Source organism: Bactrocera tryoni, chromosome 3 (genome assembly GCF_016617805.1).
Source record: "Bactrocera tryoni isolate S06 chromosome 3, CSIRO_BtryS06_freeze2, whole genome shotgun sequence".
NCBI lineage: Eukaryota > Metazoa > Arthropoda > Insecta > Diptera > Tephritidae > Bactrocera > Bactrocera tryoni.
Window position 1 is genome coordinate 14,380,208 of NC_052501.1, and position 144,179 is coordinate 14,524,386.

The following is a 144,179-nucleotide window of genomic DNA, read 5'->3' on the forward strand; positions in this document are numbered from 1 at the left end:
AGAGCGCGTCAATTTAGTATTTTATGCGTATAGCGTTGACATATTTAAAATTTTTTAACTCTTGACGCAAGCGTTGAGAGTGAAGTGTATATTTGTGAATAATCAATAACTTTTTAAACAATAAAAGATATTAATAAGATCACACTATTACTTCGTAGTAGAAAACAGCCTTGAATCGTTTAAGGAGGTTTTTCTTTACATTTTATAAAAAAAAACCACAGTAATAAAGCATATTTTCTATAGCATAGAAAATAGAGATTTCAGTAAAGAAAAAAGACATAGGCTTTTTTGAAAATTCCAATTCTTTAAGGTGAACATTTTCAATAGAAAATTCTTCTGCTTTTCCGACATTAATTCAAAATGAGTGGATAAAGAGTATTTCAAATAAAAAGTTTTAGAATCAGCTTACCTCTAATTTCTTGAAAGGGAAATGTTATTAGCAAAAGATGAAAATAGGAAACTCAAAAATCATTCATTTGAAATGTGCATATACATTTTGATGGGATGTGAAAATGGTCTTATACAAAAGCTCTAAATCTGTTTATTACCTACATTTTTGCCTTGTACTTTTTTGACATAGGACTCGTAGTTTAGTCGGAAACCAAGATAAACCTTTTTAAAATATCAATAGCCCTTCCTCATCAATCGCTTGAAAACGGGTTTCACGGAGCGACAATTTCACTTTGGGGAACAAGAAAAAATCACACGGAGCGAAGTCTGGTGAATACGGTGGGTAATCGATGGTATTCATTGCGCTTTTGGATTTAATTTCGTTGACAATCGTGGCTCAATGGAATGATGCATTATCATCGTGTAAAATCCATGAATTCTTCTTCCAAAATTCAGGCCATTTTGGATATTGTCACGTAAACTCCTCAGTAATGCCGAATAAGCTCCTCATTGACCGTCCGTCCCTGCGAAAAAAATTTATGACGCTGAAAACCACGAATATCAAAGAAAACAATTACAATTTGGTGTGGAGTTTTTGGTTTCGGCTCGTTTTTTTCCTTCCATTCCGATGATTGTTGACTTGTTTGTATGTCAAATATATAAACCCATGTCTTATCGACGGTTATAATGCTCTCCCTGAATGTGGGATCAGAATTGGCACGAGCAAGCATGTCCAAAGAGACCTGTTTCGGTATTCTTTAAAAAAAATCAGATTTATCGGAACGAGTCGGGCGCGAGAGCGCGTTCCATAACCAAAATATCCACCAAAATCATTCGAGCGGACTTGTCGAGCTCTCTTTCCATCTCTGTAACACTCTCCTAATGATTTTCAATCACCATATCCTTCACTTTTTTAATAGTTTCATCAGTTGAAGAGGTCAAAGGTTGTCTTTGAAAGCTTGGTACCACTCATTGGTTTGCGTATTTGAATCGCTGTAAGCTTTTTCCAACATTCTCAACGATTGTACACGAAATTTGGTTAGGCAATCAAAATTTGAGACAAATCCTTTCTTCGATGTTTTTATTCATTGTAAAAATCGCAACGCGTTACTGAGGTGTACCGACTTAACCAGCTGCTGTAAACAAACTAGTAGACAGATCGTGCTCATATTTGGCATAGTAATTAAGGACAATTCTGCCAACTTAGTAAAATACATTTTTTTTGAAATATCATTAACCCGGGGAATTTGATAACAATTTCCACTTTAAGTTTTGAACATTGCGTCGTTTAAACAATTCCCAGGTTAGACCTCTCATGTGATGAAAATCATTGGTAGCAGAAACAGTTTTTGAGGTGTATAATCTAATAAGATCAGTTAAAAATTTCTTAAAAATATAACTCTCTTTTATTTTAACAATGTTATGTGATTTAATTGTCTTTATTTACTGGTAATTCTGCTTAGCTTAGGATCCGAATCGATTTTCTAAACGAGTCATCAAAGGATAACTATTATTGTATATACCCAATATTTTTTAGTTAATTACATATTTACTTTAATATCACTTTAGTAATTAATTGCTACTGGCATGGCATATAAACTAAATAATATGCTTAACATTGATAATTTAAAATAATGTAATTATTTAAAGTAGCGAACTAGCATTGATTAAAATATATCTCCTAAACCACTTTTAAATTTGAAATTGGAAAATTGAGCGGAAAATATTTCTTCTTGAATTTTTGGATAAACTTATAAACATATCACCGAATACAGAAAATTAAAAGAGCATATAATGTTTTAAAATATGCTGCCGCTTAAGTTAAATGGTACAACAACAAAATGAGATATATATATAAATCTACTCTGTAGTTTGGCTAAAAAAAACAAAAAATAAATTGAATACTGCGTACTGTATACATTTAACCATTATGCCTTAACGGTCACATTTATAGGTATGGGGAAACTTTATCATATTTAGTAATAGCGCTGCATATTCAAGAGCTTATCTCTGCCATCACACATCTACCAAATATTAACATAGAAATACAAAAACCCAACACCGACTTTCTTAAAAAATCTTACACACAAACATTCAGTATGCATTCCAACCAACAAATCGCCAAAGAACACTCACAATGTTCCAGAGAAAACCGAATTGTCATTGAAATGCCCACGGCCAAGGCATGTCGACAGTCAATCACCAAATGTTGGCGGCATTTGCTTTGAAGCCTGCCACAAAAATAACAAAACACACGGCTGGACAGTGGCACATTGCGGTGCACTTCCTGGTGTCCCAAGCAACGGCCAAGAAGTTCAATCACCTCTCGCGCTGAGTGCGAGTGTGTGTGTGTCGCTAACAGCTCCCCACAACTCAAGGGGACAAACACTCAACACCTCACACACTTCAGTGAATAAATATTGCATATTATTATTACTTTTTGGACACAGGTCAAGCAAATGTGCGGGGACACAAAGGAACAAAATACAAAAAAACAATTAAGCCACAACAAAGTGCAGGCGTACGAAATATGGCGAACAAACAAAAGTTAGCAGGGCTTCATTAATTTTAGTTTTTGCGCAAGTCCTTTACTTTTCGCCTGAGACTTTGAATTGCGGTCACAAAAGCAAAAGCAACAGCGAGCGTATAGTGTAAGCAGCCCCTCAAATGCAATATTTATAATTCTTAATTTGCAATTATTATATTTTTGTTATTTTTGCATTTGGCTGCTCAAGCTCTTGTCGCCCTCTGTGTGTTACTTAATTTATTAATCCGCCCAAAAGTGTTATTCTCATTCTAAATGTGACGCTGCAAGAACGCGCCAAGAAAACCGTCGAGTCATTGCGTTTGCTGCGCCAATTTCGCGCTTCATTGCCATTCATAAATTGTTGTTTTTATTATTGTACACAGCAATTTAAGCAATTTGGCACAGCTGTAATTTAACTTAAATTATATTCATTGACGCTTTCTCGGAAATCGAGGTTATTGTTATTAATAACGATATTTTTCAAATTGTTGTTGTGTGTTCCAGATTTTTAAAATATTTTTTGTATTATTCTTTTCATTTATTTGTTCTCTTTTTCTTGTTTGCAGCATCATGGTGTCACGCCGCAAGATTCTTTCACGTTCTAGAGATGATCTGAATTTGGATCAGACTTTTAGTCCACAGGAAGAGGAGGAGGATGTGTGGTATCAAAAGGAGAAACTCTATAAGGTAAGTGACAGCTCAAATATGCTTTAAGTTTTCTTATTTTTCAGAATTGAAAAGTTTTTGTAGTTAAAATTGAATTGCAATGTAAGCTTAGACTGAGAGATAACATGCTAATAGCTACTTTTGGTGCCTGTCAATAAATTTTAAATTGATACCAAAAGCTTTACTGTTCTTCCCAAAAGCTATCATACAAACCGTCACCTAAAATGCAAAACAACGTATCATCAAAATAATCTAAATTTAGTTTTTTATTGCTTACGATTCACTACATCATATTATATATACAGTACATTTGTAGCTGTCGCTGTCAGATTTAACCAATATGTAACCAGTATATAACCAATTTATAACCATTTTATAACCAAAACTGAAATTTTGTTTCAATATCAGTGGTTTCTATTACATCGTTTTTCCTTCGCTTGTAAACTTATGAAAATTGATGTTACGTTATTTTGCATTTTAGGTGACGATATACAACATTAACTACAGATAATGGTTTTAACTGATATTTTGTCAAAAGACAGACAGTTTACGATTATTTTTTTAAATTGCGAAATAGTACACAATTCGTATAATTGTATAACTGAGTGCGTTTATATACGAGAGTCCAAAGAACTAAAGCATAAAGTTAGTATAAGGTTCAGCTCAGCAGTTTCTTTGGCAAATTTAAGTACTGAGCGACATTGAAATAATTTTTCTTCACTAAAATGCCTTCACTTTGTAGCTAGCATATGAAGGATGTTGCAAAAGTCAATGACTAACTAGAGACTAAGTGCGAAAACTAGAAAAAAAAGGAAGTTGAAAAAACCCTATAAAGATTTAAAACATCGAAATTAAAGCAAATTAATTTTGAGTGATAAAAAAGTATACACTTTGGGAAAGTCCATAAGATTTTATATTCTTTTCTAAGACGGCGGCGTATTCACCGTTTACGATTGTATATGGGCATTTTAAATTCATCTAAAATTTTCAAATTTGTGCCGTGGAAAATGTGGTCAAAACATCTTGCCACCTTTTCTCGACTGAGCAGTTTTCGCTATATCGCGGTTGATAGCGCTTTGTTGTCATACCTTCGGTGTGCTGAGTGAATATGATATTAAAATCGATATTAGTCTTCTCAACATACACACCTGGCAATTTTAGTCTCAGAAAATACTAGTATTTCTACTATCGAAGTGGAATCCCAGTGATAGCCGGGGCGGGCATCAGTACCGAAACTTAAACTTATAAGACTGTAGTTTGGATTTAAGAAAATATCTAATATAACTGACTGCCAAAAGAGTATTGAATATTAGAGTATTAATATAGGTATATTAAAAAGATCCATCCTCTCTGCTCTGCGAGCTGACACTTTGCGTCATATTATCAATGTGAAGGCTAAGTTTACAATGCTTTTAAATTATTCTATGTATTACATAGATTTTGAATTTTCAGATATTTAGGTTGGTATCTTACTAGAAAATGCATAAGCAAATATCTTCTAAAGTAAACGTTTCGTATAACCGATTTTAGTTTTTTAATGTAAAAAAAAATAACAAAAAATAATAAAAACAAAATAAGGAAAATTTATAAATTTATTAAAAAATAATTTGTTTTATAAATTGTAAATTAAATTTTTGGATTTAATTTTTTTCTTAATTTCCTACATTTGTATTTTCTGAGTGCAGAGTATGTACACTTCTGTTACTCATACGCCATGTGTGCCTACGAGCATAATAAAGGACTAAATCATGAAATTTTGCATATGCCAAACATATGTAAATGTATTAGTAAATGCATAAATGACTAAGTAAGTAAGTAAGTTAAATAACGAGCAGCGAAGTTACTTTCTACATAGAAATATATGTGTTATCACGTTTGCAATCATACGCAATATTTCGATGACAGTTTGCCAATTTTTATAGCCGCATTGAAGCGGGCGTCCGTAGTCTTGACCCCATTAATAAAACGGCACGTTCCAGCCAAAAATATTGTACAAACATAATACACAAAAACAAAAAATGCAGCTATGCTTATTAGCGCCAATGTACATGCATAGATATACGCACTACTATCGCAACAATGAAATGGAAAATGTAAGGTATATTGTATATAAGTAGGTACTTCTTTACAAAATTTATACAAAACATGAAAGGAATGTAAATTCGGATGCAACCGAACATTTTATACCCGAGCATCGAAATCCAAGCAATTAAATATATACATATATGTGCATATACTTGTATATAACTCATACACTGACCGACATATTCGGCTTAATGTTAACAAATTTTGAAGCTTCTAAAATTTTTTCGTTTGCTTGGAATATTCTTCATTTATTCTTTCATAGACTCATTCTTCCTATGTGAAGTTGAAATGAAAATACACTTGTTCGCACTCACGTACGAGCATTCTTTTGCTCTTACTCATGTTCTTAATTCTTGTTGCTTCTTTTTCATGCTGTTGTATGGAAAGTTTAATTTTGTTGTCATAATGTATTTAACGTGTGTCTTAAATGTTTAAATTTGACCACTGGATTAACTATGCATATCAAATTTCATATAATAATAATTATGTAAACATATAGTACATTATACAAAGAGTGACTTAAGCAAAAATTATACAGTTTAAGCGATTTCACTTAAATTAAAGTATGGAAAATATGCGTAGCTGTGGCGAATTAGGTTAGTGAGGGTTTATTTTGAGAAGGAGTTTTTCCTAAAGCATACTTAAGCATACATGACAAGAATTAGAAGATTTTATTCTTAGCATGTATGCTTAAGTATGCTTTAAGCAATATACATACTATATACATGTACCTTAGGGTGGGTCAAAAGACGAATATTTTTCGCTTGGAACTCTGCAAAATTGATTTAGATAGGTCTTCCTCAAATACGAGCTCTTAATTGTAACGGCAAGGTCCTCTGCCTTACAGTTTTCTATGTTTTTTCTCTTATTATCAGATAGAAAAATTGTTATTTCAACTACTTAAAACAATATCTCCTTACATAGATTTCGTAGGTAATCGAATACTCCACAAAAAAAGATCCATCATGATTTTTTCGTATTTCTACCCGTTTGAAAGTTATTAACAGTAAAATTTTGATTATTTTAAGGAAATTTGTTTTTTTTTTTCTTTTGAGTTTTATAACTCAGTGACAGTAAAATAACATTTTAAATTACACAACTCATAGTCTTTTAGGAAATTTACTGTTCTATAAAGTGGTCTCTTATATTTCGAGTCGAAGGATTTCTTTTTTGCCCCACCCCATTATACATAAAGGGATAAAAAAGCTTACTTCTGCTTCAAAGCAAACAATAAGGTACCCAATATTCCTTAGATTGCGAAATATCGTATATAATGATTGGCATTTAGTCTTAACATTGGCTAGTAGGAGTTTGTTATGTAGTTATATTAAAAAAAATATATATATAAAAATATTTTTTGATCTAAAATCTTTGAAAATTCTTAAAAACATTTTATACAGTTTAATTTAAAAATAAATACTTACAGCATTAGCAAAGCGACCAGGCGAATTTTGTAGTAGTTATAAGGTCATGCTTGATCAATGAGTCATGGGGAAGTATAATATATACGTATACAGGCGCACAACTATATTTACGAGATACTGACCATTCAGAGAGCATTTTGACTTTCAAATAAAATCATTTCTCCTTCTTGGCATCGAAAAAATCTAAAAAATTGTATTGACTTTGCTGCTGGTAGACAAAATACGCAAGACAGGATTATAGATTATATGATGAATCTTAGTGAAAGAAAGTAGGTATACGATTATTGGAGAGTGGAGCACAGTTAGTTGTTTCTGGGTGCCAAAACTAGTACAGCTCTTAAAGTAATGACAAAATTAACTGTTTGGAACAGCTCGAGTGTTAGAATACCCTGTGGCTACTCGATAAGTAAATAAAACGTTTAAAATATTTTATTGAAACGTAAAAGAGTTCTCATGGAAACTTGTGCGAAAATTTAAGACAAAATAATGATTTTAGTGACTCAAATATATTTAAAAATAATCACAGCAAGCAACAACCACTTGCAATTAAAAGTATTCATTTATTTTAATTTTCTAAAAATCATCATAAACATCACTTAAGCAACAATAAAAAAGCAAGAGCCTATTATGAGCTGAACAAAACGCCACTTCCGCGACAAATAAAATGCGATGCGCATAAATTTTTAAAAACTTTAAGCCAAACGAACGCTTAAAAAAACGTAATTTATTTGTTTATATATTTAAAAGGTATTTGCAAACTATTTTCAACAGCTTCAAGTATTATAATCGAAAATTCGCGCGCATGTGTGAGTATGTGTGTGTGCGCGCTTATTTTTATCGTTATGACTATTTCGTGTGCATTTCGCGTTGTCAACCAACATAATCACGCTTTAATTTGGCGTTTATTAGCGTACGAGCCAGCGAGCAAGCAAGCCAACTGGCTGGTGAAGATCACACACACGCGCTGGCCATGCGGAAAACGCACAAAAGAGGAATAGCGATAGAAAAAATAGTGAAAAAGTGCAAAAAGTGAAGCATTGGCATCTTGAAAAGCTCAGCGTTGGTATGACTGCCGCATAAGTGCTTGCTAAGAGCATACTATAAGTGTGTGTGCATGTGTTTATGGGAATATATACATATATGTGCGTGTTTTTGTGTGCGAATTTGCATACACAAAGCATGTCGTCATTTCACCTGTCAATAAATACCGTCTTCAGCATATATAATATTATCACCACAATCATCAACATCGTCAACGAAAGTTTGTTGTTGTTGCTATTGTGCAAGCACACACACACATGCATATTCTTATGTTTACTGTAGTGGTATGCAAGTATTTCATTAGCGTACGTGCTTTGCCTCGAGCGAAATGCTAAATTATGGCTGGGGAAGTTAATCGTGTGACTCTTTCTCTGCGGCGTGTGACGCTGCTGGAAGGCGGTGCGGTGAACGCAATGCGTCGCGCTAACAAGCATTTCTTACGTAATTTCACTTTGGTCATCAAACGTTGCAGACGCTTTGGGTGGACATTCACTCACAGCGCCGATTTACGAGTCTTCAGCTGTTGCCATTCAAAGCGCTCAGTCACTCAATTAGAGTCTCAGCACTCAGCGCTTTCACTCAATCACTCAATATGAGCTAATCATGCATTCATTGCACTCATTTCAGTCACGCTGCGTCTACTCAACTATAAATTTTCCTCAAATGTTGCAGCTACTATGAAGAGTTAGTGTTGTATGTCTAGTTTTCTCAGCGCCAGCGCCTAACTAGCTATTAGTTTAAACTGTTTCTCTCTCTTTTTATTGCCTTTTTTCAATAAAAATTTATAACACAAAAAATCAAGTTTACTGTAGTTGTTGCTTCAGCCTTATATTTATGGTTTTTGTGACAACTTTCTTTTTGCGATTCACGCTTTATGCCAACTGCTGCTACAATTGGCTGGTTAGTAAGCGATTTGATGATGATGACTTTTAATGTTTTCCATTTTTTTTGGATTTTTTTGCTATTTTTATTTTCTATTTTTTTGTAATTATTTTCGTAATTTGTTTTTGTTAATTTTTTGTATTTTTATTTTGTAATTTTTTTTGTTATTTTTATTTTGTATTTTAATTTTTTTTTACTTATTTTTATTTTTTTAATTTTTTCTTCAGGTTTCACTGCTTCACTTTCATATTACTTTCCGCTGCCAACTTCTGCTCATTGCTTTAATTGCGTGTAGTAAAACGCTAAGCCGATACAATTAATCTCACTTAAGTGGTTTTGATCAGCCATGCGTAGCGCAGACTCAAGTATATTTATATATGTAGATTATTATATACATATGTATAAAATAGGCAGGCTGCTTCAAATAAATATATGTATACTCGCATAAAATTCGAAATGCACACAGCTTACTAAACAGCTGGAGAAATTTCTTTTTGGTTATTTAGTAATTTTCAGTCAGTCAAACCCCTGTGGCTTGATCAAAGTGAAATTAAATCATCTCTTGATAAATTGGTGTGTTTAAAGATGATTTTGTAGCTTAATTTGCAAAGCCGAAATCCGAGATATTTGAGTAACTTTTGCAGTCATGTGTTTGATTTATTATGAACGATCCCCACAACTATACTCATAAGAGCCAGTTTCTGCGAAATTAACCATTTTTATATCGCATAAGACCATTTTGGTATCATTTTATAGAAGATAGTACCTTCTCCGTTCAGCTCGGCAGCTCTAATTATTTTCTCCAATAGCAGGTTGAAGAAGTTGCACGATAGGGAGTCGCCTTGTCTGAAATCTCGTTTGTTAAACAACGAATCGGAGAGGTCCTTCCCAATCCTGACGGAGCTTTACTTATTGCTTAACGTCGCGTGATTGTCACGGTATTTTTCCAAGATTTGACGCATGATGAATATCTGGTCAGTTGTTGATTTTTCAGGCCTAAAACCACACTGATGAGGTCCAATCAGTTTGTTGACGGTGGGCTTTAATCTTTCATACAATACACTCGATAGAACCTTATACGCGAAGTTAAGTAGTACCGCGGGATAGGTAGTTGGTGCAGATTGTGGGGCTTCTCTTTTTGAGAATTGGGCTGAGCACACTTAAATTCCAATCGTTGGGCTTGCTTTCGTCCGACCATATTCTACAAAGAAGCTGATGCATGCTCCTTATCAGTTCTTTATCGACGGATTTGAACAGCTCGGCTGGCAATCCATCGGCCCCTGCCGCTTTTTTGTTCTTCAGACGGGTAATTGCTATTCGAACTTCTTCATGGTCGGGCAATGGAGCGTCTACTATCAGGTTTACCATCCCTTGGTGTTATGCTTTTGCTGACATTTAGCAGGTTGTAGAAGTGTTTCCTACATAATTTCAGTATGTTCTGGGCATTAGTCACTTGATCACCTCTAAATATTATTCTTTATTTTTATTAAGTTCTCTGTATATCGTTAAAACGAAAGCAATAAAGCTTTCAGTATAAATATAAAAATATAGGTTTGCCATCTGATCAAAATTGATCCGGATTGACAAAAAAAAACTATATTTTCGTGAATTTTAATACAGGTTTTTTATGGCCTACAAAATAGGCTCATTTTGAATCTGTACAAACATACCAACTATTGATCTAATTCTCCTTACGCTAGCTCAAGCTGTGATGGCTTTCAGTACTTTTAGTGCTTTTAGCAAATTTTGAGTTTTCCGGTTTCGACTCCATATTCATAATCGCCATGCTCTTCACCTCTAGTCATGCGCTTGATGAATATGAGGTTGTTAGCTACATGATCAAGGTCAAGATGCAGGTCTTTTTGTACGAGTCTAGTACGAGTCTAGTATTAGCTCGCTTCAAATCCAAAACATTAACAAAAATGTGTGGAAGTGCTCAATAATAGATGTAATTAAAAAAATGCAATAAATTTAGACGCTGAGATTAATTAGCTCAATCAGTTAGCTTGAGTGACAAATGACCAAAATTTTGTGTGAAATGCTTTTTTCTTCAAAACTTTTTCTTCGATCATATGCCATTATGCGAGCTATATCCCTTAGTAGTGAATATTTGATTTTGGCTTCATCCACAAAAAGGGCGAAATCACTACAGCAGTGGACGACCTATGGTCGCCTGGATGCAGTGAAATGCAGACAAGGAAGCTTCAGACATGTCAGGATACTGCATTTCGAATATAACGGGATGCCTCTTGATGTCTCCTATCGAACATTTACACAGTGGGGTACATATGCTCCCAGTTAAGGAGCTTAATGAACTCATCCTTCTGGATATTTTAGCACCGTCGGAAATCGGGTATAATTCGAATAATTTTGTATTTTTTTTAGTATTTTATTGTGTAGTCTGAGACATGTTTTAGTATGCACTTCAAAATTAAATTTAATTTAATTTAAATTTTCCAAACTGGCCCTTTTTAAGTTGTCTTTGGGTGGTCGCCTAAAGGTTTTCTAGCATTTTTCAATCAATCGTACAAATCTCAGGTCCACATTGTTGCCGTGAATTGACTAGCATGATTTAGCGGGTATCTTTTTGTTACTAGCTTACAATGAAAATGCTTTTTACGTTCATAATTCATAAAAATCATCAATAAATATTGCCTATTCGCCATCACTTATGCAAGCGTAAATATTTTGTATGCAAGGCTATACTTCGTGAGCGCAGGAGATAACTCCATAAAGCAGAAGACACATGCACACAATGGAAATTATATAATATAATTTTCCTTTCAGTGGCGCAACACAGCATTTAGTGCCAGTTGTCTTCGCGCCACCATGTAAATAAACCGTTACTTGTTGACATTTTGACCCAACAACAGCAAATGTGGTTATGCAATTTCAGGCGTCGCTTTGGTGTCTTTGAACGCAAAACAAATGAAAGCGCCGAGAGATCAAAATGTCAAAGAAACACACATATAGAAATATAAACAAATACATACAGACATACATGCATACATTATGCAAATTATTATTAACTGACCTCTGCCTCCTCACCCACCCACACACACCAACACATACACACATAGACAAGCAAGTCACAATTTTAGCGGCGCAACAACTGCAATTAATTGCCACTAAGCGCACTGCAGCTTGAATAACGGCGCATCATCAATGCATCTTAAAATTTTCATTATGCCTCGATTGTGTTGCTGTTATTGTTGTATTTGTGGTATGATGGCGTGCCTGCGGAAAATGCTCATTTATTTATGATTCCAAAATGAAATGAATGAAAATTAAAAACGCACACACACATTCCCAAAAGCTGAGCGTGGCCAAGACAGCCGCGACTGCAATTTCACATCAATCAAAATCAACACGACACGTGGGGAGGTAAGAGCGGAAACTAAAAGCTTAATTGCCTGCATTGCGTCTAACGCACGCTTTTGATTCGAAATTTGAGTGAATGAATGACTCGCCGCTGCTGAAACGCTCATTATGCTCATTATGAAAATGCAAGTGATGAAGCTGCGCTGAAGTGGAAATACAAACAAAATATTTGATATATGTATGTGTATGTGTAGCCGCTGATTATATTAATTGTGCTAATGAAAAGTGCTGATGCTATGCCGCTTTTGTTGGCGTTTGTATTTCATTTATGTTTGTTTATGTGTGTATTTTTATTGCTGTGTTGTGTGCATTGATGAGATTCACTTTTATTTTCACTTTCATTCAATAATGAGCGGCGAGTAAACAAAAGTTATAGAAAAACTTAATGTCAAGCACTCAAAAAGGGGAAAAGCCAATAATAAGCTCAAATAAATTGAGGTCTATGTATGCATGTCTCATCACTCATTTTCCTATTTGGTCAATTACTGTAGGCTCGGTCACACACTATGAAAACTATTGTTGATGTTAAAAGTTGTATCCACTAGCAAGTCAAAAAAACGGTGTTTTCTGGTAAACTTTTTATGAGGAGACATTTTATTTTCACAAAAATGTGCGTTTTCAAAATTTAATGTATTTTCTTGATAAATGATTTATTTTGGAAATATTCGGAGTCCCTTGAACGCGTAGCCGATATCCAGGAGGACCTGCTAAAAAGGTGTCCGGCGGCAAGGCAATCAATTATTCAACATTTTTTTCAAATCTAAAAACAAAAAAATATATATATATATAATTACAATAGATACTAATAAATATCGTACAGGTTATCGGCAGGCCGATCCTTAACTACGCCACAGCAATATGGTCGCCTGGATGCAGTGAAATGCAGAAAAGGAAGCTTTAGACATGTCTGAATACTGCATTCCGAATATAACGGGATGCCTCTTGATGTCTCCTATCGAACATTTACACAGTGGGATACATATGCTGACAGTTAAGGAGCTTAATGAACTCTTCCTTCTGGATACTGTAGCAGGCTAAACTTCTACTTATTCAGAATCAACCCCGACATACCAAATATATGTGTACTCCCCTATCACTCTTACCACCTTTGCTACCACCTTTGCATACCCAGCTAACTTTACACATCAGCCACACCTCTTCTTATGGTCCGAGCCCGTCAAAACAGCCCATTTCCTGGGCCTACGGTTGGCTGACCTCGAGGACAACTTATCTGAACCACCCTAACGGGGACAAGAAACCCGTTACAACAACAACATGGTTAAGTTCAAAATTCTGGAAAAATCCTCCACCATGTATGAAATAAAAAAAATGTTGAAGTTTGATTAGTAATAGAAATTACTTTTTCGACTATCCAATATATCTCTAAAATTATTTGCCGGCCAACTTCAAATTGGAAATGGAACATATATATAGTGTGTACATTCCATATATACGAGTACGCCAAACAAAAAATAGATTTTTGAAATTCAGTAGTGGATTTAACCCCTTAATGCCGTGAGCCATTACATTCTTTTGGTTTGTTGGAATTTAGATCCAAACATGGAATCATAAGCCAATTTGTGTTGAAATTCCTAATGATGCCTTATAGTTATATATATTTGATCTGAAGGGGAGAGAAACCATTCACTTATAACACAGTGTGTTTCAAAAAGTGCCAATAGTTATCTTATGTGTAATTTTGCTTTTGCACTGTTATCACAAGGCATGCCAGTATTTAAATAGTAGCTTAGTAGTTAGCCGTATTAAATTATTCAAATTCATTAAACTAAAATTTCGACTCTATGTTTATTGGCGATTAAATATTTAAAATATTTTAAAATCTTGACAGGCTGTCACCAACTAATTAAACCTGTCAATCATGTATAATTGTAAGAAAAATTGAACCAGTATCTGGATTATCAATGTATTGAGCTTATTGGTTGTGATAATATTTATGTACATATATATGTATAGATAGAGTTAATATATTGTGCAGTCAAGTCCATAAAGTGGTGGCAAGTAAATTGCTGTCATACTAATCGCAACTCCTTTGCTCACTGCTCACAAATAAGAATTCCATAATCGCTCCCAATTTTGCGCTTGTAAAAAAAGTAGCATTGGAAAGCAAGGACAAAGTAGGAGAATTGAATTATTTAAGAGGATATGCTTATAGCTCACTAAAGCGGTATAATCGCTATTTTAACCTCTACCAAGTTTTATTTCATAAATTGTAGACCAGTTTAGTATTAGCGTTTGAATCAAATTTCTCTCAAAAATACAACAAAAAAAAAACTCTTTTTATTTATTGATTTTGAAAACTAAAGACATAATTGTGAAAATGATAATAAAGATTAGGTGAAAATGTTGTCCGGGTCATATTGAACATACATGTTCTATGTATGTATATAAAATAAAAAAAGTTCCAATTTTAATTTTGTATATTTACAATGAGTTTTTATATCCTAAAATTTGTATATTGGAAAATATTTGGCAAACTTATAGCGATGGAAAACTATCGACAGTTGTTTATCGATATCGGTACAAATGATTTTTTCGCACAATATTGTTAAACAAAAAATTTGGATGTAATTGGTACAGGTTATGGGAATGGAAAATGTTCGATTATTGATTATCGATATTTATAATCAGTGTTCCTATTCGGTGTAAAGTTATCGATTGTATCGATTATTTTCTGAAGTTTTCATACTATAAATTTGGACGTAATTGGTAAAGATTTTAAACGTGAAAAAATTTCGATTGTTGATTATCGATATTCATAATAATTTTTACAAATCGACATAAAACATGGATATTATCGATAATTTTATAACTTTTTCATACTATAAATCTGGACGTAATTGGTAAAGGTTATGGGAATAGAAAATTTTCGATTATTGAGTATCGATATTTATAATCAGTGTTACAACTTTGCATAAAAATATCGATAGTATCGATTATTTCCTGACTTTTTCACTTTTTCGTTAAAAATTTTGAATATATCATTGTTATATCTTTTATTTATAAATTTTTAATTTAACAGGACAAAAAGTTTTCGTTTCAATATCAGTAATAGGGTAATGAACGTAATCAACAAACAAACCATATAATATTTGCTTGATAGTAGCGTCAATATTTTTTATCTGTACATACCATACATATACATATAAGTACATATGTACTTTACACGGACTAAGCTGCATGTAAGCAAGTCTTATTTACTATCAAAAATTGTTCAACCAAAAAACTAAGGAACAAGAATTGGAATAGATGAATGTCTTTCAATTCTTGTTCGTTGGTATATTTATTGAGCAAAAAATGAAAATTCTTGACAAGTACTGGGTTAAAAATTAGAGACTAACTGCAAAGAAATTCAAGGTTGTGCAAATCACCAGAAACAAGACAAACTTCTTAGAGTTTCGCAGCCTCATTTCAAGTATTCACTAAAATTAGCCACCACTGTTTCGTTGAAACCAATTGCAATATATAATCGCCTACAGTTGATTGCCACCGTGAGCCATATATTTCTGCTTTACATTTGCTGTGCTGCATTGACAAAAACAACTTTCATTTCGATGGCGAGTTGAACACATTCGCAACAACAACAAGATATGAAATATTCAATCAACTTAATAGTTACAACATAGCAGCAGATACCAACAACAGTAACACAACTATGGGTAAAAACGGTAGCAGCAGCGAGCGACAATTGTCTCATAAATTTGCAAAACTTTATGACAAAAGTCATAAATTTTAAATGTTGCAGTGCAAGTGACATTTACAACAGCAAAGCAAAGCAAAGCAAAGAACAAAAACATCTAGGAATGGGAGCGAGAATGGAAAAATATGAAAAAATAAAAAAATTTAGAGAAAAAGAAAAAAATGAGAAAAAAAAGCAAAAAAAAATTAGAGAAAAATAAATAAAGGAAACAGGAAAATATGAAGAAAAAAGAAAAAAAATTAAAAAAGTTTCGCGCTTAAGTCTTCTGTACTTTGAAGGTGTGAGCTTTGGTTAGCGCAGAATTAGAGCGGCCAGCGTGTGCGCGCTTGCATATGGCAGCTAAGCCGAAAATGGTAGCAGCTGGTAGGCGTGCGCTCGTAAATATTAGGCGCACATACGCACATATTAGTATACATAAGTATATGTACATATATACATACATATGTACACATACAGTCCACACCACTTCAAGAGCTATTGTTCTGTCAACAGCTGTTGTTGTGCTTATTTTTGTATGCATGTGGCAATATGAGCTCGTAACCCAATTTTGTACGCTTGAATTCATTCACACCCATATGCATACATACGTGAGTGTGTGTTTGTGGCGCACGTTGCCATAAAAGCCTGACAAATTTATGTTTTCACACACAACTAATTCAAGCTATTTTTTACAAAACAAATTTTTCTGGTTGCTTCGCTAAAATAATACACCGAAAATTTATAGAAATAATAGAAAACTCACAAAACCAACAAAAACAAACATTTGGGTGATTTAAGTGGGAAAAAGTTGAGGAAAATACACAAAAGTGAAGCCTAAAAGTTGCGACGGGAAAAATGAAACCGAAACCAATGCTTGGCATAAGGAACAATAATAATAGCAAACAAGAGCAAAACAAAAGAAAAAACAACAACAACAATAAGAAATTATAGCTCGAAAACAACGTGAACGGCCGCAGCGCCGAGAAATTACTCAATCCGACAGTTGCTGCGCTGACGCTAAATGGCAGCGCTTTCCATCAAACAGCGAACACCGAACCAAACAACAGCAAGAACAACAATAGAGGTATTTGTGAGTGAAATATGCGCGCGGCAGACAACAGCTGGAGGGCTGCAGATTTTCCAGACAAACTAAGGCACAGTTCTCAGGCGCGCAACAGTTTACGATGGGAACAAAAAGGGCTAGCAAAACAAAGGAAAAAGACAAAGCAACAACAACAAATAAATTTACAGCAACTATTGCAAAAGCAAAAAGCGAATAGAAAATCCAAGCAGACAGCTGGAAGACACACACAAGCACACACATACAAATAAAAGTCTAGAAATAACGGTTAAATACAGCTGCAACTGCTGCATATAAAACTCACATATTACACATACAAGTTATACCTACAGCTGGTGCCGCAATGGCTGTGGAAAATCGCGACAATAACAAAGGAAGTCAACGAAGTCGCCACTAAAGAAAGAAAGAAGCAGCAAAGGCCAGAGAGAGGCAGGCAGGTTTAGAAGCCATTTACATATATGCACACACCACCTCCGTTGCAGGGAGCTGCAGGAGAGCGCTTAGAAAGAGTAGAAAATTTGCAAGCAAAACTCTTACGTGCCACAATGAAAATGGCAAAGCCACTGTGACTCTGTGGCAAAGGAAAAATGTTCAAGAAAAAGAAATCGGCTCGCTCGTGCTCGTGCTTCGTGTGTCGCAAATGCAAATCGGGTGACATAATGTCTTTGCAACGTTTAGTATATCAAATTAGAGGCGACGAAAAGCGTATTGTTGACATGTGGTGATGGGAAGTTGAAGTTATAGGTGACTTCATGCGACTGGAAATACATTTAGTACTTTTTGTGGTTCGAATTTCATAAAGTAGTGATGAGATTTGTGCTAATGGCGTATGATTTGTTGCTTTTATGCTATTTAACTGCTTTCAAATATTTTTTAATTGCACGAAAATATGCGAGATTATATATAAAAACATTATAAAGATTTATTAGAGGCAACAGGAAAATAACAAATAAAATTTTATATAAGTTTATAAAATAACAAAATACTAAATATGAATAAAAAATCAAGAACTGCTCAACTAAAAGTTTCGGTTTTTAAATATTAGTCAAAATTGAACTGAAAATGATAAAATTTGGCAGATAAATTTATTAAAGATTTAAGGGGTTTTTTCCACTAGTGAATTTCAAAACAACGTTTGCTGCATATGTTCTTATATTTGAAAATATTGTCCGAAAATCTGAAGCTGATACTCAAATATTTTGGTAGACATGAGCTTATTAGTAAGAAATTTTAACGTACTCGTTTTTCTAAACTTTAAAGGCTTTTTTCTCGAAAGTTGTTTTGGTAGTCGGTCAAAAAAGTTTCTACGAAAAAACTCAACCGCTCGACTTTCTTAAATATCTCTGCCATGTAACGATCCAAGGAATACGATTTCTGTTAACAATTTCGATTATTTATGGCTCTCTGAGTAACACAAGGAGAGTGAATATTTTCACGAAAACCAACATTTGTTAGAAAGAAGCTATTGAAGGAGAGGGGCAGTGATCTTCTTTACGGATGGGTCAAAGTTTGGGGAGAAAGCTTGGTGGACGAGCTTATTGTCAGGAGCTCTCTTTCAACTTCAGATTCAGAGTTCCTGACTATTGCAGTGTCTTCGAAGCCGTGGTTGCAGCCATTTAGGTAGCAGTAGATTTTCTGCTCTACAGTGCAGCTGTCTTTAGAGAAGTGACCATCCACTCAGATAGCAGAACGGCGATACTAGTCTTGAACTCATTAATACTGCGTTCAGGGTTGGTCAAGAAGGGCATAATCTCGTTAACAGCAGCATCGAGTGTCTGTGTGAAAAGACAAGTATGGGTGCCAGGTCAAAGCGGAGTCGCAGGAAATTATAAAGCTGATCAGCTTGCAAGAATAGGCTCCCTATCTGCAAAATTGGAGCGTGTCTATTAGATAGCTAAGCTTCGCGAAAGCTTGGTCATCGCTGGGCCACCCTCGGCACATGCGCTGTCCCAAAAGCCTTTTGGGCCAAGATCGATTGTAAGATCTCTTTGTCATCAGAAAGGCTCTTTTGTCCATTCCATCTGCTTCAAAATAATTCCCTCCCGCTGCAATAAACTTATGCCAACGATTTTCCAGTCATCATAGAGCCTACTTCGATTCAGCTTTCATGTCCTCGATTGAGTTAGTAGTCATGTGAATTTGCTGAATAGCCAGAAGTTACACGAAGGTAAATCAGGCGAGTGCGGTGGTTGCGGCACGATATTAGTTGAAAATGTGGCGAAATTATGACGAATAACCAATGCAGTATGAGATGATGCTTTATCGCACTTCTTTGTTCAATAAATTCAGACATAGTAAAAATCGAAGAATTTACATTTAGAGCCTCACAAAACAACGCGTATCTCAAATACTAATAAATATTTTGAGGTGAAATTTAGCATAGATATCACTAACAGTACTACCACCTTTCAATTTGATCTCTCTCAACTGAATTAAAAAAAAGACTAATTAAAATACGATATTAATAATATTTTTTCAGGAAAATTTCCTATAATTTAGTATAACTTAGAAATTCAGATAATTCTAGAAAGATTGTTTCTCTCTCTTTTATAGTTTTTTTTCGGTTTCAAATTGTATTTATACGTAGGACAAAAATACCTCACGAAATTAAAAAAAGGAACTACAAATAATATATATTGTATTAATTTTTTTAAATTTATATATATATATATTTCTATATCAACCATTTAACATGCTATTTGACAAGAGCTAACGCGATTTGCTGCACTGTACATAAGACACATAGATATAGAGACGCAAAAGCTATGGAAACACGGAAGCCGCAAGACTAACAACAACTGCAACAGCAGCAATAGCGGCGACAGTGGTGGAAACCGATGGATAACAAGTGGACGCGTCGTTTAGTGACGGCGGCAGCTGATTTAGCGCGTGGAATTAGAAACTAATGTGGCGTAAATGGTTTTAATAGTCACAGCTGTTGTTGTTGTTAGTGCTATTTTCCGATTTGTAGCCGTCAAACTGAAAGCTCTTGCAGTCAGTCACTCACACACACACACACGTTACACGCACAGCGGTGACTGCCGCTGTTGTGAGCGCAAGAGTGTTGCACCAGTCAGCGAAAGTTGCAACACTTGCCACAACAGATTGTATAGCAACATTTTATATATAAATAATACTAGTGTGCAACATAATTGCCGTTATGCCGCTAATTGCCGTATTAGTTGTGGTTTTGTGCAAACGTGCGAGCGACTGATTCTGAAAACAAATGAAAATGCGTCGGTTGCACCACGAGATTGTTAAAAATATAGGAAATCGTGTTGGGAAAATTTACAAAAAAAATCCAAAACGTAAAACTACTGAATAAGGAAAACGCTTTTTCGCTTTGCGTTTCCTTTACTAAATGCTTATATACTTCAACTGCAGTTGCTCCATCACGGTCGTCTTTATTTGGTTTTTACTTCATTTTAGTACAAAAAAATAAAACCAGCAAATAAACTGAAAATGTCCTACTTGCGGCTTCTTTGTATTGACGCCACTCCCTTAAAATCTCCGAAAATGTCAAATCATTTGCCACAAGCAAAAAGTGGTGATGCTGTGGCACGAAAATCGAAATTTGGAAATCCAAAGGTGCATTTGGTGGCAGCATCAATGCGTACCTGACAATTTTTCGGTTATTTTTGCGCTAACTTTGTTTTACACCGTCCGTGTCACTTAAATAGAGTTATTACTAAGAAGGAGAGGCGGGGTTGCACCGCAAATCTATCAAGTAAATTCGTGACGACTAAAAGCTGAATTAAAAATAAAAATAATAATATCAATAATGTCATAAAAAATAGTACTAATAATAATATTAAACTATTTGTAAAATCATACAACAAGAAGGAAATGCAACTCAGAAATACTTATCATAAATTTGATTCGGAAATAAGCATTAAATCTAAAATAAATAAGTATTTTGTCAATTAAAAAGATCACTCAAGTTTTTTTTACTTCTCCCTCGCTTTTTCTTCCATCAAAATGTCATTCAGAACATTTTCTCAACTATATCGCATGAACTATCAGTTTATAATTTACGGATTTTGATTTTTTATCTTAAAAATGATTATTATGGAGATTATCTATCTTCGCGTTCAAATTCCGGGCCTATCATTGAAGATTTTTTAATTAATTAATTTTTTTTTCGCATGATGGGGTGGAAAGTGCCTTCCGCATCATCAGTGCTGTACGCACAGCAACAGAATGGTGGTATGTATCACTTGTAGGTCACTAAAAACCCCCTCTAAAGAACTATCGCCCACACTGGAGCCATTTTTTCTCACTCAGCGCGTTTGTTAGACTAACCAAGTCTTCTACGGCGGTGCGTTCTCGTTGCCATCGCACACATTCAAAGAGTGGGTGTTCAGCGTCGTCTTCTGTCATATCGTATAGGCTTAATGGCTTTTCGGCTTTTTCCATTCTGTTGAGGTACTTTTTGAAGTATCTGTGATCGGATAACAGCTGGGTTGTGTAGAATTCCACTTCTCTAAATTTGCGGCATGTCCATAAGCTTAGGTCTTTTATCAGTCCGGCTGTCTATCTTCGTCGCCATGTTGTTATTGTTTCTTTCTTTATATGTACTATTATGCTCTTTTTATTGTCGGATGTTTTCTTTAGCTCCCACAGCCTTTTCCTTTCGTATGCTAGAAGGTCAATTGGGTCATTACCGTTTATAACTAATATTGCATCACCTGGCACTGTTCAGTAGGCTGTTGAAACTCTGAGGGCTGTGGTGCGGTGCACTCTGCCCACTACCTTATGCCCATTTTTCTTTTTAAGCACATATGCCCAGATCAACATTTAGAGTTTTCTCTTTTCTTGGCAGGGCCCCCTATGTTGGCCATTAGTCTGTTAAGTTGGGAGGTGATTTTCGCTGCATTTCCTGCGGCGTGCTAGATTTGTACAAAGAAGGTTAGTCTGGGGTTCAGCCTTACGCCTACTTAGTTTACTGCTTTTTGTGTACTAAGAGTAGCCGTTTGAATACTTATTTCGAGGAGTATGTGATTATTTGTTAGCAGTAGCAGTTCTGTCTTTTCTGTGGCGAGCTGGAGGTTGTTTGAGTCGAGCCGTGCTTGCGTCCGTATCATGACCTGTTTAAGCTTTCTTCGCGCTTCCTCTGTGTCTCGTGCTGTAATTACTGCTGCAATGTCGTCCGCCTCCGAGTTTTAGTATAGTGTCGTAGTTGATGTTCCACAAGTCTGGGCCTAGAGTGGATCTTTATGCTGCGACAAGTTGGATTCTCCTCTTCCCTTACTGATTAGCATCAGCCGTTGCTTTTTCCAGGGTTCTTGAAACCAATATTTTTGATAACCTCTGTTATGACCAGACAAGCTTTTTTGAATATTTAATAATACTATAACAAATTGGCAGCGATATAAAAAAGTGCATTTCTCAAGCTAAAAAATACTCTAAACGTTGATACAGTAAAAATTTAGGAGCTAATACAAAGAGCTGTGCAAATAGCTTGATACTGGCTACACAATTACGAGCATTTTTGGACGCAGGGAGGGTAGAAACTGACCCATAATGGGTCCATGCCCCGTAGTAAAACGAAAGCGGTCTCCGGGCAAGCGAAAATGTCTTAGTTGGAGCACCATTCATGTGGAATTCACGATTCTTATATGGTGTGAACATTTTAAACCCTCCTTAAGGTCTTAAAAAAATATATATATCTTGTAGTTTTATAAATATTAAAAACACTACTTATAGAAAAACGTGTTTAAAGGTAAATGACGCTACATAGGTGAATGGTCAGTGAGTGGAAGGGTTCTTACAAACCAATAGGCATTTGTTCAAACCCTTTACAGGAAATTTTTCTAACTACATATGTGTTAATTGGAAATATGCACAAAAGTTCATTTTTTGCGAACCTTGGACTTTTTCTATTACCATCTGTTTATCGGACTCTTTCACACTTCTGCCTCTCTTTAACTGTTTCTCTAACTCTATTATACCACTTTCTCTTTTTTGTCTTTGCTATGTTTTCTATCATTATTTCTACTTCTATATATAACCTGTCTCTTTCTTAGTCTCTCACACTCTCCATCTATCTTGCGAGCCTTGAACTTTCTGGAACACGATCTATTTGTCGGACTTTTTCGCACTTCTGTCTCTCCCCAACTATTTATTTATATTGCTTTCTCTTTCTTTTTCTAAATTTCTGCCACTCTTTCTATCTATACCCTGTCCCTTTCTCAGTAAGTGTCACTCTCCTTCTTTCGTTCTCTGAGATCAAGGCTTTTTTTGTAAATTTTATAGCAAGAGAGTATATAATAAATATTTGCGCTCTCTCCTTCCTCTCTCAATATTAAGAACTGGTGTTTATCATCTACTTTTATTTCCTAGATTCGGAAAAATTCTCCTATTTCCTGAGTCTTCATTAGACAACCAAATTCTGTTGTGATTCAACATGAAACTTTTGATTGCAGCATAATGAACTTTATAAAAATTTTAAAAATTTCTGACAGAGCGCATATATGTTATATACATATGTAGCATAATATAAACAACTGCAGCAATTTATGGAGTATCATTGAACTGTAAATTATCCGCGCTGGGATTTGAAATTATAATCGTCACAACAACCTCTGCCCCATCTCACTTGAAAGTGCGTGCACAAACACACATATACATACATACAGTTAAAACACATTGCATTTGAGTGAGTTGCACATGCCACAGCGAATTGCTGAGCGGTTGTTGCACTGCACATTTCAACATTCGCGCATGCGCAGCTGACACGAGCGGCGAATGTAAGCGGCAATAAAAAATTGATGTGTTAATTGTGAGAAAATCTGGCAGTTGAGTGCAGTGCTATTTACTTTTTTCCATACACACGTACAATGCGCGTGCCACACATATGCATGCAACTAATGGTGCGGTACAAAGTGCCAGGCATCGGATGCTGATGCCAGCTACAATGTGATTGAAGACTCGTGTGCCAATAATAAATGCTAAATTCAGTTAATTTATGCAAACGTGCATGTATAACGGTACAGTAATGCATTCTCAGTATATTTATGAATTTTTATTGGCGGCCTGTGCGTTCAACTCGTGAATGGTGTCAATTAAGTGGCTGTAAGTGGCTTCGTCTCATGCTTTAGTATTAAAAATGTAAAAATATAAAAAATTAAAAAATTGAATAAAATTTGAAAAAAAATTAACGATATAATAAAAAATTGTAATTAATTACATTTAATTTGACGTTAATGCCTGCGGCTCAGCTCAGTTACAGCATTCGATAAAATTCGTCTGCTTAAATTTTAGATTTCGTTGCTGCTGCACGAATACGTGTGTATGTATACATGTCAGTATATATATGTATGTGCTAAGTACATGCTTAACGGCATACATAGATATATTATATATAATTATTGAATAGCTTTGGAGCTTTTGCAACCAAACTCTTTGTATGTGTTCGAGCGCCCAACAGGTGCCGCATCAGGTTTTAAAGAATGTCGGTTCGACTTGAAAAAAAAATCAAAATTTTTTTTCCGATTACTTCACCGTTAGCACGAAAATATTAATTGCACATTCAATATTTTTGGCTAAGTGTTCATAAATTATTTGGCTGCGGGTAATGGATGTACAATTAATCACGAAATTTTATTTCCAAAAAATGGTTTTTATTGAGTATACTTTTAAAAGTCACAAAAAAATAACAATGTGCAACAAAGTAATTTTTTATTTGAAAAATATTGTTTTTTTTTAATTTTGTTTAATTCACCGTTAGCACGAAAATATTATTTGAAGATTAAATATTAAATATTTTTGGCTAACTGTTCATTAATCATAAAATTTTATTTCCAAAAAATGGTTTTTATTCTCTATATTTTCGAAAGGCACAGAAAACAATAACACTACGCAATATTGCTATAGAAAATTTTATTTTATGTGAAAAATATTTTTTTTTTGCAATTTCGATTCCTTCACCCCAAAAAATAACACTGTGCAACAAAAGATTTTTTATTTGAGCGATTTAAAAAAATCTGTGTATGTGCTACTTATGTATGTATGTAGGAAAATCCCTTGCTGATGTTAAATATTGCTATAGTTCTATAATATACAAAAAATAGAGATTAGTGGCGAATTTCTTACAATTATATTACATTTAATTTTTAGCTGTTCACATGATTCATTTTTCCTGTCAATGCAATTACTATTATCTGACGCGTATATGTTACTTAAGTACATACATATGTACTACATATATGCTAACGATATTTTGACCCTTAATTGTTATTCGGTTGAAGTTATTATCTTATACGTGCTATACATATTAAGGTTACTATACAAATTGGAATTTCTACAGCGTTACATTTTTCTCTGAACGATTTATGGGTTACCTGAAAAACTTATATAAAAAAGAAATATACTTAGTTAGAAATTTACTTCTATTTGTCGAGGCAATGTATTTTACTATCTAAAATCTATCTTTAGGCAGCCATGAATCCATGCTTTTGGAGTAATACATATAGTTAAATCCTCAAAAGTCTAAATTTTTTGACGTATACTAATTTTAGAGAACAAACAAGTTTAGTAACATTTTTAAAGAGACACACCTAGTGTGTCAGCCTGAAAAAGGTTATGTTAAAAACAAAAAAACAACAAAAAAAATTTAATAAAACTACTGTTCAACTATTAAAAAGTGAAGATGTACTTACACATATTTTAAGAGAACGCAGTGCAATTTTTGTGGAGAAAAATTAAATATTTTTCGGTTTACAAGCAATTTTTGAAGGCGATAACAAACACAAGCTTCTCCACTGCTAAAGTGATTCCAGCCATCTCTGTGAGTGAAACCTCAAAAAATATTTTACTAAGTACTATAGGAAAGTGTCCGTACAGTAATCTATCATCGAAAACAGGAAAAAACTTTTGATGCAGAAACAGCTCAGTTTTGAGAAAAAATCTGTCCTCAAAAATGAAAAATGTAATGTCACTGTTGAAAGATATTGCTACAGTAGTGACGTTTGAGGTGTCAAGCTGTGTTAACTTAACACAGAATTTCTTAAATATTATTATAAGAACTTTTAACAGGCGTTTTTCATAAACAAAAAGGTTAGGTTAGGTTAATCTGGTAAACGAATAAGAAACGAATAGACCAGTTTGGCACTTTGCGATACCAGATGGAGTTCAGTTGCTAAGTCCAAGAGGAGTATTGCTGGCAGAAGCTATGTATATATTCTTCATAATGGCTGATTTGTCATAAGAATGTTTGATAAATTTTTTTTATAGATTTTTATAAGACCAAATATTTTGTTTTAGGTAGAATAAACAGTTTTAGGTAGCTTTATGATCTCAATTCATCAATCTTTGATTTAGACCTCGTGTTCAGAAGAAAACATTCAAATATTCATTCAAGTTAAGTAAGTTAACTAAGTTAGTTTTAAGTGGGGAATAGAAAAAAGTCAGATGAAGGATTTTTTTCTGACTAAGTTGGTAGAGGCATACTTTTTCTTAGTGCTTTGTTGGCAACTATCTCATAAGCGACCAATAGCTGACATTTAGACTTTCAGTTAAGGTCTTAGACTTCTACCTCCACTCACAGGGTCTGTCCAAAACCGCTGCCATCAATATGAGGATTTTGAAACAAGTTCCATTCCGTTTAACAACTCTTATAGCCATTGCCTCAGTATGCACTTAGCAACTGCATAAATACTTATTAATATCTGTAAGCATATATGTGAGTATATTCGAGACGAAAACCAATAAAATTTAATAAGCTTAACCGCCATTTAAAAGCATTTATAAGAATCGCAACAAAACTCTCCCTTTTTATAACTTTACAGTCTTACTTTTACTTTTTTTGTAAGCTGTCTGCATTTTTTTACACTCCTGGCAGCACAGCTCATTTTTTTACTTCTTTTATTCTCTTTTAGCTAAAACAAAGAAATTCTCAAAAACAGAAAAAAATACAAATTTAAACACGTTTTCACCGTTTCACGCTTCTAATGAGTGACATTCTTGTTGCATTTTTAGCCGCCAAGCTTCGGTCTCCGCTTTACTAAATGCTCCTTTTATTTTGTCGTCAAGCTAGACAGACACACGCCACTACTCCTCGCCCCGACACTTGGTCCGTAGAAGGAACTTGTTTGTAAAACTTGCTGTCTTGGTAACTGGCACTTATTTGTACGCCTCATGCCTAATACAGCTAGACATTTGGTTAAATGAAATTACCTAGATTTTACCGTTATGCATCTACTTATACTAAATTTAGCATGCAGTCAAGCCAGAGTTGGGTCATTAGCTGTGTGAGAGTGAGTTTGCATACAATAAAGAGCTAAATGTATTTACATACCCACAAGCGGTTGCGTTCGCTTTCTGGACAAGCACACGAAGTTACAAGAATATAAATGTCTTTAGATTAATTTAAAATTATAATTAATTATAATTAGCAGTACTAAGAAATTGAAAATTGCTCAAAAAAGAAATTTTATTATTATGAGAAAAGCCTTAAGATTTTTATTAAGCTTTTAAAGCTTTCCGAAAAGCTATTGGGCTGAGCACATACTATAAATTATAATTATATAGGTATGATGTGATCGGGTTTCAAGAATAGCAGATAATATAGCACATATTACAGAAAAATAAAACAGCGCTTTCTAGATTTTTAACAAAGCTTTTCAAACCCAAAATACTAAATTAAAAATAAGGAAAATTCTCCTTAATATATTTATGCCTATGTCAACCTTTAAGTATAATAAGAAGACATTTAGAAAAACTTTTTAGCTTTTTAAACAAGCTTTTAAAGCTTTGTAAAGCTTGCATAATGCCTCTATAAATTTGTCATGTTTTTGTAAATAATAAGTAAGTGAGGAAAGATACAAAACAAAATTTGCAAGCTTTTAATTAAATCTTCAAAGCCTTTATAAAGCTTGCATAAGGCATACGTAAATTGCCAACAAAGCTTTCAAAGCTTTTGTAAGCTAGAATGATGCATTCATAAATTTGTCATGTTTTTGTAAATAATAAGCGAGAAAAGATACAAAGAAAAGCTTTCAAACTTTCTAATTAAGTCTTTAAAGTTTTTATAAAGCTTGCATGATGCATCTATAAATTTGTCATGTTGTAGATAAAGAATGCGTGTGTTAATTATAACAAATAAATTGAAAAAGGGGAAACTAAAGAAACAATTTCTACTTTTCTAGCCAATCTTTTATGTGGCCACATTTAAACAGTTTTACCGGTATAATTTGAAATAATACCAAAGTCAATTTTTAAGTGTAACAAATAGTTAAGTGAATATGAATGTTTATGAGCTTTAGAAAAAAGCTTTCAAAAACATATTATCAAGCTTGTAGCGATCCGTCTTGACATTTACATAAAATATCAATTACTCATAAAAAAAAGGAAATAACAAGTCAATAGCTAACTAGAAAGCTTTACAGTTTTCTGACGAAGCTTTCAAAAACCGGTCCTAAAGCTAACAGCCATACACAGTTTTATAATGGGTAGAACTGATACATTTTCTACTGCACCTAAAAATTGGGAAATCTGATGTTTTGGGTAAAATAAAAATATTAAAAATTTTCCAACGAGCTTTTGAAGCTTTTTTGGAAAACTCTATATACAACGATTATAATGTGAAAAAGAAGCTTCTCAAGGGGAAAGAAAGTTAAAACAAAACACAATGAAAATTTTTGATTACAACTTATTGATAGTTATCGATAATTATTGATACATACTATATATCCTTCCAAGGCCACAAATACGTTTTGGCTGTGAATGTACGAATTATTTGGTTTATTCTTTGAAGGATTAGTAAGGAGTTTGTTCTTATATTTTTAGAATTTTTAGAAGTAGAAAAGGGGATGAAGATAAAGCTAGTGAGAGAAAGAGCGAGGAAAAAAAAATATAGAGAATATTCTGATTATATTTTAGCACTACTTTGTCTCGCAATTTTTCCCAAATGTGTTTTTAATTGATAGCTCTTCAACTGTTGTTTTATGTCTTCAATTAAATCGACATTTTTGAACTTTGGCCATATAAAAGCTCTTTAGACCACCTCTGCGAGAGATACGGTATTATTCATTTCAATTATGTAAATTCTTGAATATAACCTTTTGGCATATAAAAGGCTTAGACACATAAAAGTGCAGAAGAATTACAATTAAAATGCGAATTACAACAATAACAACAGAAACAATATTCGTAACTGCAGCACCAACAGCAACAAAGCACCTTGGGTGATGAGCCAGAGTCAAAGTGGCATAAAATTAACTTCAGCAAGAAAATTAGAATCGGCAAAGAAAAACTTTATTTGAAAACAACAAACAACAAAAAAAAAATATAAAAAAAACCAAAACGGTGTTAATAACAACATCAATGCAACATAATGGTAAATGTCATTGATGGAGCCGCTCGACAGACACCAATTTAATTTTTACATTAAAAGCAAATGCGCCGCCAGACAAAGAACGCATAAAAAGCGCCACAACAACAATAACAACACCAATAATAAATACTTAATAAACACGTAGTTACTAAATAAGAAACGCACACACACACATGCACGCATATATGAGTAGACACCGTTGTTGAGGGCAACGGAAGTGCGGTTAAGGCGTCCGAGAGGGCAAGTAAACGCTGAAAATTACAAACCGAATAAATACTCGAAGAAAAAAATGTGGAAAAAAACTGCGCGCTGGAAAAGAAGGTCAACAGGTTCAAGCGTTCAAGCAGAAAAAAATGAAAAACGAAATCGAAAATTTTTAATGCGAGCACTAAACGCGCCTAAAGGCCGGCAAGAAGAGGCAGAGCCGAAACGGCAGAAGCAACAGCAACAACAGCTAAAGCGCGGCCACAACAACAAAAGCGTAAAGCAGAAGCGCCAACATACACACGCACACACACATTTACATTTTTATAGTACAAGTTTTACTGTTGTAAAGCGACAAGCCAAAAAGATCAACGACAACAACAACAACAACAACAGAAGCGACAGCAGAGAGGCCAAATGAAAATGAAAACGAGCAGAAACCTGCCGCTGCTTCTGCACAACAAAATTGTAAGAACAACCGCCGTCAAGAGCGTCGCTACATGCAAAAACAACTAAATGTTACAAACAACTACAACAACCGCAACAACTGTGTACAAGAAATAGTCGGGAAAAAAAGCGGTCATAACAAGAAAAACGGCATATTTCCATAGAAGGCGCTTGGAAGGCGGCTGCAGCGTGTAGCGCAGCGGCGCGAAGCTTGGCTTGGCAGCGTGATTCGGCTTAACTTGGCATCAGTTGGCTTGGCTGGCGTCGTGGCTGCGAGCAGCGCGCTGCTGTGGCTGGATGGCTCATCTTCAGTTCATAAAAATCAAAAGTGGTTTTGTTTTCGATTTCAAGTTTCGCTGGCAAATAGCTGAGCGCTTAGCAAAAAAATCTTAAACAAAAATAACAACAACAATAGTGGCGGTAGTTGGCAAGATTATTATTTTAATGCTATTGATGTTGCTCTGGTATTGGTGTCTCACATGCATACACTCATGCATACATACGAACAACACGCGCAACAACACTTGTTCACTTGTGTTGAGTTTGAAGTGCTTCTTCTTCTTCTTCTTATTCAAATGAAAATGAAATTGAAGCCATGTGTTTTTGTTTTTATGTCTTTTGTCTTGTAGGCAAGTAGTAAAATAATATTCGAAAACACTAAAAAAATAATTATATAAAAATAAAAAAAATATATATTTACTATAAAAAAAACTAAGCAACTAAAAATAGTTAGAATTACAAAAAATGTTAACTTCGGCAGCATCGAAGCTATAATACCCTTCACAGGTGAATTTTTATAACATAAAAGGGTAGTTTGTATGGCACATATATGCTTTAGTGGTTCTATCTGAACAAGTTGTTCGGAAATTGTGCCGTTATCTTGCCAAATTTCGTAAAGAAATATCATCAAATAAAAAAGTTTTCCATACAATAGTTGATTTTGTTACATCAGTTTGTATGGCAGCTATATGCTATAGTTATCCGATTTGAAGAATGTTTTCGAAGATAGCATTATTGCTTTAGATAATGATCTGTGCGAAATTTCTTAGAGAAATCTCATGAAATAAAAAAGTTTTCCTTACAAGAACTTGATTTTGTTACATCAGTTTGTATGGCAGCTATATGCTGTAGTAATCCGATCTGAAAAATATGTTCGGAAATTGTACAGTTACGTTGGAGAATAACTTATGCCAAATTTCGGAAAGATATTTCCTCAAACAAGAAAGTTTTCCATAAAAGTAAATTCTTCCGACCATTCAGTTTGTATGACAGCTATATAGTATGAAAAGCATCGATATCTCAACTTCGTATGGTCCGTTCAGGGTATGAAAATATTTGCAATTCAAAATGCCAAGCTGACAAGAATGTCTAATGTATGCAAACATGTGCAGACATACTCAAACGGACAAATACATATACATTTGCATATAAAAAATGTAGTTTTATATAATTTGATACAAAATTTTATGAAAAGGTTAACCAGTTTAGTCACTAGATTTATTTACATTTTTATCTCTTTATATGCACACACACGGAGTTGGTAATATATTCCATATATATATAGTACAGAATATATTATACAAGTATTTGGTTTGTATGTATGTAAGTAACTACTAAAGGTTGCGAGGCCGGTAACAATTTATTTACGTCGGCGTGCATGAGTACCACAGCTCTAGAGCAGAAATCAGGGGTATTATAAGAAAATATTCAAATCTCTGTAAATTATACAAATTCAGCAACGAAGTTATTTTATACGAAGCAACTAATGTGAAATTATAGGAGAACCAATGTTGGCTTTAAATTTGAAAGAAAAAACAATTTCTTAGCTTTGTTTACTGACTTACGTTTTTGCTTTAATTTTAATGACAATATTTGGGAAAACTAAATAAGGTACTGGCTTCCGTAAGCTATACCGTATACATGAGCTACCACAATACAGCAGAATTGAGTAACTCTTTCGGATTGATATAAAAGAAACTAAAGTGAGAAGTCGAAATATTTTACACAACATTCAGTTCATACAATTCAAATTTGAAATTGTATTAAAAATTTTTCTAAGAGAGTTGCACCTTTTTGTATTAAAAAATTTTAAATTACCTTTCAAACTGTAGGAATTTGAGAAAATAGTTGTAAATTTTTGTAAGAGTGTTGCCACCTTTTTGTATAAAAAAATTTCATAAATTAGCTTTCAAACTGGAGGAACTTGAGAAAAGAGTTGAAAATTTTTGTAAGAGAGTTGCCACCTTTTTGAATTAAAAAAATTTTCTTAAATTACCCATCAAACCGGAGGAGACTTGAGAAAAGAGTTGAACATTTTTGTAAGAGAGTTGCCACCTTTTTGTCATAATTAAAAACATTTCATAAATGACCTTTCAATCTGAAGGAACTTGAGAAAACATAGAGTTAAAAATTTAATTTTCTAGTTTAAAATTTTTTTGAAAATAAATAAAATGATAAATTAGGTATACCAGAATCAATACTCAATATCAAACAGAACTATTGAACTGAGTAGCAACAATTACAAGAGTAGGGTCGATATTGGCGTGAAATGAAGGGTATTTGGTTAAACTTTAATATGCTAAGCATCGACCCATGAATACTTATACATTTTATTTGATTGAAAGCTATTTGTTTATTTTTATATAAATTTCATAAGTTTTCATGCTCAATAAAAGATGTCAAGGAAAAAATTTATTAAATAAATGTTTACGTTTACCTCTATCCATCTCAAAGGCATAATAATTCCTTTGAAATTATTCTGCTGAAAGTATCAATTTCATACACATTCTAAATTTGCTTGCAAAATTCCTTAATTTTTTCGCAATTAGGCATGCGCCTACAGAGTTCACTTTCTGGGCGCGCTTGTCAAAAACGTGCACTTGCTGCACCCAAGAAAATCGCTGGCTTAGATATGCTGAATCCGGAATCAAGCATAAAAGCAGAACTAAAGCCAAGCAGAGGTTATTAAAGTGTGTGTGAAGCTTTTGCAGCAAGTCATCGTCAGCCTGGATTTTTTATTGAAGATATGAATTAAGGTTAAATTAAGTGTTTTATAATTTTTCTTCTTTATTTTGGTAAACTATTTGTGGGAGCAGTACTTACACTGTCTTTACTGCCGTTTTTGAAGTTAAACTTAAATTATTTTTTTTTTCATTTGAGTAGACGCCGCTAGTTCACTTAGATGTTGAATAAATTCTATGCTGAGCGTCGTAGTTTAAATGGAATGTGAAATCTTCAACAATACTTAAGCGTTTATAAAAGAAGAACGAATGACTCATTTTAGGTGTTTCTAGTAGATCAGAAGGCACTGAAGTATTGCTTATTATTGTAATTGTTGGTTTGGTTCAAGTTTTATACTGTGATTTGAAATTGAGGCATATTTCTCAGACACTAAAGCTAAATAATCCATTATGTCTCTTCTTTCTGCTTGCCTTTTATATTACAGTACACTTTTTTTTTTTAATTTAAGGCATAAGATAGAACTTCTGAAAGTAAATAATAAATAAGTTTTCGTTAAGAATTCACAAAATTGCACCACAGCGCCACCTAGCGCATTTTTACCTACAAAACTTCGTTCGAGTTCGTTGCTTAAGTCTAATATTTACATAGCACGAATAAAGAAAAATCACAGAAACTACAGAGAAAAATTCGAATTCGAGGGGAAACTTATCATTTTGGCCACAAAAGGTGAAAAACGCCTTTAACAGACAAGCTGATAAATGCCACACCATTGGTGCGCCATAAACAAAATCTAAATTTCTCGAAAAACCCTTGAGCTTAGTAAATAATGGCACCTAGAGAAATGTAAAAGAGAAAAAGTAAGTGAAATGAAATGAGATCAGTGCAGCTGAGCATGAAGCCAGCGAAAATAAAATGTTTTTACAATCGAAATATATAAATGTACTCTTATAATATATTGATAACATGCCTTATTGAAGGCGAAACCATTTGACTTTTGCAACAAAAAGGAGAAAAACATACTCGCACTCAGAAAATTGAACCACTTTGTTCGGAAACAAAAACTATAACCACAATAATATTGCAAACAGCTGTAGGCGCAAACCAGCTCTGCCATGCAAATGTGCGCCAAGACATTTATCAACGCGAAAACAAGCGAAACGCACAAACACATGCAAGTAAAAATTATGAAAAATAACTAAAATGGCAAACCAGTGCATTCGGCATTGCAACGCGGCGTTGGGCGACGACAGCAGGCGGCTGCGGCACTTTGCTGCTGTGATTGAGCATGTTGTAGCGTTGCTGTGATATATTTTAGATTAGCAACATGCTGTTGTAGTAGTTGTGGCACAAAGAGTAAAAGTTAAATTGCACGCAAGGCCGTTCACTGCAACAATAGCAACAACGGCAGGAGCAATAATGACGGTAAAGCACCGTAAGCACAAACTGCCAGCATTAGGAGCGGCTTTGCTTATGCTTATGTGGTACATTACTTTGTATATATGTATATATATATTTCCATACATATATATACAAGTATATCTATGGTTGTGTATCTTTCTATGTATGTGCATGTTTATGTGTGCATTTATGCAAACCAGCTGCACTCGGCTGTTGCAATTTATAATTTTTTTTCAATTTTGCTGCACTTTTGTTGACAAAAGCGAGCGTTAGAAAATGAAAGTGCGAATTTTGTAATGAGATTGAAAGCGATAGATAACAACGCAAGTGCTTGGCTAATAAAAACATTGCTTTTTTTGTTTTCTGATTTTGCTTTAAGAAAAGCTTCATTTACCAGCAACACGTTCGTTGTTAAGTCTTTTGTTAAGCATTTTATCTCTCTAATATTTTGTACTGTCTCAAATTTGCGCTCTTGCTAATTTCCACTCACTTTTTGTCTATTCCAGGAGCACATACAAGAAGTTTTGGACAAATGGACACAAATAGATGATGAGATTTGGGCCAAAGTGATTGTTTTCGAACGCAATCGACGCGTAGCGAAAGCATATGCACGTGCGCCAGTGCTCACCATAAATGGCTCAGATGATGGCTTCGATGGCATGCGGTAAGTGTTGCAATAAATATGAGAAATTGTAGCGAGAATGTTATTTGGTTGCTATATATTTACAAGTCTTTAGTTTATTCAAGTATATAAGATTGAAAAGAGTACAGAAAAAAATATAAAAGTAAATTTATAAAATAAAGCAGTGTCGAATTATTAGTGAGAAATAAAATACTTCAAAAGGCAAATTCAAATATATGAAAAAATTGTATATTCAAAATAAAATTTTTAAGTTTTTGGAAAATATAGTTTTCAGAACTGACCGAGATAAAAAAAAATACTTGAAATAAGCTTTAAGGTACTATGAAACATATTTTTTAAATAAAGTATGCTCAGAATAATCATAACTAGTGTTGTTGGCGCTGTGTCGAATGAAAAGTTTTATTATTAAAACTAGTTATACATATGTATATGTATAGTATATCGTCACTTAAAATGCAAAATAACGTAACAACACTTTTCATAAGTTTACAGGCGGAGCAAAAGCGATATAATTGAAACCATTCATTTTTAACAACATTTGAGTTTTGGTTATAAAATGGTTATATATTGGTTATCATACACTTGAAACATAATTAGAGTTTTGGTTATAAAATAGTTATATATTGGTTATCATGCCATTGAAATAAATTTTCAGTTTTGTTTATGAAATGTTTATATATTGGTTATCATATCAAACAGCGATTTTCGATTTTTTTGTGATGATGCATTGTTTTGCATTTTGAGTGACGATATACAAGGATAAACAAAGGTGCATTCATATTCGTGTTGTTATTATCTTTATCTTTATCTCTCTCTATCCCCATATCACTATCATTAACTTTATTTTTATCTTTATCTCTCTTCATCTTTATCACTACTCATATCTCTAATTGTAACTTTGTTATTAGTTTTATTTTTATTTATTTTTATTCCAAAACCATAAAAGCTTTTGTAACATAATTTTTCTTTCTTTATCATACCTTTAACTACATCTTTAATTTTTGCTATTTTTATTTACCTTCTACCCAATCTTCATAAAGTGATAAAGCGTAACTTCTTAACAGCCTCCATATCTATCTATATTCCTACTACTACTTCTAACTTCTCATTATCAGTATCTCTATCGAACTCTATTCCTACCGAATTCACTATCTGCATCTCTAACTATCTTTATTGAAATCACTTATAAAAATATCTCCTAACATAATTTATTGTTATTTTCAAGTATTAAAAGCCTTACTTTTTTACTAAAAAATTCTTATGAAATACTATCTAGTTTCAAAAGTGAATTTTAAGCATTGCGAAGAGTGCTAAACGAAGTAAATATTTTACCAGAAGTTTCCAATTTTTTGATATTAATTTTCTATTACCAAAAATACCACAAAAGCTTTAGTTAACGAGAAATTTTAAAATTCTAATTTATCCAAATGAGTGTCACAATATATATTTAGATAATTATATTAGTAGATAACTCATAAGTAAACGTGAATGTTATGCTAATGTGACCGGATTTCACTAACTCAAACAGAATATGAAACAAAAAAAAAACAAACGAGAAAAAATGTTAACTGCACTGCACAGAAGCTTTATACCCCATACCTGGCATTCTTTATACCATAATATGGTATATCTTTGACTTGAGAGAGTTCTTATAGCTGCTATATGTGGATGGATCTGAGCTTTTTGTTTACGTTTAAAGCAATGTCTTTAGTAAAAATACGTGCCAAATTTCGTGAAGATACTTTGCCAAACAAAAAAGTTTTCTATACAAGAACTTGATTTTGTTCACTCAATTTGTAAGGCAGCTATATGCTATAGTGGTCCGATCTAAACAATTTGTTCTGAAAAATGATACATTTTGATAATAATTTATTCAAGATTTTGTGAATATGTTTTGACAAATGAAAAAGTTTTCCATGCCAGAACTTGAATCGGATCGTTCAGTTTGTATTACAGCTATATGATATAGTGATCCGATGTCAGCGGTTACGACAAATGTGCAGTTTCTTGAGGAGAAAAGGACGTTTCCAAACTTTCAAATCGATTTCTCGAAAACTGAGAGACCAGGTCACATATATACAGATAGAGGGAAATGGCTAAGTCGACTCAGCTCGTCCTATTCATTATTCGTATATGTATGTATATGTATACTATACGGGTTCTTTCTGAGTATTAAAAACTTTGTGCTAAACTTGATTCAGGGTATAAAACAAGCTGAAACACGTAACTAAAGGTTTTGAGAGAATTGGTTATGGTTTCCTATTAAAAAAAGTTGTTGCTGGAGAATTTGGAAAATACAGCACACCATGAGTATACAAAAATTTTTTAATTGTTAGAAATTTATTATAAGTTCAAAGAAAACTATTAGATACATACTTCTGTACAAAAAGTGTGAAATCTCGTCTATGTGTTCCGAGCCTTCGCGATCATTGCCAGAATTTGATATAATTTTTAAAGAAGTGTGTGAGAAACTACAAAGGTGCATATTACATATTTCGGTGTTATTTTTGTAATATATATGTATATAAAAATGTAACATGATAATTTATTTATTACTATATGCACATGAAAAGTAGCATATAATATATATAGTATATAAAGTTCACTTTGCAAAACCTACAACTAAATCGCAAGTAATAAGTTGTTTTGTTGTTGTCTTTTTATTTGTTGCTTTAATGTAAAGATTGAATTCACTTACTATACCCACATGTTTATTTATACACCTCTTACATAACTCATTCACATGTTTTTGTGCCTAAAACAATAACTTTCTGCTTCATATTTGCGTTTGTTTCCTTTTTATGTTTTACTAACTTTAAACAAATATGTACTTTAATTTGAAATAAAAACAAAAACAAAAACATAAATAAAATTAGTAACTGAACCGGTTTTCGGTTTCGATTTCATAATACCAACTAAACGAGTCATGGCAGACTTGACAGAAGTTGACGTCAATGCAAATAACTCGAACAAGTAAACACACAGGCACTTATGTATGTGCACGCACACAAATAAAAAACATATAAATATATATTTATTTACATACATATGTAAATATACATATATGTTTGAAATTATACACGTGTGCATATATTTGGGACAATTCCATGAAACACACCATATGGCTGTATGTATGTAACCACTTCTAGTTGTTGTTTATAAATATTTATGAAATATGCAAAAGCTTTCGAACGCATGTTTGTTCAAAAAATATACTCTTATATAAACAATATAGTGATATATGCGAGAAATTAATAATTTCGAGATTTATTTAACCTATTTAGCAAAAACTTAGATTATTTCTCATCAGTATTCTACAGAGTTTCTAAGTAGCTAGGCAATTAATTAAATATAGTTTGAAATTAAGGCCGCAAAAAAATGTCTATGTATATGTGCCAATTTCGAAAAATTTTCCAATTTATTTTAGTTTGCTCAGATTTTTTTAGCTTCTTGGTAGATTTTTCAATATCCCGTTATATAATAGTCATTAACGTATTTTCAAATAAAAACTACAACTTAATTTAAAAATAATTGCTTTTCAAATATATACATGCAAATATAAGTCGAAGCGGAGCGAAATAGCTTAATAGAAAAAAGCTTTGAGCTTGAGTAAACAGCTTTCCTGACTTTTTTGCAACCGAAAATGTTTGGAAAGTTGCTGAAAAAATAGATTATGTAGAATTTCATATAAAAAACTATTTTCATTATGAATGAAACTGCTGAATACGACTTTTCTGAGCTTAATATATATTCTTTGGTATATATGTATATAGACTTTTTATTATATATATTTGGGATATATGTATATTAATTTTTTTGTACTTTTTGTGACTTTGGTAGGCACATGATTGCTTTCTTTTCATGTTAATAAGGCGGAAATGTTTAGTTTACATTTCAAACTTGCCATAAAGCAAGTTATTTACTTTTATATGCGACTCAGATTTCATGATTACACGCATTATTATATACTTACAGTAATCAAATGTAGTTAAGTTATAATTTCTTATGAATTTTATTGTCTTTTTTGTTTAATGATTTTGAGTTATATTCGAATATAGAGAAGGAATTAATCTTTGAAGTATTTAATTATCATGAAGATGTCTTCGAAAATGAACTATAAATAATAGAATTAACGAAAATTGCTACATGAAGGAAGTCAAACAATAAAAAAGTACAGAAAAACAAGAAAAAACTAATATACAAAAATACGTAAATAGAAAAATGACAAAAACAAGAAAACAAATAATGAAAAAATAAATAAAATATAGACAAAATCTATTTAAAGTTGTGTGATATAAAATGTATTATACTCATATATGTACATATGTCTGTATACGTCCATTAAATGGAAGCGAAAAATTATGTTAAAAAATAATAAAATCAAACCATATAACGTTTGTCTAGTGAAATTTAATAATATATGATAACTATACATCATATATGTATGTATATTTGATTGCCCAAGGCTCATCATATGTATTAGCTGGGTAAATATGCTTATTATTTACTCAAGAACTTATATATTAAAAATCCTTTAAAATATAAAAACCCATTCACAACAATATATTATTTGTAAAATAATACGAAATTTTTGAGACCTAGTCCCGAAATTGTACGTATATGATGCCGAGATTTTTTTTCAGCTAGTCCCGAAATTACCGAAATATATAGTAATGCATACAATTATTTTTGTCACATTCATTTTAGTCTCGAAATGATCCCGATATGATACCGAAATATATAGAACTTAGTCCTGAAAGCGTTTTTAATAAGTATTGAAAATTCTCAACAATGTATTATTTGTAAATATTTATAAAATTTTTGAGACATAGTCACGAAATTGTCCGCATATGATCCCGAAATTTTTTTTAACTAGTCCCGAAATTACTGCAATAGTATATACTGTAATACATAAAAGTATTTTCCTCACATCCATTTTAGGCCCAAAATGATCCCTATGTGATCCCGAAAGTGTCCTTATAAAAACTTGAATACATCTTAGTCTTAACAGTTGTGAATACTTGAAATTAGTATTATAAGATCCATAATAAACATGTATTAAGTAAGTAAATAGTTTTAGTCTTTGGTAAAGACTTTAAATTTCAATAAATGTTCAGGTTCCCAAGTTGTCCCGATTTGATCCTGAAAATTTCTTAGAATTAGACTCGAAATGTTTTTTTATACTACAATGATTAAAATTAATATTAACCTTACCATAATAATCCCGAAATTATCCCGATGTGATCCCGAAAATTTTTTAAATTGGTCTCGAAATGTTTTGTGTTTAACTACAATGATTAAAATTGATATTATCCTTACCATAATAAGCCAGAAATTATTCCGATTTGATTTGAATTTTTTTGAATTATTGCCGAAATGTTTTTTTAATACTACAATACTTAAAATAAATTTTACCTCTACTATAATAGTCCCAAAATTATCCCGATTGATCCCGAAAAATTCAGAATGTAGCCCCAAATGGATTTTCACAAAACGTTGAATAAACTCTAGCCTTTAGAGTAGCAAATACTTAAAACTAATATTTTTACCTCCAAATATAAGCACCAAAATTAAATTTCTTGAGGACTTTAAAAATGTAGTTCGGTAACAAATATTTTAAAAATAAAATCATATTTTTATATTACAAACTGTGAAATATTGATTTTGACAATTTTAAATACTTATATGTGTCATTCTCCACTGTAAAACATTTCGATAAGTCTATGGAAATTTTCGACTACTTGTTTAAATCTTCACAAAAAATAATATTACTAACACTTATTAGTTAGTAATTTACTAGACATTTGAGATATCTGCTAAATAAATAACAATAGGATGATTTTGAATAACAAAACACTTTAAAAGTATTATATTTTATAATTTTTCAACCAAAATTAGATATTAGTCAAATTAAAGGGCTGTTGTCAAGGTTGGCTTGTTAGACTTCTATCAACTCCTAATGCATAATTTACTAGCTGCAATGACTAGTTAGCTATACAAAGCGAGTATAAATATTAGTAATATATTTAAAAAAAATTACAATACAAATTTTAAAACAAAAACTGCAAACAATACTTCAAATAAAAAAATTTAAAAAAACAACAACAAACAAAACAAAAATCAAACAAGTAAGGAAGGGCTAAGTTCGGGTGTCACCGAACATTTTATACTCTCGCATGGTAAAGTGATAATCGAGATTTCATTATCCGTCATTTACATATTTTTCAAATACCGTATTGCGATCGTTGATAAGTCTGTTGCAATCGTTTCAGTTGTATATAATTTGTATGTATGTATATGTAATAGTAAGTGTGTGCTTGACGAGGTGTCAAGTAAAGTTTATGGCTAATGATGGCTACTTAAAAGCTGATATTACTTAGCCATCATACACACACATACATATACATACACATTATATGCAATCAGATGTCAGCAAGAACGACTACAAAAACAAAAACCAAACTTATAAAATTGCATATTTGATGAGTGCGCGGTTGACGCCTTAACCATAGCCGTAAAATCAAATCATGATGGCTCCGAAAAAATACAAGTAGCTATTAATTATGACAAATAAGGGAGACCTCTGTCTTTTTGTGTCCGCAATTTGAAGTTTGATGTTTAATTCTGTTTGTCTTTATGCCTTTTTCATTCAACTTATTTCTTTTTAGTTGCTTTGGTTGACTAGGTCAAGGGTGGCTGTGGTCATTGTTGGTCTCGGCTTTTTTAGGTTTTTTATTTTTGTAATTGGTTTGGTCTTCTGTGGCTACTGCTAGATGTTTTTTTATATTAAAATGTTTTTTTTTTTTTTATAATTTTGGTGTTGACAGCAGCGTAGAAGATGTGTATTGATGATTATTTAAAGGCATGAAATTTTTTGTTGTTTTAGAAATTGGTTAACAAATTAATTTGCGTAATCATTGATTAAAAAAAGCTAATATTAAAAAAAATTGGAATTATTAAAAAGAAAATTATATTTAAAAACTATCAAAAAAGTAGACCTTAAAGTCTAAATGTCTATGACGAATCAAGTTTGAAAGCCTAAAATGTTAATTTTTGAGCATTTTAGTCCCGAAAATATGCCGATGTGATCCCGAAAAATATAGAACCTAGTCCCAAAAGGATCCTTGCAAAGTCTCACTGTGCAAAAGTCTTAACAGTTGTAAATACTTAAAAATAATATTACTGCATTCATAATATACATATATTAAGTAAATAAGTAATACTAACCTTTAGTAAAGGCCTTTCATTTCAATAATATTTACATATGTATATTAGAAAAATAAATTCAAAACAATATTAGTAAAATTGTTTTAATTTTTGGCAACCGATTCCGAAATTGTCCCGATTTGATCATGAACATTTTTTTGTATTAGTCCCGAATTGTTTTTTTTATACTACAATGATTGATCCCGAAATTTTTTTAACTAGTTTCGAAATGTTTGTTTTTTTATATTACATTGCTTAAAATTAGTTAAAGCCTTACCATAATAATCTCGAAATTATCTCGTTGTGATCCCATAATTTTTTTGAATTAATCTTGAAATGTTTTGTTTGTATACTACAATGCTTAAAATTAATATTAGCCTTACCATAATAATCCCGAAATTATTCCGATTTGATCCCGAAAAATTTTGAACTAGTTCCGAAATGTTTAATTTTTTATATTACATTGCTTAAAATTAGTTAAAGCCTTACCATAATAATCCCGAAATTATCCCGATTTGATCCCGAAATTTTTTTTTAATTATCCTCGAAATGTTGTTTTATACTACAATGCTTAAAATTAATATTAGCCTTACCATAATAATCCCGAAATTGCAATTTATGATTTCGAATATTACTGATATGATTGTTATGTTTGTTAGTAATTACACTTATTTTAAATAAATGTTCAATAATTATATTAATAATTTTTTGAACAATGCTAGTAAGATAAACGCTGTTTCCTACCCCGCCAAGGTAACTCACCTTAAGTACGGCAGCTCCAGTGCCTGTCACTGTGCAAAAGAGTTGTGATGAAACCCCAACAGGTGGCGCCATAGTCAATTTATTACTAAGACGTCCTTATCTCAATCACATTTGAGTTATATATCGGGATGCTGAACTGGTAATTTCAAAACTCCTTCTTCAACTAGTATCCAAAATGGTTCCATTCGGCCTCATTAAGGTTATATTGGGTAGTCGAAAAAGTCTTTTCGTATTTTGTCAATAGATGTCATTGCAGTCGTATATCATCTCCAATATATTGGTTAAGGAATAGCATCATTGTTTTTATAGAGCTGGTAAAAAATTGTCTTGCCTTTAAAAATATTATTAGCCAAAAGTATTTATTAAGGTCAACGATATAATCATATACATACGTACAAAATTACTTTTATGCTTACATATTACTCCCAAATCGGCGCTCCACCACAGTTGTTTACACTTATAAATACCTCAATAACAGCTTTTAATCCAAATCTCTGACATTATTCTCCGCTTTTGTTTTCTTTTCATTTCCCTTCTTAATATTATTATGTTGTTTACAAATTGCTGTGTGATAACAACCTACAACAAGCCTCGAAACGCCTTCATGAGATTAACAAATTACATGAAATAAAGTGAGAGATGAGCTTATTGTTGTTGTTATTCCCTTGAAATGCCACAACAAACACGCGCACATCACCGATAATTGTAATTACTGTCATTTAAAGCGGCGCATACACGTCCATAATTATTTGAGTTATATTTTTTTCGAGCGTCTAGTTGCCGGTGATCACATTTTGATGGGTCAACTTTATCGAAGTGGCTGCTGTGTGTACTTAAAACTGGAGTTAAATAGTGTAATTCACATTTAATTACACTAAATTATATAATTGGTTAGAGGGCTTTGTGTTTTTGTAACTTATCTTTATCATTTGTTGTAATTATTTGTGAAGTTTTTAGCAGCGTTATTTTATTTTGAAAGCCTTATCAGCTTTAGCAGATGCTAATTACAAACAATTTTTATGTTGAAGTTATTGCAAATTTCTAACAAGCATTTAATTAAGTCATCAGGCGCACCTTCCGCCGTTTAATTGGTGCGGTCAGAGACTAAGTTACTATTTATCGAGTTTTGGAATCTAGGCAAGTAGTCTCGCTTCTTGCGATTTACGCAACTGCGATGATTTATATAGTTTTATTGGGGAATATATGAAATGTCTATACTAAATGACCCTTTCGAGGTTTCCTAATTTTGTAAAGAAAAAACATTCTACCACCCACAAACCACACCTGATTTTCTTCACTGCGTGCTGGAAGTGGTCTATTTGGTCGATAATGACTTGACAAGACTCAAAAAAAGGCTGTTGAATCACCCTTTATTACGCATGAACCCAATTGATCAATATCACCGACCTCGTCAAAAGAATTTGTCACAGATTCTGAATACGCTTAATTTAGTGGCATATCATCCCACAAGTACTAAGGCTACTTAAGAATTTTGCAATAAAGTTGAAATGTATATGGTCTTAGTCGGCGTGGATCCTTTTAAAAATGTAGCAATTTTTGCCATTCGATTCTAATCATTATCATCTTTCTTATCATTATCACACTAAAATGCAGAAGTTGGCCAACTATTGGCGTCAGAGGAATAGCAGGAAAAAGACCTAATTGAGTCTCTCATGGATCAATAAGAATTTGGTAAATATTTTGTGTATGAAGCGTGTTAATGCTAGATTCATACCAAAAGGCTATTGAAAAAGTACCTCTATTTGGATCACTCGTTATTACGCATGCACACAATTGATCAGTATCAACGACCTTGTTAAAAAAATGTGTCACATATTCTTAATTCCGTGGCATATCATCATACTAAAACTACTAAAGATAAAATGTATATAATGGTAAAATGCATATGGTCTCAAAAGAATCCACTTTTGAAAATTTGGCTTTTTTTGCCATTCGGTTCTTATCATTACCATACTCAAATACAGTAGTTGAACACTTGCTGGCATCAGAGGAATCACATAAGATCTAAATTGATCTCTCATATATCGACAGCAATATGCTTAAAATTTTGGGTATGCACGCTGCATGGTTAATGGTATATTCATACCAAAAGGCCTGAATCTTTTGCAGAAACTACAGCCAGTATAGATAGCAAAAGAGATGCTTGAGAATGTAACTGAGAACTTTAAATTTAGCAAACGTATCATTATTAATAGAGAAACGTGGGCGTATGTATGTAACGACAAAGTTGCCCTACAATCTAGCCAATGGCACTCCAAAAATGAGGTTATAACATTCCAAAAAGGCTTTTAACTAGTGTGTGGAAAGTTGGATTAGGCATTTACTCTATTTTGAAGATGATACTAAACATTTGTGTTGAAACATGAGAAAATTTATGACCTCTTTTTTTGAAAGTCCGGATAAAATTTGATGAAATGGTAAAAATGGTTTGAAAGTAAAAAAATCTTTTAAAGTTTTGCTGTTTTTTTAAATGAAAAAGTTGACAACAATATCACAAGACTAAAAACTCAGTGAAGAAGAGAAAAAAATGAGAAAGCGATAATATTAAAAAATATTATTAAACTCCATTAATAAAGGCCCCTAACATGGGTCGACATCAACAATTCAGTAGTTCCTATTAATATCAAATAATATATATTCGCTTACGATGTGTTATTCGGCAGGAAAGTACCGTATTTCTATCTTTTAATAAATTTAGTAAATATTCAACGACATTCGGACGTGACCTAGAATCTGTAGATCACTCCATCAGTCGTGCAATATGAAAATACATATTATAAATTAGGCAAAAAGCTGCGCCAAGCATTTAAAAGAGACGTAAGTGGCAACTATTTCAATGAAATCCATACGTTATACTGCATGACTTTCGTTTTTATATGACACCAAATTTTTCATATACATATGTATGTATTCTCAATCTTCAGTGATAAATCCAACACTTCTAATTTTGTGAATTATCTACTATCATGTATCTAACGATTAAGACTTTCTCATTCCTTTCTATAAAACGCTTTTCTCAAACTAAAAATATATGATTTCATAATAATATATTAAGAACAAACATAGGTTAGATTAGGTTAGATAAATCTGGTAAACCAATAAGCCACATATAGACAAGTTTTAGTTCTTTGTGACACCAGATGGAGTTCGGTTACTGTGGTCCTTGAGGATGCCTGCGCTTGACACGAATTTTAACTGACTGCACAAGAGATGCTCCATAATTTCCCTGATGCCCTGCTTTAGAAATTTTCTTCAGTCTTCTCAATCTGTCAGCCCCATCCTGAGGGCGTGTGTCGCTACCAGACAGTGACCAGTTAGTACAAATATAATGTATACCAATAATAAACACATATACATATATGTATTTATATATTATTTATCTTCTTTTCCCACACTAAACCTTTGAAAGCCGATAAATCGGCAAAAATCACCTGTTACATGAATTTTAAATTAAACAAACAACTAACCTTTGCTGACATAAAAATAAAGACTTTAGAAACTTCAAAGACTTCCGTCTACCACAGAGCAAGCAAACGTGCCGCAAGTGGCAGTGACAGCCAGCACTGGCGAGCTGTCTGCCTAACAAACATTGCATAAAACAATAGAAAAATGAATTTAATGAAATGAAAACAACAACAGCAGTAACATAACAGAAATGGCAAGAACAATGAAAAAATATACAAATCATCATTCTCCACAAAATGCGATACAAAGACATTGGCAGCATATTCAAAGCAAATGCAACAACAAGAACTAAGCAAAAACGCTGCTCTGGCAGCCTGACCTCGTCAACGTCCGCGTGACTTTCGATTATTATTTCTAGTTCTGCCGCTTGCTAGTGCCACAACAACAGCAGCAGCACAAGTGAAGAAGCAAAGTAGCATAGAAGAAGAAGTAGCAGCGCAGCGCAATGAAGATGCGCCACTAAATGGCCACTGTGGAATATGCAAAACAATTCGTGCATTTGGTGGCTAAGTTGCAACACAGGCAACAAGCAAACAAACACACCCGTGCATATATATGTACATATGTACGTATGACGATGATGTTGCAAGTGCGCCGTTGCATCCTGGTGACACAATTGAAGCCCAAAATCAGCTAAATAAGCGCAAAGCAACAAAAAAATAAAAAAGCTGTTTTTTATAGAAAATGGGTAGGTAAGGCAGTCAGTCAAGGCAGGCTGCAGCCAAATGCAAAGCGGCCAAACAAGCTCGTTAGCTTTAACTACAAATATTTATGTACTTATCAGTTGTACACATGTCACGCACACACACACACACATATGCGCTTGCGCTTGCGCATGCCTGCGTTTAGTGCAAGCATCATTTGCTTGAAATCATAATGGCACATTGTCAGCTTGACTGCATTGACATTTCGACACTCGTTGATGCGCTCCTATGTGGCATGCGCCCATGCCACCACACACACAAACACACATGCAACCAATATGTTGCTGCATGTCGTTTACATTACATGACCAACTTGGCATTTGTGGTCGCCGCTGCGGTTCTTCTGTGCGCTACCGTGCGCCGCTATGTAAAACGGTGCAAAAAATGCAACACTGCGCCAAACGCTTGACGGTTCCGATTGCATTTTTGCGATTGCCGTTCGTAGTGGCGGCAGCAAAAACACAAAGCAACACCAAAAAAGTGAAATAAGTCGAAGCAAACAGCAAATGAGCTGCTCAAATGTGTACAGGCATGTTGTTCTTAATTGAAAATTATTTATGCGCCAAGGCTTGGCCTTAAGGTGCGCTCGCGCCACAACAATGCCCAGCAACAAATTGCATAAAAGTAGCAGCAGAAGAGTCCAATTGTCTGATTTTCGAATGCGAATGCAGACGGCATCATTATCCGAGCTCTGGTTGTAAATATATATTTCTTTTCAAATATCTATCTTTAATTTCGAAATACTTTGGAATATCGAAGACCATAGAATTCGTTATAGTATTTCAACACGAAAAGGAGTTCATAGATTTCAACATGTGTGAAGAAAAAATAAGAATGGTTTTTTAGCATAATTCAAACGCATTTTTTTGAAGAAATATTTTATTTGGTAAATAAAAAACGTAATGAACTTTAATAATCAGCAATAAATTCTAAAAAATTTTGGATTGGCTTGAGTCCGTAGCCGGTCTCCAAAAGGACCACCGAATGAAGGCGTCTGGAGAAGCAGATGATTTTTTTTACTCAAAATTATTTCGAATACAAAAACCAAAAAAAATGTATTGTTATCATGGGTATATATAAGTAGGGACCGAAAACTAGTCACCGTTTTGATTTTTTACAAAAAGGTGGCTTACCAAAAAATTATAATTTTTTATAACAAATCTTAAGTTTCAGAGTGACTTACAATTCAAAATAATTACATCAAAAGCTCATGTGAAAAATTCAAGTCGAAACATTTATTTTACAAAATCTATATTGTCCCTCTCAAAGTAATCCCCCTCGACCAAAATACACTTCTGTCAACGTTTCTTCCAATCCTCGAAACAGTTGTTAAAGTCAATTTCCGGAATATCCTCCAATTCATGTTTAATGATTGACTCAAAACGGTTTCCTGGGAACGGAGAAGAGCCAAAAGTCACACTGAGCTAAATCAGTTGATTAAAACTCTTATTAAGCTTCGCGCAAACGCGCAAACGACGCACTAAAATAATAATTCTTGTTGTAAACTTGATTTTTGACCTGCTTTTACGTGATTTTTGCGACTTCGGCTCACCTTGCCACGATATTTGGCCGAAAGATTGTCTATTTCCGTGTCGTAAGCATAGATCCAAGATTCATCGCCAGTAATAATACGTTTCATGTTATATTGATAGTCAAAAACCATTATTTCACAGACGTTAACAGGACGCCGGTTTTCGAAAAAATGTAGTGATTTTGTAACCAGTCGTGCTGCCACTTTTCTTGGATCTAAATGATCTTCGAAAATAGTTTTTACTGATCCTTTCGATATTCCAGCGATATCAGTAAGATCTCTGATTGATAGTCGTCGGTTCTTAATCACCAATACCTTTATTTTATTGACGCGTTTATCATCACTTGATATTGATGGCCGTCCTGGACGTATAGTACAATATTGGTGTGCTCACATCCCTGACTATTTGTGGGATTAGCTTCATGCTTACGTATTTCCATTCGATTGAATTAAAAAAAAAATCGTCTTCCGGCCTTATCTTAGCTCCATATAATTTTGAAAATAACTAGCCATAAATGCAGACATCCTAACCTACAAAGGGCCCTTTCATTGTTTTTATGTTCGTAATTGCGTGTTTATGCCCACAAATGCTAATCGGCAAATCGAAAAATCTAAAAAAAGCGTAGGCAAATAGCAATTGGTTTGGTCAAATGCTCTCGCTCGTAACTCACCGCCTATATTAAAGCAAGCTGCATATGCAAATACGCAAAAGGGCAAGCCATAGAATCTGATAAGAACGAAACGTGGCACTTCTTAGAATTTAGGTGGAGGAGTTTTATTTTATTAGTATATTTAAATATGCATAAACGGATGACAATTCGGGCTTATTTCAAGAATGTCGTTCTTTGGCCCAACGCTCCAACCGGAGTTGAAGGAAATAATATAAAGTGTGTGGTAGTAGAGAGTATGAGTCTAGTTAGTTTCTTTAAAGAAAATTTATATGCATAATGGGCTGGAAAATGTTATAGGTTTAGTCAAAAGCGGTCAATTCCCACCATATAATATGAAATACTTAACCGACAAACTCGATCGGCAACGCTTAACAAGAGGGATGGAGCAATGTTAAATATTATTTTATGGCTTAAATTTAAAGAAAATTACATATGAAGTTTATGTGAATTTTTTAACAAAGAAATTTTGAAAAATTGAAAAAGTCTTTATTTTATTTTTTAGCACAAGGTGTGTCCTAAAATTAACCAAGTCTTTTATTTTTTGAACAATATGATTTAAAAAAATGTCTGAAATATTGAAAACAATTTAGTATTCAATTCTTCATTGATGCACTTAATAATAGTAATTTACTTTGCTTTCAACTAATCAATTTCCGTAAACAGCAAGTGCATAGCCTCCTACAAAAATTTGAGGTTCAGCCAACTCCACTGATACGAAATAATAATAGCGATTGTAAAAGTAATTTCAAAAACATCAAAATAAAATTATTTCCAAATAAAAATATCGCTTATGAAAATTACACAATAATTCAAAACTCACGCCATCAATAAAAAGTCATAAAATCTCGCGCATCTTCGTCATATGTGAACGTCAGTCAAACACTTTTTGCTTCTTTCGCATTTTTTCTCTAAAAATATCCAGCTTCGCTAGCGTCTTAAATGCTGCAATAAAAACACTCGAAGCGGCAATAAAATGTTGTAATTTCCTGCCAATTCAAGACATGTAAATAAGGCTGAACGAAAGGCCACAACAGCAGCGCTGAGTAAGTGCCATCACGACTTAGATTATGTTTGATTTGGACAAATAAAAAATATTGATTAGCGCACGTTTGATAAATTTGGAAATTGTGTGACTTAAGCAAATATCATTGTTGTTATTGCTAGTGATTTCGTCCAACTTCTTTCTCTTGTCTTATGGCAGACGTGCGCTGCAGACATGTTAACCCGACACAACAAGCAGGTCAAATGCAACACACGTCAAAGGGCTATAATGTGGCTCTTGAGCGGCGGCGTAGACCGACATGTGCCACGATTATGTGGTGTGAAAAATTATTAATAATTGCGCTTGTGACAACGGCTTCCGTGCGCAGAGTCATTGAAGAGAGGATACCAATGACAGATTGGATTCGAAAGTGAAGACCAATTGAGCTGGCGAGGTTTTGTTGCTTTCATTTCATTTGCAGATGATGACCGTCGGTCTTGCGAAAGTTTAATGGTACTAACGGATTTAATCGAAGAAAACAATTATTTCGGGATCCCGAAAAATTTCGTGGCATCTGCAAGATATTTAATATTTTTATCTTTTAGTAATAAGTTGGTATGTTTGCTTATGCCGGATGAAATGAGAAAATGTTATATTCGGAATACCGAAAATTTTCGGGATTTCCTGATACTTAATTTTATTATTCGACTTAACTCAAATAACTAACTGTTTATGTATGATGGAATTTCGGGATTAGATAATGTCAGTTTCGGGGTTCCTAAAATTTTCGGTATTTGCTGATATTTAATTTTACCATTAGCTTTAACTTAAAAAAAAATAACTCTTTATGTATGACGGAATATCGGGTTCACAAAATGTCAGTTTCGGGATCCCGCAATTTTTCGGCAGCTGATGATTCAAAATACTAGTAATTAATTTAAAGCAGTCATTTTTCAATTTCATTGTTTTTTTTAATGTTCACATTGACGTCACCTTAGCCTCCACACCTCGTTACTCAATAATTGAAAAATAATTTCCCAGCAGCCAAGCCCTTAAATCATTTGCCTCGCAACACTAATCAGTGGTCATCTTGTTGTGTCGTCGTCGTCGTTTAGTCTGATGTCATTCTGATTGCGTAGCTCAGCTCATCCACCGATTAACCACACATAGTTAGTGCGCACATTAGCCGTGTAATTTAATTAGTAGCACTTGTAGATAAGTAAAAATAAATGAAAAATGAAAAACAAAAAATGAAAAATGAGAAATACGACAAACACTACAAAGTACATGGAAAAGAACAATTTGCGTAGACATAAAATAAAACAAACTAACAAAAAGCGTGTCGAAGTACTTTTGTCATGCAAATTAAGCAATGGTCAAAATGTTTTCATGTACGTAAGAAGTAAAATAACAAACAATTTTTTTATTCTCAGATTAGTCACTTTTATGTAGATAATCATTAAAGCAGGAACAAGCAATTTTGTGGATATGAAGGATAGTGAAGTTTATGAGCTGAAGACCGATTATGATCCTCATATTATAAGTATATTTACAGGTTAGTTAAGGGAGGATATATATGGATTTTGTCAAAAGGACTCCACACGAATCTCGCCTTTATATTCCATAGGTAAAAGTCATATTGTTTTTTAGATCGAATTTCATACGTTTCTGAAGTTATTCAGCAAAAAACTATCTTTTTAACCCACTTTTGTCTTTTTAAATACTGAGGTTTGGGTAAATCTTTTCATTGCTTTTTTGAGAGGCGGATCCCAAACCCGGCTTCAAATGGATGTTTTTTTAGCTACCCAGAGGTTACTTGGCCTAAGACAGAAAATAGTGAGCTGCTTGCGTCATAAGTAAAATAATCGTTTCTGGCCCCTCCCAAGTGAATGTCGAACAGAGAACTTTACTCACTTGCGTGAACTTGTACACATGACTCCATCTAATAGGTAAATATCATGTTGCTGGCAGGATTCGTAAGGTTATATCCTAATTTTTAGGAATCTGGACATACTGTAAAATTTTGAGTTCTAAATCATTTTGACGGCTTAGCTATGCTGCAATTTCAACTATTTCAGACAACAAATTACTTTGCTTGATTTTCTTCGATTAATTTATTGCTTTTCATATAATTGTTAAGGCTTTGTAAGCATTTGTAAATTATAAAAAATCGAAACTTTTATTAGCTAATATCTCGAATGTCCATATATTTAAGATTATTCTCAGAAATGTTGAGTTTGATCCGAAACACTATTTCAGAGATGCAGTGTGTTTATAGGATTTTTTAATATACTTGAAACGCTGTATTCAGAATCGGTGAGAAAAACTTCTTTGAAACAGCTGGATCGAAACTTTCATACAAACTATTTTATTAGGTAATTATAGAAGTATACAATTTTTTGTAATATTTAAATTTTTAAGCCACTCGAAATTGTCAATTTATTCGCAAAAACCGAGTTTTTTTTGGAAGCCACCATTCTGTTATAAAAGCAAAATTGTAAACTTTTTAATCAATATCTTAGTTAGGTAAGGTTAATCTGGTAGACGAATAAGCCACACATAGACCAGTTTTGGTCCTTTTCGATACCCGATGGAGTTCAGTTTATAGGTCTTAGAGCAGAAGTCGTCCTTTGGGATGCCTGTGCTTGACGCGAATTTTAACATACTCTGCGGCCTCACTATCGATACCTCTCCAGTATACCATACCGCGGAGACTTGAGATATTTCAATTTCTTGCCAATGTGGGACAAATGCACAAGAAATGCGCCATTGTTTCCCTGGTGCTTTGCTCTATCAGCCATATCCTGTGAGCGTATTTCCCCACCATACAATGGTTAGTTAGTATTCCAATCATGTTCCTACAGTGTCTTCTATAGAATGCCAACAGGAATTTTGTATACTTCTGATCTACCGTTTGCGGCTTGCATCTATATAGCTCGATCCATCGGGCTCTGCGGCTCTCACAATAGCAAATACCTCAGCTTTACATTTAATTTTATAAATCTTAGTATAATTAATTAATTTATGAAATAAAATTTGGTTAAAAAAAAATACACAAAAATAGTGCTTTTTAACTTACAAATGAACATAACCCCTTCATAGAATAACACCATTTAACTCTTGTGTATATAATATTAACTAAAAGAAGTAATATTTTTGAATATATTAATGGAATGATTTTAGAAAAAATTTATTAAAATCGAGAATTGCGACGCTATTTCGTTGAAAACAAATTTTGCATATTGCCATAATAGTATTTTAACTTCTTTGGTTTTAAATAACACAGTAAACACTTTTTATTATTTTTTTCCAAAACAATAAACCATATATTTCCAAGAAAATATTTCAAAAACACGCGTTTTACAATTGAAATATTGCACAACAATTGCCACGCCCACTCTTTATTCGCCATTACTGTGGCACATCCTGCCATCGCGTGATAAATACGCTTTAATATAAAACCGCAAATTTGCATGTTTCGTGCGCGCTGCTGCCATTTTGTGTAAGCGAGCACATTAAACGCCTTCGGGCACACAAATCAAACGGAACGAAACGAACAGCAACGTGAACGTAAAGCGGCGAAGGTGTTGCTTTTAATTTATGCGCAGGCCACACAGCAACGACAGTTGTCAACTGCAATAACAACAACAAACAAGGGTGGCAAACAAGCGACCACTCGACAGCAAAAACAGCAACAAAAATAGTGGTCATACACAATAGCTTAGAGAGAGAAAAAAATAAACGCAAACTTTAAGTAATTGCAGAGACTATAAACAAAAACAGCAATAAGGCAAGCTAATGGCAATAACAACAAATAAAATTTAACACCGTCGTCTACAAACAGCACACACATGTCATGTCTTGTCCAATTTTCATGTGTTATTGCCGGGCGCTGACCGCTGCCACACGCTACTCTTTAGCTGCAGCAGCAAGCGGCGGCAACAAATCGACGCTGGTAATTGATAGATTGTCTGCAAATATTTGTTTTATGTTTTCTATTATTTTTTCAATATTTTTTTTATTTTTTTTTATTTTTATGTTTTTTAATATTTTTTGTTTTATTATTTATTGTTGTTGTTTTGCTTGTTAACTGCCGTTTTTTCAGTCAGTCGATTTGATTTGGTGTGTTTTGCAATTACACAAGGCACACAGTCTCCCAAACAAATAATTGCGATGGCAGCGAGTTTGTTGCTTAAGTCTTCTGTGTGTTTGCGAAATTGTGAGAAATTCAGATTCGTGCGCATGTAAATGCTGTTTACTGCATGTATCTGCTTACTTTCAATATATTAATATTTTTTTTACACAATTTTTATTTTACTTGTTTTTTTTTTTAATTTTGTTATTGTTGCAATATTAAAATTCTGCCAATTAATCAAACCACTTTAAATGCCACTGGCGCCTGTCTAAATTATTGTTTGGCGCAGCAAACTGACATTTTTCGCAAAACAAACAGAAAAAACCAAAATCAACATAAGGCTGCAAACATACACAACACTCATGCATAAATCAATACAAGCTTGCACATGCCAAATATGGCGGGGGGTGACAGGCGCAGCAGTGCTACCTTATTTACTTTGCAAAAATCATTATTTACGCAATTTGCAAAGTTTCCTGTAAATATTGGCGCACAAAAATAGTCCCTCAACCATGCCAATCGCAGCGGTTAGTCCGGGTCTCACTAGCTCAGCCGTGGGCGTTGAGCGGCTGCTAACTGTTAAACTATAAATCAAAGCGCGCGCCCCAAATGGCAATTACTTACATATTTACACATACACATACACATGCATATGTATATATAAACAACTTCACTACTACCATAAAAAAACATATAAATCAATGCATCTACTTTAGTTTACTTTTCGTAGCTTTGCCTGCGACATAGTTACAGTCAAGACAGCCGCTGACTGTTGTCGCCTGCGGTCAAATTGTAGTTGTAAATTTGTGCATTTTAACTGTGGCGGCGACAATGCCTTATCCGGCTGCCGCAGATAACTGTAATGTAACTAAAATTGTCGCAAAATGCATACTGTGATAAAACGAAATAAGCGGGAGCAGAGCGGGCGTGCAGGCTATGCAGGCGCCTTTTGTGCCTCAAGCTTGTTAGGTGAAGCTTTATTTTTATGAATGTAGATCTAAAGATTATTTAAAATTTATCTTGTATAATATGCCTTATATAATGCATTTAACCAAATTTTAGAGTTAGCTTAGCTCACTTTTAGGGTTAGGTTTACGGAATTAATTGCCGATCAGCACGCAACGGAAAGCATGTTTTTAAACAAAGTGAGGAATACAATGATATTGTTGACGAAATTTTTTTTAAACTAAATATTTGCAATTTTATTAAATAATTTTTTCGGGATTCCGAGATTATAATTTAATAGTTTTCGAATATTGAAAACATTTAAAATTACAAAAAAATACTACAAGTATGAATTAATTTTAAAAATTATGTTAAAATCGCAAGATCAGAAATAATTAAAATATAATAATAATGCCGAAATTTTTCGGGATCCCGAAAATATAATTTAAAAAACTCGGAAGTGGAAATACATATGTATGTATATTAGATATAATAAAAAAAATAATAATAATGTATTTTTCGGGATCCCAAAAATACTATTTAAAAATCTCGACCGTGGAAAAATTAAAAAAAAGATAATTCAAGTTCTGAAATAATTAAAAAGAAAATAATAATAATCCCGAAAAACTTTTGTCATCTCAAAAATATCAGTTCACAATCCCGAATGTGGGAAAAATTTTAGTATTTATAAAGGAAATTTGACAAATTCTGAAATTTAGTTTTAGGAGACACTTTATCAAACGTTAACTATTAAAAAATCACTACTATTCAACAGATTTTGAAATAATTTTTTAATATAACGATGGGTTTTCCAATCCCGAAAATATGATACTTAAATGTACGAAATATTTCAGACGATAAAACGGTTCAATAAAAAAAATCCGCCAAAAAAATGGCAAGCCTTCAGCAAAATTTTTACAAACGTAAAAATTAGTATTGCAGTAGTCATTATTTCAGTCGAGATCCCGAAACTGTTGCGAAAAATCCCGAAATTAAAAAAATTTACCTGAAATTTGTAGGATTAAAAATAATTTTACATTTTAAATTTTCGGGTTCCCGAAATTGTTGCATAAAAATCTCAAACTTAAAAAATTTACCTGAAATATGACAGATTAAAAAAAGATTTTAAATTTTGGGGATCCCGAAATTAATAAATTCCAAAATATAAAAATTTACTTAAAATTGGTCAGATTGAAAAGAAGACTTTAATTTAAGAAAGTAAATTTTGAGAATTTTAAGTATTGTTAGTATTGTTAAAAAACGTCTGAATATTAGAGCTTTTCGTGACTTAAAGCTCTAAATCGCTCAATAAACTGCTTATCCCTACATTTCTTGTTAATGCGTAACATCCCAAATATAATTTCAATTACATTTTCGAAACTTAAAAAAAATCGAATGAGACTAAATTGCATGCAAACTGCAAAACGCGTAACCCGAAATGTTTTCATGAAAACTTAAAATTTTAAGGCATATGTAATTGAAGGCCTTACATCGTTTATGCGGTCATCGGAAATAGCGATTGCACATCAGCACAATTTTAAACCTATTTCTCATGCAATAAATATCATTTAAGCATTCATGGAGTATAATTACATTCTTTCAAATAAATAATTAGATAATAGCTTTGATCATGGAGGCAATTTTGCATTGTAAAAATATAGAAAAAATATCTGTAATTCAAAATAATAGAAAAGTATAAAACCTTTCAAACCACTAAACTGGGCAATTACTTTAATTCCATTCCGCGCACCGTTAAATCGAATGCCAAATAAAGCAATTAAGCAACGCAATCTGCGCCCATCCCTTTACACACGCCTTTAACACTTCAAGTTCACCGTTACAGACAATTCTTTTTCTATAGCAATTAATGTTTTGTTACAATGCCATCACCAGATGCTGATCATCATCATCATCAACGCCACACTCCCATTTTGCCCAAAGCTTTCCATATAAATTATGTTTTGCACACGTCGCTCGCTCATTCGCGCACATCACTTCTGCGCTTTGCTGCTTCAGCGCGTCGCACTTCCGGTGTGCCATCACTCGCGGCATTACGGCATTGCATGTTCTACATTCGTTCACTCGCAATTAAATAAATCAAATTCGACAACTTGCCACAACAGCTGACTGACTGTCTTCCCACCGCGGCGGCACTTCAAAGCCGCAAAGCCATTCGAAGCTGGCTGCGTAGTCGCCTTGAAATGAGGCAATCGATCAGCTATGAAATAACGCTGCTGATGTGCTTGCTCATGGGAAAATAGGAAGTGTGAATGCTGGCTGGCGGCAATAAATAATATTTTTTTTAATATTTGATTTATTTTTTACATGCAAAAATGTAGAGTTGCGTTCAAATAGAACTTAATTAAATATATTTCTAATTCGCTAAAGGCAAAAGATACTTTAGAAGTTTTAATGTTTAACAATTTAATATGATTACTTCCTTTTGTAATATAGTACGATATAAACTTTAATAAAGGTATTATAAATTTTTCTAAAATCAAGTGCGAAATTTCTACGAAATTCAGTTATGACACACGCTGCTTACGTGGTTATAGCCGAGTTTACAAAAGCGCCCCAGTCGTTCTTCCTTTTCGCAGTTTGACTGAACTTAAATTAAGTAAAGCAACTTCAAAAAAAACTTATTCAAGCTCCGAGCAGCAACTACCAAGGTTCATTCTTTTCTCACTTTCATCATTATATCCTTCAAATTGGACTCCTTTTGAGCCAACACAATTATGCCATGAATTAATTCAATTTGCCTTACTCTTATAAGCTTTGACTGTGATGAGCTTCAGTGCTTTCAGCAATTTTTTTCGCTTTCAGCTCATTTGGAGCGCCATTCCCTAGATTGTTGCACAATTTCGACGTCATATTCATAAACCCACGACTCGTTACCAGTACTGGTGCGTTCGATGACTCAAAGATCATGGGCTACGTTTAAGCATCTCTTTTGCGACCTCTATTTAACGTCGTTTTTTTTTACAAAATATTAAGGTCTTGTGGTACGAGCCTAGCACTGGCATGCTTCTTACCCAAAACATTAACTAGAATGTGCTGAATCGATCTATAAGAGATGTTGAGGTGCTCTGCTGTCGTTTCTTTACTTTTTTAGATGTTATTGGAGTTGGTTTGAAAGAGTCTAACAATACATCTAAATTTCTGCTGAATCTTGTAAGAAAAATCATTATGTGTGATAATTCCAAAATATACTCAAAACCCACTAACATTCAGCGTATAAATGATAAAAGTACTTGCCTTGACCTGCTATATTATCCAGAGATAATTGACACACACTGAGTTTTCTAAGTAACTCTTCCTTCAAAGTGTGCTACAAAATGCTTCCACTCGTCAAAACGCTCCCTTTAAGAACAATAACTGTCTTACGAATTATGTAAAATACTTTAACTTAAATTTAATTTCTTGTATTTAATTCTTAATGAACGTACCATAGAGTAGCAATATAAGGTTATTGAAGCCATGAAATCTCTTCAAAGCTTATTCATTTTATTATTTGATATTATACTGGAATATGTAAAAATATAGTAAATATAGCTAAGCCATAGAGAAAGGTAGCAACAAGACTTTCCCATCTGAGCATCTCATATCAGCATGAAATCATTTAAAACCAGGCATTCTCAGAGTGCTAGTAGAGTGACAATTTCGAAGAAGTGTAACTTTGATTTTTTTCATTTTTCTTTTAACTTCAACGAAAATATAGTTTTACCCAATAAAGGACACTACAGAGGCGAGATACATAGATCTTTTCGTCGAAAATTATATTGCAACATAAAGAATCGAATAAAATCTATCGTCAGATGGAACCGCCTTCTGACTGCAAGGTTTAGAAAAATTGGGTTCTGAAGAAAGCAAATATATATATTACATATATAAGATATATTGGCTATTTTGGACTTAAATAATAATCCTTTTCCACCAGAATGGGATTTAAGGAAAAGATTGTGATTGTGCAAAAGCAACCTCATATTATAAATTGGGACAAAAAAACACCCTAAAAATTTGATATTCAAAACAAATGTATTTGCTAAGTTGGTAGGACTGTACATTAGGGTGTTCGTTATTTCCCAAATTTATTTTTGAGCTTGCAGCGCCCTCAAAATTTTTAGTAAATGCCGTAAAAAAAATTATGAAACCCATATGAGCTCTTAATATTGATAATAATCCGTGCCGCAACAACGATTTATTTCTCATTTAAATAACATGGGGTTTTCGTACTTTTTGCAATTAATTTTTTTTTTGCGAAACCAATTGATGCATTGCTGTGGCACCGAATTAGTTTTGTAGGAAATTGAACGTTCTACAAAAATTTCTCTGACATTTTTCAAAAAAAAATATCTAAATATTGTTTTTTTTTTTTGGTCAGTCAGTCAAATTTCACATCAAAAACTTTCAACTTTGACCTTGAATAACTTGGACGGAAGTGATTTTTTTGAAAAATTTCGCAAAAACTTTTTGTAGGACGTTCAATTTCCTACATTATTACATCAATATTATAAAAGTGTACGTTATGGTGCTTAAAGATCATCAGACAAGTCTAAGAGTGATGGCAACAGAGCTGGAGATCTCTCGCGAGTTCATTCGATTTTTATCGAATTTAAAGCCCAAAACCCAATGAATACCACACAATATGTTGTGGAAGCTAGGCTACAGAGAAATATAAAAACTGTTAAAATAAATTCAACACATACCCAATACACATGTATATGTGGTAGAAATCGCTAATTATATAATAGGTATTTGTATCATTGCCTTATTTGTCAAGCCCACATACATATATACACAGATGTAATATTATCCAATTAGTTGTCAAAAGTGTTGCTTGATTTTTACTTGTGGTCGAATAAGGCATTTCCTTTCACAATTACATGGCATAACAAAATTTTTAAATATACTCGTATGCGGCACCAAGTACTTACAAGAAAAACAACAAAAAAGTTTACATTTTTTGAAAACCGTAAAACACAATTTTTTTTGCGAAAAGGTTGAAGAAGTGGAACAAAAATTAATATTTTTTTAATTTAAAGAAATTTTTTTTGGAATAAAAATTTATTTTTTTTTTCATTTAACGAAAATATAAAAATTTTATAAAAATAAAAAAAATGCTAAAAAATAGCCGACACTCTTAAATGTTATATTTATTTTTTCTATAATTATGAAAAAAATTGAAATTTTCAATAATTGCATTCCAAAGCAAAAATACTGCAAATAACCCATTTGGGCGCGCCAAGACAAGTTTTTGCTATTTCTTTTATTTTTTCATAATTTTTTTCATAAAAAATTTTCGCCGCAATGAACCCACAAGCGCTATTAATATAATGTGTATAAACATTTATGCATATCAACGTATGCAGTTGTATATATAAGTATACATATATGTAAGTATATGTTTATATAAATTTATATATATCAGCAGTTACATAGCCATCGCCCGCTACACACTCCAGCGATTGGCATTTTATTACCGCGGCAGCGCTCGGGTTGCAGGCTGGTCAGGCAACAGCTTTATCGGTGCTTCACAGCGCCAGACATCGCCCGTTCCACTAACTGCACATGCTTGCCAAGCCGTGCTTTGCAAATGTATCCACCAGCAAAGCCATACACACAGCGGCGCTCACATGTAGGTTGTTGGTACTACATAAATACAGACATAAGTGCACATGTAACTTGCACGCGTGCTCACTCGCGCCCATTCAACACCGGACGACCTTGCAACCAATCCATGACGCTTTTCAGCACAACTGCAATTCACCGGTCTGGCCGGTTCGGACCGAACGGCGAAGATAGTTCACTTAGGTATAACGCTGGTCGCTTGCTAGAGCGAAGCTAGTCACTCAGCTTGACTGTAGTTTACAGCGCCACACATACATACATTTACAGCCAGTTAGTAAGCTAGTATGTGCTTCAACTGTTGTTGTAACTGTAAGCTGGTATTGCATTTTGTTTTTGTAAGCGGCTGGTGCAAGACGTCAGGCATCAGTCAACAGCAAAAACGCTTGATGCCTGTGGCCTGTGGCCTAAAGCCACTAACCAACAGCCGTCCACCGCTAACCACCAACCGCTAGCCGTCAGCGCCGCAACACCAGCACCAACATCAACACCATCGCCAGCTGCTTGTGGTGTTTTAGTTTTGGGTCATGTTTACGCTTCGCTAATGTTCTCATTTGCGTTTTGTTTAGTTTTTTCTAAGCTATTCAGTATAGTCTTTGCTTGTTTTTTCAGCCTCTTCTTGCGCTTCTGCTGTCCCTTCTTGTGCTTCTTCTATGCCTTTGGTTGCTTCTTCTGCCTTTGGCATTAGATTTGCATTGCATTTTGCAGGTTTCGTGCAATTACCTCGGCAATTTTGTTACTTCAACTCAAGTGCATCAGTTCTTTTGCTGCTTCTGTTGTTGTTGTTGTTCTGCATTTATTGTATTTTTGAAAGGAAGAGTTGCTTTAAAGAGGCGTATGGGCTTGGAAATATCTTATTTTTGCTAAAATGTGTATTTTTTCAAAAACATCTACAGTTTGCTTGAAGAGAAGTGCCTCAAATATTACCTTGTTGGGAGAGTTTTGCAGAAATTTGTTTAAAACAGTTCTTTCATCTAAGGTTGGTCATATTTTCTCTATTGGCTATAATAGTTGAACCATGAAAATATTCTGAAGGAAAGAAAGTTAGACAGAAAAATTCTTGTAAGCACTTCCTTACTGGAGGTCTTTCATTAATTAAGATGGTTAGGGTCTCGGCTATAATCGCATAAGCGAAGAGTTTAGATCTCGGGAAGTCTCGTTATTGTTATCACAAAATATGATTCACATAGTTTTCGAACGGATATTTTGTGCAATAAATCAACTTTTTTCTCTTACAAGTATATTGCTTCTTTCACACACCCCATCTCTTTTTCTCTCCTCGATGGCTAAACAAGTGAAAGCGTATATTCAATAAGTTGTTTAACACTTCTTAGTTGATAATCGTAATTTTTTTGATAAATAATATATAATATTATTAAGATAATTTAATTATTATTATATATTGGTCACCAAGCCTAACTAATCTGAGATTCGGCAAAACGGCATTTAATTAGTCAAGAGGTTCTCAGAGCGTAACTTTAGTATGTCGATTTCGAAACAGTATGCGATCGGCACAGATGTCGGGATCTTACGAGCGTACTGCGGAACGATGGATGTGCCATACGTTTTAAAAGAGGTAGGGGGACAAAAAATTCAATATCTTTGGAATGGTCTGAATGAACAAAAATTTTTTTGCAAAGGTGAATATTTTCTGCGTTATGTAACGTACCTTAAAATTTTTTTTAACTTGAAGAACACTTAAAAAATTTCAATTGTTTAACAAAAAATTATGTAAAATATTATTATTTAAACAGATGGATCATGAAAAAATATTTATAATGCAGCACGAACATTTTTCTTTGATTTCACAAAATTTTATCGATTTATCTCAAGTAGTTTATGAGAAAATAATTTTATACTTTTAAAGTCCTCTAAATTTCAACATTCAATAACTTTAACAAAAAAAAAAAAGAATTTTAACGAAATATTTATATCACGGGTTATGCGTCTGGTAACTTTGCTAATGAACTGCTAATTTTCAAAATCTGAGATTTTTCGAAATTTTCATGGACCACTTGACGTGGTTTGACCCAGCTTTAACTCTTAGCGATATACGTATAAGGATTTCGAACTCATAGAGGCGCTTGTACTGAGCACAAAAAATCATATTTCGCAGTTTGGGTAGGTCGGAGAACCTTTTGAAATTGTTATATATACATATGTGTGTACATATAAATGATCGGAGCGACGATCTAACATCTCTCTGTGTATTCAAGTCTCTAAGTTTTTGAGATATAGATCCGATCACATGTTTTATCTTTTCTCTCTAAGAAGCTGCTCGTTTGTTGGAACAGCCGATATTGGACTACTGTAGTTATAGCTGCCATACAAACTAATCGCTCAAACGCAGCTCTCATATAGAAAACGTTTTTATTTGACAATATATCATCACGAATATCACAGGAATTGTTACATACATATAATCTCCGGTCAAATTGTTTTCATTGGTTCACTCTAGTATATAGTTCTCATAGATCAAAATCAAGCTTAAATGCTTAATAATGTATATGCTTATTTTGTTTGTTCTAAAATCAATATTAAACAATATATAATATTATGCCGCTAGTAAGCTCTCTTTCCCTGTATAGCTTTCTCCCTCTATCCCTCCCTCGCATACGCTATATCAAGATTTCACTGTTTTTATCTATTTTATATTCCAACAATTCAACCACCAAGATTTCATACAAATTGGTTTGCAGCTCAAATTTTTTGCTTCTTTGCGCAAATTGTCCTTCTGCGCGATATGCTAATTTTGTAAATTAAACGTTTACGACTTTATTGCTTGCTTTTTTTCTGTTTCTGTTTCTGTTGATTTTCTTAATTTGAATGTGGCTTTGCTGCCACCGCCGTTCTTCTTATTGCCACCAGCAATGCCACTTCGGAGCCATAAAAGCAGCTACTGTGTGTTTGTATGTATTTATTGTTGTTGTTGTTGCTGCCATTATAGTTAACAACTTTGGCATTGCTGTTTGCATCTTTCTAATGCTCTTGCTGCCGATTTCTGCTTCAGTCTTCCAAGACGTTCAGTTTCTCAGTTTTAATGCTTTTCAGTCTTCTTCAGTTCTTGAACAGCGTTTTTAACTGTTTATAAAAATTGTTTTCGTTGGCTGCATTTGCATTTATCTTCCTCTTTGTGTGCGGCTGACGGCTGAATGCCGCTTGATTTATGGGCTAAATACAATTCTAGTGCGGCCACAGTGCGCGTCATCGCTATAATGAACTGTTATTATTCTTATCGTTGTTGTTGTTACTGTTGCCATGATTACATGGCTCTTGTTCTACTCGTGCTGTCATTATTGTTGCTGTTGCTCTTGTTGTTGCTGCATCTGTGTCCGTGGCGGATGTTGTTGTAGATGCCCTGCTATTTGGCTGGCAATTACCATTGTTGATCCGGGTGGCAAGTGTCGAGTGGCAAGTGGCAACAGCAACAGAAAACGAGTACTTTGATGCAGAGGTGCGCTCGAAACTGTGTCAAAGATGTTGCTAATTCAACTATTATGTAGTTGTACTTGTATTTTCGATTTTATTTTTTTGCTGGCTTTTTTAAGTGCGCCTAAATGTTGTTGTTTTTTCTACTTTGTAATGGTAAATGCTTTCAGATTTGTTTAAAAAGGCTTTTTGGTTCTTTTGCTTTCTGCATTTTGCGTTCAAGGTTCCGTTAGGAGCGGTTAATAAAGCATAGCAAAGACGCAAACCTTCACAAAGGTAAACAAATTAACAGTTTTTGCTTTTACATTTACCATAATTCTGTATGATGTGAGTGGCGGTGTAGCTTGCGATTTTTTCTCGACTTTTTGATAACGGTTTTATAGGCGGAATAAATAAACTAGTAGAGACTATTAGTTGGAAAATCGACTAGTTTAACCGTTACCAAAATCATGAACTATTCAAATTTAATCCTGCTATTTCAACAAGACGGCGCCACTTCCCACACATTGCATCAATCAATGTATTTGTTTTCGGTCACAGATAATTTCACTTTTTGATATCACATCGTTAGACTTTTTCCTTTGGAGATGTGTTATGTGAGAAGTCTTAGGTCTATGCAGCCGATTCCGCTTCTATTCAGGCCTCGGCGCAAAACATCACGCGTGTCATTCGCCAGTTACCAGTCGAAATGCTCGAACGAGTCATCGAAAATTGGTCTCAATGAATGGACCATGTGAGACCTAGCCGCGGCCAACATTTGAAAGAGATAGTTTTCAAAAAATAAATGCCAAAAATGTTCTTTCGAATGATAATTATCATTCACTATTAAATTTGAAGTTTCTGTGTTTTTTCTTTAATAAGATAGGGAACCTCGAAAGGGATCATCTTTTATTTCAAAACTCAAAAGTATCACAACTTGAAGAAAAAAATCTTTTATCGTTTTTTTCATTTCTTCAAAATATTTTCAGCAAGTTTCTTCCTCTACTGCCTTCTCGTTGTTATATCATTATCTTCCAAATGCTTAAATCGTTAAATGCAGAATTATCAGTTAAACGAAGTCGTACGCCTTAAATATGGTCAGCGTGAGCATTAAACTCAATGCAGCAATGGTGAGAAGTACAGACACTTATCCGTTAATGGCGGACAAAAACTGAAAGAACACATTTTATTTGCTTACAAATTGTTGCAGTTACCTTTAACGGTGTGTCTTTTAATTAATACGCTAATAAAATGGCGTTATAAAAGTTCTGAATACACGTTGCATTGAAAGAAACAATTTTTTTTCTCGTATTTTTTTGTCAAATTTTGTGGCAATTTCATTTATGGGCGCTCAAGATTAAGAATCTTTATTTGGAATTTTAATTAACTTGTACCGGTACAGCGATTAAGGCGCCTATTAACCAGCAGATTCTCGCGTAAAATATTGCATTGCTGGGTAGCAGGTCTCATCTTACGAAGAGATTACGAAATTCTTGAAATATGGCGGTAATCATTCGAATAAAGTGGCAGCATTAAATGTGGCACATTCTCTTTGAGACGAGAATGCAGAAATATAATCGTATGTGATACTTTGTAGGCATGCGCTGGCGAGGAAGTTACAAGTATTTAAAATTTAAGTTTGTATTCTTTTCTTATTCTGTTTAATGCCTTGTTCGATATATTTCTTAGTGTAAACTAATACAAAAAAAATTCAAAAAAAATTTAAAATGTCTAATTAAGCACAAAGAAAGTGGCGCACTTAAAAGTAAACAATAACAATTTTTAGAAAAATGATAACTAAATAAATTAAAAAAAATATTATATTAAAAGAATTATGCCGCTAAAATAACAACAACAACACGAACATGACTAAATTGACTCAGCTCATCGTGGTAAATTTAGTATACCTTGTTTAGGGTATAAAAAATATACAGGATATTTTTAACAGCTTTAATGAAATGCTTGTAGTAATAGTAAAATTTGCGATTGATTTCAGAAAATGTAATTGCTTTTTATGACATTTGCAGCTTTCATAGGAAAAGCTTATTCAGCGTTATAAACTTGCCTTTAATTAATATGCAAAAGCTTCCAGTTAGCATACTACTGTGATACAAAGTGAAATTGTTTAAATAATTTGAAATTATTTATTTAATCTTCCAAATTAGTTTTTTTCCCTTCACAGTAAAACCCTTTCGATAAAACGCACTTATGCAAACGCTCTTCACAGTGCTCAATATATTAACGTAGTATTTTTCAACATCATTTAGTTTTTATCTCCTCGCTCGTCAGTCAACAAGTCGTATCTCAACAAAATCAACATACATTTTAGCGGACTTTTCTCAGCTACCTGGACAGGAATTTTATACAGCCGATTTTCGATGAAATGTTGCTGAAAAATTCAAAGCCAAAAAGGTGACACACTTTCCATGAAAATTTCTTGTGTGGCAGGCAATTTGCAGTTGTGCACAAGAAGCAGCTCATGCGTTACATCGGGTACAATCAACAGCGAAATATATGTGAAGGAATGTTTACAAAAGAGATTGCTACCATTTCTAAACCAACATGAACTGTTCAAGTTTTTTTGTGGCCTGACCTCGCTTCATGTCACTATAGCCCAGCAGGCTTAGAGGGGATCCAACACAATGGAGTGATTTTAGTATCAAGAGTATCGAATCCACCTAACTATCCAGAACTAAAGCCGATTAAGTGATACTGGGCTTTGGTAAAAAGGGAGATGAAGGCAAAAAAGAAAACAAAGTGGCCAAAGATTTTCAATACTTTAAAAGAAAGTGGTCTTCAATAGATATGAGAGCATCGGACACTACCATAAAAGCACTAATAAACGGGGTTCCGGAAAAAAAATATTAATAAAACATAATAATAATGTCCATGAGGAGTAGTCATCCTTTAGGATGCTTGCTCGTGACGCAAATTTCAATAGACTCTGTGGCCTCACTATAGATACCTCTTCCACTGTATTATACCTTGGGTACAGCAGACGCTTACAGCGTAATCTTGCCAATGCGGGACAAGTCCTCAAGAGATGCTCTATTGTTTTCCTGATGCCTTGCTCTAGAAATTTCCGGCAGCCTTCTCGAACTCACAGTTCCATTTTGCGGGCGATTGTTGCCACCAGACAGTCGCCAGTTAGTATTATCATCATGTTCTTACAGTTCTTCTATTGATCCCCCTGCGGGTACGGGATACCCAGTGTTCGGGGGGGAAACCGAATAAACCCGCGACTAAGATTCTGGCCACCAGTCCAGGGCTGTATGGAAGCTCAACTGGTCGTAGCTTCGGCTACAAGGTCATACCAAAGACTTTAACCTTGTACCACGGGGAGCAGTAGCCCCTGGAGTTTGCTCCAGTCTGCTCATTGGGTTTGGCCCTTTGTGGAGATTCGTGGTGGCTGTGGTTAAAACCCAAATCGCGGGAAGAACTGACTTTGTCAGTCGAGTGTGGAGTTGCATTGCAAACGGGTGCCGGACCCAAAGTACGGCAGAGGTTTTAGATGGACCTCGCGCCCTACCAAGGTGGTTATTGTGTCCATGCCACACTGCCAATTGGTACTGAAAATGTTTACCCAGTTCTCAGGGCGCTGATCGACGCATTGTATTGATCCGTTTTGCTTTTGAGCACCGTGGAGTTAAGCTGTCGACAGCAGGATCCCACGTTAAACACAATCAGACGTTGTTCTTCTATCAAGTGCTAATAGAAATTTTGTGTATTTCCGTTCTACCGGTTTGAACATGACTTTTGCAGTAGTTTTTTTGTAAAATAATTTACTTTACGTGTGCTTCTCACCTTGCACTTGCAAATTACTCTGAGCGTCAATCTTATTCCTTCGATCATTATCTGATTTTTATTTCAAAAAGAGGGTGAGAGTTTCAAGTCGATTTGTGCAGCCTCAACTTCAAAAGTGTACTTGGTTACTTTGCATAAAGTGCCACTGAAGCTTTTACTTTTTTTATTTTGGTTAAATAAAATTTTCTTTATTAAATTTAATTATTTTTAAAATTTTTATTGCGTTCTATAACCACAAAATATGTTCAGTAATTAAAAATAATTAAATCCAATCTGTAAAAATATAAAGCATGCTCTTAAAAAGCCATAACAATTCTAGAAAATCGAACTCCATACTTTTCTTGCTGAAAATTCACAATGACTCATATTGTGCCACGGTCTGCAAGTGTTGCACTTTGTGCCACACATGCCATATTAATAAAAATAAATTATATTAAAAAACAATGCCAAACAAAATTGCTGTTTACAATCAAATAATAAAATAGTCCATTAAGGAGACTTTCAAAACTGACAGCGGCGAACGAGGCAGGCACCACAATGCAGCTGCCACGCAGTCAAGCAGCATGTCTATAATACATATACAAATATTATTGTGTATATATTTGTTGTCGAGCGACAACACTTGTGCATTTGCCACATGACATGTTGCGCGCGTTGCCATTGCATGTGTTGCAACACATTGCGGTGTTTGTTCAAAGCAACAAATTGGAATGCTATGCGCAGTTATTTCGGTTCTTTTTTGCTGCCAAACACTAAACGCTACAAAATGCTTGCTGTACAAATGGAAAATAATTAAAAAATAACAACAAAAAACAAAAACCAAGCATTTTGACGTCAAATTTCGTTGCAAGATAAGCTGCATTTGGTGTTGCACGAAATTTGCATATAAGCGTTGATTGAGTGCCACCGCCACCGTCACCGTCACCGCTGCCGTTAGCAAGGGGCGCACAAACGCGCGCTAATGATTAATGCAGCGTCGGCGTTAAAACGCTAACTGACGTGACACTAAAATTTTCATTTTACCTTCTTTTGAATTTTCGAAAATTTGCAGCAAATGCTTATATGAATGCTTGCACCAACATGTGGCGTGTGTTTATTATCTTAGCATTTCCTGCATGGTCAAAGGTTTGCACGTGCAAATCAGCCCGAAAGATACCAAACAAAAATCAACAATAAAGGTTAAAAAAAACGGCACGTTCGCCTTCACTTGTGGCACAGTGGGCGTGTTCAACTAATTTATTGCACATATGTTTTGTATTAATTATCTAGTTTGTTGTTGTTATTATACTTGTTGCGGTATATATTAAAACTGTAACACTTTACAATATTGCTGCAGGCTTTGCAGGTTGACGAAAATGTAGTGCAACGCGCCTTTTGGCAGCTAATTCAAGATATAGAAATGTTGGCAGGTTTTTGGGGGTGTCCGAAATGAGTTTTCCTTCTGCGTATGCCATGAGTCATGTGGTGAATGTAACTATATATGTGGGTACACTCACACATATGCTTATAAGCAATAAATATTTGATAATTGCGCGCAGACATATTTGACAGACAACATAGCGAGCGCATAAGTCATACGTTTCGGGTGTCAAATATAAATTGGGTGACAGGGCGTATGAGTAATTTATTGCATTCTGCTATGCAGGAGTGTGGACGACGGAATGATGTGATAGGAAGGGGAATATTTTTTGTTTTTTATTGAAAATAAATATTGTTTTGTGAAAAAAGTGTGATAAAAAAATGTAATAAATTTGAAAAATTATATTACATATTTTCTATTTTATGGAAATCATGGAAAACTATAATGGTAAAAGTAAATAGATAAAATATTTATTATAAAAGTAAAAAAATTGTAAATATGAAAGAATTTCTAGGTTAGTGAGAATATTTTTTTAATTTTATAACAAATTAATAATAAAAAAATTTTAAACTATGTATTATACATTTTTTTTATAATAAATATAGTTGTACTGACTCATAAATTTAAAATAAAAAACATACATAGGTATATATATATTTTCACAGTCGCCAATCATTACTAATTTGTATATTTTATTCTCTTATATTTGCAGCATCGGCTTATGCGGTTTTGATAATCCAATGCGCGATCAGAAGACCGAGGAATATAAGCGGCACATCGGGCAGGTGAGTAAAGCCTTGAATGATAACCATAATTACTAAGTGTTATTCTGCGTTTGCTCCGAAATTCGTCAACTTGAATTACAATTTTAAAACTAAAACTTAGCTTTTTATTATTATTATTTTTTTAATATTATTTCTTTCATATTCCCGTTGAAACAGTGCCTTAGAACTTTTACACTTAGGGTTTTCACAAGTCTCATAAAGTTATAAGTTATAACGATTCGAAAACATAGCATTGAGAATTGTAAATGTGTAAACTCATTTTTGTATGAAATCCAACAACAATTTTTTTAAACAAGTGTTAAAATTTTTAATTTTAATATTTAATATAAAATAAAATATTTTATTGAAAAGTGTAAATATGTATATTTATAATAATATGAAAACAACCAATATTGGATTTCGATTATTAAATTGCCAAGAAAAAAACTTCAAAAAGGTGGCCACCTTTTGAAGAACTATACTTTTATAAATATGTATTTGTGCAATCAGTTTACTTTGATGCCCATATTTTCATTTATGTGATTAATTCCATAAAAATTAAATTAAAATGTGGCAGCCTTCCTTAGAGAATTATTAAGTGAATTCACTTTTTTCATTAAAAATTAAACAAAAATTCAACAAACATTTCCTTACTACATTTTCACATTCCGTTAGCGACAAATATTCTTAAAACTTTTTAGTTCAATACTTTTTTTGTTATAACTCGTTAATGCTATAAATTTAACTAAAAACAGGTGGCAACCTTGCTCACATATGTATATATTTTCATCAGAAGATTTTCTTAAACTTTTTGTCATTGATATCCATTTTGTAATAATTCGCTTTTGTGCACAATTTCATTGATTTGAAATTGGTAAAAGCTGGCAACACTGTTCAACATTATTTTAAATTTCAAGCTACCTTCAACCTCTTACGTTTAATACTTATATTTTAGAGTTTCTTTAATTTATACATGTTTTTATTCATAATTTAAAAACAGGTGGCAACATTTCTCAAATATATTTTCATCAGCAAGTTCTTTTAAACACCTTTTGTTTAATACGCATATAATAATAAGTCGTTTATCTCAAAATTTTATAAATTTGATATTATAAAAGTCTGGCAACACTCCCGAAAGAACTTGCAATAGAAATTTTTATAAACCTCTTAAGTTTAATGTACATTTCTTGAGTTTTATTTTGTTTTGTTATTAAAACTTTACAAAAAGATGGCAACGCTATTACATTGTAGTGGAACAATTTTACTACCTTGCCATTTACAGGCAATTCATTACCTCTTACAAAATCAGGAAACCATCTGCTTGTTTATGTAATGGTTAATGTATCGACGTGTCCAGAAGATTAATATTGCAACACGCCTCTAAATTCGCACAGCAACACTAGGCTTTACCGTAACAAAAACAAAAATAGCAACCAATCAGCAATCGTAGGGTAAAAAATGTCTTTAGGTCAAAGCAGTTGGCAGAAATTAATGAGCACAATTGTGCTACCACAAAAGAACATCAATCAAAGGGTAGTTAGAAAATAAAAATTATTTTTCTTTTTGTTGTTGAGAATGTTGTTGAAAAAGTGCGCGTGACTCACGAGATTCATACTCATGCTTGATCATGTAAGAGAATATATAGAAAACAAAAAATAATAATAATTTAGAAAATCAAAACAAAAACCACCTCAGGTGCGATTAATCGATTACATTTGGCCGCTAATATGCACTCCAGCGAACAAGTTAAGTCCATTAAAGCAAATCCGCGCTGACTTTACTATTTACTCAACCATTATTGTCCACATAAAGCGCAGACCACACTTAACCTGATAATAAACGCGAACAATGGTCATAGATAAAGCATGGCATAGAATAGAGATATTTTTGTCGATTGGCCATGGGCTAAATGATTTTCGGTAAATTCGTTACAAAACGCTATTTGTTTACATAATGTATGTATGTGTTGGTGGGTGTGTTGAAAAATTGAATGCCCAGCAATCGCAAATTAGAATTAACGCACTATTGTTGTGGACATGGCCTGCAGTTGCGCCGATTCTTATTACGCTTTGCGTGCATTTGCGCTCTTTGACGATTTGTTAATTGTGACTTGTGACTATTTGGGGCTCGCGAATTGGAGAGGGTGTTGCGATAAGTAATTGCTCGTTGATTTTAAGTTTGAGAGATCAAAACTAATATATTGTTCTAAGATTTACAGCAAAAAGGAATTATAAATTATTTGATTAAAATGAATTTGATGAATTTGGTTGAGCAGAAACCTTTTCGTTTCTTTTCTAACGATTTAATTAATTTATTCTCATATTCAATTCTCAATTATCGGAATTAAAAAAAATAAAATTTTTGATACATAAAAATCTTTTTGTTTACTAATTTTTTAATTTGTTTTTCTGCTTGAAATTCACAGGGCGTCAAAATCAAAATGGATGACGCTGGCAATATACTCGTTCGCCGCTATGCCAAAAGCAATGTTTACGTTAAGAGCACAGCGAGCGCTCCCAACGAGGAGACATCCATTGGTGCCGACATACTCAAATTGCCAAACCAAGCATTGGAAAGTGAAAAAATAGTCAAAGTGAGTATTTTCTTCTTATGAATGCAAGCTTTTAAGTTTATTAGACATTACAATTATAAAAAACTAATTTAAAAATATTTGTACAAAAAAAATCGTAAACAATAAGTTATGAAGTTAATTTTGACCATTTTTTTTTGGAATATGATAAATTAATTAACTCATTACAATTTTTGATCATATCAAAGAACAAGACTTGAATAATTATTATGAGCTTTTCATAAGCAATTGTTGAAAATTTTTCATTTGGCAGTTGGTTTCCGGAGACACCGTCCAAAAACCTCTCCAGATGACGAAGGATTCATCTAAAATCCAAAATTAAGATTATAGTATAGGACGTGACTAATTGAAAATTGCAATAATTTTTACCATAAAGTGCCTTTAAAAAATATGGTGTAACCAAAAACACAAAGTTCTTTCACCGGGTCATCTTTTAGAAGAACTGTGAAAAATTGTCATAAGATCACTTCATTGATTTTTGCGAAGTCGTGACCAATGACTTTGAAAACGATGTTACGAGAAAAACAGTACCAAAGATTGAAGTAGTCGACAGGTCTGACCTGGCGGGCCATTCTCCCAAAGTTTCTATTTCCTACACTCGTATTGCGGTTGCCTTGAAATTTTCAGAAAATGTTCTAAATATATTAAAACCTTAAAAAAAATATATGAAATATCAAAACCCACGTAACACCTTTAAACGAAAAGTAGTTGTACTGAAGAATGAAAGTTAAAACCTTAACAACTAACGCATATGAATATTATTTCCTATCAATAAAATAAAAAAAAACTAAACCTTTACAAAACAAAGGAAGGAAAAAATTTATAAAAAATAGATATAAAATAAATAATTTTTTACAAAAAAAAAAAAATTCAGAAAATAAATTTGAAAAAAAATTGCATTCATTTTTATTAATTACCTCAAATTTATAACTAATCAAAAAGATGTTTAATAAGAAAAATATTAAAAATAACTAATAACTTATTTACTGAAAATATTTGAAACAAAGTAGTTGTGTTAAAGGAGAAGATAATTATACGAAATTTTTTTAACGAAAAAATTATAAAAAAACAAATAAAAATTATTTCTTTAAAAATTTTTTATGAACTAAACTTTTACAAAAAGTTTTGAGAAAAAATATTAAACAATTTTTGTTTTTAAAATTTAAGAAAAAAGTTTTTTTATCAAATAAATTTTACAATAAAATTGCATACATTTTTATTTATTATATCAAATTTAAAACTCATCAAAAAATGTTTAAACAAAATTTACTGTGGAAAGTAAGAAATAACTTATTTACAATAAATATGAAAAAATTGGTAAAATTACGTAAATGTTATTTTCTATTGAAATATATCATTTTAACAAAAAAATTTATGAAGTAAACTTTCACAAAAGAAGTTTAAAAATAAATTAAACAAATGTTTTACGAAAGGAGAATTTTTATCAAAAAAATTGTATAAAAAAAAATTGTTGTCATTAATTGCATAAATTTATATTTTGTTCACAAATTTAAGATTAATCCAAAAATACTTAATTACAAATATTTATACAACAAAAACAATAAGCCATAAGTTATTTACCAAAAAGTTTTAAATGAAATGGAATTGTGTTAAAGAAGGAAGGTACTTTTTACGTAGTTCAATTAACGAAAACAGTTAAAAATTACATACACATATACTATTTTTTTATTAAAATACGTAATATTATAAAAATTAAATTTGGAATTTTCAATTTGTATACATTTCTTAATCAAATTAACTGGGCATAAATTCTGACAGCCACACATTTTTAGCGAGTACTTAATAATTAATTAACTTAATTTAATTTTTTTTATTTAATATTTTGAAATATTTTTTAAATTATTTGTTGGGAATTTATTGAAAAAGTTGTTTTTGAGCAGTTTTATTTTACGATTTTATTAAATTTATTTTTAAACATGATTATTATATAACATTACACACATATTTTTAATTATTTTAATACTTAATTTTTTTTATAAATTTATTATTTTTATTATAACATTTTTTCAGTAATTTATTTTTAGTATTAAATTTCTTATTTATTTATTTTTTTAATATTTATTCTCGTTTTATTTATACTGCAATTTCATATTAATTTTACAATTTTCCACTCTTTCAGTTATTCGATATGAAAAAATTCCAATCGAATGTAAATCGTGAACTTCGTCGTGCTTATCCCGATCGTCGACGCCTGGAGACGCAATGTCTGTCCGTTGTGGCTTTTGTCAAATCGGAGAACGATATATTGGACTGTCCCGTTTGGGTGCTCATTGTCAATGTGGTCGCAATGGATATGCTAAAGAGCAAATTGCCACCAGGTAAGTGCACAGAGAAGAAGAGGAGGGCAAAGACAAATATAAAAAATTACAAATAATAATATTATAAGAAAATAAAAATTCTGCTATTAATGTATGCTAATATAACTAATCAACGGTTACATATACACATACGCGCATCTTGCCAACTTTTCTATAAGCTTATGACCAACCATTGGCGCAGCGGCTTAAGCCAAGCGAATTCATTTGTGGCTGCTGCAAAATGTTAGCAATTTATTAGGTTGGGCTCTAGCGCTTGCGCTTTAGCATTAGAGCGATTTTATTTTAATACTTGTTCTACGTTGCTGTTGTTCTTGTTGTAATTGTAGTGCAGTAGAGGTTGAAAGTGCAGCCATGGATCTCAGGCATCCGCACGAAGATCTCATTGTTGCGCTGCCATAACGAAACTACACAAATGCAGTAATAACTCATATGTATATAATGTGTGTAGATATACATATATATAAGTACATATGTATATACATACTTGTATGTATATATCAACAACTTTATGCAACTTTGTATGCGATTTTTCTAGTTTTCATTCTTCTATTTTGAACTTCGCTGGCGCCGCACTCCCCATTCGCTCGACAAGCGGTTCAAGGTTGACACCAAGCAGCGCTCACATGAGCTTAGTGGCGCTTGTTGCTGTTGCAGCTGCAGCCACTGTTGTTGGCCTTTCGCTTTTGCGCGCACCGAGGCACATACACACTCATTTGTAAATACATATATACGGGTTTGTGCAGGAATGCATAGGTAAATTTTGCGGTAAATTTCAAATGCCAGCCGGCAACATTTTCATTTCGCTTTTTAAATGTCAAAGTGTCAGCGTTTTGGCCTGTGTTCGGTTCGTGCCGCGATAAAGGGCGGCAATAAAAGTGCGCATGCGCAGCAGCCGCACGCAACGTGTTGCCATTGTCTCAAAGCGTTTGGCGCATAAATCAAAAGCAAACTTATTTCTATATATACATACATATATGTATATGTATGTGTATGTGAGTGCATCTATCTATACATATGTGCTCATGTATGTGTATCGCTGCAATATCTACGCACAGAACGCATGTCAACGCATTTTAGCATAGACAAAGCCAAAGAAACAATAACAATACTAGCCACAAAGCCGAAATTTGCATATTTTTCCACAATACAAAAGCAATAGTAAACACAAAAAAATAGTTAAATTATGCTTATGCAAACAATTGACAGCAATAAATGATTTATGCGTTCTAACATTACACATTTCTTAATTTTTATCACATGACAGTTTATGCTAATTCCAACTCTCTCTGCTCTCTTCTTCTTTCCACCGACAGTGCAACGCCCCATAGTGGACATTAAGAATCGCCCTAGGATCCCCATACCCGACGAGGATCCGTACAGCGTGGCCGGCAATGGCAGCGGCGGCAGTTCGGGCAGCTCTGGTTTCGGTGCTGGCAGCAGCCATCATTCACAACAACAACAGCAGCAGCAGGTCGCCGCCGCCAGTATGGGCATGCACACCATGAACGGCGCTGGTATGAATGGTGGCACCGCAGTCGCCGGACATGTGGCCGCCACACGTGAACAGTTGCTATTGCAGACACAACAATTGGCTCATAAACGCAGCGAGAAACCGCCGAAATTGCCGCCACGCGATAATATTTACTCGCATGACATTATACCCAAGGTGAGTGCTCAGCATATGAATGTTAAAATATTTCACTTTTTTGTAGGAAATGAACTAAAATAGTGCTTAAAGAATATATGCGACAAATGACAAGAAACTTTAGTTTAATATTTATTTTTTAATTTTTTATTTCAATTATATATAATTATTTTATATTTTTAATTGTAACATAATAACAAGCCGAAATTGTTAATTTGTGGAGCTAGAACTTCAACTTTAAGTAAAATTTTCTGTCTTTATTATGAGGCCCAAAAGTTGATAAGAAAGTGATAAAAATGAGTGTTTCCTATATTTCTGGCCTACCTTTAGGCTGAATCACAATTTCAATGGCATTTTTCATATTTAGTTTACAATGTCAAAAATAGTGGCGATCATATCGTAAAGGCAGATAAGGAATTTAATAGCCGTTGCCTATATTTTCGTTGAAAATGTAATTCTAAGAACCTTCTAGGTAAAAGTGAGATTGTGGAAAGAGCGCTACCTAGGCTAAACCTATGAACCGCGAACAACGGACTAGGTGTTAACTCTACTAAAACAGAACTGCTGCTTTTCTACAACTATCTTCAGCAATTTTTTTTTCACCACAGATAAATATGTGGGGTTAAAGTCGATACTAAATTAAATTGGAAGACTAACATTGAAAAAAGGACAAATAAAATGTCTATGGCCTACTACACCTGCAAGATAATACTTAGCAGGTACTGGAGCCTAGACCAAATATTGTTATGTGAATGTATACGATCGCCATAAGGCCAGTTCGAACATACGTAGCACTGACTGGTTTGGTGGCTAGTTCTAGCAGGAGTATTAAGAGCAGCTTATAAGGGGTTACCGATGCTATAAGGTCATGTTCAACTGATGTACTCAATACAATCCTGCATCAGCTGCCCATAAACATCTTTATTCGGAGAGTAGCAGCATGTTCTGTTAAAAGAATACAAGAACTAGAAGGTTGGAATAAGAAAGATTATGGACTTAGCGACACGAGCCATCAGGATGGATCATGATCAACTAAACATAAGAAAATCGGACTAAATTCCACCAAAGTAATATTTTAATTTCCATTCTTGGGTGAGGATACCCTTTAAACGTGAATAGAGAAAGTAATGATGCAGTCTTTCTATAGCGACGGGTCCAAAATGGATTGTGGAGTGGGTGCAAGTGTACACTCCAATGATCTCGAAATCTCTCTCTTTATTCGACTATCAAATTGAACCAAGCGGTAGTACCAGGTATGAAAAGGGCTCTATTGCATAACTGCGTGATACAGAGAGAAACCATATACATGGATAGCCAAGCAGCACTGCTGGCGTTTACGACGCCACTGATTCATTCCAGCGTAGTTAGCAATTGCAGAAAGGCTTTAAGCTCACTGCAGAGGCAACTCCACCTGTCCTTAATTTGGATTCCCGGCCACAGAAACATTTTTGGTAATGAAAAAGCAGACGGGTTGGCCAAAATATGGTAGGAGCCTCTTTGGTTGAAACCTGAACGGAGTTAATACGACGCCCGCTGGGAGCGATCAGAAGGGAGCTTTATACTCACTATGAAAAAGTAGCACTGTGTAGATGAAAATAAATAACCAACTGCAAGATAACGAAGCAGATAAGCCTAGATCCAAGGCTTCAAGCAACCATAACGGGGCACTGGCCATTTCGAGAGCACGCGCTTAAAATGGGTCTGCCCTGTAACAATATTTGCCGCAGCTGCACGCTAAAAGAGAATCAGGAAACAGTCTTCAATTTTACTGTGAGTGTCCGGCTGTAGCACAAACCAGACTCAGAGTATTTGGAACACATCAGGCATCAAGCATTGAATAGCTTTCGTCAAAAAATATTGCGGACATAAGTAGTTTCATCGAAAGCGTAAAAATGAAACGAGATAGCAGGTTTATAGACGTCCGAAGATAGTGCATCAAAAAGAAGGTTACATTTTTCCTGTGGGGATATGTAAAGTCCAAAGTCTTTGCGGACAACCTCGCTTCGAAATGCTCGAACGAGTCATCGAAGCGAGGTTGACTCAACGGATGGACCGTATCAGATGTAGTCGCGCCGATATTTGAAAGAGATGATCTTAAAAGATAAATGCTAAAAAATGTTCTCATTAAATTTAAGGCTTCTGTGTTTTTTCTTTTAAAATAGAAATAATTAAAATAAAAATTATTTGCATATCAACAAATCACTGAAACGTTTCAGGCGAAGAAGGGCAGCGCCAAGCAATAAACCTTAAAACCACAACAAGAATAATAAAAACAATTGCTGCAATTTACATTACAACGCCACTTAAATACAATAATCAATGCAACAATTTCCAAATGCAAAACTCGTTCTTTGCGCACAGGTACTCGCACACATACTTACAATTAAATTTTATGCATATGTAATTACAACCTACACACACATACATATGTGCATACATAAGTGTTGTTAGTTGATAGTGTGTCAAAATAACTGCATTTATCGCTCGATATCGCGTGTAATTAATATGCGAAGAATGTTGCATTTATTGCGCAGGCGCACACCGACAAACGCACATACATCCACACGCACTCATACAGTATCAATAACGCAAGGTAACGCAAATATTTAGGGCATATGAGCGTAAATCGGTGCACAAATGTATAGAAGAGCTTATGTAAATGCGGCAGCATTTTTGCTATTGTTGTTATTTTTATTGTAAATGGCATGTTATGTTGCTGAAATAATTATGTTATGAAACTAATAAATGGTTAACACATTTGTGCCTCACCTGTTGCAACACTCTAATTGCGAAATCAGCTGACATGGGGTAATCTTACTAGTTTTTGCTGAGAAATCATGAAAAAAAGCACAAAACTTTTTTACTGCCCTACCTAGCGTTAGGTTTGCTACTAATGGTCCTGATAATTTTAATCAAGTTAAAAGTATTATTGTTAGTAAGACGATCCGAATAAGCAACTGGAAACAGGCGTATATATTTTTATTAAACTAGTTCGTGATTTCTCTATCGTCATTGGACATTTTTTTTAAATACGACTTATACTCGTAAAGTAGCGAAAGGTTAACTAGGTTAGGACATCTCACTTTGACAAAAATTGGTCCTTTGTATCACCCATTAATACATAAGAGGTTGATCTCTAGATCCAAAGTAATCAACGAATCGTAAAATAATTTATTGATTGAATCTTAATTGGTTCAATTAGTCAATTGCAAAATTTTTAATTGTATTTAAATTGAGTCAATTAGTAATTGCTTCATTACTTTGTAGGTAAAATATGTGTTAGTTGAATCTTATATGACTCAATTATCAGTTTATTCCTATAAATTAAAGTTGAAAAATTTATATTGACTTTTAATTGAGTCCATTAGTATCATGTTCTAATAAGTTGAAGATGTAAAAATTTATTGGTTGAATTTTAATTGGGTCAATTAGTAATTTCTTTTATAAATTGATGGTGGAAAATTTGTAAATTGTATATAAGTTGAGGCAATTAGTAATTGCTTCATATAAATTGAAAGTAGAAAATGAGTTATTTGAGTCTTATATGACTTATTTAATGGTTTATTTCTATAAATTGAAAATAAAAAATTTATATTGACTCTTAATTGAGTCAGTTTTTAATTTTCTTAAGTCGATTAAATTAAGTAGCTTTAGGACACCAGATGGTTTATTAGTTTTCATTATTTTTAAATAGTTATATGGATTTGGGGATCTCTATGTATATCCATACATTGAGTAACGAATCGTTCTTTACTTACCACAAAGCTGTGGTAAGTCTACCGAGATATTTCAAGCTCAGTCTGGCAAAAGTTGGACAATAGAGAAGGAATTGACAAGATGATTCCACGTCGCCTTTCTTCATACATGCTTTGGCAAAGAGCGTCAAATAGAGTATTTAGCTGCACGGCGTGTAAATCTATTGGACAGTGTCCAGTAGTTTGGATGAGCTCTTATGATTCACTCTGGGCCAGAAAGATCCCGTAGTCGCATAAGTTCTGCTTCTTAACCAGCGCTTGCTGATCACACTAGAGGTTTAAATGTTCAACGTCAGAACTCAAGGCGGTATCGGATAACCGACTCGACTCCAATCAGAGGAAATTGAGGAAAGCATGCCCTGCCAGCTCATGGGCTTTGCAGCTTCTAGTGATTCCGCTGTGACCATCAAACACATAACTCAGCTCGTTAGCGAAATGTGCGAAAGATAAAAAAATTTCCCAAACATTTAATCATTGGGAAATTTACTCGACAATAACTTAAAGGATAGAAAGTTCTTAGTTTCCAAAAAATTATATTGATGCCAACGAGCTTTAAAAGCATTAAGTTTCATCTGACGTTAAATATAGTATATTTCATTAATATATATGTATAGTAAAGGACCTCATAGGAATTTAAAAACACAAGGTACCCATTTAACAAGCGATTATTCAAACTTGGAAAGGGGCGAATCGAACAAGCAACTAGCATAAGTAGAGCGACATAGAATAAAAGGAGGATATATCAATCTCATACAGTTTTTCATTCAGAAGAGAACTGATGTTAAGCAGATCGAGGAGAGAATCTGAAAGATTAATATTGTATATCAGAAAAATATAAAGAAGGCGTTCTGCAAAAATATTGTGTACCCTAGACTGGTTTCGCTATAATTCATTATACATAGATTTTTGCGGTGAAAAGTACTATGCGAATATTAGTTATTATCATATAACCATATTACTGTTGTTGTTGTTATTAAAAACTAAATTGCATACTATATTTTTATTATTCTTACTTTTTTAGCCCGATTACGATGACATCGAGGTGGACACCAGAATCAAATTATCACGTGGCAAATCAGACAAAGGCAAAGACAACAAAAAATATGGTAAGTTGTGCGCAAAGTACTGTAAATATTGCCACAAACAATACTCAAATCTGCGATTGCAACGCGCACTCGAATTTCATTTCAGATGATCCTTACTATTGTGGCTTGCGCGCACGTGTACCGAACTTCGTGAAGACCTCCAAGTCCAGCAAGGAGCACAAGGAGCACGTCACCAATGGAACACTGGTCAATGGCAACGCTGGCAACACGAATGGCAACAGCAACGGCAGCAACATGAACACACTCAGCCAGAAGAAGAACTCCATGATCCACATGTCGATGACGGCGCCCAATTTGCACGCGATGCATGTGGCAGCACCACAGCCGCCGCCACACATGCATCCACACCACATTCAGCAGCAGCAGTTGATGGCCGCCGCTGCAGCACACGCCGTGCATCATCAACAGCATCACGTGCCACAGCATCCGATGTGGCAGACGCGCAGCTTCGAGAGCGGCATAGGTATTTATGATAGTAGTAGTATTGGTTGTCAGCAGCAGCAGCAGTATAATGCGCCGACTGCGAATTTTCACATGGACCATCAGAACAACAACAACAATAAGAACGGCAAAAAGAACAAGAACAAAAACAAGAACAAGAATCAAACGAGTGAAGCACAGGCACCACAAATAACCTTACATGCACAAGCACAAGCACAAGTACAGGCACAAGCACAACAACTACAACAACAACAACAACAGAAACATCAACTGCACAATGCACTGCCACAGCTGTTGTCTGCCGCGGCGCCGATGCGCCTGCCAGCGGACACAGCGCACGGCATGGACGGACACGAACACGAAGACGTACTTAACAACAACAACAATAACAAAAACCATAACAATAACATATACTTTAGCGTACAGCAACAGCAACAACACCAACAACAAGAGCAGCAGCGACAGCGCCAACACCACTTTCAGAATTTAGAACAAACGCGCCAGCGCCATCATCACCACCATCACCAGCAGGACGGGGCGCTAGAGCACAACAATACGCATCACAACAACCAACGCCATCACAGCCGTAATTGCGCGCGCCGCCAATTACCACCCAATATGCGCGCCTACTATGCCCCACCGCACACTGACTCAGACTATCCCGACCCTGACTTAGTCTATGCTGACACTCAGCCAACGCCAGTGCATACCAACGCGCGCTCAAGTCGATCGCGCTTTCGGCGCCTTACACGCGAATTGCAACAAACGCTGTCGCCGCACCGTTTCCGCACGAGTCGTACACGACGCGACGCGAGCAATTCAGTAGGCAGCAATTGCAATTGCGTTAGTTGCTATACATTGGCGCCATTGTTCGGTGTTGAGCAACCGGCGCGGCCACCGCGCAGTCTCAGCCAGCAGCAACTGCGTTTGCACCAGCAGTTAAGCGGTAGTTTGGCGGAAATACCAGCGCCGCCGCCACCGCCGCCACTACCACCGTTGCCTGTAGAGCAAATACGCGCGCCGCGTGGGGACAACAGCGCTGGTCTGGAGGACGCTAATGATGAAAGACGCGAAGCGCTTGGTGTAGCGCGCAACAAAGCGGTTGGTCAAAGCGGTCCAAATTTGGTGAAATGGTGTAGCGAAAGCGACGTGTCGTTTTTAAATCCGCGGCGCAACCGTTTGTTAGCGCCTAGTGATATTTGCACATACGATGAGGGTTTCGATGAGGCAGATGTAGTGGAAAGTTGTTACGGTGTGGGAGGCGCGCGCAACTCAGAGAGTCATTACACACAAGAGAACACGGATTCGCCGCATTACGTCAATGATTGCGACTATCGACGCGAAAATGCTGCGCCACATTATAATGAGCAGAAACAGCAAGCGCAAGTCAGAGAAGAAACACCTGAGCGCAGTGGTGGTAAAAAGAAAACCTACAACGAGTACGCTATGCAAACGCGACGCTATGGTGACTGTCTTTACGACGCCGACGAAACGGACTGGGACGCCACACATTCTGACCGCTACACATGCAGACGCCGGGAATTGTATTCACTGTCACCGCCGCAATCGCCCTTTGAGCGCACAGTCGTCGATGAAATGCAGTTGGGTAGAGGACGCGTCAGCGCCGATAACAGATCGGGTTTCGTGCATTCGCCCGCGTTGTTGCGGCACAAATCGCTCTCAATCGAAAGTTTCTTCGAGCAACCGAATGAGGAGGGATCCCTTTATATGTATGGTGGGCGTAAGCGCATTGTGAAAGCGCCTTCCACCACCATGCTCTACGACCGCCTACGCGGCAGGGAAGCGCGTGGTGTTACACAACTAAACGCGCTTGATATAAGACGCGCGCGCAATGCGCATGTGAACAGGAAGGAGCATGAAAAGGACGTAGAGGAATTTCAAGAACGAGAGTTGCTAAACTTTCAGCGCCACAAACTTGGCATGCAGACGCCACACAATCACAGAGCAGATGACGCGGTGTCGCCTGATAAACCAATGCTGCCGCCGCCTTGCTGGCGCGGTAAGAAAAATAGCAATTGTAGTGGTGATCAATTTGTTGTAGGCAATGACACGGCGACGGAAAATACAAAAACGCCAACAACGACAGCAAAGGCAGCAAAGGCAAATGCAACAACACCGACAATGTCGTCAGCTATTAAACAACTAGGCGGCAGCATTGTGGCCGCCACCACAGCGGCATTCGAAATGAAAGCGCACAATCAGAAGCGTCAGCAGCAACAGGAGAAGCTCAAGCTCCAGGCTGAACTCAAAAAAGTACAACAAAAACAGAAACAGCAACACTTGAATAACTATGATCAAGCAGCAAAAGTGCCTAACGAAATGGCGCAGGCGCAAATTAATAAACTGGATAACAACAACAATAACAGCAAGGAGAATAAGAATTTTCTGTTCAATAATGGCAGACGCAACTACAGTAATGGCGTAAAGAATACAAATGTAACAACAACAAATGCCAATACAGGCGCGCAACAACAAACGTCTAAAAGACCAAATTTCGAAGCGCTACAACAACAACATTCGCAAAAGCACCAACAACAAAGTCGGCTCAGCCGATCTGATAGTCGGGTCGACGCTAGCGATATGGAATCCATTTATGGCTATTTGAAGCCACGCAAACCCCGCAGCCTGAGTCTCAAACGCATTCAAATACTCGATTACTGAGCGAACAGATCGAAACAAAATGCTATACAAACAATAATAACATATGTAGATAAGGTGCTTGTGCTGGGACAGTTCAACAACTGCTGCTGGTTGAACTTCTTGACAACTCCATTGCACTGCGACCGGACAGCCCTCAATCGAACAACCACAACAATAACAACAACCAAACCACCCGGTAGCGCTGTAAACTGAACGAAAACTGAAATTGAGCAAGAAAATACCAATTATCAAATAGGTTTGACATCATTCGCCTACTGTTCTCATACTATGTTTTTAGGGTTTGGTATTGTGTTTTTGGTTTTGGTAGTATTTGAATATTTTTTTATATGTTTATAGTTGCAGATTCATGTCAGTTGACAGTAGTTCAGAACAAAAAGAACATATCTGGAGAAAATAATTTATTATAAGACTACTTAATTTAATCGAGGATATGAAATTACTAATTGACTCCATTAAGAGTAAATATATATATTCCAACTTCACTTTATAAGAATAAACTACTAATTGAATCATATAAGATTCGATTAATTCCTTTCCTATCTTCAATTTATATGAAGCATTTACTAATTGACTCAATTTAAGTACAATTAAAAAAATTCCCTCCATAAATTTATAAAATAAATCACGAATTGACCCAATTAAGATTCAGTCAAGAAATCTTTTCACCTTCAACTTATAAGAAGATAATATTAATGGACTCAATTAAGAGTCGATATACACTTTTCAACTTTAATTTATAGTAATAAACTACTAATTGAGTCATATAAGATTCAATTAATTCATTTTCTACCTTTTACTTAAATGAAGCAATTACTAATTGACTCAATTTAAATACAATTATCAAATTTTCAACATCAGTTTATGAAAGAAATTACTAATTGGCCCAATTAAGATGCAATCAAGAATTTTTTCCATTTATTATAAAATAATACAAATTGACTCCATTGATGTCAATAAGCAAATTGTCTGCTTTCTACATCTAGAAAAGAAATACTAATTAACGGAATTAAGAGTCATGGAAGAAATTGTTTAGCAAAAAATACTAATTGACTCAGATAATAGTCAATAAAAAGTTGTCCATCCATACAAGAGAAAAATTAATTGCGTCAATTAACGTTTCATTAAAAAAATTTCTTCCTACTACAGACAGGAAGAAAATGCCGATTGAGCGCAAATGTAGTCAATTAAAAATAAAATAAAATACTAATTGAGTCATATAAACTTCAATTAACTCATTTTCTACCTTCAACTTATATGAGATAATTTGTAATTGACTCAACTTAAATAAGGTTAACAAATTTTCCACCATCAATTTATAAAAAAATTACTAATTGACCCAATTAAGATTCCATTAAATTAAGAGTCAATTAAGAAATTGTCTGGTAAAAAATACTAATTTACTCAAAAAGTAGTCAATTAAAATTATTCTCCTTTTTCAAGAAAAAAAATTTAATTGCGTCAATTAACACTCTATTTACATTTAATTTAATAATTAGCACTCAATTAACTAAAAGGAAGTACGTACAAATTGACTCCATTTTTGTCATTTAAAAAAATTTTTACCAATTGAATCAATCAATTTTCAATTAACAACTACTTCCTTCTCCGTATGGGAAGAAGATACTAATTGACTCAATTAGTCATATGACGAATTTTCACCTTAAATTTATTGGAAAAAATTAAAATTTGACGCAATTAACAGTCAATTCATAACAGCGGACAAACGTCGCTAGTAGTCCAACCGAGATTATTCGTGGACTCCTGCGAAATGAGCCGAATTACCTAATCTATCATAACAGTCTTTTATCAAAGCGTCTTCTTTCTGCATAAAACATTTTCATATGGGAATAAGTGTTAATTGACCTGATAAGACCCTATAAATAAATAGTCTCCCTTCTGCGTATCAGAAAATTTTGCAAACCGGCAGAATTGTGCTAACTGGCTTAATTAAAATGACAAAAGATTAAAGGCTCTCTAATAATAATGAGCAGAATGGACAGTTCAGAAATATGTGCATATATATAAAATATTGTAAATAAATATAATTAATTTTTTTTCAATACAAAGCGATTTTTTAGAACATAAGTTTACAAACTTTATTGATATTTACAAAAAAAATAACATTATAAATACGTAAAAAATAATTTGGCGGACCTGGACTGGGACTGGGACTTAGACACTTGTAGTTAGACCTGCCTTTATACAAAAAAACCACACACAATAAAAAAAAATAATGAAGAACAATTATGCTTTCACACCTACACACTCCCAATTACTGTTGTTGTTTTTATACAAATATTTTTATATATTATTTTATAATTTTGTATTACGAGTAAAATATTTTCCACTCAGTTTCAGTTTCATTAATCGAATTTACATTTACAGATGCCGATTTAGTTGAATCACCATACAATCACATCTATGGACGCTTGCCGCTGCCAACTCGTGGCTACGTGCCCACACCGCGCACCATGTACATTGGCGAATGGGATTGATAAGCAAGCGGAGAGCGGAAATTCGAAGCACAACATTAATAATAAATACATATAGCCATATACATATGTATATATATGTATTATATGTCTATGACTTTGCTCTGTATACTCAAAAAAGTACTTCATATATATATATATATTTCGATTTGGGTGTATATGCTTATGCGCACGTTTATTATGCAACACAGTGAACATAAGAAAGAATATATGCATAATTTGTATGCAACATTTATTAACTAATTGTAAGCTTATATATGTTTATGTAACTGAGTAGCAATGTCTAAGAGTATATATACAAAACACATACATATAAAAGAATGTTATTGTAGAGCACGTAAAACCGCAATATTAAGTTGAAAATGTGGAAAATTTAGCAGAAAAATAATTAGTATTTACTATAAAGAAAAATAATATACCGACGTAAATATAGAAGTACATATATAAAGATATAGCAATGACAACAATTCTAATATATATTTTATTAAGCTCGTATTTAGTACGCCTGCTCACGCTTTTCTTTTTTAGCAAGAAATTATACCCTCATTATTATTATTGTTTTTGTCATGATATGCAAAAATATATAGCAACGCTTAAGGTCAAACATATCTGTGCAAATTTGACAAAGCAACCTAACTCGACTTAGTATTTTTATGCTCACAGGCTGCAAACGGAAATATTTTTTGAAACTTTTCAACTATTTAACCAAGAAAATCGCTTGTTTGGCGTAACTTTTTCTCAAGTAATTAAATTTAATTTTTATTAATTATTTTTATTTTTTGTAATTTTAAATTTTTCTCAAATTATTTAATTTTAATTTCTTATATTTGTTTCTCTTTAATTTTTAAAAATCCATTTAATTTTCTTAAAAATATCAATTTAAATGTACTTAAAGCAAAACCGGTCAAAGTCACTTCTGTTGTTTTGTTAAAATTTCACAACTATGTAAGTACAGTTAACTAAGAATATTGGTTCATTATATGTGTGCTCATAATTTCACTTAATTGTTTTTTTTTAATTATTTATATTTACACAAGTAACCGGCAAGTTAATTATACGCTATCGCAACAGTCAAAAGTTTGGAGTAAAGCCGCTTTAGAAACCGTTACATATATATATGTGCATAGAAAATCGCAAAGTTTCAGAGCATCTCCAATAGGATTTCATATAAAATCAGTCAAAGCCGCTGCCAATGTCGATTAATCGGTAGGACAGCATATTTTTCTACTAACAGAAATGTTGCGTATACGCACTGTGAAACTGACGGACTTAAGTACTTCAAAAGTAATGTAACACTTTTTTTTTAATTTTTGATTTAAAAATAATAAGTTTTTTATGAACGTAAAATAATTGTTTCATGATTTTTTTATTTATTTACGTATTTTTTTATTTTTTTATTTTTTTATGATTTTTTTTTAAATCTAACAATAATTTATGTTTGATTTCTTTATTTTCTCGATTTTTTTTCAGTTTTGCCAGCAAGGAAAAATTACTTATGTTTGTATATGTGCGATTAAATGGTTTTATAAAATTTAGAAATTTTTTCCCGCCCAAATTTTTTTCGCAAATAAATAAATTCGGTATCTCAGAATCGGTTAGCGCCTTCCTTACCAGCTTAATAACAATAAAACTAAAGGAATGTGTTATAGCAATATTGTGCGCTTTAACTAATTTATTTATTTTTACTTTCACTTTGAGGTAGTTTTCCAGTTATTTTATGGTTATTTGTTGATTAAAAGGGGAAAAATGTTGCATAGCGTTTTATGGAAGATGACGCGCTGCTAATAAAATTATGAAAGAAACAAGTTTTAGCTAAATATTGATTTATTTCATTTAGTTTTTGAGGCATTGTACCCAGAAAGTTAATTTATGAATATTTTTTTCTCTCATTTACTAATTTGCTTCAAAATAGTTTCAGTTTTTCTATTTTTATTTTAATCCCCTTTTAGTTATTCATTTTATTTAAATTAGTTTCAGTTATTTTATTTTTTAGATTTTTATAGAAGTTCTAAAATTGGCTGGCACTGAATTTTAACGTTTTGAATTTTTTTTAAATATTATATGTAGGAGAAGTTATTAACTTTTTTTCGCTACTTTTTCTTAGTTTGATTTAAATTTTCTAAGCTCCTGTTTTTTCATAATTTTATAAATTTTTCATTATTTTTTAATTTGAGGTTATTATTTCCCAATACATTTTCAACAATAATAAGAAATTTTTTAATATTTTTTATTATTTGACAGTATATGTATTTTCAACAACAATAAGAATTTGATTGCAGTTACATTATATACATATTTTTTTTTTAATATTTTTTTGTAAACCCACTTAATCGCACCTAAGCGCAAACTTACATTCATATAAGACATTTTTAACTGCCTTAACGCCTTTACTTCTCTTCATTGCTTAATGTTTACGAGATTATTGTTTACATAATTAAATGAATTAGCCTAGTTGATTTTAAATGAGTTTAAACAATGATTTTTAACTTTATATAAATATAACATTTATACATATTTTTTCAATTTTCAATTTGCAGTAAATGAAAAGAATACTTAGAATTAAAAAAAAAAAAACAGTAAATAAAAATAAAAAAAAACAAAAATATTTAAAAATAAATTAAACTAAGTTAATCGCCATTGTTAATATTCGTTAGTACATAAGAAAGTAATAGTTTAATTTAAGCTCTATAAGTATTTTGAAAATGTTATGCAGAGCTTAACAGAAAATTTTAGCAAATGCATGTTAAAAAATGTCATGCGAGAAAGAGGTTTTTATAATGAAGCCAATAAATGTATAAGTGAAGAATTGTGGCAAGACACGTTTTTCTTAAATATTTTTCAAAAATATAACATATTTTTAAAGACGGTTTAATTTAACGGCTTATTGGCCACCAAAATTTCACTTATTTTATTATATTTTTTTATTTTAGCTTGATATAATTTTTAATTTTTTCTGGATGCATTTTTTCTTTTTTTAATTAAAAGACATATTTTAATAATTCCGCAAAATATTTAGGCAGCCTTAAACTGCCTGCATAAACTAAAGTTATTTTGTTAGTAACTAAAATTACGAAATAAAAGAGTTTATGGAAGGTTATGGGACAAATTACAATTTAATGTAACCATAATAAATATTAGTAAACAATAAATATATAAACTTATGTAAATATAAAATAATAATACTAAATTTTGTATATTTGCTCCCTTATAAGAAAATAAATAAATAACATATACAATATATATATATATAATAGATGTACTATAGCATTAGTCGGTCCTTTCAATGCTCAAAATGTCATTTTATTTGTTTTTTTTTTTTTGTTTTTGCGTATGACTATCAAATCAATAAACCAATGCATGCATTACACATACATACATATATAAATTAATAATTGTATGTATGCATATATAGTAAGTCCAATCAATATATGAATATATAACAATATATAAAAATTTTGTATTTTATACATATAACCATAAATAGTGTAAGAATAATTTACAAACACAATGTAAACATTTTAAATGAAGAATAAAATATATTTAGTATAAAAAAGTTGCTTAATTTTTCTGAAAATGGATGCTTGATTTGTATTTTATATAGTGAAAGAATCAGAGGAAACTTAAAATTACTATTATTAATTAATTAATTATTGGGAAATAGGCCTAGTTGACGGCCTATTTCGCCAATTTCCATAATGTAGCGTACTGGTTACCCATATTTCCAAATTTCATCAACGAAACTTAGAAAATATAGTCTCTCAAAAATCAAAAAGTGTCAAGAGAGAGCTTGCGATTGAATACCGAAGTCAAGCAAAGGATTAGAAAGATAAGAAAATTACCGTTTCACTTAAATTTGCGGCCAATAACACATACATACATATATTTTTTTGAACTATGGCCAGGAGTAAGCACTTTCACGACTCAACATAATTGCATTCTGCTTTGTCTACTTTTTCTATACACTTACGGGATTAAGAAGTTAATAAATAATAATAATAAATAAATACTACTACATTAATAAATTCTCACACACACAGTTTGTCAGCAAATCGTTGCCATATTTACGTTATTTGCCAAGCCAAAAATTAAATATCAAGCGTAAAATCAAAAATTTATTGTAGGCTACAATTAGGCGTAGACTTAGTTTATGCGAAGCGTGGCGCGTGAACCAAAATAAAGCTATTTTGCGTGAGAAGGCAATCTTGTATAGTCTGTTTTAACCTTATATTTCTTAGTGATAAACTAGAGTGCACCTCAAAATTAAAAAAATCACAAGCAGATGGCGCTGCTAATGAAGTTCCGTAGAACTGATAATGTCAATAATAACGTATAAATGATCATTGTCATTTGAGCTTATTTGTTATATTGAATACTTGCATATACATATATTCATAGCCACAAATAATGAAATAAAAATGAAAATTGTTACAAGGATCTTCCACACGGATCAAACAAAAATTATTTCTCAGAAACCCAAAACGAGTAGACAATTAGTGACGATATACACACATATGTATAGTATATAGAGCTATAGAGCTAAATAGTATATACATATGGGCCGTTCCATCAATTGGCGACACGGGTTTGTACCCGTATTCCGATCGAACAAAAAAATTACTATTTCTTTTATTTTTTAACGACCTGAAAATTAAATGCAAAAAATTTTGAAATTACACAATTTTATGTAAAAAAACTCAGCTTTCTGATAAAAATATTTTTTAAATCAAAAAATTTTTCAAAATCCAAAAAAACTTAAAAAAAAAAGTTTTTTTGTGCTTTTCCACCAACTTTTTTTCAAAACTGACCTTTCCATACGATTCGTTCAATTTTACATAAGAATCAATGTTCAAAAATATGGGACTCTGATTCCATGAACAGCAAAAAAAAGTTTTCGTTGCACACACACTTACTTTTTTCCTCCCTGACAAGTATACGTAGCTTTAGAAGTTAATATCCTGCGCCATAAAGCGACAACTATTTTGAGATATATATGTGATTATATATTGTGACAAAAAAGGAACCGGAAATTGTAAATAAAACGCAAAATATTCAATTATTCATCAAATATTTGTCGCTTCAAAGTGATCCCTATCAGATGTAATACACTAATGCCAACGATTTTTTCAGTTCTCAAAACACTTTTAATAAGCACTTTTTTAGATGGTCTTCAACTCCTTGAGCGAATTCCATTTTATATCTTTGATTGACTGAAAACGGGTCTCTCGAAGCAGCAATTTCAGTTTAGGGAACAGGAAAAAATCATACGAAGCCAAATCTGGTGAATACATTGGTGCATCGATGGTATTCATTTCGTTTTTTGCTTTAAATTCGAACACAATCGTACTCTTTTTGAAAAAAAAATTCAACTCTATGAGACGAGTAGAGCAAGAACGCGTATCATACCCAAAATATTAACCAAAATTATTCGAACGGATTCACGAAAGATTTCGGTCCTTCTTGCCTTCTCTTTAACACTTTCCGGACGATTTTTAAGCACCATATCCTTCACGTTTTTAATATTTTCAAGAGTTGAAGAGGTCTTGACGACGAGGTATGTTTTCAACGTCTCTCGACCGTCTTTAAAGGTTTTGTACCACTCGTGGGCATATATTTGGCATAGTAATTAACGACAGTCCTACCTACTTAGAAAAACACATTTTTTTGAAATATTACTTACCCGGGGAACTCAATTACAATTTCCAAGTGCTTTTTTGTCTCAATGTATAAAAGTTAAATAAGTTGTTGCAATGACACTTAAAACAGGTATTGTACGATGTCCACGATTTCGGCCGCAATTTCGGTTTAAAACCAAAATTTCAAAAAGCTTATTAATTTGCAGGAAAGTCGCTATCGCGCTATGGAAGCTTGTTTTGTTTTGTTGAAATTTGACAAAATGGTGACAGTTTGAACAAAAAGTACCGAAAATAGCAAGATTAAAAAAAATAAAAGCTTCCATAGCGCGACAGGGAATGACGTTAAAATTGTTCTCTCCAAATTGGAACTAGATATCTTCAAAACTCTTCTTTTGAGAGTGTAAACCGTTTCACCATTCTGAGAAAAACGCGTTTAAAGATTGGAGTCGCTATGTTCCCCACTCTGTTCCCTTTCTACAAGAAACCCTGTAGCGACCGTAATAATTTGCATTTCGATTTCAAAATTTGAGGGAATCTTTATTACAGTGTATACAATCCGCAAAATGCAATAATGCAAAGAAAAATCGATTTCTTAAAAATTTCGCACTGAGACGATTTCTTAAGAAATCAGACCACATTAATTATAGCGATGTCTATGGCTGACCTTTTACCGAAAAACCCCGTGTACTTTGTATTAAAATACGGAGAGCATTTTTACCCGTCAATAATGTGGTCTTGTATTAAAAATAGATAAAATCGGTTCAGTATTTTTCCAAGATCCATATTGGTGAAATAGTTTCACGAATTACTCTACCTCTATTTTTCTAGCAGGCTCTGTGACTCTATCACATTTTGTCAGACATCGATTAAATCGGTCTAACCTCGAACAATAATGCTCTCCGATTTATGGGTTCATTATTTAATGGTGGTTTTACTCGAATTTGGTATTTCTTATTTAATATATTTATGAGGCATTTCTGTTTAGGTCTTTTATTAAAGCTCCTACTTCGTTTGATAGTTCTTTGTTATACAAATATTAAAACATTAGATTGAAGATTATATTTTTCTTTCTCCAAATATGATGGTATACTTCATGAATTGAGATTAAAATAATCGCACTCTAAAATCCGAATACAATTTGTGACACTTTCTGATTACATCTAATTGTAATTATTACAAGAATTATGGTAATTAAATTAGAGGCAATAGCAACTTGTAAATTATAGCTATTAATTCAAATTATAGATATCTAACTTCCGAGACGCGTTGAAAAGAAGTTAAAACTAAAAAGTAAGGAAGGGCTATGTTAGAGCGTAACCGAACATTTTATACTTTCGCAATTTTTACAGTTTAAAGCCTTTATACTATCAGGGATTGGGGTTTAGAGCGATTTCATTCCTAGCTAGTGATAAAGCAAAACACATAATTTCATTAAAACATCGTAGATGTTGGCATAAATAAACTGTTTAAAGTCAAAAAATATCAAGTAAACATAAGACAAAAAACTTAAAATTTAATAGGGAATGTTTATTCCCATTCGAAAGAACATTCTTTGGCATTTATATTTTGAGGATAATAATTTTTAAATGCGGCTACGTCTGAAGATCCATCCGTTGAGTCTAATCTTCGATGACTGAAACGAATCGGGATTGTTCGCAGAGACTATAGACTTTACATATCCCCACAAGAAGATGTCTAACGGTACAATATCACAATATCTGGGAGACCAATCGACCTGCCCAAAACGTGAAATTATCCGCTCAACGAAGTATTCTCTCAATAAGTCCATTGATTGATGCGATGTGTGTGAAGGGGCGCTTTCACGTTGAAACCAAATGTCGCCGAGATCACGAGCTTCAATTTCAGCCATCAAAAAGCCAATTATCATGGAGCGATAATGGTAGCCAATGACGGTTACGTTTTCACTGGCATAATTTTTGGCGAAATATGGTCCGATGATTCTTCCGGCCCACAAACTACATCAAACCGTTGTTTTTTCTGGATGAAATGAAAGCTCTTGAATCTCTTCAGGTTGCTCTACGACCCAAATGCGGCAATTTTGCTGATTTACATACTCATTGAGCCAGAAAAAGGCCTCATCGCTAAACAAAATTTGGCTGGAGAACGTCAGATCTTCTTGGAACTTTTCAAGAGCCCATAGAGCGAAGTGACGTCACTTGGGAAGGTTGAGCGACTTCAGTTCTTGCACAAGCAGTGCGTTCCATACGTCAGTCCGAGTTGCTGCGAACGGCGCCAAATCGACTCTCCACGATCATCCTGTACACTCTCAGCTACGGCTGTTATATATTCTTCACTGCGTGCTGGACGTAGTCTATTCGGTGGAATATTATCCAACATTGAATGATGAGTCTCAAAATGCGTGTTGGTGTTGTCAATAGTACGCTCAGTAGGCCGATTATGTTGATCGTTACCGTTAGATCAACAAAACAATTATACTCTGCAGCAACAAGTTGGGTGAGTATAAAATGCCATGAAGAAGCGTTAAATTTAAATTTGGTTCAAAAGTGTTACGCTTATCTCAGAAATTACACATTTCGTTGGTTCATTTTATGGTGCGTGTAAAAACCAAAGGCGAGTGTGACGAATTATTATGTGCTGCGCTTTGAGAAGCATCACCGCGAGAGGGTTTTCATCTCGCAAAAGCAAAAACAAAAGCAAAACACGGGGATGCCGTGACTAAACTTACATAATTTACACACCAAACAACAACAAAAGCACACTAATTTCGCACCATTAACATTTCTCACACGCAATGCCCGATCTGCCTCTGAGGTTGTGGGTGGCGGTGGCAATGACAGTGGTGAGGAGTGAGACTTTTCATTTGTTTCACTCTTATTACATACTCATTACGCAGTAATTACCACACTCGGTGTGCTGTAGCAGCACACTGCAACAACAACAACACTAAACAGCAAGTGAGAAACAATGGCAATTGCAGCGGTGTTCGCAAAAAAAGGGCGCGCAAATCGCCGAGCTAAGGAAGTCATAAAAATGCGCTCAGCTCAGCTGTCGTGCCGGCTATGCTCGTTGTTGTTGTAACTGTTGTTGTTAAGCAGTTGTTGCAGCCATTAATGGCATTGTCGTTTCGCTGTTTATTGGCTGGTTTCTCATTGTTGTTTCATGTTGTTTAGGGCATAACAACATGTTGTAATAAATTCTGCACACAAAAAACATGCCGAACCAAGGCAACGATGACAAAGCAAAAGCAACAATTACAGACGCGCTCACACTTGCGCTGGGCTTTGAAGCAGATAAAAGCAAAGCTACAACAATCGCCGCAGCGGCGAATCGCCCGCACAATTGGCGGCAAGAAATTTGCATATAATGACGTAGCGGGTTCGCTTGCCGGTGTTGGTGTTGTTGTCCAAACAAATGCAAATTTTTCGCCAATAAGCGGACAGACTACTGTTTTATAGGTATATGTATGTATGTTGGTAATAGTATTAGTATTAGGGTGATAGATTTCTCATATGAAATTGTTAATTAACAAAGAAAGGTTAAAAGTTATTAAACTTAACTTTTAGATTATATATAATGTTATGTCAAAGTTCTCTTAAAGATTTTACTACTATGAGCAAAAAACAATAAGACTTCTTAATTTAAATTTGGCGCGAAAATTTATTCATCGAAATAAATTTTTTCTAGATCGGTATGCCTGTGCCGAAACGTTCAGAATATTGGAAAAGACTTTCCGTGATATTTATTTGTCGCGAGCAAGTGTCTTTAAATGGTAAAAATTATTCAAAGAAGTTCGAGAACGCGTTGACGACGAGTCACGTCCAGGACGCCCATCAACATCAACTAATTATCAACACGTCAATAAAATAAAGGAATTGGTGCTTTGAGAATCAACGATTAACAGTCAGGTATCTCACTGGCATCTCACTGGAATATCGAAGGTCTCAGTGAAAACCATTTTGAAAGATAATTTAAGTCTAAGAAAAGTGAAAGCCCGACTAGTTCTAAAATTTTTTTGAAAAAAAACAGTCTCGTTAAAGTCTGTTGAGTAATGCTTTCCGACAATCGGATGTCTTGAAACGTATTATTACTGGAGACGAGTGTTGGATCTATGTTTACAACACTGAAACGGATAATCAATCGGCCGAATATCGCTGCAAATGAGAACCAAAGTCGAAAAAACCACGTCATTTCAGGTCAAAAACGAAAGTTAGATTGACAATTCTCTTCGATTATCGAGGTGTCGTGAGCTCCAGTTTCCTTCCAATCGACCAAACTGTCGACAAGAACAACTATTTGAGTGTTATGCGTCTCGAAGCTTCGTAAAAAGAGTCCGAAATGATGGGCGACAACTCTTGGTTTTTGCTCCACGATACTGCGCTGATTCTTCGTGAGATTTTCCCAAAATTTTCAACCAATATCGTCGTTTAGCTCCGTATGACTTCTGGCTATTCAGCGAACTCAAACTACCGCTCCGAGGAAAATGTTTCAAGTCAATTGAAAACATCAAACGTGAATCGTTACGCTCTTTGAAGGCTATTCCGGAAAAAGGTTTTAACAACTGTTTCGAGGATTGGAAAAAACGTTGGCACAAATTGGAGCCAAGGGAATGAATAAAATTTGAAGAATAAATTGAGAACTTTAAAATTTTGAACAAAGTCTTACTATTTTTTGCTAATAGTAGTATGCCTTTGAATTTTACTTTCCAAATAGTATTAGTCTTCAGAAAGCAGTATAACATTGCAGAAACAATCCTAGAGAGTAATAATGGCCGACTTTAGCGAATTCAAAATAATAGTTTTGGAAAAATAATCTCGTAATCATAAATTATATTTTCTCTGATGCCTGCAAATACACCATTGTCTTTGACAATAAAAATCATTTGTGATCACCTTAACAATGGGCAGTATTTCTGCTTTACTGGAGTAGACACCGCTTATGCGGTTATAGCTGAATCAGTAACAGATGGCCAATCGTTTCATTTCTTCACCATTTGCAGCTAATTGGAAATACCATGTGCACCTAGGTCCTTGAAAAAAGTAGAGGGCTACCTCTTCCTCAGCTTTCACCGGCGGATACTGCCTTGAATACTTCCATCCATCCTGACAACGTGACCTAACCAGCGTTATTCTGCGTTACAATTCCAAACTGATATGTTATTGGTGTTTACGCTGGTTCCAAGATAGACGTAATTATCTACGACTTCAAAGTTATGACTGTCGACAGTGACGTGTAAGCCAAGTCGCGAATGCGATTACTGTGTTCTGATGATAGGAGATATTTCGTCTTGTCCTCTTTCGTTTCATTTTCCAGTCTGGAAAAAACAGAACTAACGACACGTGTTTGAGGCCCGTGATACCAATATCATGAGCGTAGACCAACAGCTGTACAGTCTTATAAAAGATCGACCCTCTCTATTTAGCTTTGAAGATAATATTATTTTCTCCAGGCATAGTTTGAAGAAATCACACGTTCAGGAATCACCGGACATCTTTTACTGAGTTCAAAAATGGAACTACTATTTTCTAGAAGTTGAACATCCACCAAAAAATTAGTTCTCGAACGATCTGATGCCCCGATGTTGAAGTCATATTCTCTTAGAAGGAGGTGAGCTTAAGTTCTATGTTGAGTTAGAAATATTTTTACTAAATTCCAGAACACAACTTTTACCAAAAATTAAGAAAAATCGCAAAAAAGCATCGCAAAGAGTTTGATTCTAGTTTAATATTACGAATCTATGTAGATGAGTAGTGAAACTTTAAGTTGCCAACATGAAAGCAAACGAAATGACCCCAATTTTAGTAATAAAATTAATTTGCAGACGGAAAAATTAGAAACGCGATAAATATTAAAATGAAATATTTAAAATATTCCACAATAAAAGCATCCATAATGTTGACCATTTGTATGAGTTTTTAGCAGGAACTGAATAAATTTGCAATTTATTATTTTTGCAACTAATTCGAACACAGTAAAAGTTAAATTTATATCTGTAACATATATCTATATATATAATTTTTTTAATAAACACTCCAAAGTGTCGTCAGACGAAATAATAAACAAAAACGTAAAATAAGAAACATGCTGACTTAGCCAATTTTAGGAAATATGAGCGCGCAAATTAAACATTTCATAACACCGAAAAAAATTCCATGCAATTTGAACAACATACATACCTTATGAAATAGATATGTATGCCATCTATACATATGTCATCCGTTACTGTACAATCACCACATTCTGGCTCTTGTTTGCTTTAATTTGCATTAATTATCGTGAAACCGTCGTCTGGTGCATGGTTTACGTTCGCTAAACGCTAAGTGTGAAGAAGACAAGAAGACGCAGGTTTCTGCTTTCAATTTGGTTACGCATTTATAACGACAAACGTCGATTTGCCAAAAGCCACCTATAACATATTAAAACTATTAATTAATTTGCACATTTTTTGCAATTTATGAAATTATATTTTTAGTTTCGTATTGTCACTTGTATTATTGCATGGTAGCAAATATTATTAGGGTGGGTAAATAGTTAATAACATTTTGTAAACAAATAATTCAAGCATCAAGGTTATAAAATAATTATATAAATTAACGAGTGATCCAAGCAGAGATACTTTTTTCAATAGCCATTTTTTGACAGATGACGCGTGAGCCGACCCTCCCAAGCGACATCACTTCGCTCTATGACCTTTTGAAAGGTTCCAAATAGATCCGACGTTTTCGAGACAAAATTAGTTCAACGATAACGCCCATTTCTAGTTCAATGGGTATGTAAGCAAGCAAAATTGCCACCTTTGAGACAAAGAGCAAGCTGAAGATATTCACGAGCTGTCATTTCATACATGAAAAACAAGGGTTTTGTGTGATGCCTGAAATTGAAGCTCGGGATCTCGGTGACATTTCGTTTAAACAAGACGCTGGCACTTCCCACACATCGCTTCAATCAATAGATTTATTGAGATAACACTTTGGTGAGCAGATAATTTCACATTTTGAGCTGGTCAATTCACCACCAAGGTCGTGTGATATCACACCGTTAGACTTTTTTCTATAGGGGTATGTCAAGTCTAAAGTCTGTACGGACACTCCCACTTCGTTTCAGGCCTTGGAGCAAAACATCACGCGTGTTATTTACCAGGTACCGGTCGAAATGCTCGAACGATACATCGAAAATTGGACTCAATGCCGAAGAATGTTCTTTCTGAATCGGGGTTTGAGTCGATTTAGATATGCTTGTTAGTCCGACTGTCTGTATACACGCTAGCTAGTCCTTCAGGTTTAAAGATATCGATCTAAAATTTTGCATATATCCTTATACCTCCAAAGAGCTCTCCTTTCACCAAAACCGCCGACATCGGACCACTGTAGCTTATACAGTGCTCGCATGGAAAACTTTTGCATTTGAAAAGATATCTTCACCAAATTCGGAGTGGATAATTGACCAAAGGTACCATCACTGAACGATCACAATCAAGATAAAGGTCTCTTTATGCTCTTTCATGCTATAAAAAGTGCAGTGGCTATTATAGTTTCGGTGCAACTAGACGTTGTTTCTCTTGCTCTTTTTTTATTTTATTCATTTTCAATTTTAATTTTTGTTATTTTTTTAATATATCATAAAGACGTATGTGTCTTTATTTTAACAGCTTGTTCGTGTCTTTGTTGTTATTAAAACAGTTTTTTTTTGTTGTTGTTTTTCTCGTATTGAACCTGAACTTGTTTGGCGCTGAGCCACTACACCGCATTGCGCTCACTTTGTTATGCCGCAGTTAACAATTAAAATTTTGCATTTGCAGAAGAAGATGAAGCAGCAGCAGAGAAGATACCAAAAACATATGTACATAAATATTACAGAAAAAATTCAAAAATAATTTTTTACAAACGCAATGCTTACATTTCAACTCATTTAATGTGTGGTTACTGCCGTTGTAAGGGCCTCTCAAACATATAAACGAAGACATAAACATTTCTTCAGCCACTCTTTATGTGACTTTTCTGCTGCAGTTTTGCAATTTCTTTCTTTAATTGCTCGCATCCCAAAAATACACACGCACGCAGATATATGTATATATATATATATATATATATTTACATTGTCATTACTGCTGCCGCTGCCGCTGCCTCTCTACCGGCTACTGGTTACACTTGCCAGTTACGCGCATGCGCAATAGTACGCGCAGATTTGCCTGCCAGCAATCCAGCGTATGTTTGTGCGCATGCGTAAACCTTATTCACCGCCAAAAGCGCGCATCTGCAATTGTTGCTCGTTGCTCATCGCCCAGCACGTTGTCAGGTGTGCCTGAAATCGTTGGCAACTTTCGCAGCCAGAGTCTGCAGCTTTTAAAATCGTTTCGCATTGCAGGTGTTTTTGTTGTTGTCGTGACTTTTATCACACTCATGGCTTACGTAGCGGCATTACAATTGCCTTTCATTGCGAATCTTATGCAATTTTGTGCTGTGCGTTGCAATGCGTTGGATTTAATTCATTGTTGCTACTTCTTCTGCCACAAAAGCCTATTTACGGTTGAACGACACAGCGACATCACGCGCTTGACACAAACATGTGTATGTGACATATGCAAACACACACATACACACACATCTACATTCAACCCCAGTTGCTTTGTTGTAATCGTTGTTGCATATTGCGTCTTTTATTTGTTTCTTTTCATGAACTCGCTTTTCTACCTGCAATTATGAGCATTTATTGCATTTAATTAAAATAACAAAAATTATATTTTTTTTCAATATTTTTTTCTTAGTTTTTGTAAATAACTGTGTTAAATGCCTATGCCTTTGGAAGGTCAGCCAGCCACTTAAGAAACTGTGTCATTTACAGTTTTGTTTGAATGCTTGTACTGATTCGCTGGCGACCAGTTGCTGGCCTCCTGCCCATCTCGTTTGTGCAGAAAATTGCTCACACACAAACACAGACACATTGGCACTGTCATAGCTACACCTGCACGGACGTGTTCATCCTTCGCTGCCAAAAATGCTGTGAAGTTGTAATGTAGGAAGCAATGAGTATTTTAAACGCCAGCCAAGCTATTAAAGCTGACTAGGCGGTAGCATTTAATTGCCTTTTAAAATAAAACAATTATGTGTAATAAAATTCCAGCACGAGCAACGAGGTCTTCTTCAAATGCTAGCCTTCCATAAAAACCGCTTAAGTCGATTATTTAAAATATTTTTGTAATGGTTACTGCTTAACTTAGACTTAGCCTTATGAATATATTGAATCCCACAATAGAAAAGATAAAAAAGGTATAGTTTTTCTATAGATGGCAACACTCTTCCAAGATATGACTGAATTAAAAATTCACGAAAAGTTTAGTATAGTCCTCTCTCGACGAACAAAAACTCTATAAGTCGCTCATTATTTCTTTCTTGTTATATGTAGAAGAGGCATGGACAAAGACAACATCTGATGAGTTTTCGAAAAAAAAGTCCTGCGAAAGATTTATGGCCACGGCGAATATCACATTCGATGGAACGATGGGCTGTATGAGATATGCGACGACATTGACATAGTTCAGCGAATAAACAACGGCTACGTCATGTCCTGCGATGGGTGAAAACACTCTAGCTCTGAGAGTATTCGACGCAGTACCCGCCGGGGGAAGCAGAGGCAGAGAAAGATCTCCACTCCGTTGGAAAGACCAGATGGAGAAGGAGCTAGCTTCACTTGGAATCTGCGATTGGAGTTAAACAGCATAGAGGAAGAACGACTGGCGCTCTGTTGTAAACTCGGCTATTACCTATGCCAATATAGAAGAAGAAGAAAAGTTTAGCACACGAATTTTCGTATTTTGTCCAAGTTGACAGGGTGTTTCAGCGTCAGTTTAGCAAAGACTGGACTGAAAGCCTTTTGGTCAGTGTCCAGTAAGAACCCTTTCGATTGCGGCATGATGAACTAAGTAAGTAAATGCTAAGGGCATGTAGTTAGTAGAACTACTGAAGTGCTCCAGTGCTAGAGCGCAAAACTCCACTGAAGATTTAACTTGATCCGATGGGAGAAGGGTAAGGCGCCCCCTCTGCTCAGCTCATCGGTTTTGTAGTTGGCAGCGATACGGCTATGATCAGACACCTAAACGCGTCTGATGATGAAATACCTTGATGCTATTTTTATTCACGGCAACGTCTCAAATGGTCCATCCATTGAGTCCAATTCTAAATGACTCGATCGAGCATTTCGACTGGTAACTGACGAATAAGACGCGTGATGTTTTGCTCTAAGACCGGAATCGAAGTGGGATTTTCCGCATAGACTTTAGACTTTACATATCCTCTCAAGAAAAAGTCTAACAGTGTGATGTTACACGATCTTTTGTGGCCAATCGAACGACCCTAATCGTGAGATTATTTGCTCACTGATATGTTCTCTCAATAAGTCTTTTTATTGAAGCGATCTGTGGAAATTGGTGGCGTCTTATTGAAACCAAATGTCGCCGAAATCCCGAGCTTCAATTTCAGGCATCGAATAGTCGGTTATCATGGCGCGATAACGATCGCCATTGACGGTTGCGTTTTCTCCGGTATCATTTTTGAAGAAAAATGGACAGATGATTCCACAGGCTCACAATACACACTAAACTGTTGTTTTTTGTAGATGAAATGGCAGCTCTTGATCTCTTCAGGTTGCAATTTTGCTTGTTTATATACCTATTCAGCCGGAAATGGTCATCATCGCTGAACAAAATTTGGCTCGAAAACGTCGGATATACTTGGAACATTTCAAGAGCCCATAGAGCGAAGCAATGTCGCTTGGGAAGGTCGAGCGGGTTCAGTTTTCAAAACAAAAAACCTTGAAATAAAATTAAAGAAAAATATTATTCCAAAGAAAAATTTCGACCATATAAAATTTACATACATACACACAAGCTCGTATATGCAAGCACTTTTTCTTATTAATGTTACATTTAAGTGCTTAACTTAAAGACCATTACTTGCACTTGCGTACTAAGCATATTGAGGTTAAGCGCCTTACGTATATAAACATACACAGGCTTTCAACGAGGAGTTGTTGTTGTTCGTGTAAGTTGACTTGGCTCGGTAATGAATATTATTGTTATCAATGCTCTTTTTTTATTGTTATTGTAGTTGTTTTTATTTACATGGGCATTTTTGATTGGTATTTTCACACAGTAATTGAAGAAATGACGCGACTCGGTAAGTGGTATTTTCACTTGTTACATAAAATACTGTCTGAAGCCGCAATCGAAGACATTTGATGTAACTCTGTAGTGAAATGCATAAAATAAAGTAGCTCATTAATTTTTACAAGATATTTTCATTGAATTTAAGAAAAAAGTCATCAATTGAGAGGGAGCGCGAAGGAACGAGTGTGCAGTGTCATTCCTTTATGCTTTAAACGAGCGCATCACGATCACTTGAATTGACCAGGAAGATCATTTTGTTGATTACATTCACATAGTACTACTCTACTTTCCAAATCCTCAACTTGGACTTTACTAATCTTAGCAAACAGGAAGAAAAGTTCTGATGGGGAAAAATCGCTGGAGGTTAGATCCAAAAATTGCAATTGATGTGGAAGCCATTGCAAGCGCGACTCATGAAATTCTGCCTGCCTTTTGATCTCTGACTTGAAATAATGGTGCAATATTGCACTAATTTTCACGAATTGGCATCAAAACTGCGACTGACAACTCCGAACTTTCGGAAGCACAATTTTTATGAACAATGTGTCCAACAACTTATTTTGTGATTTTTAGAGTACCAGCCACCATCTGACGAAAATTTTAATTTTCACCTATTTTAACAAAAATATTTGTTATCACATACTAAATAAGCTCCATACACTTTTTATAAACGTCAGCTGTTATGCCCTTTAATGATTTCAGCGAGTTTTGGATATATTTGATTAAGATATCAATTCGCGTTTAGCTTATATTTATACCAAAGTATTATTTAAATCTTTTATTTCAAATCTCGTGTCATGCAACATCTTGACTTCTTCAATCAGCTGACTGTTGCATACGCAACTTAAAAGAGTTGGAGCCAGCAAGTGAGCACACGCCTATGTAAACCAGATGTTTCTTACATCACTTTTATTGCAATAAAAAAAAACACTCATACGCCATGACACACCCTCAACTCTTATAAAAGCATGTGTGTGTATGCAGCATATATAATCCTCATTCCAATCGGCCACGCGTATTTGTCAGGCTTAGCGAAGCTTTTATTCGTCTTGTTTGCAGATTCGAAAAAACAACAACTGCAACAACCACACCGGTTTGACAATTTGTCAAATGCAAATGACCAGAGGCGCTAAATCGAAAGTAAAGAAATTGTGCGTAACACATTCGGACAAAGCAAGCAAAGCTGTGGTATTCCTGCAGCTGAGGAATTTCCAAAGTGAAGCAATAACCGCAAATTCGAAATGCCGTCATTAAAATTAAATTGAAGCCATAAAAGCTTAAGGAAAAAATTAATTGGATAAATTCGAGAGATGAAAAAGCCTCTTTTGAACGTAAGATCATTGTCTTACATGTCTCGATTGTTATTTTTACGGACACTATAAAATCATGTACTCAAAATGTCTCTAATATGAGCTTTATATAATTATGTAATAAAATGTGCTTGGGCACATCGTCGCTTCAAATAACTTTCGGGCATCAACAACTTCGCAGTGAGGATTCTATGATACTTGTGAAACATAATCTGATATATAATTTCAAATTAAATATATTTAATAAGGTCGAAAAATAAGTTGAAAGGCTTTATTCTGGTCTATTTAAAGGAGCAGTAATAATTGAAGAAATTTTTAACTCTGTATTATAGCTTTATATGTTTCAGCTCTTGCGATTCACCTTAAGTCAAAAGGAACTAATAGGAAAGGAACCTAGCGCTAGCCAATCCCCCGCGAAGCCCAGTTTGCCTGTCGTAGAAAGCCCAAAGAGCATTGATCCTTTTACATTCTAATGGTAGATGTCTTTTCTTGCCAGATTGTCACTTTTGCATTACCTGCGGATCCGTTGTGGCCTAACAACCTAACTAGATTTACCACAAAATTACTCGATGGCACTAAGAGCGGCGTTAGACTTTCTTTAACAAGTCATGAATGCACGACCAGTGAGCTCAAGGCCAGGATCGCCGCCTTACTATCAAAATGCATAGTCTCTATTCTGAACGAGACTGCACTCCGGAGCAGCAGATCTATGCATAGCACAAAATGTTCCCATGCCAGTGAGACAAAGAAGTGCTCGTAGTGGCGAGAATATTGCTGCCGCTAGCGCATCAATTGAGGAAGACCCAAATCAGTCCCTCACACGTCGTTCTCAAGTGTTGGGCATCTCTGTGACGGCGTTGTGGCGAAAAGATCTTGGCCTACATCCTTACAAGATCGAATTGACGCAAGAGCTGCAGCCACTGGACCACAAGAATCGTCGTATGTTCGTGAATTGGGCTGAGCAACGGCAAGGACTTGAAAATGATCAGGATTTTCATCAAAAAATCATCTTTAGTGATGAAGCTCATTTCTGGCTGAATGGCTTCATCAATAAGCAAAGTATGCGTTATTGGTCAGGCAGCAATCCACATGTACTCCATAAGTAAATATTGCATCCCGAAAAAATTACGATTTGCTGCAGTTTATGGGCCAGCGGCGTCATTGGGCCGTACTTTTTCAGTGATGATCAAGACCGGGACGTTAATGGGAATCGCTACCGATCAATGATAAATGAATATTTTTGGCCCGAATTGGATGATATGGACTTGGAAAATATGTGGTTGCAAAAGAAATCGAGTTTCATACTTAATGGTATCGAATGTCCTTTCATAGGAATAAAGAATTTTATTGATATCGCTAACCATTTTTGTTTTATTTAAAAGTAGTTTATAGCGCTCTTATTGAATACTCATTATTAATGACATACAAAACTAATGAGCTAATATTAAAATACTTTAAATTCATTTAAGGTTACATAGTAAGGAATCAATATATATTGTAGCAAGGTCTTTAGCTTGATTTTGATCTATTAGTTTGTATGGTTTCGAATAAAATACGCAAATTTCCTCATCCTTTGACCAACAAGTAAGAAGCTATTACGCCACCCAAGTGCAAAAACCAGCTCTTCAATCAACCATAGTTGCGTACTTTTTTTTCGTCGTTTGAGCACATTTCATTACAGATTTTCCCAAATAAACGCCCACCAGACCGCCAGACTCGCCACTCACATTTACCGTCCGCCTTTTCCAAAAGCAAGGCGTCGTACAAATTGAAGCTTATGTGAACTGTTTGCTATTTGACAATGACAACATTTGCTAAAATTTACAACCGCTTTATTGAACAATAAATACACAACAACAAAACATACGCACATACATATGTACTTATTGGCAAATGACGAGCCGCTGCAAATTCAAAAGCGCAAAAACTGGAAAATGCCCTGGCAATAAAGCACACGGTCTACACACAGCAAGTGCTGTGACGCAAAAGCAACAACACCAACAGCTACCACAAGCGCGCTTACATAGAAACCACTATTGCAAAACGACTATGTACACACAACAACAACAGCGACGGCGGCATACATGAAAATTGAAATGAAAAACGAGCAGAAAAACGGCGATTTCCGCAGCAACATGGGCGACTGTCAAGGCGGCAGCGTGCGGCAGCAAATGCAGCAACGGGCAGGCGCTTGAATGCGCCGGCATAATTTACAACTGCTGCTGCTTTGGCGAAGTAACAACAACACTCGGTAGTTTTTTGCCGTCAAAGTTAATTTCAACTGTAATAAAAAACGGCAGCAGCCGCTGCGAGACGGTAATCGGTGGCAGTGTGGCAAGCGGTGTGTGGCGTGCGGCACTCGGTGGCACAGTCAAGGTACTCGAGCGCTAAGCAACAACAGCATGTGTTGATTTTAGCCATCACGCCACGGCGATTCTTGTTAGTTTTTGGCATCTTTCAACAACGGTTTTCCGTCACTGCGCTGTTGCAACCGGCAGTTTTTGCTTGAACTCGAACTTATGCTGTTAGCGTTGCGTTGCTTTTGTTGGTTTTCTAGCGAGTTTGTGATTTTGTAATCTGTTTGCTTTTTCTCTCGCTTTTCGTCTCTTTTTGCTTAGTTTGTTTATTTACATATTTTTGTATGCAGTTTACGGTAAAGTACATGAAATTCTAATAATTTCTTAAGATTGTGGGTATCGGTTTTAGGTTAAGTAAAGGTTGTAGAAGAAATATTAGTAAAAAGCATTTTTAAAGAGTATGAAGATAGCAATGAATATGTTACTCTTAACTCACTTAGCTAAAAACTGCTTAATTCGATTCTAAACCTTTAGGATTTTGCTCTTGTCTGATAAAATTTCACCACTTGAAATTGGACTGATAAGAACACAACATTTTCGCGTATTTAAATATATATATTTATTATCACCTTAAAAATTGGCTGATTTCCAAGCAATACAAGCTTGCCAACTATTAATTCAATTTTCCATAGACTTGTTATACCCGGGCAGGGATGGTCTTCATTGATGGAGTTTTCAGTTGCGAAAACAGATAAAAGTCAGAGGGACACAAATCTGCTTGACCAAAAAGTTAATCACAACCAAGCTAGAATATTTTCAACGATTCTGTAGCTGTGACTCCATAGGAAAAATTTGAATCAATTTCCATGATAAAAATCGCCAGACAAATAATATGTCACCATAGTAAAACACATTTTTTAGCAACATTTTTTATTGATCATAATTCCCTTCAAGGTTGCTACACTGATTATAGTAGTCCTCCAATTTTTCGATATCATTTTTATAACACAATTTGTCCTTTACTTCAAAACAGACCTCAGTTTCAGCGATTACCTCTTCATGCGATGAAAATTTCTTTCCAGCTAGCATTCTTTTGAGATTTGGGAACAGAAATGGCCATTGGGGCCGGATCTGGAGAAAACGGTGGGTGTGGTAGCAATTTGAAGCCCAATTAATGGATTTTTGTAATGGTTTTCACTGGTTTGTGGCTCGAAGAATTGCCTAGAAAAAAAGCACTTTCTTTTTCTTAAAATGCGGCCGTTTTTCAACGATTTCGTCGACATAATAGTTGCTCTTAATGATTCTTCCTTTTACAAGGTAGTCAATTAAAATTTAACAATGCGCTTCCCAAACTATAGGCGCCATAACCTTGTCCGCCAACTGTTGTTTCTTTTCATGCTCTGGGATCGGTTTATCGTGTGTAGTCCACTCGGGTAACAGTCGATTGGACCTCGGAGTGAAATCATAGAGCCATGTTTCATGCATTGCCACATATTGATGCAAAAAAACGAGTTTATTACACTTGAACAGCTCGAAACAGTGCACTGAATCAACAACTCGTCGTTGGTTTTGGTCAAAAGTGAGCTTGCGCGGTGCACACTTTGTAAAGAGCTTTCTCATATCCAAATATTCGTCAATGATATGATCTAAAGGTACATACAGTGGATATCTTTACAGTGTCTGCTAATTTGAAAAACTTCACTTTACGGTGATTAATTAATTTAATCAATTATTTTGTGAACTTTTTTGATGTTTTCGTTGGGAACAACCTGTTTGCGTCCACTGCGTTCACTGTGCTCAGTTTACCGCGTCTAAACTTAGCATACCAATCCTTAACGGTTGATTTTCCTGGGGAAGTATCCCGAAACTCGTCATCAAGCCAAATTTTGATTTCAACTGTATTTTTTCCCTTCAAGGGGCAGTATTTATTAAGGGGTTAGGTGGGTTTGAAAATTTAATTTACTATATAAAGTTATGGACCGTTTTAGTTCGAATTGTGTACACATCTTGAAAATAACATTACCTAGATATTGAGCAAAGGACTTTTTTCATTACAGCTTATGTTTTTAAGCCAATAAATGACGAAAATTTGACCAAAAAAAAATTTATTTCCTTCGTTCAAACACAAGGTTTATATATACTAACGGATAATTTTTTTGTTTTTTTTTGTTTTTTTTTGTTTAATTTTAGATGAATCAATAATAAGTTATGCTGTTCACGGCAAGAGCTCTGTTTTTGTGAGACACCTAGGGAGATGAGGTCTCAACGGCTGAAATTTCAACATTTCTATATCAAAGTTTCAGGAGACATTGTTCAAATATGAACCTTTGATATGCCATATTATATTTTTAAAACATATAATTGTTTAAATTTAAAAAAATCGTAAAAATACATTTTTTTGTAGCTCTGAAACCCACTACGCCACCTATCAAGCGAAATTCCATTTTACCCATTTTTTACAATAACAAATAATGTTAAATCGCACTCAGCTGTCAAATTTGACACGCACCTTTGGAAGATTAGGGCTAACTAAAACTCTTAAAATTTAGTACTAAGAAGAAGCCAAAAAGGAGGAGTCGGTGTCCGAGGAAGACGACGTCATGGGATTCGGTCTCTTCGACTAAACAACTCAACACTAAAGTTAACAATAAATGAGATAACAATTAGAGCAGTAAGTAACGGTGAAACATATTTGCAACATATTTTTAAAATTCTGATCAATTTTGAAAATAACTGTCGTTTTAATTTATGTGCCCATCCTTCTATATAACACAAATATAACACTATCTTTGTGTCAGGCCGGAGACTTTCCAATTGACCTGTTACATTGTTATAGAACACTGCATTAATCATAATGTTCAGTCATAATTCTTTTGTGCGAGTTATAAAATTCATGAAAAAATAAGCGTTGAATGGTGCGGTCTACGAAAACATTGATGGAGACCATTTCTGTAAAGAATTCCACACTATACTTGGAGTAAACTATACTAGGAGATACATTTCTTGAGATGTCTACCAGAAAATTTTGTTGAATATAAAAGAAGAAACGATTTTTTTACTCAGACCCTCATCTTCTCTTATTCAACTGGTTTCGAAAACTTAAGTTCCTGTGACTATGTTCTTATCCCACAGCTCAACAACCCACCTTAAAATATGTATTTACAGTTTTTGTAATATAAAAATGTATATTAATCAAACTTAAGAAGTTCTTTTCAAGCCATAATAACTTAATATGGTAGCAAATCTTCTTCATCCCAGTAACACCACAACCACTTTAAAGTTTTCCGCCTAGGGTCACCAAAACAGAGCACCCACCAAATTTGCTCCCTTCTTGCTTTTATTGTTTTGCAACAGGTTTGTGTCTTAAGTCGTTTGTTTGCAAATAATTCTTTTTTTCACACTCAAGCCAAGCATTTGTGTATATATATGTAAATAAATTTGTGTATGTATATTCGTGTATGTGTGCGTGTTTGGCGCTGCATTACGATTGTGCGCATCTGCAGTAGTCAAACAGGAAGCTGTCTGCTACCATATGTTATTTGGCTAATGTTGTTGCCGTTGGTGTTGTTGTTGCTGTTGTCGTCATGAACATCTTCTTTTTGTGAACTTCTTCAGCAAAGTTCAATTGCAATTGAGTTGATGGCGAGGGAAAAAGTGTCTGTCGCTTCCTTGAGATTTATGTGCCATTGAATGCCGCACAAGCAACTTTGCTGCAAGTGTGTGTGTAATGGATGTATGTATATGTAATATATGTTAGTTTGCACTTTGCGGCGTCTGCCTTCCGGCGCCAGCATTCAAGCACGCAGTTGTCCGATTTTGTCGATTGTCGGCAAGCGAGTTGCCACAGTGCGGTCCCGTTGCTGCCGCAAAGCAGATGCTAACTGCCATTGATTTTGCTGGTGATAAAGTTGAGGAAATGAAATTTGATGAGGACTTTTTCGCTTGCGCTTATTTGCTTTTTGGCGCATAAATTCACGTGGAATGTTTTCAATTTGTCTGAATTTCGCAATGTTTTATTCGGTTTTTCTTTCCGCATAGAGAAGAGAGGAAATTTAATTAATTTAATTAAATACTGTGGAATGCATTTATTTTAATTAACTTCAAATTTGAATAACATTAAATGGAAAAAACTTCTAGTCGGACAAATCACTTAATAACTCCACAGAAAAATGAATAAAACCGGGAGATAACCCCGTCCACTTCGTATATAACGGTTCTGTTAATAACTACTAGAAGCGCGTTAAGTCAATAAATAAACGCTTGAGGCATTGAATTTTGCACCAGGGTTGACATAAGAGAAATTTAGCAAAAATGAACAATGGGCATGGCACCGCCCACTTAACGATGAAAAACCACATCGCAGGACCTACTCGATGATGTCGACCAAATTTGGTACATAACGTTGCTTTGACATGCCTAGATTCCAGTGTGAAAACAAACAAAATCGGACTTCAACAAGGCCTACTTCCCATGTAACCCAATTTTAAATTCCAACTGATTATTAGCGTTCCAGTATGCAAATCAAGCACCAATAAATACGTCAGGATAAAACTTTGCCCGAAAAGTGCCCTTTAAATAGGCCATGACATGACAAAATTTGTCCAAATCTGACCAAAACTGTTCAAGTCTCCATATATCGAATCTGTAACATCAAAAATAATCATTAGTGCTCAGTATAGTGTTCAGTATACGGTTGAAAATATTCAACAAAGAAGATCCATTAAATTTCGAAACGTTTTGAATGTTGGAAAAGGCCTTCCTTGATAATTATTTTTCGGGAGCAAGTGCTTTGGATTGGTACAAATTATTTAAAGAGGGTCGAGAACGCGTTGATGACGCACCACGACCAGTACGGCCATTGAGGACATTAAACGTAAATCGCTACGCGGATTGGAGGCATTGTTTCGAGGATTAGAAGGAACGTTGGCACAAGCGTATTGTAGCCAAAGGGCGAAACTTTATAGATTTTGAAGAATAAATTAAGATTTTTTAAATTATGAACAAAGTCTTACTATTTTTTGCAGTAGTATAGCTGAATTTATTTTCCCGGTTTAATATGGGTATATTTATACATATATACATATGTATTATTCCTGCCATAAGTTCTGTATCAGTATCTATTGGTACTTACCGATGACGCTGCTTGAACCACAGATTTTTTGAGACTCTCCAAATTTCTGTGGGATATTCAACAAAACGTCGTCTCCAACTTTGACCACAAATCCAATTGATTCAAATATGGATGACCAGATTGCAAATCATCTGAAGCTTTGAAGCCAGAAATGTTGCCTTTACGCCAATGCTGGGTGGTTTTTGTCTTGTATGGAAGATTTCTGGCTGAACCAATGCTCTTCTTCAAAGAAAGTATTGCTGTACTCCGTTTCCACGCCTTTTAAAATATGCTGCCGATACACTTATGACCCAGTTTTAAGTGCCTTTATATAGTAGTGAAGAGGTGTAACGCCTTCACAGGAGACTCTCCACCAAATTCAAACAGCATATGAATGGTGACACCAGTGAGCTCTTGGATTTTTGCGTATATTGTAAAGTAGTGAAATAATTTACTAGTAGGACTGTGGAAAATAATCCTTATTTAGCTTGTGAGTGGTTACCTTCTATTAAGCTATGATGAGCTTATAGTTACTCCTGAAAATAGTAGAATAGCTGTATTTAATAAGGAAATTTGGAATAGGTTGAAAGGTTGAATCCTTGCGGGGGGTCATATAGCTCCGAGTTCAATACCTGAGTATAATCTTCTATGAAAAAAGATACAAAAAACAAAACTTCTGATCAAATAAATACTTATTACAAACTTCTTCAATAGTGAAACATTTTTCGTCCGTAAAAAGCGCCACTGAAGAAGCCCATTGCATCTGTTGAGCGTAATATTCTCCAAGCGCGTTGCCAGAAGACCGATAGTAGGCTTTTATGGGGAGATCTTCGGTTACACCGAAGTTAAGCAATTTCTTCGGAGATTACACCTTTACCTTATCCAATAATCCGTGCCAAATTACTTAAGCATAAGTCGATCAATGCTAAAGCTTTCCATACAAGCAGTTGACTCCGATCGTTCACTTTGTAAGACAGCTATATGCTGTAGTGCTTTAATATCGCCGATTCCGACAAATGAGCAGCTTCTTGAGAAAAGAAATACGAGTACATAATTTCAGGGCGATATCTCGAAAATAAGAGACTTGCTCGCATATACGCAGGCGAACAGACGGACATGATCTTTCTTCAGGCTGTTACAAACTTGGTGGCGAACTTATACAAGTATACCATGTTCAGGGTATAATAAGGGCAGTTTATTTTTGCGAAATTTTGCTGATTGAACTAAGCAGCCACAACTTAGAAGGCGGTAACTTTTTCAAATAGCATTTTAAAACTTGAGCATGCCAATTTTATAGGTATAATTCATTGAAATACAAGTATGAAAAATACTAATTATACCACTTAAAATAAAAAAAAACAAATGAAATATTTCACAAAAACTTTTTTGTAATTTATTTTTACTGTTTTTATTTATGTACACATTTTACAATTGTTTTTATACCTACGTACAATCGTTATATAAAAATTAATTTTTAGTTTTAAATTTTTGTCTAAAACCTAAAAACAAAAATTATAACATAACACTTACGCACAATTAGACCTTTAAATGAAGTATGATGAGTAACAAAAAAATTCCGAACGGTCTTATTAAACGCGCAGCACTCAAATCGTGTGAAAACATCGCTCAATTTCAAAACAAAATAAAACTAAAAATAACAGAAAATACAAAACAAAAAAGTTTTTAAATGTATGCATGTAAAAATGTATGTATGTATATAAAATAGCGTTAATAGAGTGATGTATAGCATCATGACTAATTTGTACACGTTGGAAATGGTGATAATGGAGCGGAGGAGAGAAATAAAATATAAATTCGAAACAAGAAACTCAAACAAAACAAAGTGGTGCAAAAATAAACGCGCGAAGATTTGATGTTCAACAGCTGGGCACGCTTCTACATATATACAAAAGCGCTCGGGTGCTTTGTGTGGACGTTTAAAGCACAGCTGAGGCATAGGCTGTTAGAAGGAGAGGATCTAGTGAATATTTACATACAACGCTGGAGTGCAACGAACAGCTGAGGCGTACATTTGCTTAACAATCATCTAGTCAGTCAGGGTGTATTTGTTGTACGCACGCGCCACGCCCACATTCGCACACTTTCTTTGCTTGAGCGTGTGCCTTAATGCATACGCATACGCTTAATAACAATTAGGGGGGAGTTTGCTAGTGCTCAGGTTTCGTTGTAACGCGCTCAGTCCCAGCCATGACTGGCTGGCACCCACACCTTCTCCCAGACGGGCTTCCACACGCGCTTCCATTCCTGCACTTTAACCTCCTTCCACACGGGCACTTGTATGGCCTTCCATTCGTCCTTCCACGCCTGCTTCTTTTCAGTGGCCCACGCTTGTTTCTTCTCCGTACGCCAGATTTGCACTTTCTCCTCCACCCATGTTTCGCGTTTCTCCTTTACCCAGATTTGTTTCTTCACTGGCTTCCAGATTTGCACCCATTCGATTTTCCATTCCAACTTCTTTTCCGGCTTCCAGGCTTGCTGTTTCTCTGTCTTCCATTCTTGCACCTTCTTTGTTTCCCATTCTTGTTTCTTTTCGATCTTCCACTCCTGCACCTTTTCGGTTTTCCATTCTTGTTTCTTTTCCGTCTTCCATTCCTGCTTCTTCTCGGTGCGCCACACCTTCTTCCAGACGGGCTTCCAGATGAGCTTTTTGCGCCACAAATCGTGACTGGTGTACTCCCAACCTTCGTGATCCTTACCCAAGTACTTTTCGCCGGGTATGCCCATCTTAACCCATTCGGGCACGAACATTTGCTTCCATTCGGGCACTTGCACTTCGCGCCACACCGGCACTTGTATGTCACGCCAAATGGGCACTTGTATTTCCTTCCAGACCGGTACTTTTATTTCGCGCCACACTGGCACCTTGATTTCCTTCCAAACGGGCACTTGGATCTCGCGCCAGATGGGCACTTGTATTTCTTTCCAAATAGGTTTTGTGATCTTCTTCCATTCCGGCACTTTTTCCTCCTTCCAAGCGGGCACTTCACGCTCCTCAATGTGTGGCTTCTTGACGATCTTCCAATCGGGCACTTGTACCTCCTTCCAAATGGGCACCTGCACCTCCTTCCAGATGGGCACTTGTATCTTCTTCCATTTGGTTTCCCAGGCCTCTTTTTTTATGGTCTTCCACACCTGCACCCAGTCCTCTTTCCATGTGAGTTTCTTCTTCCACACACCCTCGGGCGGGTGCGCAAATGTGAGGCTTACGATAAGCGCGCAGCTGGCGCCCAAAAGCTGCAAGAGAAAATTGAGATTGAAGAATAAAGTGTGAAAATTGTAGTTATATCGATTTCATTTTTAATTCTTGATATTTATTTATTTGTTTATTTATTTTATTTATAACTTTTTTAGCTTTGGTGTTTTTAAAGTGTTGATAGGTGCAGTGGAATTTTTAGATTTTTGTTATTTTTGTTTTCTTAAAATAAAAACTTGATTATAAATATGCATATATAATATTTGGATTCTGGTTTTAATATTTAAGACAGCAAAAAAATATGTTCGTAAATATAAAACAAAAACAAAAACAAAAAACATTTTTAACATTTAACTTGCAAATATTGTCTTGGAAAAGTATCGCATTATTTTATTATTCACAAATTTTACTGAAAGCAAAAAATGTTATCGATTATTTTTAATATTAAGAACATTAATTTTCAATGATTTCGAATCACAAAAATTATGCTTAAAAAATAAAAACAATTTGAGTTAAAAAAAAACTTTTATCAGAAATAATGTTGCTAAGGGATGAGACTCATTAAAAAATTGATAATAATTCAATCGATTTTTTGTAAGAAAAATAAATCGAAAATTAGTAGTGAAAAACATGAAAACTTTTTTGACATTTTTTCGAAAAAATAATTTCTAAATATAACAATTATAATTAAAATTTTAAAACTGTGGTGTTATTGAAAGATTATTCAAATAATTAAAAAAGAAAAAAATTATTATGACAATATGAAAAATGTATTTTTCTAAATGTGCCGAAAATTGTTTAATTATCTTAAAAAAAATCATAAAAAATTGCTTTGAAAATCGAAAAGTAATGAAGAAAAAATTAGTAAAGATATATCCGAAATTTTCTTCGAAATTTCTTTTTTAAATAATTTATAAATGAAAATTAAAAGTTTGAAAATGTGGTGTCATCGAATTAGGGCTTTAACTTAAAAGATTATTCGAAAAATAATAATAATTTAAAAAAATTACTTTGAAAATATGAAAATGTAAAGAGAATTCTTAATTTACATTTTAAATCAAAATTTAGTGAAGAAAACCCCGAAATTCTATTCGAAAATTTTTCGAAAAAATAGTTTCTCAATCCAACAATTATAATTAAATGTTTTAAAATGTGATGTCAACGAATTGGAACTCTAACTTAGAACAACATTCGAAAAATAATACAAATTAAAAAAAAAAAACAAAGTTATTAAGAAAATATGAAAAATATATTATACATATATCAAAAATGTTTATTTACATTTGAAAAAAATCATAAAAATTGGCATCAAAAAAATTATATTTTGCAAATTTAAAACATTTGGATATTTCTTTTTGAATTTTTAATATTAAAAATTATTAATTTTAATATCTGCAGACCAAATATGTTGTGAAAATTATATTTAAATTATTTTAGAATGCTTCAGTTTTTTATAAAAAATAAAGAAAGCTTAAAAAGTATATATGTGGGATATGAAAAGCATAAAACTTGAGTCTAAAAATTTGCTGTAATAAAAAAATAAAGACAAATTAAAAATATATATAAATATTTTTTTTAATAAATTTTTTTACTTAAAAATATTTTTTTTAATATGTTTTTATATGGAAAATTAACTTCTTATTAAAAAATAATATATTAATATACATATGTATGTATATAGAAAAAATTTTTTTTTATAGTTTACAAAAAAAAATAAGTTTGGTTCTACGTCGATTTACTTAAAAAAAAATATAATTTTTTATAACTAAAATTTCGAATCTCAAGTGTTCGAAAAATTTTTTCAATTTCCCTTTAATATAATCAAAAGGGCATAATACATCATATATATTTTATTTTTATAAGTTTCTGCAATTTATTTTTATAAAATGTTTAATATATGATTTTTATGATAAAATAATTGATCAGCGCAGATTAACATGTATCCGAATAAAAGTTTAGCAACAAATCTCTAAGGACCTCTTGGCCTCTGAAGAAATGAACAACAAGACTCTAAGAATCTTCTAACCTCCGAATAAAAGATTAGCACCACGTCTCTGAGAACCTCTTGGCATTTTGAATCAGTTTTTAATGCGATTTATGGCAGTAAAAACAAAAATTGTTCAAACTTTCGATCTCGATACTAAACTAGTGAGTCACATTGGTCAATTGGATTAAATATTATGAGATAATATTTTATTATAGTTTTTAAATATTTATATTAATTTTTATACTTTTATTACTCCTTGAGTCACAGGCAGATCTTTAATTTCGTTACATATTATAAAAATATATTTTTTACATTATTTTTTTTTTATAAAATAACCAATTATTTTATATTTTTTTTAGCAATAAGTTTAACTGCTATTTTATTTCCGGGTGTTTTCATTAAATATTTTATTTTTTCATATCTGTAATTACTTTATAATTTTTCAATGCAAAATTTGTTTTTAAAAAATATTTCTTTTCTTTTTTCCATATTTTTTATTATTTTAATATTTTTCAGGCTAGTTTTTATTTAAAAAATATTTTAGTATTTTTTTTTATTAAATTTAGCACTTTTTACACTTTTCCATTTGATTTTTTTAAAGTTCAACAAACACTCATTAACATATTTTGTAAAAATATATTTTCGTATTTTTATATTTTTGTTCTTTGTTTTTTATTTTACATTTTTATTAATATGTTTTTAAAATATATTTCGGTATATTTTAATATTTTTTGAAATATATTTCCATATATTTCTGTTAAGTTTTTTCAAAACTCAATCAACACCCACCAATAAATTTAGGGATCTCATCGCTTGAACCCCTTGCGTCGCGTTTAAAGGCGGTAACTGTTTAACACCAGTGAATGTATGCCTCTGTTGAGGTCTTCCAAAAACACTACCCACATTTCTCTGCTGCACTTCTATTTATATTTTGGAAAACAAAAATCGCCGATAAACACCGCAAGCAGCAAAGTTTGTGGCAGCGGCGCTGAGCCCAAGCCGAGCAACAACAACACACCAGAGCAACCAGCGCAATAAAATGAGCGCAAACTTTAAACCAAACCGAAAATAACAGAAATACTAAAGCAATACAACAACAAAAAGTGCAAACTCATTGCGCTGCGCTGCCAATAGTGCCGGCTAAAACGCTTGCGAGCGATCACAACGTTCGTTGCAGCCACCGATCTCAAGTATGCGCAGTCGTGCGGTCAGGTCAGCAGTCTTAGCGATGTTGCTGGTCATCACACACAAAGCAGCAACCAACAATTCGTGAATTAAACGTTGAAGCGCAATCGAAAAGTTGCCGAAAATTGTGCTTGGCCCGAACCTACCACAACGGCGCGCTGGAAATGCATTTACGGGCGCAACAACAACACCGAACACTAAAATGCGTAAAATTTGGCCAAGTAAAACTCTGCGCTTGACTTGTGGAACGAAATGAGAATTCAACACGCTTTGCGCCGTCGCTCTGGACATAAATGCCTCGCTTTATCACTAATTCACCACAGCTGTAAGCTGGCGCTGTTGATACACCTCCACGATCTGAACGAGAGTGAGAGTGAAATCCACAAGCAAGCGCTCGTCTGCAAAGCATGATCGTAGCGCGTGCTCGGCGACCGAACAAAAGTGAGAGTCGTTAAATTTGAATTTGTGCCGTCACTTCAGATTTGCGCTGCTGATGGCGCTTCTTCGCGCGCTTGATGTGGTGGCATTAACACCAGCTCTGGCGCCGCGGCACTTCGCAGTCGGCGGCGCACCTTCGGCGAGTGCAAATGCCCCACTTGAGGTGCCATGCACAATTTGATATGAAATTAAGTGGAGTAAAGTGTTGATGGCATTAAGTTTGCTGTGGACGGCGAAGGTGAGGGGTGAAGATATCTGCTGTGGAATATGATGTACGACTATGTTGTAAGAAGGTCAACGCAGCAAAGTTATTTATCATATTTAATGTTGTTGCTTTGGCGTGAACGTAATAAATGTGCAGGTGTTTGAGGTCAGGAGTGCAGTGATATGTTATGAGGATACAATATTGGAAATATTATATCGCTTGAGGGGATATTGTGAATATGCGAATTCAAGTAGTAATTCAAGGACTTTTAACAAAAAATTAATGATTTAAATAAGTGTGAGCTTAATTTCCCTTGCCAGGAAGATATTGTGTACTTTGCAGCTGTAGAAACAAGCATAAGCTTTAATATTGAAAGATTTCAGTTTGAATGTTTCAATGACAGAAAGTTTTAAAATAGCAACAATGAAAGCCCATAAGTTTATGTGACAATAACTCTGAGTTAAGGGATATAAACCTTTGCTGCAGTTATTGAAACGTTAGATTATTGCCTTTGCAAGTGCCTAGCTCTTCCTTTCTCACATACAATATTAGTCAATATTAAAACTTCCAAGTGTACTTCAGAACCCTAAATAATAATTGTCTACAAAATATAAAGGATATATTGAAGTCATCAGGGTTCTGAAGTACACTTGAAAGACAAATGTGATATGGCATGACAAAATTATCGAATTTTCTCTAACTTTTTTTCGAACATTTTCTAAGCCATGAACGTCTCTACAGGTTAGTCAGGGCTTTGACTAATTGTTAAATGAACCGTTCGTTGATACTGCGCAGACAAGATATTTTCTAAGTCAATTTCATCCTAAAAAACACGGAAACATTGCATTAAGGGCACATGTTTAGCTCTGAACCACATCAGTTCTATCGAAATTTTCATAAATTGCCAAAACATTAGTTACTATGGGTGTCTTAGTGTCCCACATAAATTGAAGATTGCTGATTTTTACCTTATAATCTAATACCAAATATTATAATATCCATAATATGAGGGAATATGAAGTTAAAGCGACCGTTATTAGCAGTTATTCCGTCTCTACGACATTTTCAACTCTCCTTTAACTCCAAAATCCAAGACCAAAGGAAAGAAATATGATCATGGAGCATCAACTGTGATTCTCTTCCCATATGAAAAATTCACAATAATTTTTTTGTCAGAAAAAAAAAACAGCTAACAACGAAATAAAAAAATGTTGTCAACTATTTACTTTAGTCACCTATGGCCAATTAGACCGTACCCAAATATAATAAGCCAATTCAAGATTTCTTGAACCAAAAATTGTGGAAATATTCATGAAGCACTTCTGAGCTAGCTAAAGATATAAACTATGGCACATTTTAGTTACCCATCACGTATTACTTATTTATTTATTATTTATTTAAGCCTATCAAGTATTATAAATTCAATATTTCCAAGAAATATTTAATATTCAAAATTGGTTACAAAACCCTTACTCACAATCTTTTTATAATTACATCTCCATTATCTCGTCTTTCAAGCCTAAAACTTATATCGACACAGGCCAAACTAATAACTTATTCACATTCAATGTCATCGCCCTAATTTACCAATAACAAAGGAAAGATGGCAAATAATTTCATCAATCAATTTCACCAAGTAAGCTGAGTAGCACTGTATGTGGTAGTCTTTGACAAAGAGGCTTAAAGTTACCTAGGCAAAGTGTGGCATTTTAATAGCAAAACATGTAAGGAAGCACTAAGTTCGGATATGACTGAATATTTCAGATTCTTGTAACTTGCACGCCTTAAAGGGTTACGTGGGTTTCCTCAGGTAAATAATAGTCTTTTTTCAATTTTTCTCATATAAAAATTAAATATTTTATTAGAACTTTTATTGTAGAAATGTATACTTAATATTAACAAAGAAATTCCGAAATTTTTGAAAAAAGATCTATTTTAAATTTGGTCATTGCGTCATTTCCGGTGATTGAAAATTGTATTTTTGACTGACATTTTTACAAAAACATGAAAATTTCGCGATATTTCTTTTTTATAGCTGTAAAACTCCTTCATCCAAGTCTTTAAGAATTATATTTCAAAGACCTGCGTAAAATTTCATAAAGATCGGTTGAGTAGTTCTCGATAAATCTTGCCAACCGACTTCGAAGCACAGTTTCGAGAAAAATGCGTTTAGAGACGGCGCACTTAGTCTCGAGTCCTCGAGGCTGTATCTCCGAAACTATTACTCGAATCAACTTGAAAATTTAAGACCATATTCTAGAGGTTATTGTAGGATTTAATAAGTCAATAAAATAATTTAATTTTTTTAAACCCGCAAGCCCATGTAAGCCCTTAAAGCCACCTTCTACCCTCAGGTACATAAGGCCTGTTCGTTATATGAGGTCCAGAGCGAGTTCTGATCCGACTTTAATCACTCTAAGCACAATTATGCACCATTATGAAAGACACAAAGGCTCAATAAATATTATTAAGATAACTTATATATTGGCCTAAATATGTATGCGATATAAAATCACCCGGAAGATCGAAAATATTTAGATTAGGTATATGGGGGCTAAGGGAAGTATTGACCTGATTGAACCTACTTGAATAAGAGAAGAATGTTATGGATAGTGTAGCGGGTCCCGAGATATGTGATTTGACCTATAAGTGAGTAGTTTCACGCCCATCGTCCAGTTTTTACATCGGCTCCTATTAAAACATCTCTCTTATTAAGCCATCTCCAGTGTAAAATTTAATGTCTTTGGTGTGTTTAGTTGCTAATTTATCGCGCTTTTAGTAGTCCATAACGGTTTTTTTGGACGTGACAGTTGTCCGATTACGCCCAATAACGAACTCGATCTTTTTTGTTTATAAATGCACGCGCTTTCCAAGTTTGATCATTTATATCTATGTAATAACCCTATATCTATCTCTATTATTTTTAAACTAAAAACTATTATACTCTGTAGCAACTAGTTGCAAAAGTATAAAAAGTGAAGGACTTTGTATATCTCGGAACCAAAATGAATTACACCAATAATCTCAACCTGGAGATCAAGCCCAGCATAAGTTTAACAACCGGTATTACTTTGGGATCATTAGACAATTGAGAAGCATATCCCTTTCTGAACGAACAAACATTATGCTCTATATTATTCCCGCTAAGATGAGAAAGCACTTGGAGAACTGTTCTCCACAAGGTCTTTTAGCCATGCGTGTGAACGATGTACATCGATGTAGATAGAACCACGAAAATCACATAAAAATCCAACGAATAGCGCGTTCGCAGGGAAAATGATGTTCTTTCAAAAAAACTCCTTCGATTTGAAACCTAAGGATGGAGACCTGTTTGCAATTGGAATGTACAACTGGCGTGACCTCGCAAAGAATAGAGTCAACTGGCGAAGTTCTGTGTTTTAACCCAGATCGACTAACGATTGTGGTGCCAAAGAAGAAGAACAAGAAAAATATATAACTGACAACGCCACTCATGCAAAGGCCTTTTGAAAAGTGGAAGTGTAGAGATAAATGTTGTAATAGCGAGAAAATTGCAGACAAGTGGAACGAATTAAATAGCAAAACAAAAATACGAACACGATAAGCAAAGAAAAGACGTAGCTAGTGGCCCAGAAATGTGGCTCCAATTCGCCAATTTTTCTTTATGGTTAATTAGTGTTATGCTTTTGTGGCAAGTTGCTTTTTTAGTAGCGCCAGTTCCGTCAACTTTATCTAGCACTTTTTGCTGTCTGCAAACTTTTCTTCACTTCTTTTTGTTGACTTTTTTGCTAACAGCCTACCAGCTACCGGTTTACTGGCTATTTCTTTAGTTATTCATCTTTTTTCTCCAATATTATCTTCTTTGCCGTTTTACTTACTTCTTTTCTTTAGTCACCTGTGACTACTATGCTGTCTATTTTTGGCATTTTTATCAATGCTTTTGTCAACTCGTAAATTTCACTCTCATTTGCGAACGACCTTTGCGGAGTGAGGCGATCGCGGCGGCCATAAACTAGCGCGCGCTTAGACCAACACAAAAGTGGCTCAACAAAGCAAATGCCAACGCTTGCGTGTGTTTGTGTGCTTGTATGCGGGTTTTTCTGCAATCTCCATAAGCTCTAATGCAATAGCTGAGTTGTTGTTGTTCTTTTAGTGTTTCAGTTTCTTTCAGCTCCTTTTATTGCTTCGTTTATGCGGCTTTTAGTTTTTATGATTCATTTCTGTTTCACTGATTTTAATACAACTTTTTTAACGTTTTTTGCCACATCTCTCCTTTTATTTATTTTTTATTTTTTGTAGGTGAATGTAACATTTTAATGCCCTGCATCTTATTTATTTGTTGTTTTTGTTTTGTGCCGTTGTTAACGGAAATTTAGGTGAGCACGTAATAAGCGCAAGTGTAATGCGGTAGCCCTGAAACTGGGAAGCAAATACAATAAAAAACAGTTATTTTATATACAAAAAGTAGTTGGAGAGCAAAATGTAGGGAACGAGTGACGGATGAGTTGTTGTGCCGCAGATTTAGGTCGCTAGTCGCAATTACAAATGAAATTTCAAATAGGTAGTGACTATGAAATCTTATTCACCACTCACATAACTCATAAACCACACACATAGACTACATGTATTTGTTGGTTAGAGACTTTTTATTGAAAGCCAGATATTTACGAAATTTTTTTAATTATTTTGAGTTTAATTGTTAAGGTCTCTTAAAACTGATTCGCTTTATATACATGCATAATATAAACTTAATATTATTCAAAGAATTTTTTGGAAAAAATTAAATTATTTGAGGTTAGGTTTGGTGAATTCAGTGGAGCTGGTATGACAGTGACTTCTAGGTGACCAGAATACAGAAAAGAAATTAAGATGAAAATAGGAGGAGAGAAAGCATAACCGATAACCCCTCAATATTTACAACGAGCAGTTGAAATTAATAGGGGCATTACATTAGAAGTCTGCGTGGATTTAGATTAATTTTGCTCACTTTCAAGTTTGACATCTGTTTGTGGTATAAGAAATATGTTAGAAAGTAAATGCAGGGATTTGGGATTTTAAAATCAAAAAGAAGTTCAAATAAAGTATTATTTAATGAAAAATACAACAAATGATTTTCTGGCCAGTTACCAATTGGCCAGGGAGAACCTCTACAGTAATTAAGAGGAACAAAGGAAATCCCTACTATTTCCACTAGGTAGTTCTAAAGTTTTATGCACTCAAAACACTCCACCACCATGTCATAAATGTTATACTGAATGAAAGTAAATGGTAATCCATTTTGAGGTTCCCAACTTTTTTAAAGAAAAAACACAGAAACTTCAAATTTAATGGGGAATGTTTATACTCATTCGAAATATTTGGTATTTATTTTGTGAATATAATCTCTTTCATATGTTGGCTGCGGCTGCGCTTTAGATGATCAATCCGTTGAGTCCAATTTTCCATGACACTTTCGAGTATTCGACTGGTAACTGGCGAATGATACGTGTAAGGTTTTGTTCCAAAGCCTGAATCGATATAAGACTTTTCATATACCCACAGAAAAAAGTCTAACGGTGTGATATCACATGACCATGATAGCCAATCTACCGGCCTAAAAGGTGAAATTATCTACTCACCGAAGTGTTCTCTCAACAAATCCATTGATTGATGCGATGTGCGGGAAATGCCAGCGTCTTGTTGAAACCAAATGTCGCCGAGATCACGAGCCTCAATTCAAGGCATCAAATAATCGTTTATCGTGGCGTGATAACGGTCGACCTTGACAGTTACGTTCTCACCGTTCTTATTTTTGAAGAAATATACACCGATAATTCCACCGGTTTACAAACCACATCATCGTCGTTTTTTTTTCTGGTTGAAATGGCACTCTTGAATCTCCTCATTGCATTTTCAATTCGTTGCATTTCGTCCCAAATGCGGAAATTTTACTTTTTTACATCCCATCGAGCCAGAAATGGGTCTCATCATTGAACAAAATTTGGCTCGAAAAAGTCCGATCTTCTTGGAACTTTTTAAGAGCCCATAGAGCGAAGCTAAGTCGCTTGGGAAGATCGAACGGCTTCAGTTCCTGCACAAGCTGTATTTTGAATCCTTTTAATTTAATATATCGACGTAAAATGCGCCAAGTCGTTCCATACGTCAGTCCGAGTTCCTCCGAACGGCGCCAAATCGACTCTTCACGGCCTTCATGTATACTCTCAGCTACGACTGTTATATTTTCTTCACTGCGTGTTGGACGTGGCCTATTCGATCGAATATTATTCAATAATGAATGCTGGGTCTCAAGATGGCTGATTCTGTTGAATAATACGCTCTGTAAGCCGATTATGTTGACCATAAGCTAAGCGAAACCGAGAAGAACCGAGCTAACTTGTCGTCAAGAAAGAATCAAACTATTTTGTGGCACCGAGCTCTGATGTGAACCGTATTTCTGTGGGGCGTTCTGCTCGGTCTGGGCTATAAAGCGGTTGAAAGGTAAAACTTCCTAGTCGCTGTTTTCAAAATAACCGATCTTGACACATTAGGCCGAGCGTTGTCTTGATGGAAAATTATTGCCTCGTGTAGAAAATGTATTTTCGGAATAGTGCAATAATAAAATAATGATCAAGTTACGTCATCACTTGGTAGTGAAACAAATTTAGTTATGGAATCAATATCACGATCTGATTGAGACAGGGCACTGAATGAGCAACTTGGCACCAAAGTTAATCTATTAGTAATTTCTATTCATACACCCAATAAATACTCCCAACATCTGCTTAATTTAGAAACACTCTAAAATTAAAGCATATGGCCTTAGAAGTAGTCAAGCAGTTGAAAGTATTAGAAACCGAACTCGAATTCATAGTATTACCGTGCTGCTTTATAATTGTCCAATCGTCGAATAAATTCTTCCACTTACAAATAAATGGTCACTCTGAACCCAAGTATCCTCTTCGTGCATACCAGAAAAACTTAAGTAACACACATACTATCCACTTTAAGCAACTGTCTAGTCGTTGATATCCCTTACCAGCGATTTGTTTTGTTGTAAATTTAAAAATAAAACGGAAATCGCCGGAGCACCAAAATCACTGCCTCTTGACCTTAATGTCTGCGAATGTCACGTGGGCGCAGCAATCAAATCGAATCGGCATGTCAAAGAAGAAGAAGAAAAAGTAACCGTTTTGCTGTCTCAATATAAATTTGCGGCCATTTATGAGAGAAGCTGTTGCGCAACAATCACTACTAACACAGACACGCAGCCACGACAAGCACCCAAACGAGGCAACCGCAACAAATGTGGGAAAAAAAGAAGATGCGCAGCAAAACAATAAAAAAAACCAAATAAGAGCCTGCAAGCAGCAGGAAGACGACGATAAGTGAAGTGTCGCATTGGCAGTTGCAATGTTGCCGTTGGCTCTGGACACCGTTTATTGGTTATGCCAACAACACGCGATGCGGACATGCAACATCGCCAACGTAATGCATGCCGTGAAAGATCGGAGGGCAACGAGTCGACCGAAGTTATTATTTTTTATTAAGCCATCCGCAGTGGAGAAACAATTCGAAATTGAATGTGTGCTTGTGATTTTCGATTTTATAGAAATTTTGTGGATATTCGTTGCAATTCAAGTGAAAAGTTTTTGAAGGCTAGGAGGAGTTGTTTGAATCCCATTGAAGATTTTTGGGAGATAACCATTTGAACTTCGCATTTTCTTGAAATTCAATGTTTTACATTTTTGATTAGTGATCTTGAGCGGTGGCAACAAATCCCTCAGTTTAAATATTTGCTTGGTAGAATTTCAATCTGGCCGTTCAGTCGTTCTAATTGCCATTTTTGTGTTACACGAACTGATATAACATCGTCTCAGAAAATATTTTTATTAAAACGTCAATGTTGTACAAGGACCGGTACAACAGACTTATCGTGAAATCAGTAGATGTTAAACCAAAAATTGTCTGTCAAAATAACTTTTCGAATTCGATATCCAAAAAATGTAATTATTATACCAATAAAATCTTTTCGGATTAAAATCATTTAGTTTTATTTGTTTACTTCAGCGCTGAAATATCACCGAATGAATATCTTTTATTTCGACCCGTTTCCTTTTTTAAATAAAATACTCTCACAAAACTGTAAAAATCATGAATATGCAAATTTTTGATCCGCATCTGCGCCTCGAACGACACTAGCAACAATTTAAAAAAATATATTCAAGCCGGTGTCATTGATGACGCTGTGCATCTGCCGTTCATTTTGACCAATCTCCAAGAGATCAACAAGAAGATATTGTCTTTATTATTCACTTTTATTTTTCAACAACTTTTTAGTTTTGAATTTCGCGGATGCAATTGCAGTTTCGTTTTTAGTCGTTGCCTTTTATTTGCTTTATTATTTTCTTTATTTTCTCCTGTCAGTGTTGCATGTGACGGCGATTATGCTATAATAGCAGTTAAAATGCTTTTTGTTTTCGAATTTTTCTCCAATTTAATTGACATTTTTTCTTATTTTTACTTACGTTATTTGTGTTTTTTTATTTTTTTTGTTTTATTTTTTATCGTTTTTAATTTTCTGCATACCTTAAATATTTTCGTAAATAACTCTTGTTTCGCCATTTCTTTTCGTAAACTACTTTGGCTTCTTCATTATATTCATTCATTAATATTAGCCACGTGCTTTTGCAATGAATTTAACTTTGCGAAGTGATGTGCTCAGCAGCGTGCTTGAAGGACGCACAATGCCGTTTATTGCCACACTGAAATACAGAGGCTTGAATGCAATTGTTCCCGGTAGGAAAATAATAAGTTGAGTAGGAAATATATTTTAGAATGGATAAATAATTGTAGAACTTGTCAGAAGTAACAGTAAAAATTACAACTTATCGATATTCTTCGATTTATATTTATCGATTTTTTCTATTAATATCTTTCGATTATTAAGAATCGATTTAGTAACATGTACCTTCGGTTATAAGTTATATGTAATACTTTACTTATGCATTTAAGAAGCAATTATATAAGTATATGTATGTATAAGTATATAGTAAATTAAGAATTTTGAATTTATAAACAAAGTATTACTATATTTTGCTCATAGTGGAATGTTCATGTTTTATATCGAAAATGAAACCTCCTTTTTGTTTAAAATAATGGCTAAACACAATAACATATTACAAAAGTCAAATAATGACGTTGAGTAATTTATAACTCCTAACGGTAATATGTTTTCAGATTTCTCTGCTAAATCAACCGATAAATAATTATCGATTATCGATAATCTTTTCAGTAATCGATTATAAATTATATCGATAAATTTACAGTTTTAAATTTTTGAATCATATTATATAGTTAGTTAGCCGATGGTAAATTTTGAAACGAATGATGGAATATTTATTATTCAAAACATATTATTATATATGAATTTACAAGTAATGAATTTGAAAATTTAAAAGTTTATTACAAGCTGATCATACTATTTATGAAAAATTTTTTTAAAATATGAAATATGATATATAATAAAACTAACGATGAAAGATTTATTATTCAAAACATAAAATTATGTATAAATAAAAAAAAATCGATAACCATCACTATAATCGATAAAAATCAATACATAAAATGTCAGAAATAGAATACACCACACATAAAAGAAATATAATTAGTGCAATGTTTATCGATAACAATCGATATTTATGACTACAAGCTGATAATGGCAATTAATCGATTATATCATTATAAATAATTGCAAGTAAATTTTTTTCCGTTAAAACTCTTGTTTGTCATGAAATATTTGTTTAGAAATGATATACAAAATTTAGCCTATATAACTCTTTTCTGAGGCAAACTATGAACATATATATGAAAAAGGAAAAAGAAATAAATTCAATAATCATGTTAACAGTAAAAATAGAAATCAGCTTCAATATAAATAAAAGGTCGGTATACATATTATTGGAAATAGTAACATTTTTTGGTTTTTTTTTTTAAATCTGTAATTATGCTTAGCCAAAAAATGTTCCCACAGGGTCTGTACAGAAATTTGCGTAGAAAGCACAGATGCCAGCAGTTGGTATCAACAATTTGGCCAACAGCGCTAGTTACGCTAACTAACTAAGCAAGTGAAGAGGTATGTGGGATTCGCTGACAAACTGCTGACTGCACAACTGACTGTCCGTCCGCCCGTCCGTTCGGCTGGCAACCGAAATGCGCGTGTGACGTAATCGTTATTTACAGTGTAAATTGAAATAGGAATTGTCTTGCCGTTTGCATTTTTATAATAATATTATTACACCTTTTTCTTGTATTTGTATTTCGTCTACTCATTTTCGGTGACACTTAGTGACGGCGCCGATACGCTAGTAATTAAATATTAAGTAAACAAAGAAACATATTTCTATATATATATATTTGTATAATATGTATGTTTATATACATCTATACAAATGTAGATAAATATTTAGTTGTGACATTTATCGCTTATCCCACGAAGGTATTGGCATTTTACTGCCTTTCTACTTTTATTTCATTTCTTATTAGTTTTTATTATTATTAAATGCCGTAAAAGTGCGTATATGTGTACATACATGTATGTATAGGTATATGCATATATTTACCTAAATCAAATAAAGGCAATCTGCTGCGCTGCTGCAGCCGCATTTAACGCTAGCATTGGTATTTGCCACATATTGTGGCATGTGGCGTTTATTTGCATCAAATTCGTTGCAAACCGTTAGTTAAACGATTGACGCATATTCAATTTGTTGACACTATCAATTAAATGGAATCAGCCATAAAGAAGTGTTGTGACACATTATACACATGCAAGTGGGTATAATAAATATTGGCTTCAACTGGCATGCAAGATGTTAATATCATGCCATAAAATTGCCGAGTGTCAGCAGTTGCTTGATGAGGGCTTATTTAATTTACATCATGTTGTCATCGTCATGGCCTCTGCACCATATTGGTCAGTTGTTGCTTTTTTATGCCTAAAGCCACACTAATAAAATCGAATCAGTTTTTTGATGGTGAGCTTTAATCTTGCACACAGAATGCTCTTGAGGAGGCTTATCGCATGGTAGTTTTTTACGTGGCGGATAACAAACTCAGCGCACAAACCTGGGGAGGGATGGTTAGTCTTCTCACTTTAGCTGCCCTTCAAACGGATGTTCTTTGACTACCCAGAGGATGCTTGGTATTAAACCGGAAGTCATGAGCTGCTTCAGCCACATGTAAAAGGATCGTTTTTAGCTACTCCCTACTGATATGACTTCAAAATATAAGAGACGAGATACTTTTTGAAATAGCCAACACTAAAATATGATTTCTTCTTTGCAGAAAAATTAAAACATTGCAAAGTGAAAGGTCATCGGTTTCCTATTAATATTATTTGGAAAAATTTGTTGAAGAGTTTTCGACCAATTATTGAGAGTAATAAGTGAAAAGAATTACAATTTTTGTTACTCAGCCTAATATCACATACATAAATACATACTTATGTTTGCGTTTAACACCTCGTATTCCATTTAGATTGAACATGTCTTTCTTTGATATTACTTTGTAATTCGGTCGTCAATATACTGTTGTCCAAATGATGATGCAGAGGAATACTTAATTACACACATATCGTCACATAAAATGCAAAACAAGGTACCATCATAAAAAATTGGAAATCGCTGTCAGGTATACATATAAGCACTTTATAACCAAAACTCAAATTTTATTTCAATAGTAGTGGTTTCTATTATAACGTTTTTCCCTCGCCTGTAAACTTAAAATATGATGTTATATTATTTTGCATTTTTGGTGAAGATATATGATATATCAGTAAATATGTTTATTACTTACTCGCATATACATATATGTGCATATGTATATGTATGAAAAAACTTAATACAAAGTAAAAGCTACCAAAAAAATTCATAATTTCTTTGGTTTAAGTTTCTTTCATGTCTACCCATGCGCTAATAAAAGTTTAGTAATTAAAATTTTATTGTCATTTTGAATTTGTGTTATATTTTTACTTATTTTTAGCAACACAATGAATTTCGAGTTTCGTAAGATTTTTGACGTAAGTCACTTCAAGGAAAAATGGCACATTCATCGACTTATTTTTACTCGTTGCACGATTTTCGTTTTCCACAACATATTTTGGAGCAATACAGAAGTTGTATGGATGTAATAGCATTTACGTAACATAATACATAAAACAAGAAAATTTAGTTTGAACCACCTACAACAAATATATATAGTAAGGTGCAGCTTTGCCCAATTTTACAGGTACAGTAGTCGGTAACTTGTTGTCTTTGGACTTTTGCCTTTTCTTCCAATGGCACTGCCAGTGATCAAGTTCACCTTTGAGTTCACCAACAGAGGAATGTACCTGGAGATCCTGTAACATTCTTCGCAAGTTCTCAAGCAAAAATTTTTGCATTTTGTTTGTCGGCCGCAGATTCTAGGTTTTTCTTCATTAACTTTCAGTCCTGCCACCATTATTTTCATGTCTGAATAAAGAGATCTAAAATGTTCCTCAGCTACCCATTTCCCACCTCCGAACCCACTGCATTATTAAGCAATATCACAAAAAAATAACGAACGAAGATTTTTTCCATGTTTTTTGTTTTCGCCTCTAGAAAATTCTGTTGTGGTTTGAAAACCCCTTTCTGTATATTTAAGTAAGTCGAAACGAGAAAAATTAAGTCTAATTAGATCAGAAAGGCTGCTTAAATTCGTCAAAGTAATTCCACTTTTTTTATAAATTCGCGAATTTACTAATTTATGCAGGATTTCTTTATATGTATTTTGAGAATACACACTGTAACTTTTGAAGCGAAAATTTAAATATTTTTTAGGTTACACAAGCTCTCTGACGTCACCCAAAGAGAAATAAATCCTCCACAGCTGCATTGAGTTCCGACTTCTTCGTGGATGGTACCTAAAAAAAAAATCTATACTAGAAACTATTGTCCGTTCAATGATCGGCGGTCGAAACATTTTTAATCATAATAATATTAAAATATATTAATCATATAATTTTTGATCGCCTTGACTATCGCAACATGAAAAATTAAAAAATAAATGTGTACAAAATTTCACGCTGGGTGCACCTCTTAAGACTAATCAAAAATATATTACAAACCATTTAACTCAATGATTAGATAAGGTAAAGAGCTAAAGTAAATAGACGCCTTCATACCTCTACGCGTTGATAAATCACCAAAACCATTTTGTTGACCCAAAATTTACTCACTATTCATCAAAGTACCAGAAATAATTATTTAAAAACAGATTTTCCACAACTGTTGCATAATTTAATGGCAGCGCGAAAGGGAGAGGCTGAAACATTACACCGAAATAAACAAATAAACTTCATGAAAGCACCGAAAAACAGGTGCTTTGCCACAAAAGAGTTTGCGTGTATAGCAATAAGTGGCTGCTGTTGCCGCTTACCACAGTGGCCAGTCTGGCGGCGGTGGCGGCGAAGAAGAAGTGTGTCATTAATTTTCATTTTCAGTGCAACGCGATTGTTGCAGCGCCTACAATGGTTGCTGCTGCCGCCAGCTCACTTGACCGAGTGAAACCAAATAAAATAAATAAAAACACCAGCAACAAACACAACAACCGGCGATGAACAGGTAGTGCAGCAACAATGCAGAAAACATGCAACGGCAACAGTGATAATGAGAGTAACACCAAATGTAGGTCACTTGTGCCGGCACGAAACTCGATTTGTTTATTTTGTGTGTGGAGTAAATACCATGACCGCGTGCTTGTTGCCATTGTTGTTGGTCGAAAATTCGTTTACTTAATACACAAAACTCATATAGATATATACTAAATATAATATACATATTATATATAATATTAAAACAAAAAAAAATGTACACATGTATATGCAAATAAAGCTGCAAATTCCTAGGCAGCAAGGATAACAAGTAAAATATTTACTCGAGTCGAGAATGTACGGATATACAGTAATGAATATGTGCAACTCTATACGTACATATGTACTATATATGTAAGTATGTGTTAAAGTGTCTTTGCATATGTCTTCCAGCTTTCCTTAATTGAGTTAACTCGACACAGAGACTTTATCTTAAAGATTTAAAATTGCTTTAAAATACTTCTTCGTTGAATAAATGTAAAAATTAATTGTAGGTATCTGTAGAGAAGAACCTTGACGGCTTTCGAAGCCTAAAGACACATTTTATACTCTAGTATTATGTTTAATGAATTGTTGTTGCGATAACTGTATGTTCCTGTCTTCAGCGGAAAACATAACAAGATATAAATAAAACTGTTTTCTTGTTTGGGTGTTTTGCTTTAAAAAATACCTCAACGTAGTGCAAATACAAGTATGTGGTTATTTTAAACTGCAGGAATTGTCTCAACGAAACTCGCTTAAACTTACATGAAATTTAGCTCCAACTGGTCGGTTTTTCATTCAAAAAGTGATGCATATTCCTAAACTATAATAAGAAAATTTAATGTAATTTATCAATATCTTTGAGAAGGAAGGAATTAAGTAATAGCTTCGGCTGCGCTGACCACACTGACAACGCATACCTCATAGAACTTCCTTTTTATATCAGGGAAAAGCGGAACTTTAATTCGCTAAACCTAACAAACTTCCAACTTCAGACTCTCCCTCGTAGGAATAACAAAACGTTTAACGTTTCCTCTATAGCACGGACGGACTGACGCCTATTCTGCAGTAGCTGTCGTAGTATGTATTGTCGTGATGGAAATTGCCGCTTTGCAAACGGTCTACCAATGATCAGAGGACTGATACACAAGCGCAGTCAAATTTTCCACCATTAAACTACCACCTAATACACTTTTTAACTTTACCCTTATGTTTAGAAACCGAAGACAATGGAAAAACACGTTTTCAGAGTCTTCTATGGACTTCGTACACATAAAACAATACGGACTGAGGTCATTTTGATATTTGTATAGATAGCCTCTTAAGCACCAATGCCCGGTTAATATTTGGGTAAGGTGGAAATCTAGATTCGCATGTTGTCTAGTTATCCACGTATGGATGTCAAGTATAAGTTGAGGTCCTTTGGTTGAGGTTTGCCATCGTTTCTGCTATATAATTATGCTCTTCTCTTTTCCTTCTCTCATAAACAGAGAGGATAGAATTCCTTTAAGCCCAACATTGTGCATAAAAATGTTGAACATTTAGGAAAAGTATTAAAAATATAATGGGGAATGTGTAAAATAATAAAAAAAAAGAAATAAGAAAGAGCTAATTTTTGGCATAACCAAATATTTTATATTGTCGAAACTATCAAGAATCATAGCCGATTCTTTCGAATTTCAATAGTATATCTAGCAAGTTTACCGATATTTTAGCTAAGGAGCTCGCAATAGTGACTGAGGTCTACATATTCGGTACTTGGAGCTTAAACAGTTTCATCCGACATGAACAATTTTTGGTCATAAGGCGACACACCTCCAAGGCTTTATTCATTCAAAGTTTTATTCGGTATCATTATTTGGCTCTGGATTTATATACTGAAAAATGTGGAATTGGATTTTAAAATTGTATTTTGTGAGATGTAAGTTGTGAAAGTGTAATATAGGAATGGCAGGATAATATTAGCTACCAGATTTGGTTAAAATCGGTTTAGTGGGTCCTGAGATATGGGTTTACACCTAAATCGTCTTATTTCAATCCGGCTTCTATAAAGTTCTTTCGTACCTTCTCGGGTATAAAATTTAATGGTATGGTGGTGAGACATGAAACGGATGATCCAAGTAGAGGTACTTTTTCAATAGCATTTTTTTACAAATCAGGCGTCAGTCATGTAAAGCTGTCATGTTATTTTTGTTCAGTATTCTTTGGCATTTCATCATAGAAAGACTTACGCCTGAACAAATAATGTATTTCGCACGCTTCGCTCAACTTATGGTCAACATAATCGGCTTACTGAGCGTACTATTCACAACACATTCACGCATCTTGAGAACCAGTATTCATTATTGGATAATATTCGACCAAATCAGCGATTCGGCAATGAGGCCCGTTTCTGACTCAATGAGTTTATAAAAAATGACCGCATTCGGGACCAAGAGCAACTTAAAGAGATTCAAGAGCTGGCATTTAATCCAGAAAAAGCAACGGTTTGGTATGGTTTATAGGCCGGTGGAATCATCGGTTCATATTTCTTCAAAAATGATGCTGGTGAGAATGTAACCGTCAATGGCGACCATTACCGCGCCATGGTAACCGACTATTGGATACCTGAAATTGAAGCTTGCGATCTTAACGTCATTTGGTTTCAACAATTTGGCGCCATTTCCCACATGATGCGATCAATCAATGACTTTATTGGGCGAACACTTCGGTGAGCAGATATTTTCACGTTTTGGGCTGGTCGATTGGCCACCAAGATCGTCTGATATCACACCGATAGACTTTTTCCTATGAGGATATATAAAATCTAAAGTCTATGCAGACAATCCCGCTTCGATTCGGGCCTTGGAGCGAAACATCACGCGTGTCATTCGCCAGTTACCAGACGAAATGCTCGAACGAGTCATCAAAAATTGGACACAATGGATGGACCATCTGAGGCGTAGCTACGACCAACATTTGGAAGAGATAATCTTCAAAAAATAAATACCGAAGAATGTTCTTTTGAATTATATTTTTTTTTGGATTTGGATCCACTACGCATTAATAGGTTGTTCTATTACAGATTAAAAAAGCCACACATTCGGTTTGAAAAATTATTTTTATTTATTTTAAAGTACAAAATGTGTGAAAATAATCATAAATTCAGGACCAATTCACTTTTGCTAGATATGACCACCTTTTGCCTTAACCATGGCCTTGAGACGGTCAAAAAACGAATCGCAAGCTGCCCGAATGTGACTTGCCGCTATTTTGACCCACTCACGGACAATGGCTTTCTTCAGCATCTCGAGACTGGTGTATTTTTTACTTCGGACCTTGCTCTCCAAAATGGCCCGGAGAGAATAATCCATTGGATTCGCATCTGCTGAATTCGAGAGCCATTGTTTGGTCGTAATGCAGTTCGGAACGTTGTTTTTCAGCCATTCTTGGTTCACTCGCGTTTTGTAAAACGGTGTTGTCTTATTGAAACGTCCATGGTTTACGATCGAAAGCAGCCTCCAGAACACTTTCGTGGATTTCGCTCAAGTCTCTTCTTCACTTTCCGAACCATCTCACGTGACGTTGCAGTCTTTTGATGACCACCTCCATGGCCTTTTGCGATGCTACCAGTATCATTGTAACGAGTGACGGTGCGATAATCAAAAACTTTAATCCCATTAAGGTGTCTGAACTCACGAACAATAAATCAATCACACTATTACGTTTGAATTCCATCGCTGATCACTTTTTTTTGCGTTCACTTTTGGCAAAACGCTTTTGTACACTTCTGAACACTTCCGAACTGTCATTCAGCATATTTATAAACAGCAGATTCCAGTGCGACAGCTGCGCGAACGGTCTGAAGTTGGTTACACTTTGAGTGAGTATATAGAACTTACTTAACGTTTCGATACTTTCATTAAAAATTTTCAGCATTTAAATTATCTGAGAAGAATTTAAAACCGTTAGATTACAACATCTTGGAGAGGTTAGATACCACTTATTAGTTATAATATAGAAATTCCTCGTTATATAGTACTTTGGCTTCGCCAAACGGCCTAAATTTGCCTGCGAAAATTTAATAAATTTTATTACTTAAATAAATGGAGGATGGAGCCATGTGTAGAAATTCACGCATGTGAGGAAAGTTCTCTGAGCGCCGTTCACTTCGGTGTGGCCAGAATCAATTCTTTTACATAAGGCTCAAGCAGCTCAAGACTTACGGTTTTAGACTAAGGTTTCTACGGAAGATTTATAGTTCTTTGCGCATTAGCTACAAGGAATACCGCATTCAATGAAGCGATGAGCTGTATGAGATATACGACGACATTGACATAGTTCAGTGGATTAAAAGACAGCGGGTAGATCATCTCGTCCAAGTGGATGAGAATAATCCAGTTTTGAAAGTATTCGAGTACCCGTCGGAGGAAGCAGAGAAAGAGGAAGACCTCCACTCCGTTGGAGAGATCAGGTGGATAAGGATTTGGCTACACTTGCAATCTTCAACTGACGCCAAACAGCGCTGTTGTGAACTCATCTATAACCACATAAACGGAAAAATATTTAATTTTCAGCGAAGTCGTTTTGTGTTTAGTCTATTTATCACTTCACCTATAAACCTACATGCATACTGTCAGTCATAAAAATATGATATTTATATATGAAAGATAGCAGCATACCCTGTAGGGAACTAACCAAATCTGTCAACTTATTATACATATTAAACCTTCTACTGAAAGTCCAAGAACCAGGCCTCAATTCATGGTTAATCATTCATAGATATAATTGTTGGATATGGGACTTTTAGAATCACCTATAGAATAGGTAAGTACACTTCCGTCCATGGATGTGAATCGAGTGATCCAAACCTGACTTCATTGTGGACTCAGCTATTTTGAAGCTCAATGGATGCCTTAGAGGCAACATTTCAAATTCCTCTTTCGAAAATATTAACTGACCTTCTGTCTTAACAACGGTTCGACAGTCCAAACATGATTTTTTTTTCACAAAAATTCTAAGAATTGTGAAAATTGTCGCCGCGAAAATAGTTAATCATCAAATTTTCCTAGAGGGCAGCCCATCACGCCTGAAAAAAATGCAAAGCAGACATTTTTAGCCTGACACATATCCGATTATATGTAACAACTGAAAACACTAGTTATTTCGATTGAATAACCAATGCCATACATAGCTTTACGCAGATACACAAACACAGATTTGCACTTATTACTAACGGCTTATCTGCCAACGACGATGTCTCTTCGTTCCCTCACCAACTAGTTATCGAGTCGGTGGACAGTTGAAGACGCGAACCAGAAGAATTGGCACCAAAAACGAGTGGTATAATGACTAACCTGAAAGTACAACAACAACAGCAAAAAATTTGTGTTGTCGCAAGCAGGAATCATGTTGCGCAGGCGCAAGTGGAGCAATCTCTGTCTCAACGCACCAAGGAAACGGCTTTGCGCAAAAGCAAAAGCAACAACAATAGAAGCAGCAGCAGGATGAGACGCACAGTGAAAACGAATAGAAAGTGTAAGATGTAAAAGGAAAAAAGTCAAAAAGCTGGAGTGAGCTTGTTGAACAAGCGACGACCACGCCACGTCAGGCACACACCTGTGCATCTTTCAGCAGCACTGGGCAGCTTTCTCAAGTGTACATGTGTGTGTGTGTGTGTATGTGTCGTGGCCGTTGGGCAGCTGTTGGCACTTGGCGGCCGGTGATTGCAACAAACTGGTTCAGCTGATGGGCGGCGAGTGAATTGCATCCTGGAACGCATATTACCGTTACATTGAATATGCATGCTTTCATTTATTTACCACGCCAGTGTATTTCTATGATTATGTAATTGCTGTGGCCCACACACGTACTTATGTCGGTGGAGTGGGTTCGCAAATTGCTTATGTAAAGCGGGGAAAAGTTTATGCTTGTCAAAGAAATGTGCAAACATTAAGGTGAATGTGCGTTAGATTATGCGTGCGGCTAAATTATGTAAATGCCGTTGAGGACACTTGCGAAAATCAATATTAATCAATTAACGTTACGTCGTCAGATGTAGTTAAGTGGGTTAAGTGAGAGATTATCATTCAACCGGTAGTAGCCGTTCGTTGCCGGTCGAATCCGGTCTGACTTATATCGATTTGCAAATCAGAAAACAACACCATTTAGTGATGTAGAAGTTCTCTCAAGTGAGGAAAGTTCCCTGATCGCCTTTCGCTTGAGAGTCGCTAAACATGATTTCTTAACATATGGCTCACGACTTCCGGTCTTAGACCAAGTATCTTCTGGCTAGCCAAAGAGCATCCGTTAGAAGGCCAGCTAAAATTAGAAGCTCCCCAAGGTTGTGCGCTGGGTTTGGGACCCGACACTTAAAACAACGGCGTCGGATAAGTGACCCGCTTTTGAGGACGAGTCCTGCAAACGGGTTAAGGATTATGATTTAAGGACATACACCTGGAATGTCCGGTCTCTTAATTGGGAAGGTGCCGCTTCCTAACTAGTTTATGTCCTCGTAAAAATAAAGACTGAGATCACCGTCGTCCGAGAGTGCAGTGGACGGGACAAGTACCAAGACGAGTAGGTCCTTGTGGCACTTACTACAGGAGCCATATAAAGAAGCCCAAATTCAGTGTAGGATTCGTGCTGGGAGGGAGACTCCGTCAGTGTATGAACGTTTAGCCACAATCCGCATCAAAACGAAGTTCCTCAACATATCGCTGATTTGCGCCCACGCCCCGACATAAGAGAAGGAAGATTTGACCAAAGATGCCTTTTATGAGCGCTTGAAGCGCATCTATGAGAGCTGGCGGTCGTGCTTGGCGACTTTAATGCCAGAGTGGGCAAGGAAGGTATGTTTGCCGCAACAGTCGGTAAATTCAGCCTTCACAAGGAAACATCCCCAAGTGGGTTGAGGCTGATCGACTTCGACGGGGCCCGAAATAGTGTTATCTGTAGAACTAGATTCCAGCACGAGAAAATGATGCCGGTGAGACTGTCAATGGCGACTGTTATCGCGCCATGATAACCGACTATTTGATGCCTAAAAGTGAAGCACGTTTGGTTTCAACAAAGCGGCACCACTTCTCACACATCGCACGAATGGACGGCCACCATTTGAAAGAGATAATCTTCAAAAAATAAATGCCTAAGAATGTTGAATGGAATAATAAAACATTCCCCATTAAATTTGAAGTTTATGTGTTTTTTCTTTAAAAAAATAGGGAACTTCGATGTGGATCACCCTTTATAGCGGTGTTTTTATATCATCCATGAAAGAAAGTTTTGCGATTGGACTGGCAAATTTGTGCATGAACTTTTCCTTGCTAAGATATTCACTCGTAAATGAACGCAAAACCATATAAAAGCAGAAGTGCAGAACTCAGGATATTCTAATATGGGTGAAGTCGACGCTGTTGTATAGAAGAGAAACATGGCTAGTCTCCATCACTCAAGGACTCCAATTTTTTTTTAACTGGCTGGCTGGAATCAAGCGCAATGGAGAGTAACGATGCAAATAAAGCGCAGAAAATGGCGCATGTTAGGCCATACTCTGAGGAATACTCCAAACAGCATGACTAGGATAAGGTTTGAGTAGAATCCGTAAAGATGCAGAAGTCGCGTCCGACCAAAATTAGCATGGAAAGGTCAGCAGTATTACGCGAATTAGCCGATCCCAAAAATCGTCAATCGAGTGAGATAGTGCAACCTTGTAGAAGCCCTATGCTTCAGAGGGTTTAAGGAAAAGAAAACATTTACTACAACATCTAACTTTTAGAAAAATCCAAAACAAGAAGTTAAACTAATTGTATAAGAAATTGTATAAGTATCAAGTTAACTAACTAAGCCTCAAATAGCTTTATAGAATGAAACTGAACGAGATAAAATTTTATGATAGAACTGATCGGAGAGCAGAACGTGAAAGACTATTCGGAGTATCACGCACGACTGCCTCTCTCTATAAATTTGATCGAATTGGCATTGTAACGGAATAATACGAGTTTTTCCTGACTTGAAACCGAGTATTTCGGCTTTGCAACCAACAACAAAGTATCATCAATGTTCATCTACTACATCAGGAAATCAACAAGAAATATTAGTGACATCTCAGGAATTCAATAACTCATAATTACAGCTGATTAGGTCAGTACCTATTGAATGAAAATGCCATTCATTATTCACAAGCAGATATAGTATAAAATTGCACAACTAACCACAGTATCAAGGAAGCTATATATTTTACTATAGGATACAATAAAAGTAACTATTTCTCTTCGAAGATGAAATCGCACTTTTGCCAGGAATAAAAGGCAAATTATATAATCTCAACTCTTTCTCATAGTTAAATTTATCACCTAGACCAAGTCAATTCACACAGCACTGACAGCAAAGACAGCCAGCGTGGCAATCCCTTTGCGCAATTCAAAGCATCGAAATTGTTGCACACATAACTTGTTGCAATGGCATATGCTGTATTTGTTTTGTGGCAAGCAGCAGCTGCCTAAAATCAACGAAATACCAAAATGCGAAGCGAACAAGGAAGCGGAAATTCGCTGGATGCGCGCAGCCCACAATGCCACAAAAGGTGCCAAGGCGCAAGCGCAACAATAGCAATAATCATATAAACCAATAACAAATCGACAACAACAACAAAAACTACATTGTATATACCCTTCACAAATAAAAACAGTTTTACATATACTTGTAGGAATTGAATTTTAATAGGTGAGTTTGATTCGCAGCTATATGCTATTGTGGTCCGATCTGAACAATATATTATGAGATTGTAGCATTGCTATAGAAAATAATTCGTGCCAAATTTCGTGAGATATCTCGTGAAATAAAAAAGTTTTCCGTACACGAATATGAGTTTAATCGTTCAGTTTATATGGCAGCTATATGCTATAGTCGTCTAATCTGAACAATATATTTGCAGATTTTAGCGTTGTTTTAGATAATCTTCTGTGCTAAATTTCGTGTAGATATCTCGCCAAATGAAAAAGCTTTCCATACAAGAACTCGATTTTGATTGATCAGTTTATATGACAGCTATATGCTATAGCCGCCTAATTTCGGCGGTTTAGACAAATGAGCAACCTTTTGGGGAAAAAATACCTTTTGCAAAATTTCTGAACGATATCTCAAAAACTGAAAGACTAGTTCGTGTTAAAGATATATTGACAAAATACGAAAAGACTTTTTCGACTACCCAATATATTCAGGGTATAAAAATGGCAACAATAATTGAAACAAAAACCAAAAACGAAGACTTGTTGCAGGCGTGCGCGCGCTGAAGAAGAGACCAGGAGAACTTGTGACACTTGCAACAATTGCATGCACGAGCTCTTGGCGTGGGACTCAAAAGTGTTTGCCATAAAGAGTATGGAGATAGGTATATATGTGTGCTCAAACTTGCATTTTACTTATAATAGATGCAACAGAATGGCCAAATGCTGTACAATACTTGCGGCTTCCACTCTTAATAGGCACACTTCCGCCCGCAAGTTGCACGTCTAACGCCACGCCCCGCCACGCTAGTCCACCAAGCCTTTGTGTCGATAAAAGACGCTACTCTGCGTGCGGTCGCTTAGCGCTTGTTGATGCCCAGAGAAGACGTAGCACATTGCTGGCGCGCTTGTGTCTTCCTCGCAGCAACCACTGTGGCACACTCCACATGCCACACAACTACAAAGAAGCGCATAAGCAGACATATTGTGAAAATGAGAGACAAAATAAAAATAAGAAATAAAATAAAATCGCACGCCGTTGTCATAAAATAACAACAACTACATACTTACAACTCTTGCAGTCAAGTCGCATTACCGTTGGCAACAATGTTTGCAACTTGCAACATGAATGTAAATAAGTTGCAACAGAAATGCAACAGAAAGTATTACACAATATGCCACTTGCTAATGACTACAACAACAACAATAACAATAACAAATGAAGAAAGCTGCATTAAAATTGTTGTAACCACAATAACCAACAAAAACAATAATGTGCAATATTAAAACAATAAACAAAAGTGGCAAGTAACACGAAGTTGTGAAGATGCCACCACATATTGCCGCCAATTGGGCAACAACTCGTCTGAACCGGTAGTTGTTGTTTGTTGTTTGTAGTTTTGGAGCGCTGCTTCATGTTTATTCAACGCTGAGTTGGGGTCCTCAAGGTGACAGCTGTTATCTGATGGTCGCTGAAGTATTTTATATCTTTTTTTAAGCAAAATGTCTCCTAATAGAGTTTCCAAAAAAAGTTATAATTGTAAATAACAGCTGCAGAAGCTTGAAATAAGTAAGATAATAACTGAGTAAATATTGAAATTTGGGATCTTTTGAAAGGAAAACCCGCTGTCACAATAGACTTTGGGTACTGCGGCCCTGCCGGTTGATGTCCGGCCCCAGCTAAGGGGTGTCGCGATGTTAGTTTTCGAATCTAGCAGCGGACTGAGGCCGGTTGGAGCTCGAAACATGGTT

At 34.5% G+C, this 144,179-nt stretch overlaps 2 protein-coding genes across 3 annotated transcripts; one reads left to right on the forward strand and one right to left on the reverse strand.

The window, feature by feature from the left end:
• The first annotated feature begins 3,483 nt into the window (after positions 1-3,483).
• LOC120772430 lies at positions 3,484-87,597 on the forward strand. The gene is made up of 9 exons (XM_040101042.1): positions 3,484-3,604; positions 35,025-35,182; positions 70,493-70,565; positions 72,970-73,137; positions 75,275-75,473; positions 76,787-77,139; positions 81,895-81,979; positions 82,065-82,442; positions 87,488-87,597. Exons 1-9 carry the CDS (start codon positions 3,488-3,490, stop codon positions 87,595-87,597), a joined length of 1,641 nt encoding a protein of 546 aa, XP_039956976.1. The 5' UTR covers positions 3,484-3,487.
• Positions 87,598-115,280: 27,683 nt separating this feature from the next.
• LOC120772403 (golgin subfamily A member 6-like protein 22) lies at positions 115,281-119,110 on the reverse strand. 2 transcript variants are annotated; one of them, XM_040100999.1, is made up of 4 exons: positions 119,075-119,110; positions 116,016-116,339; positions 115,656-115,967; positions 115,281-115,607 (listed from the first exon to the last, which is right to left on the reverse strand). In XM_040100999.1, exons 1-4 carry the CDS (start codon positions 119,093-119,095, stop codon positions 115,281-115,283), a joined length of 984 nt encoding a protein of 327 aa, XP_039956933.1. In that variant the 5' UTR covers positions 119,096-119,110. The 2 variants fall into 2 exon arrangements, with proteins under 2 accessions (XP_039956933.1, XP_039956932.1); XM_040100998.1 differs by having other exon boundaries at positions 115,281-116,339.
• Between the last annotated feature and the right edge of the window lie 25,069 nt (positions 119,111-144,179).

What these genes read in the sequence shown, in the direction of transcription:
- LOC120772430 (XM_040101042.1), top strand. Translation starts at nt 3,488, where the DNA reads ATGGTGTCACGCCGCAAGATTCTTTCACGTTCTAGAGATGATCTGAAT. An exon ending in GATGGCTTCGATGGCATGCG is followed by an intron (nt 35,183 to 70,492) that starts GTAAGTGTTGCA and finishes TTATATTTGCAG; the next exon opens with CATCGGCTTATGCGGTTTTG. An exon ending in CAGCTTCGAGAGCGGCATAG is followed by an intron (nt 82,443 to 87,487) that starts GTATTTATGATA and finishes TTACATTTACAG; the next exon opens with ATGCCGATTTAGTTGAATCA.
- LOC120772403 (XM_040100998.1), bottom strand. Translation starts at nt 119,095, where the DNA reads ATGAGATCCCTAAATTTATTG. An exon ending in TGAGATCCCTAAATTTATTG is followed by an intron (nt 116,340 to 119,074) that starts GTGGGTGTTGAT and finishes TTTCTCTTGCAG; the next exon opens with CTTTTGGGCGCCAGCTGCGC.